Here is a 144,179-nt window from a genome sequence, read left to right as displayed (position 1 = left end):
GGTAAAGGATCTGTACTCAAAAACTACAGGACACTCATGAAAGAAATCAAAGAAGACACAAAAAGACGGAAGACCTTTCCTTGCTCTTGGATGGGAAGAATAAACATTGTAAAAATGTCTATACTGCCCAGAGCAATCTAGACTTTCAATGTCATCCCGATCAAAATTCCACCAGCATTTTCAAAGAGGTGGAGCAGACAATCCTAAAATTTGTATGGAACCAAAAGTGACCGAAAATTGCTAAGGAAATGTTGAAAAAGAAAAACAAAACTGGTGGCATCACATTTCCCAATTCCAAGCTTTACTGCAAATCTGTGCTCACCAAGACAGCATGGTACTTGCATAGAAACAGTCACATAGACCATTGGAACAGAGTAGAGACCAAGATATGGACCCTCAATGTTATGGTCAAATATTCTTCGACAAAGCAGGAAAAAAAATACACCGTGATAAAAAGACAGTCTCTTCAATAAATGGGAAAATTGGACAGCTATATGTAGAAGAATGAAACTCAACCATTCTCTTACACCATACACAAAGATAAACTCAAAATGGATAAAAGACCTCAACGTGAGGCAGGAATCTGTCAGAATCCTAGAGAACATAGGCAGTAACCTCTTTGATATCAGCCACAGCAACTTCTTTCAAGATATGTCTCCAAAGGCAAAGGAAACAATAGTGAAAACAAACTTTTGGGACTTCATCAAGATCCAAAGATTCTGCACAGCAAAGGAAACAGTCAACAAACCAAAAGGCAACCCACGGAATGGGAGAAGATATTTGCAAATGACAGTACAGACAAAAGGCTGACATCCAGGATCTACAAAGAACATTTCAAACTCAACACACACAAAACAGAGAATCATGTCCAAAAATGGGCAGAAGACATGAACAGATACTTCTCCAATGAAGACATACAAATGGCTATCAGACACATGAAAAAATGTTCATCATCACTAGCCATCAGGGAGATTCAAATCAAAACCACATTGAGATACCTCCTTACACCGGTTAGAATGACCAAAATTAGGAAGACAGAAAACAACGTGAATTGGAGAGGATGTGGAGAAAGGGGAACCCTCTTCCACTGTTGGTGAGAATGCAAGTTGGTGCAGTCACTTTGGAAACCAGTGTGGTGATTCCCTATGAAATTAAAAATAGAGCTTTCCAACGTCCCTGCAATTGCACTACTGGGCATTTACCCCAAAGATACAGATATAGTGAAAAGAAGGGCCATCTGTGCCCCAGTGTTCATAGAGCAACAGCTACAGTCGCCAAGCTGTGGAAAGAACCAAGACGCCCTTCAGTGGACGAATGGATAAGGAAGATGTGGTCCATATATACTATGGAGTATTATGCCTCCATCAGAAAGGATGAATACCCAACTTTTGTATCAGCATGACCTGGAATGGAAGAGATGATGCTGAGTGAAATAAGTCAAGCAGGGAGAGTCAATTATTCTTATGGTTTTACTTATTTGTGGTGCATAAGATATAACATGGAGGACATGGGGAGATGGAGAGAAGAGAGTTGGGGAAATTGGAGGGGGAGATGAACCATGAGAGAGTATGGAGTCTGAAGAACAATCTGAGAGTTATGGGCGGTGGGGCATAGGAATTTGGGGGACCCTGGTGGTGGGTATTATGGATGGCATGTTTTGCATGGAGCAGTGGGTGTGGTGCATAAACAATATATTCCAGTTCAGTGAAAAGAATTAAATAATTAAAAATTTTAACAAAAATTTTATCACAATCTGAATTTCCTGTCTTAATATTTATGTATTTTTATGGAGGTCAGACTTTCTTGTCTACTCTGATAATAATATTTACTAATGATTTTTTGTAAAATTATCTTATTCAATTTTTAACATTATTGCATTGTTTTCACATCTTTCTTCATATTTATATGGGTATGTGTTGCTTTCACTTTTAATCTTAACTAGTTTTGTCAAAGTTTTATTATTTTTGTTACTGTTTCAAGACATTGGTTTTTTTTAAGATTATTTATTTATTTATTTGACAGAGAGAGATCAGGAGTAAGCAAAGAGGCAGGCAAAGAGAGAGGGGGAATCAGGCTCCTAGGCTCCCTGCTGAGCTCCCTGCTGAGCAGAGATCCTGATGTGGGGCTTGATCATGACCTGAGCTGAAGGCAGCAGCTTAACCCACTGAGCCACCCAGGTGCCCCTCAAGACATTGGTTTTAAAATTTTCTTCATTATATCTATTTTCCAAGTTGATTATTTGCCATTTTTAAGTTTATCTTTTTTTCTTTTCTTTTATTTATTTTTTTTATTATTGATTTATTTACTTATTTATTTTACAAAGGAGAGAGAGAGAGAGAGAGAGAGAGAGAGAGCAGGAGCTGGGGAGAGGGAGTGATGGAAAAGTAGATACCCCACTCATCTTGGAGTCAGATGCTGGGCAGTGTCCAGTTCTCAAGGTCCTGGGATCAAGCCAAAGGAAGATGTTTAAGGGATTGAGACACCAAGGTACCCCTTGTATTAATACATTTTTAAAGCAATAGTTATATGCACCCTAAAGTAATCATATAGTAGAACTTTTTATCTATCAGCTACAATGTTATAACAATTTTGATTATGATACCTTCTTGATATTTGGTATTAATGAAAATATGTTTATATGATTTATATATAGATACATATGATAGAATCATAGATGATAGATGAGACAGATAAATAGACACTACACAGAGATGGATTTTTAACTCAATTGAATTATGACAATACAACACGTGCAAAAAGACACTTTTTGAAAAGAAAAATGGTTTATTTATTTATTTATTTGTTTGTTTGTTTGTTCAAAACAGAAAAAGGAAGAGAGAAAAAGGGCACCAGCAGGGGGAGGTGCAGATACAGAGGAAGCAAAAGATCTCAAACAGATTCCTGCTGAGAATGGCGCCCAAGGTGGGACTGCATCTCATGACCCTGAGATTATGACCTGAGTTGACATCAAGAGTTGCATGCTTAACCAACTGAGCCACGGAAGTGTCCCATATTTTCTGAAAATTTGAAGCATGTTTAATTTCCCTTTGTATTGATTTTGATTTTTGTCTTCTAATTATTTTAACTACTGAGATAAGGTTAAATTCTTCAGTATCATATTACCTTTATCTAACACTTTAGAAGGAACTTTTATTTTTTTAAAGTTTTTAAAGTATATACTCTTTAAACTTATCTATACCTTAAGAATTTATATCTGGTGTTTTCAAGAAAGTTATAGAGGTTTTTCTGTACACAGTGTGGCACACTTTTTGCATTTTAATTTGAAGCTTTTACATTTATATTCAGTTTATATATTGAAACATTATTCTTTAATATTTTAGTATGTCCTATTAATATAATATAGGATTGGGACAGGTTTAAGACTACAGAGTAGTAGGAGAATACTGAACTTGCTTGGTCCCTCAGATAAAGCTAATCAACATCCAAATATTTTGAACAAGCAGAGATAAGATAAAAGGAATTCTACCAAACTTTTAAAGAAGAATTAAAACCTATTCTGAAACTGTTCTAAAACATATAAGGATAATGAAATGTCCAGACTCATTCTGTGAGGCCAGGATTACCTTTTTTAAAAAAAGATTTTATTTATTTATTTGATAGAGCACAAGCAAAATCAGGGGAGAAGCAGGCAGAGGGAGACTAAGAAGCAGGATCCCCACTGACCAAGGAGCCATATGGGGGATCTGATCCCAGGACCTAAATGCAGATGCTTAACACCAGGTGTCCCAAGGCCAGGATTACATCGATCCCATAACCAGAAAAAGACCACATTAAGGAGAATTACAGAACAGTATCCCTGATGAATATGGATGCAAAAATTCTCACCAAGATAGTACATAATATTATCCATGTGTATATTAAAAAGATTATTCACCACAACATTTGGGATTTATTCATGGGCTGCAGGGATGGTTTAACATCTGCAAATCGATGTTAAAAAGCACATTAATAAGAGAAAGGCCAAAATCATTTGACGAGATGCAACATTATTTCTTGATTAAAAAATCTTCCACCATGTAGGGTTAGAGGGAACATACCTCAATATCATAAAAGCCATACCCAAAGACCCAAACCGGTTAGCATATTCGAGGGGAAATATTTAGAACTTTTTTTTCCTTACAGTCAGGAACATGACATCCATGTCACCAAAGAAGGGAAACTCTCTCTTTGCAGATGACATGACAAAAGACTCCACCCCAAAATTGCTAGAACTCATATGTGGCAGGACATAAAATCAATGCACATAAATCAGTTGAATTTCAATGCACTAGCAATGAGAAAGAAGGAAACAAAATTAAGAGATCAATCACACTTACAATTGGACCAGAAATCATAAGATACCTAAGAATAAACCTAGTGAAAGAGGTAAGGGAACTATGCTCTAAAAACTACATATGAAAGAATTTGAGAAAGACACAAAGAAATGGAAAAGCATTCCATGCTCACCAATGGGAAGAATACATATTCTGTAAATATCTATGCTACCCATAGCAATCTGCACTTTCAATGCAATCAAAATACCATTAATACTAATATTAATGGTATTTAATATCATTTATTTAATATTAGTAATATTAGTATTTAATATTTATTTAATATTTAATATTAGTATTTAATATTAATATTAATGGTAATTAATTAATATTAATGGTAATTAATATTACCATTAAAATTAGTATTACCAAAAAATAAAAAATAAAAATAAAATTAGTATTACCAATGAAATTAGTATTTTTGACAGAACTGAAACAAATAATCCTAAAATTTTAATGTAACCAGAAAAGACTCTACATAGCCAGAGAAATATTGAAAAACAAAACTAAAGTTGATAGCATCACAATGCTGGACTTCAAGCTATATTACAAAGCCATGATCATCAAGGCAGCAAGGTACTGGTACAAAAACAGACATATATCAATGGAGATATATAGAGAGAGAATAGAGAAACTACAAATGGACTCTCAACACTATGGTCAATTAATTTTTGAGAAAGAAGGAAAAACTATCCAATGCAAAAATTAAAGTACAGTCTCTTCAATAAATGGTGCTGGGAAATTGGACAGCCACAATCTATAAAAATAAAACTGTCTTGGGGTGCCTGGGTGGCTCAGTGGGTTAAAGCCTCTGCCTTCAGCTCAGGTCATGATCTCAGGGTCCTGTGATCGAGCCCCTCTTCGGGTTCTCTGCTCAGCGGGGAGCCTGCTTCCCTTCCTCTCTCTCTCTGCCTGCCTCTCTGCCTAGTTGTGATTTCTCTCTATCAAATAAATAAAATATTTTAAAAAAATAAAAAAAATTAAAAAAAAACTGTCTTACCAAACACAAAGATAAACTCAAAATGGATGAAAGACATAAATGTGAGATAGGAATCCATCAAAATCCTAAAGGAGCATAGAGGCAGCAACCTCTTGGGCCTGAACCAAAGCATTTTCTTGCTAGACTCATTACCAAAGGCAAGGGAAACAAAAGCAAAAATGAACTATTGGGACTTCATCAATATAGAAACCTTCTGAATAGCAAAGGAAAGAGTCACAAAACTTAAAGGCAACCTACGGAATGGGAGAAGATATTTGCAAATGACATACCAGATAAAAGGTTAGTATCAAAGAACTATCAAAGTATCAAGAACTTATCAAACTCAACACAAAAATTACAGATAACACAGTCACAAGAATGGCAGAAGACATGAACAGATCTTTCTCCAAAGAAGACATAAAAATGGCCAAAATACACATGAAAAAAAAAATGCTCAACATCCTTTTTCATCAGGGAAATCCGAATCAAAACCAAAATGAGATAGCACATCACATCAGACAAAATGGCTAAAATTAACAAGACAGGGAACAACAGATGTTGACAAGGATGTGAAGAAAGGGCAACCCTCTTATACTGTTGGTAGGAATGTAAACTGGCACAGTCACTCTGGAAAACATTCTTGATGTTCCTCAAGATTTAAAAATAGAGATACCTTAGACACCATCTTTGGGGTGATCCGTGGTGGACGTTTTGAGGGCAGCTGACCTGCAGCCTATGCGTCTCGGACCACCTCCCATGGAAGCCTGAGCCAGCCGTGTAGCTTTCTCCCTTTATCTCATATCCATGTCCACCAACGAGAATGCTAATTCACCAGCTGCCCACCTTAATAGATTCAAGAACAAGGGGAAAGACAGTACAGAAATGAGGCGGTGTCAAATAGAAGTTAATGTGGAGCTGAGGAAAGCTAAGAAGGATGATCAGATGCTGAAAAGGAGAAATGTAAGCTCATTTCCCAATGATGCTACCTCTCCACTGCAGGAAAACCTCAACAACCAGGGCACTGTAAATTGGTCTGTTGATGACATTGTCAAGGGCATAAATAGCAACAATTTGGAATGCCAGCTCCAGGCTACTCAAGCTGCTAGGAAACTGCTTTCTCGGGAAAAGCAGCCCCCCATAGACAACATAATCCAGGCTGGTTTGATTCCAAAATTTGTGTCCTTCTTGGGCAGAACTGATTGTAGTCACATTCAGTTTGAATCCTCTTGGACTCTCACTAACATTGCTTCTGGGACATCAGAACAGAGCAAGGCTGTGGTGGATGGAGGCGCTATCCCAGCACTCATTTCCCTGTTGGCATCTTCCCATGCCCACATCAGCGAACAGGCTGTGTGGGCTCTAGGAAACATTGCAGGTGACGGTTCAGTTTTTCGAGACTTGGTTATCAAGTATGGTGCAGTTGAACCACTTCTGGCTCTCCTTGCGGCTCCTGATATGTCATCATTAGCATGTGGCTACTTACGGAACCTTACTTGGACACTTTCAAAGCTTTGTCACAACAAGAACCCCACACCCCTGTTAGATGCCATCGAGCAGATTCTTCCTACCTTAGTTTGTCTCCTGCATCACGACGATCCAGAGGTCTTGGCAGATACCTGCTGGGCCATCTCCTACCTGATGGATGGTCCAAATGAATGGATTGAGATGGTTGTGAAAACAGGAGTTGTGCCCCAGCTTGTAAAGCTTCTAGGAGCTACTGAATTGCCCATTGTGACTCCTGCGCTAAGAGTCATAGGAAATATTGTTACTGGGACAGATGAACAGACACAGGTTATAATAGATGCTGGAGCGCTTGCTGTCTTTCCCAGCCTGCTAACGAACCCCAAAACTAATATTCAGAAGGAAGCCACATGGACAATATCAAACATCACACCTGGCCACCAGGAACAGATTCAGAAAGTTGTCAGTCATGGATTAGTCCCATTCCTCATTGGTGTTCTCTCTAAGGCAGACTTTAAGACACAAAGGCAGCTGTCTGGGCTGTGACCAACTATACAAGTGGTGGGACAGTTGAACAGATTGTATACCTCATCCATTGTGGCATAATAGAACCATTGATGAACCTCTTTTTTTTTTTTAAAGATTTTATTTATTTATTTGACAGAGAGAGAGAGATCACAAGTAGGCAGAGAGGCAGGCAGAGAGAGAGGAGGAAGCAGGCTTCCTGCAGAGCAGAGAGCCCGATGTGGGGCTCGATCCCAGGACCCTGAGATCATGACCTGAGCCGAAGGCAGCGGCTTAATCCACTGAGCCACCCAGGCGCCCCCATTGATGAACCTCTTAACTGCGAAGGATACCAAAATTATTCTGGTCATTCTGGATGCCATTTCCAATATCTTTCAAGCTGCTGAGAAACTAGGTGAAACCGAGAAACTTAGTGTAATGATCGAAGAATGTGGAGGTTTGGACAAAATCGAGGCTCTACAAAACCATGAAAATGAGTCTGTGTACAAAGCTTCATTAAACTTGATTGAGAAGTATTTCTCTGTAAAGGAAGAGGAAGATAAGAATGTTGTGCCAGAAACTACCTCTGAAGGCTATACATTCCAGGTTCAGGATGGCACTGCTGGGACTTTTAACTTTTAGCTTTTACAGATGACACAGAAAGTTGTTTGTGGTGTACTCTGTTTGGTAGAAGTTTGTCTTACTGTTTCTCTACTAAGAACTCTTTTTAAATGTGTTTTGTTATTGTAGCACTTCTTACAACAAAACTCTACTTGACCAGTTCCAAACTGTACAAACTGTATGAAGCTCCTCCTCCCAGTGGGTTTCTTATTTCTATGTGGAATCTCCTCTCTTGCAGTGTCTGTAAATAAAGATTAAATTCCACCCTTTTCTTTAAAAAAAAAAGATATAACTTATAACCCAGAAATTATACTACTAGGTATTTTCCCCAAAATACAAATGTAGTGATCTGAAGAGGCACTTGAACGCCAATGTTTATTGCAACAATGTCTACAACACTTAAAGAGTGGAAAGAGCTGAGATGTCCATCCACACATGAATGGATAAAGAAGTGACATATATACACAATATAACATGACACAGCCATCAGAATAGATGAATATTTACCATTTACCTCAACATTGGTAGAATTGGAGGGTATTTTGCTGACTGAAATAAGTCAATCAGAGAAAGATAATTATCATATGGTATATGGTTTCATTCATATGTGGAATATAAGAAATAACACAGTGGATCATAGGGGAATGTATGGAAACTGAATGGGAATTCATCAGAGAGGGAGACAGAACATGAGAGCCTCTTAATGACAAGAAACAAGCCGAGGGTTGCTGGAAGGAAAGTGGGTGAGGGTACAGGATAATACAGGGCTTGGCATTAAGGAAGGCAGGTAATGTAATGAGCACTGGGTTTTATAAGGAACTGACAAATTACTGAGCACTACATCTGAAAATAATGACATACTAGACATTGGCAAATTGAATTCTAATAAAAAAGAATATATATATATAGAATGGGAACATATTTAAAGCACATATCTGATAAGGTGCTAGTATCTAAAATATGGAAGGTATTTATACAATTCAAGAGAAAAAAATTAAAATGGGCAAAGGAGCTGAATAGACATTTTTTTCTAGAGGAGAATGTGTGTTCAACAAATACTTTTAAAATATTCAATATTACTAACTCACAGAAAAATCCAAATCAAAACCGTGATAAAGTGCATCTCACACTTTTAGAATAACTATTATTTAAAAAATAATGTTAGGGGCTCCTGGGTGGCTCAATTGGTTAAACGACTGCCTTTGGCTCAGGTGATGATCCTGGAGTCCTGGGACCGAGTCCCGAATCAGGATCCCTGCTCAGCAAGAAGTCTGCTTCTCCCTCTGATCTCCCCCCTCTCACGTTCTCTCTCTCTCATTCTCTCTCTCTCTAATTAATAAGTAAAAACTTTAAAAAAATAATGTTAATGAGGGACAAAGGGAACAATTATACTACTTTGGTTAGAATGTGAATTGATAAAGCCATTAAAGAAAACTTTATGGAGGTTCCACTAAAAAATTTAAAAAAGAACCACCATAAGATACAGTAATGCCACATCTGGCATTGATATAAAAGTAATAAATCATCAGTTTGAAGTGATATCTTTACTCTAATATTTATTGCAGTATTATTTAAGATACTTATTTAAATTAGCCAAGATATGAAAGCAAATTAAATGTACTTTTATTGATGGAGAAAGAAAATCAACTAAAAATATGCAATAGTATATTATTTGTTCTTTAAAAAAGGAAGAAAATCTTGCAATTTGTGACAATGTGGATGAATGTGGAGGATATTATGCTAATTGAAATAAGCTATATAGTGGAAGACATAAACTCTGTGTATTATGTGTGGAATCTTACAAAAAAAAAAAAAAAAGAAACAAATAAGAAAAACCCAAACTGAGAAACAGAGAGTGGAAGGGTGGTTGCCCATGGTTTGGAATTTGGGGAGATTTTATTGAAAGGGTACAGGGTTTCAGTTTAAGATAAATGAGTTCTGAGGATTTAATATGCACCATGGTGACTAAATTTAATAATTCTGTATTGTAAACCGAATTTTGCTAAGATAGACCTTAAATCTTTATGGAAAATAAAAAAAGATAACTATGAGTTGGTGTGTTAACTGTGGTAATCATTTCATACCTTATATGTATTTCAAATAATCACATTGTACACTTTAGTTATAGTCAATTTTATTTATCAATTTTCCTTCAATAATGAAAAACACAAAATATAAACAAATAAATGTTCACATATTTGGTGGATTACAGGATCAAAGAAAGATCTAAGCCTTTGACTTTGAATTAAGTTAAATCCATGTAAATCCATACTGTAAGTACTAGAGGTGGATTTTTGCTCACTAGAACAGTATATTTTCTTGCCCATAGCTCTTTATTCATTTATATATTTTACTTCTAAAACCTACATGAAAAATGAGTTAGTCACTGGAGGTCTATGATTTTTAAACCCCTTTAATATACCTAAAATTATTTGAAATTAGGGAAACAAACAGAATCAATATGGAATCCCTCTTCTGTATTTCCAGTTTACAGAGAATTGCCAGCATGAGCTTCTCTAGGATTTTCTTGTGGCTTACAATATATTTATACTATGGTAAAACGAGAGTAACAATTTTTTTAAAAAGTATTCCAAGGGCCCTGCCAGGGGTATAGATATCACATATCTTGGAAAACTGAAGGTAACAAATCCTCAACACTCTGCTCCATTGTGGCCTTCTTGCTAGACTGTGACAGAAGTTTTGGCATCTCTATCTCATTTACTATAGGTCACCCCTATGTTCAGACCTCAATTAGCCAATAGAGTAGACTATTAGTACACTTTTCAGGCACTCAAAAATACATTAAATTGTAAACATTGTATGATTTTACCTGTAAAAATGAGTATTACCTTATTTTTTTTTAACATTCTCTTTGATCTAACACCTTTAGAGTCAACTTCCATGCATATGCGAGCTAGATTTCTTCCTACATAAGTTGTCAATATCCTGCGACTCATTTAGTGCATAAGCACAGTTTTTCCATACATTTTTTTTTTTTATGTCTGCTATGTTCTGCTGGAATCTTAATCTCCCTATGTCACTGGAAGAAATGAGAAAATTTGGAAACATGACAAAAAGAGAATTTCATGTCCTTGTAATGAATTCTCACTGGTGAAACCAATAGAATACTTCTTCATGTGGGTTAGTTGATTCTCTCAAATAAGGGGGAGGATGTGAAATTGTTACATCATCAAAGAAAGTTCATGGATTTCAGGTTCAAGTTTTCCAGCCCGAGTCTACATAAGTGTCTCCACTCCATTTCCCAGTGTCCCTCTTTTCCCTAACAATGTCCTGCCCTTTGTGTAAGAGATTTTGGATAATCTCTGTATTCTAATTATCTAGAAAATAAAGGACAAATTATGTGTGTATATATAGATAGCTCTATCTATTATCTATCATCTATCTATCTATCATCTACCTATCATTTATCTACGTAATTTGTAGATAAGTCTATACCTATATATATATATAAGTAGGTATGTATAGATGGATGAATTTATATTTGTTTTAATAAATTGGCCTACGTGATTATTTGGAAAGTTCAAAATACACAGTGTGTACTAGAAAGCTGGAAATCCTGGGAGGTGATATGTCAGTACAAGCCTAATGGTTGACCACTGGAGAATCAAGGAAGAGCTCATGTTGCTGTTAATGTCCATAGGCTATCATAGCTGCAGAATTTACTTATGTCTAGCAGTAACTCAGTCTTTTATTATGTTCATACAACACCACTGACCATTCCCTACTCTTGGACCATGCTCTCCTCTAGGTTTCTGTGACAATTACGCATTCATAGCTTTCTATCCCACAGTGATGTTTTCTTATCCTGTGTTGAATTTCTCCTTAGCTCAGCTACCACTTTTTAGTGTAACCTAAGGATCTGATTAACGCTTTCTTTATATCATCTTTTTCAGAGAATTCTGAATATCTGGATGTTATAAAGCCCAAATTTAGACCTCCACCTTTTGTAATTAGTCTGAATTTTCAACTATTATTGAAAAATAAACTGAATACACATTGAATATTTCATATATATCACAAATATAACATCGGCAAAATATTTATCCAAACCAACAAACACATAATGCCCTTGTTTTTCTCATGTATCATTCTCAATAAAGGTAAACATCACTGAAATTCTAAGAACAGAAAAAAATATAAAACTTGTCATTGTCTTTGCTGAAACCATTCTATCAATGCACAATGCTGCCTTTCAGCAAGTAATATCAACTGCTACTCTAAATATTTCTTCTATCTAAATATTTCTTTACATCATCTGTGACTTTTCCTGTTCACACCACTATGATTCTCTTATGTTACTACAAAAGTCACCTATACCATCTCTCAAATGTATGTCTTATTCAACAAATCTTTATGTGCAGGTCAGTGATATTTAATTTTAAAACAAAACAAAACAAAGCAAAACAAACAAACAAAAACACAAGAAAGCAAACAACCAAAGAAACAAAAAAAAGAAGGTTAAATTATTATTTTTAGCAATACAATAATAGTTAGGTACCTTATTGATTTTTTAAATTTTGTAAGTTTAAATTAATTAATTAACATGTAATGTATTATAGGTTTGAGAGGTAGATTTGAGTGATTCATCATTCTCATATAATACCAAATGCTAATTAGATCACAGGCCCTCTATAATGTCCATAAGCCAGTGAGCCCACCCTCCATCGCCCTTTCTTTACAGCTACTAAGTGTGTTTCCTATGATTGAGAATCTCATGGTTAATCTCTGTCTCTGACTTCATTTTGTTTTATTTTTTTCCTCTCTTCCCCTATGTTCCTCTGTTTTGTTTCTTAAATTTCACATAAGAGCAATATCATATAATTGTTTTCTCTGAATTCTTTCGCTTAGCATGATAACCTCTATTTCCATCCACATGATTGCAAATCATTTTTTTTTGTTCATTTTTCAGGCTTCATTTTTTTTGTTCTATATACCACTGCTTCTTTATTCATCCATTTGTCAATGTGCATCCTGGCTCTTTCTATAGCGTCCCTATTATGGACATTGCTTCTATAAACATTGGGGTGTAGGTGCCCCTTTGGATCACTACAATTTTATATTTGCTGTAAGTCCCAGTAGTGCAATTGTGGCATCACGGTTAGTTCTAAAAGTATGGAGAAACCTTCATACTGTTTTCCAGAGTGGCTGTATCAGCTTGCATTTCCAATAACAGCAAAGAAGTGTTCCCCTTTCTCCACATCCTGTCAATATCTGGCATTTCCTGTCTTGTTAATTTTAGCTACTCTCACTGGTGTAAGGAGGTATCTTATTGTGGTTTTGATTTACATTTCACTAATGCTGAGTGATGTTGAAAATTTTTGTCATCCGTCTGTTGACCATTTGTATGCCTTCCTTGGAGAAGTCCCTGTTCACATCTGCCCATTTCTTTTTTTTTTAATATATAAAGATTTTATTTATTTATTTGACAGACAGAGATCACAAGTAGGCAAAGAGGCAGGCAGAGAGAGAGGAAGGGAAGCAGGCTCCCTGCTGAGCAGAGAGCCTGAGGCAGGGCTTGATCCCACTGGGATCATGACCTGAGCCTAAGGCAGAGGCTTTAACCCACTGAGCCACCCAGGAGCCCCATACATCTGCCCATTTCTTGATTGCATTATTTGTTCTTTTGTACTTGGTTTGATAAGTTCTTTAGAGATTTTGGATACTAGCCCTTCATCTTATCTGTCATTGGAAAATATTTTCTTCCAATCTGTAGGCTGTCTTCTGATTTTGTCAACTGGCTCTTTCCTGCACAAAAGCTTTTGATCTTAATGAAGTCCCAATAGCTCATTTTTGTCTTTGTTTCCTTTGCCTTTGGAGATCTGTCTAACAAGAAGTTTCTGTGGATGAGGTGGAAGAGAGTACTGTCTGTGTTCTCCTCTAGGATTTTGATGGATTCCTGTCTCACATTTAGGTCTTTCACCCATTTTTAATTTTTTTTTTTTTGTATGGTGTAAGGAAATGGTCCAGTTTCATTCTCCTGCTTGGGACTGTACAATTTTCCCAACACCATTTGTTGAAGAGATATAATTCCATTGGGTATTCTTACCTGTTTTATTGAAGATTAGTTGACCACGAAGTTGTGGGCCCATTTCTGGGATTACTATTATGTTTCACTGTTCTATGTGTCTGTTTTTGTGCCAGTACCATACTTTCTGGATGATTACAGCTTTGTAATAGAGCTTGAAGTCTGGAATTTTGATGCCAACAGATTTGGTTTTCTTTTTCAGCATACCTTTGGCTATTTGGGGTCTTTTCTTATTCCATAAAAATTTTAGGATTATATTTCAATTCTGTGAAAAAAAAGTTGATGGTGTTTTGACAGAGATTGCACTAAATCTACCGATGGCTCTAGGTACCATAGACATTTTAGCAATGCTTGTTCTTACAATCCATGAGCATGGAAATCTTTGTCATTTCCATGTTATCCTCATTTTCATTTGTGAGTGTTCTAAAATTTTCTGAGTAAAGATCATTTGCCTTATTGGTTAGGTTTATTCTTAAGTGTGATATGGATTTTTAAAATTTTTTATTTATTTATTATTTTTTATAAACATATAATGTATTTTTATCCCCAGGGGTACAGGTCTGTGAATCGCCAGGTTTACACACTTCACAGCACTCACGATAGCAAGTGTGATATGGTTTTAAGCACAATACTAAATGGGATTGACTCCTTCATTTCTATTTCTTTTGCCTCATTTTTGTGTATAGACATGTGACAGATTTCTGCACATTGATTATATCTCCTTCCACATTGCTGAATTCCTGCAAAAGTTCTAGTAATTTTTGGGTGGAGTCTTTTGGGTTTACCACATAGAGTATCATGTCATCTTCAGAGAGTGAGAGTTTGACCTACTCTTTGCTGATTCATATGTGTTTTATTTCTTTTTATTTCTGATTGCTGATGCTAGGGTTTTTAGAACTATGTTGAACAGCAGTGGTGATAGTGGGAATCCCTGCCATGTTCCTGACTTTAGGGGAAAAAAGGTTCATTTTTTCTCCATTGAGAAGGATATTTGCTGTTGGCTTTTCCTATATGGCTTTTATGATATTGAAATTTTATGATGTTCCCTTTATTCCCACACTATGGAGAGTTTTAACCAAGAAATAATGTTGTGTTTTGTCATTTATTTTATTTTATTTTTTTAAAGATTTTATTTATTTATTTGACAGACAGAGATCAGAAGTAGGCAGAGAGGCAGACAGAGAGACAAGAGAAAGCAGTCTCCCAGCTGAGCAGAGAGCCCAATGTGGGGTTCAATCCCAGGACCATGGGATCATGAGCTGAGCCAAAGGCAGAGGCTTTTACCCACTGAGCTACCCAGGAACCCCTTGTTTTTTATGCATCTATTAAGAGCATCATATTTCTGGGGCACCTGGGTGGCTCAGTGGGTTAAGTCGCTGCATTCGGCTCCGGCCGTGATCTCAGGGTCCTGGGATTGAGTCCTACATTGGGCTCTCTGCTCAGCGGGGAGACTGCTTCCCTCTCTCTCTCTCTCTCTCTGCCTACTTGTGATCTCTATCTGTCATCTAAATAAAATCTTAAAAAAAAACAGCATCATGTTTCTTGTCCTGTCATTTATTGATGTGATATATCACATTGATTGATTTGCAGATGTTGAACCATCTTAAGAGCCCAGGAATAAATTTCATGTGGTCGTGGTGAATGATCCTTTTAATGCATTGTTGGATCCTACCAGCTACTATTTTTCATGAACTTTTGCATCCATGTTCATAAAGTATATTGTTCTGAAATAGTCCTTTCTGAAGATGTCTATATCTGGTTTTGGCATCAAGTTACTTCTGACTTCATAGAATGAGTTTTGAGGTTTTCCTTCCATTTCTATTTTTTTGAAAGAGCTTCAGAAGAATAGGTATTAATTCTTTAAATGTTTGGTAGAGGGGCTCCTGGGTGGCTGAGTCAGTTATGTTTCTGCCTTTAGCTTAAGTCATGAACCCAGATTCCTTATATTGAGCCCAGACTCAGGATCCCTGCTCAGTGGAGAGCCTGGTTCTCCCTCTCTCTCTGCCTGACACTCTGCCTACTTGTGTTCTCTCAATTTCTCTTCCAAATAAAGAAATAAAATCTTTTAAAAAATAAGTAAATCTTTGGTAGAATTTCCCTGGAAAGCAATCTGGTCCTGGACTCTTGTTTGTTGGGGGATTTTTTATTACTGCTTCAATTCCCTTACTGGTTATTGGTCTGCTCAGGGTTTTTATTTCTTCTTGGTTCAATTATGGTAGTTTATTCTTCTCTAGGAATGCATCCATTTCTTCCATATTGCCTCGTTGTTGACGTAGAGTTCCCTTGATATGTTCTTATAATTGTTTATATTACTTCAGTGTTGTTTTTTATCTCTCCTGTTTCATTTATGATTTTATTTATTTGGGTCTCTTCTCTTTTATTTTTGGTAAGTCTTGCCCAAGTTTTATCAATCTTTTAATTTGTAGAACAAGATCCTTGTTCCTTTGATCTATTCTACTGTTCTTTTGTTTTGTATTCCATTGATTTCTGCTCAAATCTTTATTGTTTATCTTCTCCTGCTGGGTTTAGGGTTTATTTGCTCTTCTCTCTCCAGTTCGATTATGTCTAAGATTGGGTTGTATATTTGAGACCTTTCTTTTTTATTGACAAAGGCTGGTATTGATATGTATTTCCATCTTGGGACCATCTTTGCTGCATCCCAAAGGTATTGAAAAGTTGTGTTTTAATTTTCATTTCTCCCCTGAATTTTTAAAATTCTTCATTAATTTTCTGGTTGACCCATTTATTCTCTAGTATAATGCAGGTTAGCCTCCATGTAATTGATTTTATCCCCCAAATTTCCTCTTTGCTCTTTCCTTATGATTGAGTTCAAGTTTCAAAGCCTTGTGGTCTAAACATAGCCAGGGAATAATCCCATTTTTTTTTAGATGTTATTTATTTATTTGACAGACAGCAAGAGATCACAAATGTCGTGTCCTGTGCAGCAAATTGACCAGGAATGTGAGGGTAAGGGGATGGTGAAAGAAAAAGTCTTGAGAGACAAAGAGATGGGGGCAAGAGGAGCACTGAGGAGGATGTCCAACAGAGCCAACTTTATTCAGGGCAGTGAGGCATTATATAGCCAAAGTAACTATTTTCAACTGGTTACAAAAGAATTTGCTACAGGCACAAAAAACCTCCAGACTTCCCCATTACCTACTTCTCAAGGTCCAATTGCAGACCCTCTGGTTTCCTGTGAGAACTAGTGCGAAATGAACAAGGTGCACCTGCAGGCAATGGCTGATGTTAGTACAATTGTCCCATATTGATACAAAAAATAACAACAAACCTGAGAGTGATCTATGAGCCATGCTGGAACAGCAAGGACCAGTTAAGTGTTTATGACCCCAACCAAATTGCTCTCATCTAACTAGTAAACATGTGGGAAGCCACATTGGTGAGGGCACAACACATAACACAGACCCTTTCTCAGTGCTACTCAACTTTTCCGTCCTAAGCCTTTTGTTAGGCTATTCAGACTTTAAATTTGGAGACACAAGTCAGGGCCTGGTTTGGTCCTTGTCTCAAGTCTTATCGTGGCTTCCCACACACAAGTAGGCAGAGAGTGAGGGGGAAGCAGGCTCCCCACTGAGCAGAGAGCCTGATACAGGGCTTGATCCCAGGCCCCTGAGATCATCACCCAAGCTGAAGGCAGAGACTTAACCCACTGAGCTACCCAGAAGCCCCAAATCCTAATCTTTTGGTATGTGTTGAGAACTGATTAATGACACAGGATGTGATCTATTCAGGAGAATTTTCTAGGTGTACTCAAGAAGAATGTATATTTTGTTGCTTTAAGATGGAATATTTTGAATACATCTGTGAAACCCCTCTGGTCTACTTCTCATTCAGTTTTTTTCCCTTGTTGATCTGCTTAGATATTCTGTCCATTGCAGTGATTGGGATGTTAATGTCCCCTACTGTAATTGTATTATTATTGATGTATTTCTTAACATTTTTTTTTATTTAGCAAGACAGGAAACAACGTGTGTTGGAGAGGATGTGGAGAAAGGGGAACCCTCTTACACTGTTGGTGGGAATGCAAGTTAGTGCAGCCACTTTGGAGAACAGTGTGGAGATTCCTCAAGAAACTAAGAATAGAGCTTCCCTATGACCCTGCAATTGCACTGCTGGGTATTTACCCCAAAGATACAGATGGAGTGAAAAGAAGGGCCATCTGTACCCCAATGTTGATTGCAGCAGTGTCTACGGTCGCCAAACTGTGGAAAGAACCGAGATGCCCTTCAACGGATGAATGGATAAGGAAGATGTGGTCCATATACACAATGGAGTATTATGCCTCCATCAGAAAGGATGAATGCCCAACTTTTGTAGCAACATGGACGGGACTGGAAGAGATTATGCTGAGCGAAATAAGTCAAGCAGAGAGAGTCAAGTATCATATGGTCTCACTTATTTGTGGAGCATAACAAATAACATGGAGGATGTGTTTCTTAACATTGTTATTAATTGGCTTATACAATTGGCCGCTTTCATTTTAAGGGCATAAATATTTACAATTTTTAAATCTTCTTGGTGCATAGACACTTTAATTATGATATAATGTCTTTCTTCATCTCTTATTACAGTCTTTGGTTTAACACTGATAAGAGAATTGCTACCCTAGTATTCTTTTCATATCCTATAACTTGATAAATTGTTTTTTACCACCTCATTTTACATATGAAAGTAACTTAGATCTAAGATAAGTCTCTTACAGACAGCATATTGATGGGTCTCGGTTTTTTATCCAATATATTACCCTGCTTTTGACTGGAGCAATTATCCCATTTACATTGAGAAGAACTATTGAGAGTTATGAATTTAGTGTCATAGTGTATTACCTGTAAAGTCCCTTTTTCTGTATATTGTCTCTGTTTCTTTGTGGTCTTTCTTAATTTGAGCTCTCTCTCCTTTTACAGGATACTTTGTAATATTTCTTGTAGGGCTGATTTGGTGACCAAAAATATTTTGGTTTCTATTTGTCCTGGGAGCTTTTTATCTCTCCTATATTGAATGATACCTTTTCTAGATAAAGCATTCTTGGGTGCATATTCTTCTATTTAGCACTCTGAGTACATCATGCCAGCCCTTTCTGGATGGCCAGGTGTGTGTGGATAGGTTTTGTGTCAGTCTAATTATTTCACCCTTGTAGGTAACAGACCTCTTGTCTTGAGCTCCTGTCAGGACTTTTTCTTTCTCTGTGATTTGCAAGTTTCATTATTATATGTCAGGTGTTGACTTATTTTTATTGATTTTGATCAGGGCCTCTGTGTCTTTTGGACTTAGATGCCTTTTTCCTTCCTCAGATAGGGAAGTTCTCTGATGTAATTTGCTCCAATATACCTTCTGCCACACTTTCTCTTTCTTCTTTTTCTGGGATAACAATTATTCTAATATTGTTTTGCTTTATGGTATCACTTATATCTCAATTTATCCTCCCACTATCCAGTAGTTTTTTTCTCAACTTCTTTTTCCCCATTCTTTTGTCTTCTATATCACTAATTTTCTCTTCTGCCTCGTTTATCCTAGCAGTTAGAGCCTCCATTTTTTATTGCATCTCTATAACAACTTTTTTTTTATATTAACTTGAGTAGATTTTAGTTCTTTTATTTATCCAGAAAGGTTTCTCTGGAATCTCCTCTGCTTTTTGTCAAGCAATGCTATTATCTTTATAATCATTATTCTGAAATCTAGTTCTGACATGATACTTAGATCCATACTAATTAGGTTCCTGACAATACTGCCTCCTCTTCCCTTTGATGAGATGAGTTTTCCATCTTGCCATTCTGTCCAGAATAGATGAATTAGAGAACAAATATTATATTAAAGTGGCAACAACAATCCCAGAAAAACATACAACAAACAAATCGGATGAGGCTTAAAAACTGGGGTGGGGGAGAAAGAAAGAATATAATCAGAGGGGAATAAAGAAAGAATATAATTAGACAAGTGGACAGAAGACAGAAGTACACTGAATCTTGTGTGTATTTTTATCTGCTTATTAAAAACTGGATCCCAAAATTGTAAAGAAGGAAGGAAAGACTTAAATATTTATAAAAACAAAATTAAATAAAAAAGATAGAATGTTACTATAAAAATGAAAAATTTAAAAATTATTTTTAAAAAGGAGTTGATAAAATAAGACTTCAATTGAAAAAGAAAAGAGAAGAGAGGTGGTCAAGATGGCAAAGAAGTAGGAGACACTGTTTTAATCCAGTCCATACACATGAGCTGATTATATACCAGAACACTCTGAATACCCATGAAATCAACCTGAGATTAGAATTGCACACTTCTGTATCTCTATGGGGACAGAAGACACCAGTATACAGGGAAGGTAGAGTGGGAATGACAGACTTATAATAGAGGATAAACAAAAGGGGGAGGGATCCACCAGAAGCAACGCATTGGAAAGTAATATCCCAATATGGGAGTGCCCTGTGATTGGGGGCCAGCATTAATTTGGAGTCTGATTTAAAGCACTCAAAAAGAGCAAAAGATCTTAAGGGTAAATTGGTGAAATGAGGTGGTTAAGGGCATGGGATTAAACCCACAGACTCAGGACAAACACAACTGGTGCTGTCCCAGACAGAGTATGGTAAAGCATCCAGGCCCTAGTTCCTGAGCCACCAGCACATGTGTGAGAGCTTCTGGGTGGTGGTTCATGTGAGAGAGTCTGGTGAGGACACCACCTGGTGATCTCTAGAACCACAGGCTTTTGCACTCTGCATGCAGGCTGTGAGACCATGATCTGAGTCGCATTCCACACCCTTCCCTGAGAAAGGTCTGAGTGGGTGCTACCCGTTGCTCTCTAGGACCAGCAAGAGTTTGAAAACTCCAAGCCTGGGAAGACATGAAAATCTCAGTGTATTATCTCTGGTCGGGATCTCTCTGGAGGTCTGGATATACCCAGAGAGTGGAGGCAAAGGCAGCCACTAGAAGTGTGCTATCTGGACTAATACTGTTGTGGTTTTAGTAGCCCTGGGGTACATATTGGAGCTCCTGAGAACCCTGAGACAGTGAATGGGGATGTGCTCTGCCAGTGGAAGGTGGCAGAGGAGAGCGTGTGTGCTCTGGACCACCAAGAAGGGAACACACGGAGGCGTCTCTCTAAGACTGAGGTCTGGGTGCAGTTTGCTGAGCTCTGAGCCTCCAAAAGAACCACCAAAAGGCACCAAGGGAAAAAACAAAAGCAAAAACAAATAAAAAACAAAACCTCCAGAGAACAAAGGCCTGAAAAACTGGATTCCTCAAAGCCAAGCCCCTTGGTAGGGGGCAGGAGGACTCAACCCTAACAAGACTGTCTGAACAACAATGCTGCAGAACACTCCCCTAGAAAGTCAGGAAAAAAATAAACAAACAACAACAAAACAAAAGAGAGGACAACCACCACAGGGTCCCCATAAAACTCTAAAACCCCAATATCAGGGGAAAAGAAGATATTAATCTGAAGGTATTACCCTAAAACTTGCATATTTCATAAATACAACATTTATTGTTAATAAATTCCCATTATTCTAATTCTTTTTTATTTTTTTTTAATTTTTGTAACCTATTTACCATCACAACAAGAGGTTCAATAGAAAAAATTCTATAGGAGGAGTCAAGATGGCGGAGAAGTAGCAGGCTGAGACTACATCAGGTAGCAGGAGATCAGCTCAATAGCTTATCTAAACATTGCAAACACCTACAAATCCAACGGGAGATCAAAGTGAAGAAGAACAGCAATTCTAGAAACAGAAAATCAAACACTTTCTGAAAGGTAGTACTGGTGAAGAAGTGAATCTAAAACGATGGGAAGATAGACCACGGGGGGAGGGGCTGGCTCCCGGTAAGCGGTGGAGGAAAGGAACACAAAATCAGGACTTTTAAAAGTCTGTTCCATTGAGGGACATTGCTCCAGAGGCTAAACCAGGGTGAAGCCCATACGGGGTCAGCGTGGCCCCAGGTCCTGCAGGGTCACAGAAGGATCAGGGGTGTCAGAATGTCACAGAGCTCGCAGGTATTAGAACAGAGAAGCCGGCAACAGAGACAGAGCCGAGGACTGAACTCTCAGCTCGAGGTTACCTTGAACTGGTTGCAGGCTGGGTGAGCTCAGAGCGTGGCTAGAGACTGGGGATACGGGAGTGAATGGGTGCTGTCCTCTGGGGACGCACTGAGGAGTGGGACCCCAGGCTCTCGGCTCCTCCAGGCCAGAGACTAGGAGGCCGCCATTTTCATTCCCATCCTCTGGAACTCTACGGAAAGCGTTCAGGGAACAGAAGCTCCCAAAAGCGAACCCCAGCCAATTACTTAGTCAGGCCCCCGGTAAGGGCGGTGCAATCCCGCCTCGGGCAAAGACACTTGAGAGTCACTACAACAGGCCCCTCCCCCAGAAGATCAACAAAATATCCAGCCAGGACGAAGTTCATCTATCAAGGAAAGCAGGTTCAATTCCTAAGACAGCAGCGCAATTCCAGAGGAGGAGAAAGCAAAGCACGGAACTCATGGCTTTCCTCCCCATGAATCTTTAGTTTTGCAGCTAATTCAAATTTTTTTTCTTTTTTCAATTTTTTTTCTTTTTTCTTCTTCTGCTAAATTTTTTAAAAACTTTTGCCATTTTCTTTTTTAACGTTATTTGTCTAGTTTATCTAAATAAAGAATCAAAAAGATTGATAAACCCCTGGCCAGAATCATCAAAAAGAAAAGAGAAAGGACCCAAATCAATAAAATCATGAATGAAAGAGGAGAGATCACAAGTAACACCAAAGAAATACAGACAATTGTAAGAACATACTATGAGCAACTCTACGCCAACAAATTTGACAATCTGGAAGAAATGGATGCATTCCTAGAGACATATATACTACCACAACTGAACCAGGAAGAAATAGAAAATCTGTACAGGCCCATTACCAGTAAGGAGATTGAAACAGTCATCAAAAATCTCCAAACAAACAAAAGCCCAGGGCCAGACGGCTTCCCAGGGGAATTCTACCAAACATTTAAAGAAGAACTAATTCCGATTCTCCTGAAACTGTTCCAAAAAATAGAAATGGAAGGAAAACTTCCAAACTCATTTTATGAGGCCAGCATCACCTTGATCCCAAAACCAGACAAGGATTCCACCAAAAAAGAGAACTACAGACCAATATCCTTGATGAACACAGATGCAAAAATTCTCGCCAAAATACTAGCCAATAGGATTCAACAGTACATTAAAAGGATTATTCACCACGATCAATTGGGATTTATTCCAGGGCTGCAGGGTTGGTTCAACATCCGCAAATCAATCAATGTGATAGAACACATTAATAAAGGAAAGAACAAGAAGCATATGATACTCTCCATAGATGCTGAAAAAGCATTTCACAAATTACAGCATCCCTTCCTGATCAAAACTCTTCAAAGTGTACGGATAGAGGGCACATACCTCAATATTATCAAAGCCATCTATGAAAATCCCACCACAAATATCATTCTCAATGGAGAAAAACTGAAAGCTTTTCCGCTAAGGTCAGGAACAGGGCAGGGATGTCCAGTATCACCACTGTTATTCAACATAGTACTAGAAGTCCTAGCCTCAGCAATCAGACAACAAAAAGAAATTAAAAGTATCCAAATTGGCAAAGAAGAAGTCAAACTATCACTCTTCGCAGATGATATGATACTTTATGTGGAAAACCCAAAAGACTCCACTCCAAAACTGCTAGAACTTGTACAGGAATTCAGTAAAGTGTCAGGATATAAAATCAATGCACAGAAATCAGTTGCATTTCTGTACACCAACAACAAGACAGAAGAAAGAGATATTAAGGAGTCAATCCCATTTACAATTGCACCCAAAACTATAAGATACCTAGGAATAAACCTAACCAAAGAGGCTAAAAATCTATATGAAGAAAATTATAAAGTACTCATGAAAGAAATTGAGGCAGACACAAAGAAATGGAAAAATGTTCCATGCTCCTGAATTGGAAGAATAAATGTTGTGAAAATGTCTATGCTACCTAAAGCAATCTACACATTTAATGCAATCCCTATCAAAATACCATCCATTTTTTTCAAAGAAATGGAACAAATAATCCTAAAATTTATATGGAACCAGAAAAGACCTCGAATAGCCAAAGGAATATTGAAAAAGAAAGCCAAAGTTGGTGGCATCACAATTCAGGACTTCGAGCTCTATTACAAAGCCGTCATCATCAAGAGAGCATGATACTGCCACAAAAACAGACACAGAGATCAGTAGAACAGAATAGAGAGTCCAGAAATAGACCCTCAACTCTATGGTCAACTCATCTTCGACAAAGCAGGAAATAATGTCCAATGGGAAAAAGACAGCCTCTTCAATAAATGATGCTGGGAAAATTGGACAGCCACATGCAGAAAAATGAAATTGGACCACTTCCTTACACCACACACAAAAATAGACTCAAAATGGATGAAGGACCTCAATGTGAGAAAGGAATCCATCAAAATCCTTGAGGAGACCGCAGGCAGCAACCTCTTCGACCTCAGCCGTAGCAACATCTTCCTAGGAACATCGACAAAGGCAAGGGAAGCAAGGGCAAAAATGAACTATTGGGATTTCATCAAGATCAAAAGCTTTTGCACAGCAAAGGAAACAGTTAACCAAACCAAAAGACAGCTGACAGAATGGGAGAAGATATTTGCAAACGACACATCAGATAAAGGGCTAGTATCCAAAATCTATAATCAACTTAGCAAACTCAAAGAACAAACAATCCAATCAAGAAATGGGCAGAGGACATGAACAGACATTTCTGCAAAGAAGACATCCAGATGGCCAACAGACCATGCTCTACATCACTCGGCATCAGGGAAATACAAATCAAAACCACAATGAGATATCACCTCACACCTGTCAGAATGGCTAAAATGAACAAGTCAGGAAATGACAGATGCTGGCGAGGGTGCGGAGAAAGGGGAACCCTCCTCCACTGTTGGTGGGAATGCAAGCTGGTGCAACCACTCTGGAAAACAGCATGGAGGTTCCTCAAAATGTTGAAAATAGAACTACCCTATGACCCAACAGTTGCACTACTGGGTATTTACCCTAAAGATACAAACGCAGTGATCCAAAGGGGCACGTGTACCCGAATGTTTATAGCAGCAATGTCTACAATAGCCAAACTATGGAAAGAACCTAGATGTCCATCAACAGATGAATGGATCAAGAAGATGTGGTATATATACACAATGGAATACTATGCAGCCATCAAAGGAAATGAAATCTTGCCATTTGCGACGACATGGATGGAACTAGAGGGTATCATGCTTAGTGAAATAAGTCAATCGGAGAAAGACAACTATCATATGATCTCCCTGATATGAGGACATGGAGAAGCAACATGGTGGGTTGGGGGATAGGAGAAGAATAAATGAAACAAGATGGGATTGGGAAGGAGACAAACCATAAATGACTCTTAATCTCACAAAACAAATGGGATTGCTGGGGGGAGGTGGTTATGGACATTGGGGAGGGTATGTGCTATCGTGAGTTCTGTGAAGTGTGTAAACCTGGCGATTCACAGACCTGTACACCTGGGGATAAAAATACATTATATGTTTATAAAAAAAAATTGGAAGGGGAGGCAAACCATAAGAGACTATGGACTCTGAAAAACAACCTGAGGGTTTTATAGGGTCAAGGGTGGGAGGTTGGGGGAACAGGTGGTGGGTAATAGGGAGGGCACGTTTTGCATGGAGCACTGGGTGTTGTGAAAAACAATGAATACTGTTATGCTGAAAAAATAAATAAATTTAAAAAATGATAAAATAAAATCTTAAAAAAAAGAAAAAATTCTATAATAATCTTTTAACTTGAACTTTTGTTATACATATACATGTTTTACTTTTGCTTTTCTATTTTTTTAAATATTCATATATAGGTAAGCTTCAAGGTAATCCTCTTTCCCTAATCAATACTACCCCTCTATATAGACCAGTTTTAATTCTCCTTTATCTTGGGAAAGTTGAGTCCCTTAACAGAGATATCAAGATACACCCAGAAAGAATCAAAATAATCTTCTTCGCCCACACTGAGGATTTATAACCACCCTCCCATCTTTTTCTTCTGTCAGTGTTTCTGTGTATTTGTTTTTGTTCTAGTAGTTTATAAATGTTATACTTGGGGTTCATTTTGGCTAGCTCCTTTTTTTTTTCTTGTCATTTATTTTGTCGTTCTTTTTGTTTCTCTGGTTTTGTTTGTATACCTTTTAAATCATACCTTTGGCATCCATTCTGGCTGGGTCTTCTCTCTCTCTCTCTCTTTCTGTATCTCTTTTTTTTTTCTTTTTTCTTTCTTTTTGGTGGGGACTCCCAATTACTCAGAGGTATTCCAGAGTTCACCACCCCTGGATTATGGTTGATACATTCAGCTACACATCCCTTCAGCCATCTCTCACCAAAATGACTAAGAGGAGAAATGCCCAACAGAGGAACAATCCAGAGACTGTGCCCTCTCCATCAGAGCGATTGCATATGGATGTAAACAGTATGTTGGAAAGGGAATTCAGGGTAACAATTATCCAGGCAATGGCTAGGTTGGAGAAAACCATTAATGACAACATGGAATCGATTAGGCCAGAAGTGGAATCTACCAGGAAAGAAGTTAAAAATGCTGTCAATGAGTTCCCATCTAATCTAAATTCTTTAACAGCTAGGGTAACTGAGGCAGAAGATAGAATTTATGATCTAGAGGACAAGCAGATAGAGAAAACGGATCAGAAGGAGGCCTGGAACAAACAGCTGAGAAGTCATGAAAACAGAATTAGAGAAATAAATGATAACATGAAACAAACATTCCAACATTAGAATTATTGCAATCCCTGAGGGGGAGGAGAAAGAAAGAAGTCAGCGGGTATAGTTGAACAAATTTTCCATGAAAATTTTCCCAATCTGGCTAATGGAACCAGCGTTCATGTCCTAGAGGCAGAAAGATGCCTCACAAGATCTTGGAATCCAGAAAGACCTCGAGACACCTGATTGTAAAACTGATGAACTATAATTTTAGACAGAAGCTCATGAAAACAGCTAGGGGGAAGAAATTACTTATGTACAGAGGAAGGTCCATCAGAATAATGTCTGACCTCTTCACAGAAATCTGGCAAGCCAGAAAAGCCTGGCAAGATGTATTCAGGGCACTAAATGAGAAAAATATTCAGCCAAAAATACCTTATCCAGCAACACTGACTTTCAAAATGGATGGAGAGATAAAGAGCTTCCAAGACTGGCAAGGTTTAAGAGTATGTGACCACCAAACTGGCACTACAAGAAATATTAAGGAGGGCTCCTTAAAAGAAGAAAGAACCTGGGGCATCTGGGAGGCTCAGTGGGTTAAGCCTCTGCCTTCAGCTCAGGTCATGATCTCAGGGTCCTGAGATCGAGCCCCACATTGGGCTTTCTGCTCAGCAGGGATCCTACTTCCCCCTCTCTCTCTCTGCCTGCTGCTCTGTCTACTTCTGATCTCTCTCTGTCAAATAAGTCAAATCTTTAAAAAAAAGAAGAAGAAATAACTGAAGAGTGCCATTGAACAGAAATGTATACAGACAATCTATAAAAACAAGGACTTCACAGGCAACACTATGTAAATAAAATGTATCTATTAATAATCACTTTCAACATCAGTGGCCTAAACGCTCCTATAAAATGGCACAGGATTGCAGATTAGATAAAACTACAGGACCTGTCCATATGTTGTCTACAAGAGACCCATTCTGAATCTAAGTGTACATCCAGACTGAAAGTGAAGGGATGGAGAAGCATCTTTCATGTGAATGGGTCTCAAAAGAAAGATGCAGTAGTGACTCTATTATCAGATAAACTAGATTTAAAAGTAAAGACTGTAGTCAGAGATACAGAAGGACACCACATCATTCTTTAAGGGTCTATCCACCAAGAAGATCTAACAATTTTAAATATTTATGCCCCCAATATGGGAGCAGCCAACTACATAAGACAACTATTAATCAAGATAAGGAGTCATATTGAAATGAATACATTAATAATAGGGGATTCTACATCACACTCTCAGTAACAGACAGATTGTCCAAGCAGAAAATCAATAAAGAAAAAGAGCATTGAATGGCACATTGAACCAGATGGAACTCATAGATATATACAGAGCATTCCACCCTAAAACAACAGAATACTGATTCTTCTTAAGTGCACATGGAACCTTGCCCAGAATAGACCACATATTGGGTCACAAATCAGGACTCAGCCAACACCAAAATCTTGAGATTATTCCCCGCCTATTCTCAGACCACAATGCTTTGAAACTGAAACTCAAGAACAAGAAAATTTTCAGAAGGAATTCAAACTCCTGAAAGAAAAGGCCACCTTGCTTAAGAATGTTTGGACCAACAAGGAAATCAAAGAAAAACTCAAACAATTCATGGAAATGAATGAGAATAAAGACACATTGTCCAAAACCTATGGGATTCAGCAAAGGTGGCCCTAAGGGGGAAATACATAGCCATCCAAGCCTCCTTCAAAAATATGAAAAATCCAGAATACCCCAGGTCTCTTCACACCTTAAAGAACTGGAAATTCCACAACAAATTAAGCCAACCCAACACACAAGAAGGGAAATAATCAAGATTATAGCAGAGATCAATGAGATAGAAACTAGAAATACAGGAGAATGCATCAACAAAACTGGAAGCTGATTTTCAAAGGAATCAATAAGATTGACAAACCTTTGGCCAAACTACTCCAAAAGAAAAGAGATCGGGCCCAGATTAATAAAATTATGAATGAGAAGGGGGAGATTATGACTAACCCAAAAGAATGAGAAACAATAATCAGAAATTATTAGTTTAATTAAAGTTACATGCCAATAGGGGCGCCTGGGTGGCTCAGTGGTTTAAGCCACTGCCTTCGGCTCAGATCATGATCTCAGGGTCCTGAGATAAAGTCCCACTTCAGGCTCTCTGCTCTGAAGGGAACCTGCTTCCCTCTCACTCTCTCTGCCTGCCTCTCTGCCTACTTGTGATCTCTCTCTGATAAATAAATAAAATCTTTAAAAAAATAAATAAAGTTACATGGCAATAAAACAACCTTGATGAAATGGATGCATTCCTAGAAACCTAGAAACTTCCAAAACTGAATCAGGAAGAAACTGACAACCCGAATAGACCAATATCTAGTAAAGAGATTGAAGCAGTGATCAAAAACCTCCCAAGAAAAAATATTCCAGGACCTGACCTATTCCCTGGGGAATTCTACCAAACATTCAAAGAAGAAATAACACCTATTTTGAAGCTGTTTCAAAAAATTGAAACAAAAGGAAAACTTCTAGAATCTTTTGATGAAGCTAGCATCACCCTGATCTCCAAACCAGGCAAAGACAAGATCATAAAGGAGAATTAGACCAATATCCCTGGTAAACATGGACACTAAGATTCTCAGTAAGATCTTAGCTAATAGGATCCAACAGTACATTAAAAAGATTATCCACCATGACCAGGTGAGAATTATACCTGGGATGCAAGTATGGTTCTACATTCACAAACCAATCAATGTGAAAGAACCAATCAGTAGGAGAAGAGAGAGGAACCACATGATCCTTTCAATTGATGCCAAAAAAACGTTTGACAAGATACAGCATCCGTTCCTGCGTAAAATGCTTCAAAGCATAGGAATAGAGGGAACATTCCTCAACTTCATAAAAACTATGAAAACCCCATAGTGAATATCATTCTCTATGGGGAAAAGCTGACAGCCTTCCCTTTGAGATCAGGAACAAGACAAGATTATTCACTCTCATCACTCTTGCTCAACATAGTACTAGAAGTACTAGCAACAACAATCAGACAACAAAGAGAAATAAAAGTATTCAAATTGGCAATGAAGAAGTCAAACTTCTTCTCTTCACATATGACATGATACTTTATATGGAAAACCCAAAAGACTCCACCCCCAAACTACTAGAACTCATAAAGCAATTCAGTAACGTGGCAGGATACAAAGTCAATGTACAGAAATCAGTCGCTTTCTTATACAATAACAATGAAAACACAGAAAGGGAAAATAAGGAATTGATTTCATTTACTACAGCACCAAGAACCAAAAGATAACTGGGAATAAACCTAACCACAGTGATAAAGCATCTGTACTTGAGGAACTACAGAACATTCATGAAAGAAATTGAAGGAGATACAAAAAGATGGAAGATCATTCCATGCTCATGTTTCAGAAGAATAAATACTGTTAAAATGTCTATACTCCCTAGAGCAATGTATACTTTCAATGCCATCCCGATCAAAATTCTACCAGCATTTTCAAAAACTTGAGCAAACAATCCCAAAATTTGTATGGAACCAGAAGAGGCCAGAAATTGCTAAAGAAATGTTGAAAAACAAAAATGAAACTAGTGGCATTACATTCCCTGATTTCAAGCTTTACTACAAAGCTGTGATCACCAAGACAGCATGGTACTGGCACAAAAACAGACACATAGACGAGTGGAACAGAGTAGAGAGCCCAGATATGGATCCTCAACTTTAAGGTCATAAAATCTTCGACAAGGCAGGAAAAAATATATGGGGGAAAAAAGACAGTGTCTTCAATAAATGGTGCTAGGAACATTGGACAGCTATGTGTAGAAGATTGAATCTCAAACATTCTCTTATACAATACCCAAAGATAAAATGAAAATGGATAAAAGACACTAACATGAGGCAGGAATCCATCAGAATCCCAGAGGAGAACATAGGCAGTAACCTCTTCTACATCAGCCACAGCAATTTCTTTCAAGATATGTCTCCAAAGGCAATGGAAACAAAAGTGAAAATGAACTTTTGGGACTTCATCAAGATCAATAGCTTCTGCACAGCTAGGGAGATAATCGACAAAACAAAGAGGCAACACATGGAATAGGAGAAGATATTTGCAAATGACAGTACAGATAAATGGCTGATATCCAAGATCTATAAAGAACTCCTCAAACTCAACTCACATGAAACAGATAATCATGTCCAAATTGGGCAGAAGACATGAATAGACACTTCTCCAATGAAGACACACAAATAGCTAACAGATACCTGAAAAAAAAGTGCATGATCATTAGCCATCAGGGCCATTCAAATCAAAACCACGTTGAGATACCACCTCACACCAGTTAGAATGACCAAAATTCACAAGACAGTAAACAACGTGTGTTGGAGAGGATGTGGAGAAAGGGGAACCCTCTTACACTGTTGTTGGTGGGAATGCAAGTTGGTGCAGCCACTTTGGAGAACAGTGTGGAGATTCCTTAAGAAATTAAAAATAGAGATTCCCTACAAACCTTCAATTGCACTACTGGGTATTTACCCCAAAGATACATATGTAGTGAAAAGAAGGGCCATCTGTACACCAGTATTCAGGGCAACAATGGCCATAGTCACCAAACTGTGGAAAGAACCAAGATGCCCTTCAATGGACAAATGGATAAGGAAGATATGGTGCATATACAGTATCAACTATGATGCCTCCATCAGAAAGGATGAATACCCATCTTTTGTATCAAAATGTAAGGCACTTGCAGAGATTGTACTAAGTGACATAAGTCAACCAGAGTCAATTATCATATGGTTTCGCTTATTATTTGAGCATAAGGAATAACACGGAGGACATGGGGAGTTAGAGAGGAGAAGTTAGTTGGGGAAATTGTGAGGGTAGATGAAGCATGAGAGATGTGGACTCTAAGACACAAACCAGAGCTTTTGGAGAGGAGAGGGGTGGGAGGTTGGGTGAGCTTGTTTGTAGGTATTGTGGAAGGCATGTATTTCATGGAGCACTGGGTATGGTGCATAAACAATGAATTCTGGAACACTGAGAAGAAAGTAAAAATAAATAAATAAATAAATAAAAATTTTTAAAAAAAGAGAAAAATTAAAAATAGAAAAAAATTGTGGGGGAAAAAACAACAAAGGAATTCCATATGCTATTTTTCTTAGAGCTGGAGTTTGACGGTTCTCAGTGATGAATGAACTTGGTCTTGGGGCACCTGGGTGGCTCAGTATTTAAGTGTTTTCCTTCAGCTCAGGTCATGTGATCCCAGGGTCCTGGGATCAAACTTCACATTGGACTCCCTGCTCCATGGAGAGCCACCTTCTCTCTCTATCTCCCCCACAGTTTGTTTTCCCTCTCTCGCTGTCTATCTCTGTCAAATAAATAAATAAAATCTTTAAAAATCAAACCACAATGAGATATCACCTCACACCAGTCAGAATGGCTAAAATTAACAAGTCAGGAAATGACAGATCCTGGCGAGGATGTGGAGAAAGGGGAACCCTCCTCCACTGTTGGTGGGAATGCAAGCTGGTCCAACCACTCTGGAAAACAGCATGGAGGTTCCTCAAAATGTTGAAAATAGAAGTACCCTATGACCCAGCAATTGCACTACTGGGTATTTACCCTAAAGATACAAACATAGTGATCCGAAGGGGCACGTGTACCCGAATGTTTATAGCAGCAATGTCTACAATAGCCAGACTATGGAAAGAACCTAGATGTCCATCAACAGATGAATGGATCAAGAAGATGTGGTATATATACACAATGGAATACTATGCAGCCATCAAAAGAAATGAAATCTTGCCATTTGCGACGACGTGGATGGAACTAGAGTGTATCATGCTTAGTGAAATAAGTCAATCGGAGAAAGACAACTATCATATGATCTCCCTGATATGAGGACATGGAGAAGCAACATGGGGGTTAGGGGGATAGGAGAAGAATAAATGAAACAAGATGGGATTGGGAGGGAGACAAACCATAAATGACTCTTAATCTCACAAAACAAACTGGGGGTTGCTGGGGGGAGGTGGGATTGGGAGAGGGGGAGCGGGCTATGGACATTGGGGAGGGGAGGCGAACCATAAGAGACTATGGACTCTGAAAAACAACCTGAGGGTTTTGAAGGGTCAGGGGTGGGAGGTTGGGGGAACAGGTGGTGGGTGATGGGGGGGCACGTTTTGCATGGAGCACTGGGTGTTGTGCAAAAAGAATGAATACTGTTATGCTGAAAAAATTAATAAAAAGGGAAAAAAAATAAAAAAAAATAAAAATCAAAACAAAACAAAACCCAAAAAACTTGGTCTTGACTAGATATTCTTGCTGAACTCCTGGAAGTTGGGTCTGCTCCTTTCATTTTCAAGTGTCCTTGCCCAGGATTGAATTTCACTGTCCTTGCTAGGGGGTCAGGCTATATCATGTGCTGGATTGCTCTATGTGATTTTTGTGTCCTGAATTGTTTCCATGCTGCTTTAGAGGGGGAGTATGAAAATATTGTCCTCCCAATCTCCATCCCCATATCCTAGAGCTTGGGGACCCATCCCTCAGTGAGCTCTCAGGGAAAAGCAGTCAGTAATTTCTGGCTCCTTGGTCTCCATCAACTCCCTGCACTCACCCAGTTTGTGACTCTGAGTTTGTATATCAGACACACAACCCTATTTTGTGTCTCCAAACACTGCAGACTCCTGTGGTGCACACTTGCACTGCTACTTCTTGGGGAGGGAGGGTGGTCTCAATGGTTCTACAGCTTGTTGACCTCCTGCTCAGAGCAGTCACCCAGCCATGCCACAGCTGTTGTTGTAACTTCACATATATTGCCTTGGATTCACTTCTCTTCAACTCCTACCTTGGAGAAAGTGGTCTACTCATCTATTTGCAGAGTTGCAGTTATTATTTTCTTAGATCTCCAGTTTATTTCTTTAGTGTTCAGAATGATTTCAGCAAAATCTAGCTGAATTCATGGAACCAGAATAAACTAAGTTCTCTTACATCTCCACCATCGTGGACTTTCTCAATGTCAAATTATTTCACTCAGATCCTGAAATCTTAAAAAAAAATAAGAATAATGAGAAAGGTTTTTAGTATATTTAAAAGCTCACTATGAATGTAATATTTTTAACTCTGATTTCATCTAATAGTTTTAGTCTTTTAATCATTCTGCACTATAAACACTGCATTTCTCTATTACTAAAACAAATTTTGTCTAGCTTTGAAGTTTGAACATGTTGTTCACTTTACACAGAATGGGTACAAGTATGTTTATCAATTCTCTCCTTTTATTTAACAGGTCCCTATTCAATTATCATATGACTGAAAGGTTTTTCCTTTACACTAAATATGAATTGTGATGATGAAGATGAAGATAACGGTGTTTTTTTTTTAACTGCAAGCCTTCATAACTATCTGAAATTATTGTGATCCCTACTAATTAACTTCTGTATTGTTTATAATATTTTATAGAATGTAAACCCCATGAAATTTAAGAAATGTACCTTTTCCTGATTGTTCTCACTTTTTATAATATCCTTGGCATATATTAGGTATAAAAGAAGAATTAATTAAATAATTGAATGCTGAGGGATGCAAAATACATGGTAACTCTATTGGATTCAAAGAACATAGAGACCTAATAGACACTCATATCTTGTTTATAGGTTTAGACAAATAAATGGATATAGATCACATTCCCTGAGATTTAAGTAAGGTCATGTGGCAGATTAAGGGGGTTAGTTCTAGTAGTGTGGAGATTATTTGCAGTATATTGAGCAATATTTGAGACATGGCATGTAAAACAACTTTATACATAAAAGAAAAAAAAACACATATTTTTGCTTCAGAGTTCAGAAGGCACTTAAGGTTACAGATATTATCAGATATGAAAGTTAATTAAATCAATTACCATATGTAATCTAGAGAAAACAGAGTTTCTAAAATCCTGAAAAGAGAAACACCAGAAATTTAGAGACTGGTGAATGAATACCTTTACAATGGTGAATGATCCTAGAAGCCAAATAAAGATGTTGCAAATAGAAAAGGTAGTCATCATTTTGTTGAACAAGTGAATGTTTAATAATCTGGCCAAAAACAAAAATAGAGCAATGATTTTCTAAGTTAAACCTAAAGATGGAAGTCATATTTCAGGGGTTCAGGACTGAATTTGATAAGAGGAAATAGAGAAGCTGTCAACCACTTTCTTTCAGAGATTGGTTTTGAATAAGGGGAGGCATGGTATATTATGGTTACAATATTTTAACAACAGAAACTAGTAACATCTGCCTTTTATGGTTCTCCTATAGTGTTTGAAAAAGCTGACGAAAAATTTTCAGCCACCTCTACAGTTAGTTTGGGCAATGTGTCAAATTAAAATGAAGAAATAGTGAGAGCTAATGTCAGGTTTAGCTCCAAAATATTTCTTTCAGACATAAAAAGAAATCAGCACCCAGACAAGACAAATTGAGAAAAAGAAGTAAACTTAAAAGAAACTGATATCTTAGGAGTAGTAAACAAATAAGATAAAATTTTTAAAATGTCTGTTTCAAAAGTCTTCATTTAGATAGTTACTGAATTTCGTGCTCGCTTCGGCAGCACATATACTAGATAGTTACTGAATTTCTACTTAACAAGAAGGAAAGTCAAAAGAAAGTGACATGATACCTTGAATGCCACATAGCCTATGGTCTGCCCACAGATGATCTGAGCATATCAGGTAAACTAAGCAAAATAATTCTTGAGAAAAATACCTCCTGTGGTGAGTGATTTTAAAAGATTTTATTCATTTACTTTAGAGAGAGAGAAAGCACAAGAGGGAGGGGTTGAGTGAGAGAGAGAGACAGAGAATCTCAAGCAGACTCCCCACTGAGTTTAGAGCTGGATATGGAGCCCAATCCTAGTACCCTGAGTTCAGGACCTGAGCTAAGTCAAGAGTTGGATGCTTAACTGACTACACCACCCAAGGAACTCATGTGATGAGTGATTTTAAAGAAAAGACTCCCCACCAATCTACCCATAACTTTGGTAGAACTTAATTACACTTCCTTTCAACTCTGTTTCATATGAGTCAGACTTGCTTTGTGGGATGACTGTTCTGTGTGACTCCTCTGGCTCCTTCCCACAATAGATGTATTGTCTAGAATGAAACTTTATTGTACCTGAAAGGAAATAAGTTAGATGTTACCCTTTCATGGATCCTGGCAGAAGATACAAGATTCTTCCACTTTCTCCCAAGTCCCATAGTGGAGATGTAGTGTTTCAACATAGACTAATCCTTAGGTGGATTTGCATTATAATTGAGAGAAAATGAACTGAGGAGCATTGCTTTATTTCATAGCAAGCAAAATTTAGGACTGCTCTTTGTTTGACAGAGAAGAGTGGTCAATTATCGCATATATCAAGGCTGTCCACCCTGACACTGAGGAGATAAAACTCATGTGAGTGTCATATATTCATAAAAATAAGCAAAATGTGTGGGAGTAATAAAAATCTATAGAAAGTGTTTTCCAAGAATAAATACTCTTCCTGTCTAATCTTTCCCATCATCTTATCATTAGGAGACTCAAATCAACACACCAACCTCCTACCCCTAAAAAACAAAACAAACAAAAAACAGAAAAATCAGGGTACACAGACCAACATGGCTGAGAGAGAAAAATTGTTCTTCTGAGAGAATTAAATTTATGCAAGAAAAGAATGTCAGAGATCTACTGAGTAATGAAGATCAGGGAAAACATTCGTGGGATAGAAAATACAGTTGGAGGGCACCTGGTGGCTCAGTCAGTTAAGCTTCTCACTTTCCTCAGTTCATGATCCCAAGGTCCTAAGACCCAGTTCAACCTGGAGCTCCTGGCCAGAAGAGAGACTGCTTCTCCCTCTGACCTCCCTCCTGCACTGTTGCTCTCTCTACATCTTTCTCTTGCAAAAACAAACAAATAAATAAATAACCTCTCTAAAAAAAAGAAAAAAAATAGCCTTTTATAATGTCATTTGCAATTATCTTCTCCCATTCCGTGGGTTGCCTCTTTGTTTTGTTGACTGTTTACTTTGCTGTGCAGAAGTTTTTGATCTTGATGAAGTCCCAAAAGTTCATTTTTTTTCCTTGCCTTTGGAGACGACTTGTGTTGTGTTTCAAGACAAAGTGTCTTGAAAGAAGTTACTGTGGTTGATGTCAAAGAGGTTACTGCCTATATTCTCTTCTAGAATTTTGATGGATTCCTGTCTCACATTGAGTTCATTCATCCAATTTTAGTGTATCTTTGTGCATGGTGTAAGAGAATGGTCAAGTTCCAATCTTCTGTATATAGCTGTCCAATTTTCCCAGCACCATTTATTGAAGAGACTGTCTTTTATCCACTATATATTTTTTTTCCTGCTTTGTCGAAGATATTTGACCATAGAGTTGCAGGCCCATATCTGGGCTCTCTATATTTCTCCTTTGGTTTGTGTGTGTGCTTTTGTGCCAGTACCATGCTGTCTTGGTGATCACTGCTTTGTAATAAGTTTGAAATCAGGCAACGTGATGCCCCCAGTTTTCTTTATCTTTTTCAACATTTCCTTGGCAATTGGGGTCTTTTCTGGTTACATGCAAATTTTAGGATTGTTTGTTCCAGCACTTTGAAAAATACCAATGGTATTTTGATTGGGATGGCACTGAAAGTACGGATTGCTCTGGCAGTACAGATATTTTAACAATGTTTATTCTTCTGACCCATGAGCATGGAATGCTTTTCCATCTTTTTGTCTTTTTTCAAATCTTTTCATGGGTGTTGTGTAGTTCCTTGAGTTCCTTGAATATAGATCCTTTACCTTGATGGTTAGGTTTATTCCAAAGTATTTTATGGATTTTGGTGCTATAATAAATGAAATCAATTCTTTAATCACCCTTTCTATAGTTTCATTATTAGTATATAAGAAAACAACTTATTTCTGTGCATTGATTTTCTATCCTACCACATTACTGAATTGCTGTATCAGTTCTACTAATTAGGGGGTGGAGTCTTTTGAGTTTTCCATATGAAGGATCATGTCATCTACTAAGAGAGAGTTTTATTTCTACAACAAACTTCTCAAACTCAGTACCCCACCAAAAATCAAGACAAAAAGTGGGCAGAAGGGGCGCCTGGGTGGCTCAGTCATTAAGCATCTGTCATTGGCTCAGGTCATGGTCCCAGGCTCCTGGGATTGAGCCCCACATTAGGCTCCCTGCTTGGCAGGAAGCCTGCTTCTCCCTTCCCCACTCCCCCGCTTGTGTTCCCTCTATCAGTGCTTCTCTCTCTATCAAAATAAATAAATAAATAAATAAAAAAATCGTTTTAAAAGACGTGGGCAGAAAACATGAATAGACACTTCTCGAAAGAAGATATGCAAATGGTTAACAGGCACATTAAACAGTGTTCATCAACATTAGCCATCAAGAAAATTCAAATCAAAACCACATTGAGATACCACCTTTCACCAGTTGCAATGGCAAATATTACAAGGCGAGAAAAATGTTGGAGAGGATGTGTAGAAATTGTTGATGGTAATGTAAGTTGGTGTAGCCACTTTGGAAAAGAACGTGGAAAAGAATTTCTTTGAGAGTCCTCAAAGAAATTAAAAATAGAGCTACCCTATGTCATGGCAATTACACTACTGGGTATTTGCCCCAAAGATACAGATTCAGTGAAAGGAAAGGCCATATGCATCCCAATGTTCATAGCAGCAATGTCCACAATAGCCAAACTGTGGAAAGAGCCAAGATTCCCTTTAATACAAGAATGAATAAAGAAGATGTGGTCCATATATATGACGGAATATCACTCAGCCACCAGAAATGGCTACCCAACTTTTGCATTAACATGGATGAGAGTGGAGGACATCATGTTGAGTGAAATAAGTCAAGTAGAAAAAGTCAGTTGGCATATGGTAAAACTTACTTGTGGAGCATGAGGAATAACATGGAGAACATTGGGAAAAGGAGAGGGGATGGGAGTTGGGGGAAATTGGAGGGGGATATGAAGCATGAGAGACCGTGGACTCTGAGAGTTTTAGAGGGGAGGTAGTTGTGGATATATGCTGGCCCAGTGATGGGTATTAAGAAGGATATGTATTACATGAAGCACTTGGTGTTATATGTAAACAATGAATCTTGGAACACTACATGAAAAACTAATGACGTACTGTATGTTGACTAACATAACATAATAAAAAATAATAAATACAATAAGTAAAAATGGTAAATATTCCACTTTCTGAAAGTATAAGCTTTAATATAATTATAGATAAAAATAAATTTTATTTGAGGCACCTGATTGGCAAAGTAATAACAACATTTGACTATTGATCTCAGGTTTGCATACAAGCCATGCATTGGGTATAGAGATTATTTAAAATTAATTAATTAGTAAATAAAGGAATAGATAAATAAATAAATAAATAAATAAATAAATAAATCTTGCTTTATGTTTTAAGAAACTTAGAAGACTTGTTTGAAAATTTGTATAAAAATTATGTGGAAAATGTTAATAGATAGGGTAAAGAAAGTTTCCTGTAGATATGAGGACTTACACAATTATATTAAAAAAACTATGGTATTTCTTCAAATAGAACAGAAGACAAGACAAAAACTGTATCATGTATAGATGTTACATGAGTAAGGACGACTTAATGCAGAAATAAGACATGGTGCCCACCTAATACTTGTACCATTATGGTTAAAATAAAATGTAGTGGCTACTTTATCTTATGCATGAAAAATAAATTCCATGTAGATAATTGACATAAATTTGAATTGAAAAATATAAATTTTGAAAGTTGATATAACTGAATATATTTATGACTTCAGATTAGGAAAATAATCATTTCTTGGAATGTAAATATAATGGTTAACATAAAGGAACAACTTTGGTAACTGCAACGCACTGAATTAAGGACATTTGTTCTTTATAGAAAACATTAAGACAATTTAAAGAATAAGTCATAAAAAAGAAAATGATACTCAAAACTCATAACCCGCCATCATTTTATTCCATTTGTTTAAATATTACTACAAATCAATACAGAAAAAATGAATAGGCAACTTATAAAAGATGAAACCACAACATTTAAAAAGAAATTCAATACCATCAATTATCAGGCAAGTGAAAATTGAAAACACAGTGAAATGTCTATGTAAACCCATGACATTGGCTAAAATAAAAAAGACTACCAAACATCAAGTGGTCCTCAAACTTTGCAACCACAGGAACTATCATAAGAAGATGACTTAAAGTGAAAGTTGATGCAACCACACTGCAAAGCAATTTGAAATTATTTAGTTTTATGATATGTATAACCCTTAAACAAGTAATCACACTCCTAGAAAGACCAGTGCTACACTTATTAGACAGATTAGGATGGCTGTTTTATTTCATTTCAATAGTTTTACTTAGCCAACGTATGGAAACATGTATCTGTTATCTAAGTATATATTGACGGATGAATGGATATTATGCTAAGTGAGAAGTCAGATGTTAGTGAAACAGAGAAAGACAAATACTGTATGATCTCACTTATATGTGGAATCTAAAAAAAACACATGGCAAAACCATTTCTTCTGACTTTATTCAATGATAAAATTACACAAGTAAAATTTCAAGTGATCTATGTGTTGATCAATGTATCTACCATCTATATTCCCCTATATCTATCATCTATCAATTTTATTTATGTTGAAAAATATGTATATAACATGTAAATGCACATGCATGATACACATACATAAGCATGTCCATGTAATATGTTATTCAGAGGGACAGTAGAAAATGTTGTATTATTCATGTAAATGTTTGGGTATATATAATCATATGCTGTATTATAATCTTAGAGAAAAAAGCACTGAAAGTTTTTCAACTTATAGAAAGTTTCACTTTCTCATTTCATGTAGTAGACTATGTATATCATGATTATCATCCATAGGATAGTTTTGATTTATTTTGTGTGTGTGTTTCTCTTTCAGCTCTCATCTGAAGACCTTATAATAATTCAGAGATACTTAGTCATTTAGGATGGTCAAAGTTCCATTGCCTAGAGGAACAGTCGTTTTTAGTTTGTATTATTCAAAATTAACTCTTTAAATATATGTAAGAAGCAAGATCACCATGAACAAAGCATTTATGACTCAAAGTTAAGTTTTCAGGAAAAAAAATAAGACAAATTGGACAGTATGGCCATTATAATATATGGGAAAAAGAACTGAAAAGGCCTTAACTAGATGGAGGAATTGGGCATGTGGTATGAAAGCAGAGAACCTCAAAAGATCATGAAACGAAGAGGAGACAAGCCTGGGATTCACGCAGGAGCAAAACCCAGCCTTCAGTCTGTAGCCACTGTGGTATGCACTCAGTATCACCTGTTATGAGTAATGACTTGAGTTATTCTCATCAGTATCTTATGGATGATCACCATACACAACTGCATGCATTGTTTTAGCAGACTGTTTAGCCAAAGTGAGGTCCACAGTTGTTAATAAAATTTGCTTTGTCTATGTGAATTTCCCACACTAAGTTCAGATTTAATTGTCAAAGGCACTTTGCCACTTGCACAAATGAAAGTGAGGAAATTTGTTGGATGGACAGAAATAGTGCACAACACCAGAGTGGAAGTAACCTGTAATTAACCAACTCTCAATGTACACATTTATTTTTGGCTATGCACATCTTAAAAAAGAATTAAGTAAAATTTACTCTATTTTTTTGCATTTTTTTAAAGATTTTATTTATTTATTTGACAGACAGAGATCACAAGCAGGCAGAGAGGCAGGCAGAGAGAGAGGAAGGGAAGCAGGCTCCCCGCTGAGCAGGGAGCCCGATGCGGGGCTTGATCCCAGGACCCTGAGATCATGACCTGAGCTGAAGGCAGAGACTTAACCCACTGAGCCACCCAGGCACTCCTATTTTTTTGCATTTTGAACAAAATCCATAATCTTTATTTTCTGTACGTGTATTATTTTTCTTTTTTTATTTAAACTTTATTTTTTCAGTGTTCCAAGATTCATTGCTTATGCATCACACCCAGTGCTCCACGCAATACATACCCTCCATAATACCCACTAGCAGGTTCACACAACCCTCCACCCTCCCCTCTGAAACCCTCATTTTGTTTCTCAGAGTCCACAGTCTCTCATGGTTCATCTCTCTCTCCATTTTCCACCAACTTTATTATTTTTATCCTATTGGATATTTGAAATAATACACAAAGGAAGGAAGGGGTTTTTATTTCCTTGCAGTATCCATTAAACAACTAAAATCACTTCACATTATAGTTATTTGCTCAACCTTAATTTACACTTAGGGAGCACACTGAAAATGCTTATAAGGGTAAGTTTTATACTTCTATATATTTGGAGTGAGTTTTAGAGTCATAAACTTCACTGAAAGCTATATAGCTGTCACTGATACAGTTCAGTTTTTTTTTTGTTAGATTTATGAATTTAGGAATGACAGTGCTTGGCTTTACCATGGCCTTTGCAGGTTACTAATATATTTTGTGTTATTAAAAAAATATTTCAACCTTCTTGAACATCCACTCTATCCACACCTCTATTTCCCGTTATCTTCAGAATGAACCATCTGAAATAGTGTTTTATATTCAAAGCTACCATTTAAATTGTATCTCACTCATTCTATGTAATTCCACTTATTTATTTATTTATGTGAAAAAGACAACAGTTGTAAAATAATGCAATACATATATTTTCTTTGATTCTTATGTCCGTTGTTCTTTTTTTAAGATTTTGCTTATTTATTTGACAGAGCAACAGTGAGGGAGGAAACACAAGAAGGGGGAGTGGGAGAGGGAGAAACAGTCTTCCCACTGAGCAAGGAGTCAGATGAGGGGCTTGATTCCAGGACTCTGGGATTATGACCTGAGCTGAAGGCAGACATATTGACTGAGTCACCCAGTCGCCCTAGGATTTTCAAACATACTTTCTAATGTTCAATAACTGAATCGAGTATCAGTTTTTAAAGTTAAGTTAATCAAAACTAATTAACTTAGTTCCTCAGCCATGTTAGTCATATTTCAACACCTTAATAATTATATATGCATATAGGCAGCTTTTTTGATGGCTTATTTATAGATAACTTAAAATTTATGTCTATTGGCAGAATTTTCACCTCTAACTAAAAAGCCTATTCTTAAAGTTTTTCAATAAATATTATTTTAAGACCCAGTGATGGGCATTAAGGAGGGCTTGGAATGCGTGGAGCACTTAGTGTTATACACAGAACAATGAATCATCAAACAATACATCAAAAACTAAAGGTGTATGGTGAATAGCATCATAAAAATTTATAAAATAATGAAAGAAGAAACAAATGCACAGACAAAAATCAATCAATCAATTAATTAAAAACCTTCTGTGAATTTTGTGTCTTTTCTTGTCCTTTCTCCTGGTACACTCTTCAAGTTATACTGTCCCAAATCATTATTACCACATATTTTTCCTCAATTTGATGACCAAAATGGCAACTACATGCAATCTTCTTAATCCTCTACTTGTATTACCATATTGAACATTCTCTGGCATCTGGATCATAATGGAAGGCTGCATTCTGTGGGAAAACACTCAAATGACCAGTACTGGATATTTAACTCAATTTCCAACTTGTGGGGTCTTTTAAATAAATATCTTAGTATGTCATAAAATATTAAATAAATCTGTTTATGCCATATCAAATTTAAACTTTTTCACACAGTTATAAAACCTGGGCAGAAGTTTTCTTAAAAAATCACACCAGTTTTGTATCAACTTATGAAGAACAAAATGTTTTTTCCAGATATAAAGGGTTTCTTTTGAAATGAGGTAGAAAAACTATTTCCACTTATTTTTATCTGAATAATTATTGTATTAGTAATGTTTGTGGGGAAAGGGAATGGGATGTCATGAAAGAAGTGACTTACAAGCTAGCACAATCTCAATAGTTATGGCGTGCCCCCATCTAATACATTCAAGTATATTATACTACGTAATATCATAAAAATATGTAGAAAAAATAATATGTTGCAAATTTAAATTTCCATGGAGTAGGCAAAGGAGGACCAAGATGATGGAAAAGGGATTTCATAGAAAAAGTGTCAAAGTAATAAGCTCTATTATTGTAACATTACATTAACAAAGGATGCATGAATGTTACAGGTCTCTTTCTTTATAGAAAACAAACAAAAAAATAATCTCAGTTCTAATTCTTTATACTGCTCATTAACTCTGTTTTACCCAATTGAAAATTGGGTTTTGTTCTTATGTCTATATATGTATAATTGCATAATTTGCAACCTGCTTATTATGATTTTTCTTAAAAATGTACTATTTCATGTCCTTAATTCTAAGATAAACATTTTTTTTCATATCTCAATGCCTTTATAATAAGTGTTCATTCAAAATTGATATATTTATTTAATGGAATATTTTATTTTCCTGAAAATACATAATTGAATTTGTGGTGTACTTGAAAAGAAGAGAAAATGAATTGATATCAAAAGTATGTTAAAGGAGAAGTCATGATGTAACTATTGTATGATGAGAACTATGATTTGGACTATAAAAAGAAATAAAAAATTATGTATGGGCTTTTCACATAGGCATAACTTAAAAACAGTTGCTGTGTGTTAAAAATCAATTTGCTTATCAGAAGTGATATTAGGGGAGAGACAATATGGCGGGGAAGTAGGGGGAGGGACCATTTCAATCTGTACCCTAAAGTGAGCTGATTACCTACCAAAGAACTCCAATCACCCATGAAATCAGCCTGAGATCAGAATTATACACATCTGGATCTCGACAGGGGCAGACGACGCCAGTGGCCAGGTAAAGCAGAGTGGTAATGTCGGACTGATATCAGAAGATAAACCAAAGTGGGATGGAGCCACCAAAGGCAACCGATTGGAAAGTTAATACCCCATTACAAGAGTGCCCTGCATCTGGGGACAAATATTAACTTGGAGTCTGGTTGAAAGCACTCAAAAAAAAGCAAAGAATTTTGGGGGGGAAATTGTGGGAATTGGGGCTGTAAGGGACAGGGGCTTAAGTCCTTGAACCCAGGACAGTTTCCCCTGGTGCTGAGCCAGAGAGAGTGCGGTGGAGAAAACAGGTCTTGGTCCCTGAGCCGCCAGTGCACCTGAGCCGCCAAAGCACCCTAGTCGCCAGCGCACCCAAGAATGTGTGGGGTCCGGTTCCCGTGAGGGGCTGGGAGCACCACCAGATGGCGATCCTGACACGTGCATGCCCCCACCCTCCCTGAGAGAGGGGCGGGCAGGCATTAGCCTGGCACTCTTAGACCCCTGCCAAGGGATCAGAGCCTGAGACTCTTGTGCGCAACACCCTCCCCTGGGAGAGGTGAATGCAGGCGCCAGCCAGGAGCTCTCAGACCCGAAAAGACCAGGCACCCCCAGCCCGGGCCAGCAGGAAAATCTCGGAATGTGATCACTGCTTGGAACCTCTGGCGGTCTGGAGCTGTTCAGACAGCCGCTGCTGCGGTGGTTTTGGATTCAAGCAGGAGATCCTGTGTCCCCTGGGACTGCGACTCAGAACCTGCTCTGCAAGTGGCAAAGGGGAAATAAATGCACTCTCCAGCACCCACAGGGGAGCAGGCTGAGGTTTCTCTCTGAGAGGGAGGTCTGGGTGAAGATTGCTTTCCTCTGAACCTCCAAAACCATCAAAAGCTGTCAAGGCGAGAGAAAACAGATGAACAAACATAAAAACCTCCAGAGAACAAAAGCCTGAAAAAACCAGTTTCCTCAGAGCACAATCCATAGAGTGGGGTGGGAGGACTTAACTCAGGGAACATCATTGACTGACAACACACGTGGCAGGCCCCTCCCCCAGAAAATCAACAAGGAAAAAAAAAAGGCAACAAGAGAACAGCCACCACTACTTCATAGATACAACTTTTATTTTTAGCTCATTCCCACTATTCTGGTATACCAGAATATAACAGTATATTCTAGTATACCAGAATAGTGGGAATGAGTTAAAAATGTTAACTCATAGGGCGCCTGGGTGGCTCAGTGGGTTAAGCCACTGCCTTCGGCTCAGGTCATGATCTCAGGGTCCTGGGATCGAGTCCCGCATCGGTCTCTCTGCTCAGCAGGGAGCCTGCTTCCCTCTCTCTCTCTCTCTGCCTGCCTCTCTGTCTACTTGTGATCTCTCTCTGTCAAATAAATAAAAAAAATCTTTAAAAAAATGTGAACTCAAAAATTCATAATAATAATAATTATATATATATATATATTAGTTAACATATATATGTATATGTATATATACATATATATATATATATATATAATTTTACCTATTTACCATAACAGGGAGATATCCAGTACATCAAATAATAACCCTCTAACCAGAACTTTTTAATACATACACCCATGTTTTTCTTTTGCTTTTCTATTTTTAATTTTTTTTAAAATTTTAATTAGTTTAGTTTAGTTTAGTTTTTTATTTTTATTGTTCTAACATTCATATAGAGTTAAACTTCAAGGTAATCTCCTTTCCCCAGTCAATGCTACCCATATTGGTAAACCAATTTTTAATCCCTCTTTATCTTAGGAAAGTTGAGTCCCTGAACAAAGATATCAAGAAACATCCAGGAAGAATCAACATAACCTCCCTCAACAACACTGAGAATTTAAAACAACCCTCTCATCTTTTTCTTTTGCCAGTGTTTCTGTGTATTTGTGTTTGTCCGGAAGGTATATAAATCTTACACTTGGGGTTCTTTTTGATGAGGCTCTTCCTTTTTATGCTTTTATATATATACATTTTCTTTTCCTGTCATATACTTTTATCAGTCTTTATGTTTCTCGTTTTTTGCTTTTATACTTCATAAATCTTACCTTGGGGCCCATTTGGGCTGAGCCTTCTGTTTTATCTTTCCTTTTTTTTTTCTGTCTCTCTCTCTCTTTTTCTTTTTCTTTTCGTTTTTTTTAATGAAAATTTTCCCAATCTCACGAATGAAACCAGTGTTCATGTACTAGAGGTAGAATAGTTTCCCCCAAAGATTATAGATTCTAGAAAGTCCTCGAGGCACCTGATAGTAAAAATGAAGAATTATAACTGTAAGCAGACCCTTTTGAAAGTAGCTAGGACGAAGAAGCTCCTTACATACAGAGGAAGCCCATTAGAATAACATAAGACCTGTCCACAGAGACCTGGCAAGCCAGAAAGAACTGGCAAAATATATTCATGGCACTAAATGAGTAGAACATGCAGCCAAGAATACTTTATCCAGCAAGACTGACATTCAAAATAGATGGAGAGATAAAGATTTTCCAAGGCATAAAAGACTATGCAACCACCATGCGGACACTGAAGGAAATATCAAAGGGGGTTCTATAAAAGAGAAAAAAATCCTAAGAATATCATTGAAGAGAAATATAGGGACAATTTACAGACAGAATTCAAAGTAACATGATGTCAATAAAAACATATGTATCAATAATCGCTCTCAAAGTGAATGGCCTAAATACGTCCGTAAAATGACACAAGGTGATACTCTTGGAAGATGGTGGAGAAGTAGCAGGCTGAGACTACATCAGGTAGCAGGAGATCAGCTCGATAGCTTACCTAAACATTGCAAACACCTACAAATCCAACAGGAGATCGAAGAGGAGAACAGCAATTCTAGAAACAGAAAATCAACCACTTTCTGAAAGGTAGGACTGGCAGAAAAGTGAATCTAAAATGACGGGAAGATAGACCGCGGGGAGGGGCCAGCTCCCCGCAAGTGGCAGAGCAACAGAGCACAAAATCAGGACTTTTAAAAGTCTGTTCCACTGAGGGACATTGCTCCAGAGGCTAAACCGGGATGAAGCCCACGTGGGGTCAGGGTGGACCCAGATCCCGCAGGGTCACAGAAGGATTGAGGGTGTCGGAGGGTGACAGAGCTCACAGGTATTAGAACAGAGAAGCCGGCTACAGAGACAGAGCCGAGAACTGAACTCTCAGCTCGGGGTTACCTTGAACTGGTTGCAGGCTGGGTGAGCTCGGAGTGCAGATAGAGGCTGGGGATACGGGAGTGATTGGGTGCTGTCCTCTGGGGGCGCACTGAGGAGTGGGGCCCCGGGCTCTCGGCTCCTCTGGGCCGGAGACCGGGAAGCCATCATTTTCATTCCCGTCCTCCAGAACTCTACGGAAAGCGTTCAGGGAACAGAAGCTCCCAAAAGCGAACCCAAGCAGATTACTTAGTCTGGCCCCTGGTAAGGGCGGTGAAATTCCGCCTGGGGCAAAGACAATTGAGAGTCACTACAACAGGACCCTACCACAGAAGATCAACAAAATATCCAGCCAGGACGAAGTTCATCTATCAAGGAAAGCAGGTTCAATTCCTAACACAGCAGCGGAATTCCAGAGGAGGAGAAAGCAAAGCATGGAACTCAAGACTTTCTCCCCATGATTCTTTAGTTTTGTGGTTAATTCAATTTTTTTTTCTTTTTTCAATTTTCTTTTTCTTTTTCTTCTCCTGCTATTTTTTAAAACTTTTAACCTTTTCTTTTTTAACGTTTTTTGACTAGTTTATCTAAATATATATATTTTTCCTCCTTTTTTATATTTTATTCTCTTTTTGGTTTATTTTTTATTTGGTTTTATTTTTTAAATTTTCTTTTTTTTTTTTGAACCTCTTTTTATCCCCTTTCTCCACGCCACAATTTGGGGATTCTTCTGATTTGGTTACAGCACATTTTTCTGGGGGTCTTTGCCACCCTTTTAGTATTTTATTTGATCCTTCATATCCTCTTATCTGGACAAAATAACAAGGCAGAAAAAATCACCACAAACAAAAGAACAAGAGGCAGTTCTTTTGTTGATTAGTTGATTGTTGATTACCAGTGTCTGTGTTGATTAGGTCCCTAGCTTTAAACCAAAGGCTAGGGACCTAATCAACACAGACACTGGTAATATGGCAGATCAAGAGTTCAGAATGATGTTCTAGCCGGGCTCGAAAAAGGCATGGAAGATATTAGAGAAAACCTCTCTGGAGATATAAAAGCCCTTTCTGGAGAAATTAAAGAACTAAAATCTAACCAAGCTGAAATCAAAAAAGCTATTAATGAGATACAATAAAAAATGGAGGCTCTCACTGCTAGGATAAATGAGGCAGAAAAAGAATTAGTGATATAGAACACCAAATGACAGAGAATAAAGAACCTGAGCGAAAGAGTGACAAACAGCTACTGGACCACGAGGGGAGAATTTGAGAGATAAGTGACAGCATACGATGAAACAAAATTAGAATAATTGGGATTCCAGAAGAAGAAAGAGAGAGGGGAGCCGAAGTTCTATTGGAGAGAATTATTGGAGAGAATTTCCCTAATATGGCAAGGGAACAAGCATCAAAATCCAGGAAATGCAGAGAACCCCCCTCAAAGTCAACAAGAATAGGTCCACACCCCGTCACCTAACAGTAAAATTTACAAGTCTTAGTGACAAAGAGAAAATCCTGAAAGCAGCCCGGGAAAAGAAGTCTATAACATACAATGGTAAAAATATTAGATTGGCACAGAGACCTGGCAGGCCAGAAAGAGCTGGCATGACATATTCAGAGCACTGAACGAGAAAAACATGCAGCCAAGAATACTCTATCCAGCTAGGCTATCATTGAAAATAGAAGGAGAGATCAAAAGCTTCCAGGACAAACAAAATCTAAAAGAATTTGCAAACACCAAACCAGCTCTACAGGAAATATTGAAAGGGGTCCTCTAAGCAAAGAGTGAGCCTAAAAGTAGTAGATCAGAAAGGTACAGAGAAAATATACAGTAACAGTCACCATACAGTATAATAATGGTACTAAATTCATATCTCTCAATAGTTACCCTGAATGTTAATGGGCTAAATGCTCCAATCAAAAGACACAGGGTATCAGAATGGATAAAAAAAACAAAACCCATCATTATGTTGCCTACAAGAAACTCATTTTAGACGGGAAGACACCTCCAGATTTAAAGTGAGGGGGTGGAAAACAATTTACCATGCTAATGGGCATCAGAAGAAAGCTGGGGTGGCAATCCTTATATCAGATCAATTAGATTTAAAGCCAAAGACTATAATAAGAGATGATGAAGGACACTATATCCTACTCAAAGGGTCTGTCCAACAAGAAGATCTAACACTTTTTAAATATCTATGCCCCTAACGTGGGAGCAGCCAAATGTATCAACCAATTAATAACAAAATCAAAGAAACACATCAATAATAGTACAATAATAGTAGGGGACTTGAACACTCCCCTCACTGCAATGGACAGATCATCCAAGCAAAAGATAAACAAGGAAATAAAGGCCTTAAATGGCACACTGGACCAGATGGACATCACAGATATATTCAGAACATTTCATCCCAAAGCAACAAAATACACATTCTTCTCTAGTGCACATGGAACTTTCTCCAGAATAGATCACATTCTGTGTCCTAAATCAGGTTTCAACCAGTATCAAAACATTGGGATCAATCCCTGCATATTTTCAGACAACAACACTCTGAAGCTAGAACTCAATCAAAAGAGGAAAGCTGGAAAGAACCCAAATACATGGAGACTAAACAGCATTCTTCTAAAGAATGAATGGGTCAGGCGCCTGGGTGGCTCAGTGGGTTTAGCCGCTGCCTTCAGCTCAGGTCATGATCTCGGGGTCCTGGGATCGAGTCCCGCATCAGGCTCTCCGCTCAGCGGAGAGCCTGCTTCCCTTCCTCTCTCTCTGCCTGCCTCTCTTGTGATTTCTCTCTGTCAAATAAATAAATCTTAAAAATAAAAAAGAATGAATGGGTCAACCAGGAAATTAAAGAAGAATTGAAAAAATTCATGGGAACAAATGATAATGAAAACACAACGGTTCAAAATCTGTGGGACAAAGCAAATGCAGTCCTGAGAGGAAAATATATAGCGGTACAAGCCTTTCTCAAGAAACAAGAAAGGTCTCAAATACACAACCTAAACCTACACCTAAAGGAGCTGGAGAAAGAACATGAAAGAAACCTTTAGCCCGGCAGGAGAAGAGAAATCATAAAGATCAGAGCAGAAATCAATGAAATAGAAACCAAAAAAAAAAATAGAAAAAAATCAATGAAACTAGGAGCTGGTTCTTTGAAAGAATCAATAAGATTGATAAACTCCTGGCCAGACTCATCAAAAAGAAAAGAGAAAGGACTCAAATAAATAAAATCATGAATGAAAGAGGAGAGATCACAACTAACATCAAAGAAATACAGACGATTATAAAAACATATTATGAGCAACTCTACATCAACAAATTTGACAATCTGGAAGAAATGGATGCATTCGTAGAGACATATAAACTACCACAACTGAACCAAGAAGAAATAGAAAACCTGAACAGGCTCATAACCAGTAAGGAGGTTGAAACTGTCATCAAAAGTCTCCAAACAAACAAAAGCCCAGGGCCAGACAGCTTCCCAGGTGAATTCTACCAAACTTTAAAAGAATAACTAATTCCTATTCTCCTGAAACTGTTCCAAAAAATAGAAATGGAAGGAAAACTTCCAAACTCATTTTATGAGGCCAGCATTACCTTGATCCCAATACCAGACAAGGATTCCACCAAAAAAGAGAACTACAGACCAATATCCTTGATGAACACAGATGCAAAAATTCTCGCCAAAATACTAGCCAATAGGATTCAACAGTACATTAAAAAGATTATTCACCACGATCAAGTGGGATTTATTCCAGGGCTGTAGGGTTGGTTCAACATCCGCAAATCAATCAATGTGATACAACACATTAATAAAAGAAAGAACAAGAACCATACGATACTCTCAATAGATGCTGAGAAAGCATTTGACAAAGTAAAGCATCCCTTCCAGATCAAAACTCTACAAAGTGTAGGGATAGAGGCACATACCTCAATATTATCAAAGCCATCTTTGAAAAACCCACCGCAAATATTCTCAATGGTGAAAAACTGAAAAACCGAAAAACTACTAAGGTCAGGAACACGGCAGGGATGTCCATTATCACCACTGCTATTCAACATAGTACTAGAAGTCCTAGCCTCAGCAATCAGACAACAAAAAGAAATTAAAGGCATCCAAATTGGCAAAGAAGAAGTCAAACTATCACTCTTCGCAGATGATATGATACTACATGTGGAAAACCCAAAAGACTCCACTCCAAAACTGCTAGAACTTGTACAGGAATTCAGTAAAGTGTCAGGATATAAAATGAATTCACAGAAAACAGTTTCATTTCTGCACACCAACAACAAGACAGAAGAAAGAGAAATTAAGGAGTCAATCCCATTTACAATTGCACCCAAAACTATAAGATACCTAGGAATAAACGTAACCAAAGAGGCTAAGAATCTATATGCAGAAAACTATAAAGTACTCATGAAAGAAATTGAGGAAGACACAAAGAAATGGAAAAATATTCCATGCTCCTGGATTGGAAGAATAAATATTGTGAAAATGTCTATGCTACCTAAAGCAATCTACACATTTAATGCAATCCCTATCAAAATACCATCCATTTTTTTCAAAGAAATGGAACAAATAATCCTAAAATTTATATGGAACCAGAAAAGACCTCGAATAGCCAAAGGAATATTGAAAAAGAAAGCCAAACGGACTTCAAGCTCTATTACAAAGCTGTCATCCTCAGGACAGCATGATACTGCCACAAAAAACAGACACATAGATCAATGGAAGAGAATAGATAGCCCAGAAATAGACCCTCAACTCTATGATCAACTAATCGTCGACAAAGCAGGAAAGAATGTCCAATGGGAAAAAGACAGCCTCTTCAATAAATGATGCTGGGAAAATTGGACAGCCACATGCAGAAAAATGAAATTGGACAACTTCCTTACACCACACACGAAAATAGACTCCAAATGGATGAAGGACCTCAATGTGAGAAAGGAATATATCAAAATCCTTGAGGAGGGGCACCTGCGTGGCTCAGTGGGTTAGAACCTCTGCCTTTCGCTCAGGTCATGATCCCAGGATCCTGGGATCGAGCCCCGCATCGGGCTCTCTGCTGGGCAGGGATCCTGCTTCCTCCTCTCTCTCTCTCTCTCTCTCTCTCTCTCTCTCTGCCTGCCTCTCTCCCTACTTGTGATCTTTATCTGTCAAATAAATTAAAAATCTTAAAAAAAAAATCCTTGAGGAGAACACAGGCAGCAACCTCTTCGACCTCAGCTGCAGCAACATCTTCCTAGGAACAACGGCAAAGACAAGGGAAGCAAGGGCAAAAATGAACTATTGGGATTACATCAAGATCAAAAGCTTTTGCACAGCAAAGGAAACAGTTAACAAAACCAAAAGACAACTGACAGAATGGGAGATCATATTTGCAAATGACATATCAGATAAAGGGATACTATCCAAAATCTATAAGGAACTTAGCAAACTCAACACCCAAAGAACAAACAATCCAATCAAGAAATGGTCAGAGGACATGAACAGACATTTCTGCAAAGAAGACATCCAGATGGCCAACAGACACACGAAAAAGTGCTCCAAGTCACTTGGCATCAGGAAAATACAAATCAAAACCACAATGAGATATCACCTCACACCTGTCAGAATGGCTGAAATTAACAAGTCAGGAAATGACAGATGCTGGAGAGCATGTGTAGAAAGGGGAACCCTCCTACACTGTTGGTGGGAATGCATGCTGGTGAAACCACTCTGGAAAACAGCATGGAGGTTCCTCAAAATGTTGAAAATAGAACTACCCTATGACCCAACAGTTGCACTACTGGGTATTTACCCTAAAGATACAAACGTAGTGATCCAAAGGGGCACGTGCACCCGAATGTTTATAGCAGCAATGTCTACAATAGCCAAACTATGGAAAGAACCTAGATGTCCATCAACAGATGAATGGATAAAGAAGAGGTGGTATATATACACAATGGAATACTATGCAGCCACCAAAAGAAATGAAATCTTGCCATTTGCGACGATGTGGATTGAAATAGAAGGTATCATGCCTAGTGAAATAAGTCAATCTGAAAAAGACAACTATCCTATGATCTCCCTGATATGAGGACATGGAGATTCAACATGGGGGGTTAGGGGCATAGGAGAAGAATAAATGAAACAAGATGGGATTGGGAGGGAGACAAACCATAAATGACTCTTAATCTCACAAAACAAACTGGGTGTTGATAGGGGGAGGTTGGGTTGGGAGAGGGGGAGGGGGTTATGGACATTGGGGAGGGTATGTGCTATCATGAGTGCTGTGAAATGTGTAAACTTGGCGATTCACCGACTTGTACCCCTGAGGATAAAAATATATTATATGTTTATAAAAAAAAATTGGAAGGGGAGGCAAACCATAAGAGACTATGGACTCTGAAAAAGAACCTGAGGATTTTGAAGGGGCAGGAGTGGGAGCTTGGTGGAACCAGGTGGTGGGTAATAGGGAGGGCACGTATTGCATGGAGCACTGGGTGTTGTGCCAAAACAATGAATACTGTTACACTGAAAAAAATAAATTAATTAAAAACAAAACAAAACAAAACAAAACAAAAAAATATGTTATTTCATCTATAAGTATATGAATACTAATCCAAAGTCACAACTAACAACAACAAAAAACGACACAAGTTTGCAGATTGGATAAAACGACAGACACATCCATATTATGTTTACAAGAGAACCATTTTAAATCTAAAGATGCACCCAGACTGAAAGTGAAGGGATGGAGAAGCATCTTTCATGTCAATGGGCCTCAAATGAAGGCTGCGGTAGCATTTCTCATATCAGTAAAATTAGATTTTAAACTAAAGACTGTAGTCTGAGATACAAATGATACTACATAATTCTTTTTTTTTAAGTTTTTATTTATTTATTTGTCTAGAGAGAGTGAGAGTGAGCACAGGCAGACAGAGTGGCATTTGGAGGGAGAGGGAGAAGCAGGCTCCCTGCTGAGCAAGGAGCCTGATGCAGGACTCGATCTGGGATCATGACTTGAGCTGTAGGCAGACACAACCAACTGAGCCACCCAGGTGTACTAGGACACTTCATAATTCTTCTTCTTTTTTTTTTTAAAGATTTTATTTATTTATTTGACAGATAGAGATCACAAGTAGCGAGAGAGGCTGGCAGAGAGAGAGAGAGGAGGAAGCAGGCTCCCCGCCAAGCAGAGAGCCCGATGCGGGTCTCGATCCCAGGACCCTGGGATCATGACCTGAGTGAAAGGCAGAGGCTTTAACCCACTGAGCCACCCAGGTGCCCCGGACACTACATAATGCTTAAGGGGACTATCCACCAAGATGATCTAACAATTGTAAATATCGACGTCCCCAATATGGAAGCAGTCAATTACATAAGAAAACTATTAATCAAGATAAAGAGTCATATTGATGTGAATACATTAATAGTAGGAGATCTTAACATGCCTCTCTCAGTAATAGACATATCATCCAAGCAGAAAATCAATAAAGAAACAAAGTACTGATTGAAACATTGGACCAGATGGACCTCATAGTTATATACAGAACATTCCACCCTAAAAGAACAGAACACTAATTCTTCTCAAGTGCACATGGAACCTTCTCCAGAATAGACCACATACTGGGTCACAAAGCAGGACACAACCGATAACAAAAGACTGATATTATTCCCTGCATATTCTCCGATCACAATGCTTTGAAACTGGAGCTCAATCACAAGGAAAAGTTCAGAAGGAACTCAAACACATGGAAGCTAAAGACCACCTTGCTTAAGAATGCTTGGATCAACCAGGAGATCAAAGATGAACTTAAACAATTCATGGAAACCAATGAGAATGAAGACACCTCGGTCCAAAACCTATGGGATACAGCAAAGGCGGTTCTAAGGGGGAAATTCTTAGCCATCCAAGCCTCCCTCAAAAACACTGAAAAATCCAGAATACACCAGCGGTCTCTACACCTTAAAGAACTGGAGAATCAACAACAAATCAAACCAACTCCACATGCAAGAAGGGAAATAATCAAGATTAGAGCAGAGATCAATGAGGTAGAAACGAGAGATACAGTAGAACGTATCAATGAAACTAGAAGCTGGTTTTTTGAAAGAATTAATAAGATCGATAAACCATTGGCCACACTAATCCAAAAGAAAAGAGAGAAAACCCAAATTAATAAAATTATGAATGAAAAGGGAGAGATCACAACTAACACCAAGGAAATAGAAACAATCATCAGAAATTATTACCAACAGTTATATGCCAATAAGCTAAGCAACCTAGATGAAATCGATGCATTCCTGGAAAGCTACAAACTCCCAAAATTGAACCAGGAAGAAATTGACAACCTGAATAGACCGATATCTAGTAATGAGATTGAAGCAGTGATCAAAAGCCTCCCAAAAAACAATAGCCCAGGACCTGACGGATTCCCTGGGGAATTCTACCAAACTTTCAAAGAAGAAATAACACCAATTCTCCTGAAGCTGTTCCAAAAAATTGAAGCAGAAGGAAAACTTCCAGACTCTTTTTATGAAGCCAGCATTACCCTGATCCGAAAACCAGGCAAAGACCCTACCAAAAAGGAGAATTTCAGACCAATATCACTGATGAATATGGATGCAAAGATTCTCAACAAGATCCTAGCAAACAGGATCCAGCAGCATATTAAAAAGATTATCCTACATGACCAGGTGGGATTCATCCCTGGGTTGCAAGGTTGGTTCAACATTCACAAATCAGTCAGTGTGATAGAACACATCAATAAGAGAAGAGAGAAGAACCACATGGTCCTCTCAATTGATGCAGAAAAAGCATTTGACAAAATCCAGCATCCGTTCCTGATGAAAACGCTTCAAAGTATAGGGATAGAGGGAACATTCCTGAACTTAATAAAATCTATCTATGAAAGACCCACAGCAAATATCATCCTCAATGGGAAAAAGCTTGCAGCCTTCCCGTTGAGATCAGGAACAGGACAAGGATGCCCACTCTCACCAGTCTTGTTGAACATAGTATTAGAAGTTCTAGCAACGGCAATCAGACAACAAAGAGAAATAAAAGGTATCCAAATTGGCAAGGAAGAAGTCAAACTCTCTCTGTTCGCAGATGACATGATTCTTTATATGGAAAACCCCAAAGACTCCACCCCCAAACTACTAGAACTCATACAGCAATTCAGTAACGTGGTAGCATACAAAGTCAATGTACAGAAATCAGTGGCTTTCTTATACACTAACAATGAAAATACAGAAAGGGAAATTAGAGAATCGATTCCATTTACTATAGCACCAAGAACCATAAGATACCTGGGCATAAACCTAACCAAAGAAGTAAAGGACCTGTACTCGAGGAACTACAGAACACTCATGAAAGAAATTGAAGAAGACACAAAAAGATGGAAGACTGTTCCATGCTCTTGGATTGGAAGAATAAACATTGTTAAAATGTCTATACTGCCTAGAGCAATCTATACTTTTAATGCCATTCCGATCAAAATTCCACCGATATTTTTCAAAGAGCTGGAGCAAATAATCCTAAAATTTGTATGGAGTCAGAAGAGACCCCGAATTTCTAAGGAAATGTTGAAAAACAAAAACAAAACTGGCGGCATCACGTTACCCGATTTCAAGCTTTACTACAAAGCTGTGATCACCAAGACAGCGTGGTACTGGCATAAAAACAGACACATAGACCAGTGGAACAGAGAGGAGAGCCCAGATATGGACCCTCAACTCTATCGTCAAATAATCTTCGACAAAACTGGAAAAAATATTCAATGGAAAAAAGACAGTCTCTTCAATAAATGGTGCTGGGAAAACTGGACAGTGATATGTAGAAGAATGAAACTCGACCATTCTCTTACACCGTTCACAAAGATAAACTCGAAATGGATAAAAGACCTCAACGTGAGACAGGAATCTATCAGAATCCTAGAGGAGAACATAGGCAGTAACCTCTTCGATATCAGCCACAGCAACTTCTTTCAAGATAAGTCTCCAAAGGCCAAGGAAACAAAAGCAAAAATGAACTTTTGGGACTTCATCAAGATCAAAAGCTTCTGCACAGCAAAGGAAACAGTCAACAAAACAAAGAGGCAACCCACGGAATGGGAGAAGATATTTGCAAATGACAGTACAGACAAAAGGTTGATATCCAGGATCTACAAAGAACTTCTCAAACTCAACACACACAAAACAGATAATCATATCAAAAAATGGGCAGAAGATATGAATAGACACTTCTCCAACGAAGACATACAAATGGCTATCAGACACATGAAAAAATGTTCATCATCACTAGCCATCAGGGAGATTCAAATTAAAACAACATTGAGATAACACCTAACACCAGTTAGAATGGCCAAAATTAGCAAGGAAACAACGTGTGTTGGAGAGGATGTGGAGAAAGGGGAACCCTCTTACACTGTTGGTGGGAATGCAAGTTAGTGCAGCCACTTGGGAGAACAGAGTGGAGATTCCTGAAGAAATTAAAAATAGAGCTTCCCTATGACCCTGCATTTGCACTGCTGGGTATTTACCCCAAAGATACAGATGTAGTGAAAAGAAGGGCCATTTGTACCCCAATGTTTTGCAGCAATGGCTATGGTCGCCAAACTGTGGAAAGAACCAAGATGCCCTTCAACGGATGAATGGATAAGGAAGATGTGGTCCATATACACAATGGAGTATTATGCCTCCATCAGAAAGGACGAATACCCAACTTTTGTAGCAACATGGACAGGACTGGAAGAAATTATGCTGAGCAAAATAAGTCAAGCAGAGAGAGTCAAGTATCATATGGTCTCACTTATTTGTGGAGCATAACAAATAACATGGAGGATATGGGGAGATGGAGAGGAGAGGGAGTTGAGGGAAACTGGAAGGGGAGATGAACCATGAGAGACTTTGGACTCTGAAAAACAATCAGAGGGTTATGAAGGGGCGGCGGGAGGGGGTGGGGTGGGGTGGGAGGTTGAGGAACCAGGTGGTGGGTAATAGGGAGGGCACGTACTGCATGGAGCACTGGGTGTGATGCCAAAACAATGAACACTATTATGCTGTAAATAAGCAAATAAAAATAAATAAATTAATTTATAAAAAAAATCTTTACTTTGTACAATTTACTTGATAACCACAAATAAAATACTTTCAAATATAAGTATACATAATTTTAAATTAATTGGTTTATACATCTTGTTGCAAATTTAACAGATACACATTGTATCATTGGTGCTGCTCCATAGGATGTATATTTATATGGCTAGTTGGATTCAAATGTCAGTGGAGTGTCTTAGCATACGGAAATGCTATCTGCTCACTCATCCATCCTCTCCCTGGGATAATCCCTTCTCCAAGGGGGATCTCCCACATCCTGATTAAGTGCTGTGCTGTCTGACTATGAAGATATCTTGGAAATAGGTTTCCTGATGGCAGACCTTAACTACCGCAGAAAAGGCCAGCAGGTCTGGATCAACAAAGTCTTTGTTGATGATTTTTTATCATGTTCCATTTAAGACAAAAATGCTTTGACAATCTATAATGCTTTCACTTTATCTGTATATCTGACAACAAATTTGGTTGGTAATTCCAGCCTCTTACTTGCTTAAGAGCTGAGAAACAAGTAGAAACAAGTATATGTCCTAAGAAAACAGTAAAGGTTAGTCATTGTATGCTCTGAGGAATTGCCAGTGTGCTCAAAGTCAATTTTAATTTTCCTAGCCTCATATTTGTCATATAGTACTGGAGATGTGTATATTTTTTAATACAACATTGAGCATTGTTAAAAACACCACTTGTAAAGTTTATCCACAGAAGAAATCGATTGGATAACTTGGTTATAATGATGTCAATGTATATTATATATCAGAATCAGATATACTGTTTATAAAATAATTTCCCTCTTTATATAAAAATTAAATGTATTCAAAATTATGGACATAAAGACTATAGGTTTTTAATAAGTAAGATAATGGAGAGTATACACTTTCCAGGGTTTTACTAGGAGTCCTATATATATAAGGATATGAGTGTCAGTCAGTCTAGAAGGAAAGTCATAGTATATGTAAATAAGAAGCTGTGACAATTTTTTTAAAGGAATCATATGAAATAGAACTGAGGACAATCTAGGCAAAAATTAGGAGAGATGTATATGGAATTAATCAAACCAATTCAAAGACCATTGCTCCAAATTAGGAACTAATTGAGTCAGTTACAATAGGAATAGATGGTGATTTGGACAAAATTGTAAATATTAAATGATAATGTTGGGCAAGAAATAATCTAATTCTAAAAATGTAACATATGTATGATCATGTTATTTATAAAATAAATTTAAACTTACGTATGAAATGATTGTATAAAAGTTACAGAAAACCAATTCCTAAAATAAAATAGCAAGCATTAAGTGAAGTAAATACACTTGCATACTGAATTTATATCATTAATGAAAAGGAGAAGATATAAATATAGGAAGAATAGCAAAGAAAGCTCAAGTCATTATGAAAAAAATCAATCTCATTAGGTATTTAAAATATACAAGATCACTTGGCTTAAATTTCAGACTGAAGACAATTACACAGAATTCCTTTAAATGTTTTCTCAGTGTTATATTTGGTTTATTTTATTTTTTTAAAGATTTTATTTATTTATTAGAGAGAGAGAAAGAGAGAGCAAGCACAGGCAGAGGCAGAGGGCGAAGCAGGGTCCCTGCCAAACAAGGAGCCCGATGTGGGACTCGATCCCAGGATGCTGGGATCATGACCCGAGCTGAAGGCAGCCGCTCAACCAACTGAGCCACCCAGGCTATTTGGTTTATTTTTTAAGACAGAATAATTTTTGACTTACTGTGCTAATAGTTCTTTCTTTTCTCTCTAACAGGAATATTGATTTTTATTGTATGCTGTGTTTCTAATTATAAGGTTGACAATTTTTGTTTGAAAGTATTATTTTATTCTTCTCCTATCTCCTACCCCCCCATGTTGCTTCTCCATGTCCTCATATCAGGGAGATCATATGATAGTTGTCTTTCTCCGATTGACTTATTTCACTAATGGATTGGGAGGGAGACAAACCATAAATGACTCTTAATCTCACAAAACAAACTGGGGGTTGCTGCGGGGAGGTGGGATTGGGGGAGGGGGAGCGGGCTATGGACATTGGGGAGGGGAAGCGAACCATAAGAGACTATGGACTCTGAAAAACAACCTGAGGGTTTTGAAGGGTCAGGGGTGGGAGGTTGGGGCAACCTGAGGGTTTCGAAGGGTCAGGGGTGGGAGGTTGGGGGAACAGGTGGTGGGTAATGGAGAGGGCACGTTTTGCATGGAGCACTGGGTGTTGTGCAAAAAGAATGAATACTGTTACGCTGAAAAAATAAATAAAATGAGGAAAAAAAAAAAAGTATTATTTTAAATGGAAAATTTTATTATTTCCTTTTTCTATTGTGAAAACATCTTACAGTATGGGTACACACAACTTAGTATTATTTACTTTGTCAAAGTAGTGTGCTGTTTAGTTATTTTTTGGTATGAACATCCATATATTAATTTGTTTACAATATACAAGCCCACACACAGGATTTCCTCATCCTCTGCTGAAATGTAACTATGTTTGCCTTTTTTCCAATGTATTGAAACACAATTACAAATAGCATTGTACATGTTTAAGGTCTACAACATGCTGACTTAGTACTTATATATTGTGATATGATTACTAACATAGATTTACCTAGTACCTTCATCTTGTAATTTAACTACTATTTTTTTTTGCATGGTAGGAATATAAAAGAACTATTTACTTAATTTTCAAGTTGAAAACAGTGCTCTTAACTATACTCAAGATACTGTGCATTAGATCAAAAGAGTTAGCCAGTGTTGATGTGGATGTGGAAAAAAGATCTTTTGTACACTGTTGGGATAGAAACTAGTACAGCTACAATAAAAATTGTATGGAATTTTTAAAAAATGAAATATGGAACTATTGTATGAACTGAAAATAAATGTATTTCCTTTATAAAAAGATAAATTAAACTTTACTGACTTTTAGAGGTTTGGATCACAGAAGCAATTGCTCTGAAAACATTTATATGAGAACAGTGTGTACCAATAAGAGAGATAGCATTAGTATGTCTTCTCTGGAGAAGTGTTTGTTCATGTCTTCTGTCCATTTTTTGACTTGATTATTTGATGTTTTGGCTGTTGAATTAGAGAAATTCTTTAAAGATCTTGGATATCGGGGCACTTGGGTGGCTCAGTGGGTTAAAGTCTCTGCTCAGATCATGATCCCAGGGTCCTGGGATTGAGCCTGCTTCCCTTCCCCCCTCTCTCTCTCTGCCTGCCTCTCTGCCTACTTGTGATCTCTGCCTGTCAAACAAATAAATAACAAATCTTAAAAAAAAAATCTTTGATATCAACCCTTTTTTTTAGTGTTATTTACAAATATCTTCTCCCATTCCATGGGTTGCCTCTTTGTTTTATTGACTGTTTCCTTTGCTGTACAAAAGCTTTTTATCTTGATGAAGTCCCAAAATTTCATTTTGGCTTATGTTTCCCTTGCCTTTGGACATGTGTCTTGAGGGGGAGATAAACCATGAGAGACTACCGACTCTGGGAAACAACCTGAGGGTTTTAGAGGGAAAGGGGTGGAGCAATGGGTTATCCCAGTGATGGGTACTGAGGGCACGGATTGCAAAGAAAACTGGGTAGTACATGAAAACAATCAATCATAGAACACTACATCAAAAACTAATGTACTATATGGTGACTAATATAACATAATATAAAAGAGAGAGAGAGAGAGAGAAACATTAGAGAAACTGTGTTCGTGATATTATCTGTTGACCAACACAGATAGCTATTCAAATATTTAGATACTTAATTGATATAAATAATTTAGTATCTAAATATTTCATTTTTCCTTATTTTGTTTTGCTTGTGGATAGAATAAATAGAGACCAAATCTATGTCAGAATTTTAAAAATATTTTTCTTTCTTTCTTTCTTTCTTTCTTTATTTATTTATTTAACAGACAGAGATCATAAGTAGGCAGAGAGGCACGCAGAGGGTGGGGGGGAAGCAGGCTCCCTGCCAAGCACAGAGCCTGATGTGGGGCTTGATTCCAGGACCCTGGGATCATGACCTGAGCTGAAGGCAGAGGTTTAAACCCACTGAGCCAACCAGGCCCCCCATATCAGAAATTTTTGACTAATTGCATGATTTTGAACTACTTTATGATACTCATAATTTATACCTATGTAGAAACTGAAAGACTGATAATGATTTTTCATTTCTGAATTTGGATTTCTTTCATAAAATTTATTATGTCTATAATATATAGAAATTGAAATGTAAAGGAGCACATATGCTCACTGGTAATCTTTTATAAAAACATATATTTTTATTTATTTGAGAGGGAGAGAGAGAAGGAGCAGGGGGAGAGGGAGAAACAGATTCTCTGCCCAGCAGGGAGGAACATGATATGGAGCTTGATCGATGGACTCTACGATCATGACTTGAACTGAATAAACTCTCAACCACCTGGGCCAAGCAGGCACCCCTCACCAGTCAACTTTTAAGAAAATAATTGCTTCAAATGTATATATATTCCTTTGTTGCCAAAGACATTTATTTGAAATTTCTACTTTATACCTTTATTTTATTTATTTTTTATTAAAATATTTTCTCCATAAAAATGTGTTTGTGTATATATAAGTTGTGTGTCAGAGCCAGCTTAGACTTCCATAACAAAATGCTAATGACTGAGTAGATTAAGCAACAGAATTTATTTTCTTACAGCTCCAAAGCCTGGAAGTCTAAGGCCAGGGTGCAGAAATGACAGGTTCTGGTAAAAGCCCTTAGCTTGGCTTAAAGTTCCCTGCCTTCTCACTGGGTCCTTGTATGGCAGATAGAGAGAGAGACAGAGACAAAGAGAAAGAGAGAGAGACAGAAAGAAAGAGAGGGAGGGATACCATTCCTGGGTCTTTTCGTAATAATCCTAATCCTATCAGATAACAGTGTTACCTGTGAGACCTCATTTAATTTTAATTATTACCATAAAAATTCTATGTCCAAATATAGTGGCACTAGGTGTAAAACTTCAACATAAATGTTTTGGAGAAACACAATTCACCCCCTGGGATTTTGTACATAATTTGCTATTAGGCTTAATATGCTGTTTTTAAGATTTTTTAATCAAACCCTTTAAGGCATCATTTTACGTTTTTCATTTAACTCTGGGATCAGTTTATGTTTGGATTTTTTGTGGGTTTTTTAAGGTATCAATTGTCTTACTGATAAAATTTATTGTGTTTCAGGTTTTTACTATTATGAACAAATCTTCAATTATAATACACACAAAGTCTATTTTATAATACATTTAATTCTTTTAGTTTTTTTATTGTATTCTGATAGTCACTATACAGTACATTATTCGTTTTTGATGTAGTGTTTCATGATTCATTATTTGCATATAATACCCAGTGCTCCATGCAATCTGTTTCCTCCTTCATACCCATCACCAGGCTCACATATCTCAGCACCTCCCTCCCTCCTAAAACTCTCTGTTTGTTTCCCAAAGACTGTAGACTCTCATGGGTCATATCCCACTCTGATTTCTCCCCCTCCAATTTTGCCTTCTCCTAATGTCCTCCATGCTATTGCTAATATTCCACAAGTAAGTGAAACCACATGACAATTGACTGTCTCTCTTTCACTTATTTCACTTAGCATAATCCCCTCCAGTCCCATGCAAGAAAATGCAAAAAGTGGGTACTCATCCTTTTTGAAGGCTGAGTACTATTTCATTGCACATTCAATTTTTTAAAGATTTAATTTATTTATTTGACAGACATAGATCACAAGTAGGCAGAAAGGCAAGCAGAGAGAGGTGGGGGGAATTAGGTTTCCTGCTGAGTAGAGAGACCAATGCGGGGTTCGATCCCAAGATCCTGCAATCATAACCTGAGCTGAATGAAGAGCTTTTAACCTATTGAACAACCCAGGTGCCCCTGTACATTTAATTTTTAATGTATTTGAAAGAATGAGATTTCTGGGTATTACTATGTGAAGGTATATATTTTTAAAAGATATTTCCAAAAAAAATCAAAACTTCCTAAATTCATAGAAAAAATAAGTATTATATGTCTAGTAAGAAAAGTTTATTATATCTATATTTTCTGACACCATCAAAAGTGTATATGGTTTCAGTATTTAAATTATACAATTTAGGGGAGTCAAGATGGCAGGGAAGAAGGAGGAGGTGCTGTTTCAACCTGTACCCAAAAATGAGCTGATTACCAACCAAAGAACTCCAATCACCCATGAAATCAGCCTGAGATCAGAATTATACATGTCTGGATCTCTACAGGAGTAGAAGACACCACTGGGCAGGTAAAGCGGAGTGGGAACGTCAGACTGATATCGGAAGTTAAACAAAAGGGGGAGGGAGCCACCAGAGGCGACCGATTGGAAAGTAATACCACAATATGAGAGTGCCCTGAAACTGGGGACCAGCATTAACTTGGAGTCTGGTTGAAAGCACTCAAAAACGAGCAAAGGATCACAGGGGGAAATTGTGGGAATTGGGGCAGTAGGGACAGGGGCTTAAGTCCCTGGGCCCAGGACAGCCTCCCCTGGAGACAGAGAGAGTGTGGCGGAGAAAACAGGTCTTGGTCCCTGAGCCACCAGCACGCCTGAGCCACCAGCACGCCTGAGCCACCAGCATGCCCGAGAACACATGAGTTCTGGCTCCTATGAGGGGCTGAGAGCCTCACTACACTGTGTACCTGAGATGTGTGCGCTCCACACTCTCTCTAAGAGCCTGGCGTTCATAGACCCACACAAAGGGATGAGAGCCTGAGACGCACGCACCCCACACCCTTCCCTGGGAGAGGTGCTCACAGGTGCTACCCGGGAGTTCTGGCACACGGAAAAATCAGGCATTTACAGCCCGGGGCCAGCGGGAAAATCTCAGTGTGTGATCACTGCTTGGAACCTCTCTGGTGGCCTGGAGCTGCCCATACATCCTCCGCTGCCATGGTTTTGGGTACAAGGAGGAGATCCTGCATCCCCAGGGACCATGACTCAGAACCTACTCTGCCAGCAGCTCTGAATAGCATTCTGAGACTTCTCTCTGAGAGGGAGGTCGGGTGCAGTGTGCTCTCCTCTAAACCTCCAAAAACCATCAAAATCTGTCAAGGCGAGAGAAGACAGATGAACAAACATAAAACCTCCAGAGAACAAAAGCCCGAAAAAAAAAAAAAAAGGTTTATTCAGAGCCTTGAGGGGGGCGGGAGGACTTAACTCAGAGAACATCATTGACTGAAAACCCACGTGGCAGGTCCTTCCCCAAGAAAATCAACCAGGAGAGAGAAAAAAAAAAAAAAGACAAGAAGAAAACAACCACCACTAATTCAAAGATATAACTTTTATTTTTAACTCCTTACTATGAATCTGGTTCATTTTTTTTTTAAGATTTTATTTATTTATGTGACAGAGAGAAGATCACAAGTAGGCAGAGAGGCAGGCAGAGAGAGAGGAGGAAGCAGTCTCCCTGCGGAGCAGAGAGCTCGATGCGGGGCTTGATCCCAGGATCCCGAGATCATGACCTGAGCCGAAGGCAGCGACTTAATCCACTGAGCCACCCAGGCGCCCCAAATCTGGTTCATTTTTTATACATATAAATAATATTAACCTATTTACCATCACAGTGAGATGTCCAGTACATCAAATTCCTTAGTAATCTTTTAACATGAACTTTTTGATACATGCACCTGTGTTCTTCTTTTCCTTTTCTATTTTTAATTTTTTTTAAATTTTAGTTTAGCTTAGTCTAGTTTATTCTTTTTTTAATTTTTATTTTCTAATATACATATAAAGTTAAATTTCAAGGTAATCCCCTTTCGCAATCAATGCTACCCATATAGGTAAACCAATTTTTAATCTCCCGTTATCTTAGGAAAGTTGAGTCCTTTAACAAAGACATCAAGATACATCCAGGAAGAATCAAAATAACCTTCCTTGCCCCCAGTGAGAATTTATTACCACTCTCCTATCTTTGCCTTCTGCCAGAGTTTCTGTGTATTTGTGTTTGTCCCGATAGTATATAAATCTTATACTTGGGGTTCTTGTTGACGATGTTCTTCCTATTTGTATATATATTTCTCTTGTCATATATTTTATCAGTCTTTTGTTGGTCTATTTTTGTTTGTATACTTCATAAATGTTACCTGGGACCCATTGGGGCCGAGCCTTCACTTTTATCTTCCATTTTTTTCCTGTCTCTGTCTCTCTCTCTCTTTTCTTTTTCTTTTTCTTTTTCTTTTTCCTTTCTTTTTTCACTCATTTTGGTGGGGAATCCTGATTGCTCAGAAGCATTCCAGGGTGCACCTTGACTGCACCACAGTTCATACATCCAGCTACATCTGTTCAGTCATCTCCCACCAAAATAACTAGGAGGAGGAGTGACCAAAAGAAGAAAAATACAGAGGGTGGATCTTCTGCAACAGAGTTAGTGGCTATCGGCATAGACAATATGTCAGAAAAGGAATTCAGGCTAACAATTATTCAGGCAATAGCTAGATTGGAGAAAACCATGAATGACCGAACAGAATTGATTAGGGCAGAACTGAAAGCCACCAAGGATGATGTTCACAATGTGAGGGCAGAAATGAAAGCCAATAGGGATGATGTTCAAAAAGCTCTCAATGAATTCCAATCTAATCTAAATTCTCTATAAGCTAGGGTAACTGAGACAGAAGATAGAATAGAATTAGTGATCTGTAGGACAAATAAATAGAGAATGGATCACGAGGAAGCCTGGAACAAACAGCTCAGAAGCCACGAAAACAGAATCAGGGAAATAAATGATGCCATGAAACATTCCAACGTCAGAATTATTGGAATCCATGAAGGGGAGGAAAAAGAAAGAAGTCAGAAGATATAGTGGGAGAAGTTGTCTATGAGAATTTCCCAATCTCATGAATGGAAACAACATTCATGTACTAGAGGCAGAGCGGTTTCCCCCCAAGATTTTACATTCTCAAAAGCCCTCATGACACCTGATAGTTAGAATGAAGAATTATTATTCTAGACAGACCCTCTAAAAGCAGCTAGGACAAAGAAGCTCCTAACATACAGAGGAAAGCCCATTAGAATAATATCAGACTTGTCCACAGAGACCTAGCAAGCCAGGAAGGGCTGGCAAAATACATTCAGAGTACTAAATGAGAAGAACATGCAGCCAAGAATACTCTATCCAGCAAGACTGACATTCAAAATGGATGGAGAGATAAAGAGTTGCCAAGACCGGCAAGCTTAAAAGACTATGCAACCACCAAGCCGACACTGCGGGAATTATTAAGGGGGATCCTATAAAGAGAAAAAAGTCATAAGAACATCATTGAACAGAAATATAGAAACAATCTACAGACAGAAAGACTTCAAAGGCAACACGATGTCAATAAAAACGTATCTATCAATAATGACACTCAATGTGAATGGCCTAAATGCACCCATAAAGTGACACAGGGTTGCAGATTGGATAAAAGGACAGGATCCATCCATATGTTGTCTACAAGAGACCCATTCTGAACCTAAGGATACACCCAGAGTGAAAGTGAAGGGATGGAGAAGCATCTTTCATGCCAATTGGCCTCAAAAGAAGGCCAGGGTAGAGATTCTCATATCAGATAAATCAGATTTTAAACTAAAGACTATAGTCAGAGATACAGAAGGACACTACAAAATTCTTAAAGGGTCTATCCATCAAGATGATCTAACCATTGTAAATATCTATGCCCCCAATATGGGAGCATCCAATTTCATAAGAAGACTATTAATCAAGATAAAGTGTCATATTGATATGAATACATAAATAGAAGGAGATATCAACATGCCCCACTCAGTAATGCATCATTGAAGTTAAAATTAATAAAGAAATAAGAGCATTGAATGAAACATTGGAAAAGATGAACCACATAGATATATACAGAACATTCCACCCTAAAACAACAGAATACACATTCTTCTCAAGTGCACATAGAACCTTCTCCAGAATAGACCACATACTCAGTCACAAAGCAGGATTCAACCAATACCAAAAGACTGATATTATTCACTGCATATTCTCAGATCACAATGCTTTGAAACTGGAGATAAATCACAAGGAAAAGTTCAGAAGGAACTCAAACACCTGGAAGCTAAAGACTACGTTGCTTAAGAATGTTTGGATCAACCAGGAGTTCAAAGAAGACCTTAAACAATTCATGGAAAAAAACGAGAATGAAGACACTTTGGTCCAAAACCTATGGGATACAGCAAAGGCAGTTCTAAGGGGGAAATACATAGCCATTCAAGCCTCCCCCCAAAAAATTGAAATTCCAGAATACACCAGCTTTCTCTACACCTTAAAGAACTGGAGAATCAACAACAAATCAAACCAATTCCACACACAAGAAGGGAAACCATCAAGATTAGAGTAGAGATCAATGAGGTAGTAACCAGAGATACAGTAAAACATATCAATGAATCTAGAAGCCGGTCTTTGGAAAGAATCAATAAGGTGGAAAAACCATTGGCCACACTAATCCAAAAGAAAAGAGAGAAAGCCCAAATTAATAAAATTATGAATGAAAAGGGAGAGATCACAACTAACACCAAGGAAATAGAAACAATCATCAGAAATTATTACCAACAGTTATATGCCAATAAGCAAAGAAACCTAGATGAAATGGATGCATTCCTGGAAAATTATAAACTCCCAAAATTGAACCAGGAAGAAATTGACAACCTGAATAGACTGATATCTAGTAACAAGATTGAACCATGATCAAACCCTCCCAAAAAACAAAAGCCCAGGACCTGACGAATTCCCGAGGGAATTCTACCAAATTTTCAAAGAAGAAAAGGCACCAATTCTCCTGAAGCTTTTTCAAAAAATTGAAGCAGAAGGAAAACTTCAAGACTCTTTTTATGAAGCCAGCATTACCCTGATCTCCATACCAGGCATAGGCCCTACCAAAAAGGAGAATTTCAGAACAAAATCACTGATGAATATGGATGCTAAGATCCTCAATAAGATCCTAGCAAACAGGATCCAGCAGCACATTAAAAAGATTATCCACCATGACCAGGTGGGATTCATCCCTGGGTTACAATATTGGTTCAACATTCACAAATCAATCAATATGATAGAACAAATCAATAAGAGAAGAGAGAAGAACCACATGGTCCTATCAATTGATGCAGAAAAAGCATTTGAAAAAAATCAAGCAAACATTCCTGATTAAAATGCTTCAAAATATAAGAACAGAGGGAACGTTCCTGAAATTCATGAAATCAATATATGAAAGACCCATAGCAAGTATCATCCTCAATGGGAAAAAGCTTGAAGCCTTTCCATTGAGATCGGGAACTCGACAAGGATGCCCACTCTCACCACTCTTATTCAACATAATATTAGAAGTCCTAGCAGCAGCAATCAGACAACAAAGAGAAAAAAAGGTATCCAAATTGGCAATGTAAAAGTCATACTTTCTCTCTTCAAAGATGACATGATACTTTATATGGAAAACCCCATAGAGTCCACTCCAAAACTACTAGAACTCATACAGCATTCAGTAATGTGACAGGATACAAAGTCAATGTACAGAAATGAGTGGCTTTCTTATGCACTAACAACGAAAATACAGAAAGGAAAATTAGAGAATCGATTCCATTTACTATAGCACTGAGAACCATAAGATGCCTGGGAATAAACCTAACCAAAGAGGTAAAAGATCTGTACCTAAGAAGCTACAGATCACTCATTAAAATTTGAAGAAGACACAAAAAGATGGAAGACCATTCCATGCTCTTTGATCAGAAGAATAAACATTGTTAAAATATCTATACTGCCTAGAACAATCTATACTTTTAATGCCATTCTGATCAAAATTCCACCAGTATTTTTCAAAGAGCTGGAGCAAATAATCCTACAATGTGTATGGAATCAGAAGAGACCCCGAATTGCTAAGGAAATATTGAAAAACAAAACCAAAACTGGCGGCATCATGTTTCCTGATTTCAAGCTTTACTACAAGATGTGATTACCAAGACAGCATGTTACTGACATAAAAATAGACTCATAGGCCAGTGGAAATGAGTAGAGAGCCCATATATGGACCCTCTACTCTATGGTCAAAATATCTCTGACAAAACAGGAAAAAATATAAGTGGAAAAGAGACAGTCTCTTCAATAAATGGTGCTGGGAAAACTGGACAACTAAATGTAGAAGAATGAAACTTGACCATTTTCTTAAACTGTACACAAAGATTAACCTCAAATTAATAAAACACCTCAATGTAAGACAGGAATCTCATCAGAATCCTAGAGGGTAACATAGGCAGCAAACTCTTTACTATCAGCCACAATAACTTCTTTCAAGATATGTCTCCAAAGGCAAACTAAACAAAAGCGAAAATGAACTTTTGGGACTTCATCAAGATCAAAAGCTTCTGCACAGCAAAGGAAACTGTCAACAACAACAAAAACAAAAAAAGGCAACCTACGGAATGAGAGAGATATTTGCAAATAACAGTACAGACAAAAGGTTGATATCCAGGGTCTATAAAGAACTCCTCAACTCAACACACACAAAACAGAGAATCATATCAAAAAATGGGCAGAAGATATGAACAGACGCTTATCCAATGAAGACATACAAATGGCTATCAGACACATGAAAAATGCTCATCATCACTAGCCATCAGGGAGATTCAAATTAAAACCACATTGAGTTATAAGCTTACACCAGTTAGAATGGCCAGTTTGCAAGACAGGAAACAACATGTGTTGGAGAGGATGTGGAGAAAGGGGAACCCTCTTCCACTGTTAGTGGGAATGCAAGTTGGTGCAGCCACTTTGGAGAACAGTTTGGAGATTCCTCAAGAAATTCAAAATAGAGCTTCCCTATGACCCTGCACTTGCACTGCTGGGTATTTGCCCCAAAGATACAGATGTAGTGAAAAGAAGGGCCATCTGTACCCCAATGTTTATAGCAGCAATGGGCATGGTCGCCAAATTGTGGAAAGAACCAAGATGCCCTTCGATGTACAAATGGATAAGGAAGATGTGGTACATATACATGATGGAGTATTATTCCTCCATGGAAAGGATGAATACCCAACTTTTGTAGCAACATGGATGGGACTGGAAGAGATTATGCTGAATGAAGTAAGTCAAGCAGAGAGAGTCAAGTATCATATGGTCTCACTTATTTGTGGAGTATAACAAATAACATGGAGGACATGGGGTGTTGGAGAGGAGAAGGGAGTTGAGGGAAATTGGAAGGGGAAGTTAACTATGAGAGACTATGGACTCTGAAAAACAACCTGAGGCTTTTGAAGGGGGGATTTGGGAGGTTGGGGAACCAGGTTGTGGGTAATAGGGAGGGCACCTATTGCATGGAGCACTCGGTACAATGCAAAAACAATGAATACTGTTACACTGAAAAGAAATTTTTAAAAAAGTGAAAAAATAAATTATACCATTTAAGACATGCAAACATAGTCTTCAGCTTACAGGTACTTGAATACCTTCCAAAGATTTTCTTGTGGTTGAGCTCTAGTTTCAAAGCATTGTGATCTGAGAATATGCAGGGAAACATCTCAATCTCCTGGTATTGGTCAAGTCGTGATTTGTGACCCAGTATGTAGTCTATAGTGGAGAAAGTTCCATGTGAACTAAAGAAGAATGAGAATTCTGTTGTTTCAGGATGATATGTTCTGTATTTATCTATGAGGTCCATCTGGTCCAATGTGTCAATGAATGCTTTGTTTCTTTATTGATTTTTCTGCTTGGATGATCTGTCTATTACTGAGAGTGGTGTGTTAAGACCCCTACTATTAAGGTATTCATATCAATATGACTCTTTATCTTGATTAACAGTTGTCTTATGTAGATGGCTGTTCCCATATTTGGGGCATAAACATTTACAATTGTTAGAACTTCTTTGTGGATAGACTCTTTAAGAATGATATAGTATCGTTCTGTATCTCTGACTGAAATTAGTTAAAATCTAATTTATCTGACAAAAGGATTGCTACTCCAGTCTTCTTTTAAGGCCCATTAGCATGAAAGATGCTTCTCCATCCCTTCACTCTCAGTATGGATGTACCCTTAGGTTCAAAATGCATCTCTTGTAGACAACGTATGGATGGGTCCTTTTCTTTTATCCAATCTGAAACCCTGTGCCATTTTATGCATGCAATTAGGCCATTCACATAACAAGTGATTATTGACATGCGTTTTTATTGATATCATATTACCTGTGAGGTCCTTGTTTCTATAGGTTGTCTCCATAAATATCTGTTCGATGATATTCTAGGGTTTTTTCCTCATTTGTATAACTCCCCTTGATGTTTCTTCTAGTGTAATCTTTTGACCCTTGGTAGTCTTGGAAGCTCTTTATCTCTCCATCCATTTTGAATGAAGAATTGATTCCATTTACTATAGCAACAAGAACGATAAGATACCTGGGAATAAACCCAACCAAAGAGATAAAGGATCTGTACTGGAGGAACTATCAAACACTCATGAAAGAAATTGAAGAAGACACAAAATGATGGAAGACCAGTCCATGCTCATGGATCAGTAGAATAAGCATTGTTAAAATGTCTATATTGCCTACAGCAATCTATACTTTCAATGCCATTCCTATCAAAATTCCACAGAAATTTTTCAAAGAGATGGAGCACACAATCCCAAAATTTGTATGTAATCAGAAGAGACCCCAAATTGCTAAGGAAATGTTGAAAGAGAAAAACGAAAAATGGGGCACCACTTTGCCTGATTTCAAGCTATACTACAATATTGTGGTCACCAAGACAGCAAGGTACTGGCACAAAAACAGACACTTAGACCAGCACAACAGAATAGAGAGCCCAGATATGGACCCTCAACCCTATGATCAAATAATCTTTCACAAAGCAGGAAAAAATATATACAGGGAAAAAAGTCAGTCTCTTCAATAAATTGTGCTGGGAAATTTTACAGCTATATGTAGAAGAATGGAATGCAACCATTCTCTTACACTGTACACAAAGATAAATGCGAAATGGACAAAAGACCTCAATTTGAGGCAGAAATCCATTAGAATCCTAAAGGAAAACATAGGCAGTAACCTCTTCAACATCAGCCACAACAACTTCTTTCCAGATATGTCTCCAAAGGCAAAGGAAACAATATTAAAATGAATTTTGGGAACCTTATCAAGTTCAAAAGCTTTTGCACAGCAAAACAAACAGTCAAGAAAACAAAGAGGCAACCCAAGGAATTGGAGAAGATATTCACAAATGACAATACAGACAAAGGGGTGATATGCAGTATCTATAAAGAACCCTTCAAACCCAACACACACAAAATAGATAATCATGTCAAAAAATGGGCAGTAGACATGAGCAGACACTTCTCCAAAGAAGTGTCTATCAGACACATGAAAAAATGTTCATCATCACTAGCCATCAGGGAGATTCAAATCAAAACCACACTGAAATACCACCTTACACCTGTTAGAATGGCCAAAATTAACAAGACAGTAAACAGCGTGTGTTGGAAAGGATTTAGAGAAGGTGGAACCCTCTTACACTGTTGGTGGGAATGCAAGCTGGTGCAGCCAATTTGGAGAACAGTGTGGAGATTCCTCAAGAAATTAAAAATAGAGCTTACCTATCACCCTGCAATTGCACTACTGGGTATTTACCCCAAAGAAACAGATGTGGTGAAAAGACGGGCCATCTGTACTCCAATGTTCATAGCAGCAATGTCTACAGTTGCCAAACTGTGGAAAGAACCAAGATGCTCTTCAATGGATGAGTGGATAACGAAGATGTCGTTCATATATACTATGGAGTATTATGCCTCCATCAGAAAGGATGAATACCCAAATTTTGTAACAACATGGATGGAACTGGAAGAGATTATGCTGAGTGAAATGTCAAGCAGAGAGAGAAATTATCATATGGTTTTGCTTATTTGTGGAGCATAAGGAATAACATGGAGGACATGGGGGATGGAGAGGAGAAGGGAGTTGGGGGAAATTGGAGAGGGAGATGAACCATGAGAGAATGTGGCCTCTGAGAAACAAACTGATGGTTTTGGAGGGGAGGAGGGTGGGAGATTGGGTGAGGCTTGTGGTGGGTTTTTTGAAAGGCATGTATTGCATGGAGCACTTGGTGTGATGCATAAATAATGAATTCTGGAATACTGAAAAGAAATTAGAAAAAACATGAAAATGTATTCTGCATGCCTTCAAAGAGAACATTAAAGTGCACTGGACACTGTCTGGCATTTCCCTAATTATAGAGGGCCAGCAGGATTTGGAAATAGCTCATGAGAAAGGGTGTGAGGTGCAAGGAATGAATCCCAGGACTACTTGTTACTGATCACTACAGGTTAATAGATTTCATACAAAACATCTAAGATGGTACCCAGAAAAATTATGCTTGTTTCTCAGCCCATTATTTTTCCACGGGAAGGTATGTAATTGAATATATGTTCAGCCTTATTAAAAAGTCCAAAGAAATTCTTGCAAGAAGGTATACTTCATTGAATCTGTTATTCATATGCATAGATATTAAATGAGTGATCAAGAAAAAAAAAGAGGAAGCATTGAGAAGCAGCAAAACATTAGTATTTTCAATCCAACTAAGTGAATTTGAAAACTGGAATTTGAAAGAATTGTAAACAAACAAGTTGAGGAATAAAACTTCCCTGAGAAGCATGTGGCCAGTACGGTGGATGAGAAAAAGCATTTTTCTCTATGTAGGCAGCTTTTAGGAAAGGAGTTGAAATATGCAGTATTTAAATTTTCTTCAAAATATTCACTTTATGTAATGCACATATATTAAATATATAGAGAGAATATTATACAGTCATATATGAAATATTCCTCAGCCATGAGAAGAAGAAAATATTGATATTTATGAAAAAACATGTCGAAACCCTGTGGGCATAATGCAGAATGAAGTAAATCAGAGAAAGAAATGTTTATTTATTTATTGTCATTATCCATTCACTGGTTGAACACTTAGTTTGCTTCTGTAGATTGGCTTTTTGAAATAAAGCTGGGATAAACGTGTATGTAGAGATATCTCTTCAAGATGTTGATTGTATTTCCTTGGATACATATCCAAAAGTGGAAATTTTAATAATATGGTAGTTTTATTTTTTTTAATTTTAAAGATTTTATGTATTTATTTATTTGACAGAGAAAGAGAGAGATCATAAGTAGGCAAAGAGGCAGACAGAAGGGGAGGGGGAAACAGGACCCCTGCTGAGCAGAGAGCCCAATGCAGGGCTTGATCCCAGGACCCTGAGATCATGACCTGAGTTAAAGGCAGAGGCATAACCCACTGAGCCACCCAGGTGCACCTATTTTTAATTTTTGAGAAATCTTTTTGATGTTCACTATAATGGCTGTTGTAATTTACATAACTTCCAGTAATGCACAAGGGTCTTCTCTCTACACCTGCACCAACACTTGTCTTCACTTTTCATTTTGATAATAGACAAATAATGTGAATCATGTGATATGTCATTATGGTTTGATTTTCATTTCCATAATTGGTGATGTTCAGCACCTTTTTGTATACTTGATCATTTATATGCCTTCCTTAGAAGAATGTCTTTTCATGTCCTTTGCCAATTTTTAATTCCTTTTTTTAAAAAATTTGCTACTATTTTTATAGGATTCTCTTACATATTTTTAAATATTAAAACCTTATCTAGTATGTGGTTTGCAAATATTTTCTCCCACTTCATAAACTGACTTTTCATTTCATTGATTCTTTGATTTACTATTAAAAAGGCTTTTCAGGTTGATGTACTCCGATTTGTAAATTTTTGGTTTTGTTGCTTGTGTTTTTAGCATCATATCCAAAAAATCTTTGCAAAGACTACTATTAAGATTTTCCCCCAGATATTTCTTCTAATAATTTTACTGTTTCAAGTCTTATGTTTCAGTTTATGATCCATTTTGCATTAACTTTTGTAAGTGTTGTCAGACAGGGTCCAATTTCATTCTTTCTTTTTCAAGTTTTTACTTAAATCTCCACTTAGTTAACATGCATTGTAATGCTAGTTTCAGGAATACAATAAATTGGTTAAGCACTTCCATATAACACCCAGTGCTCATCACAAGTAGTTCATTCCTTAATCCCCATCCCCTATTTAAGGGCTTGATCCATCCACCCACTTCTCTGACAATCATCAGTTTGTTCTCTATAGTTAAGTGATTGTTCTAGGTATGTCTCTCTTTTTTCCCCCCTTTGTTCATTTCTTCCGTTTCTTAAATTCCACATATGAGTGAAATCATATGGTATTTCAGTGTCTCCATCAGATTTATTTCGCTTACCATAATATCTTCTAGCTCCATCCATGTTGTTGCAAATGGAAAGGTTTAATTTTTTTATAGCTGAGTAATATTCCACTATAGATAGATGATAGATAGATACAATGATAGATTATATAGGTATATATATATGTATATATATGATAGACAGATGATAGATAGATAGATAGATAGATAGATAGATAGATAAACAGCCACTTCTTTCTAATCCATTCACCAGTCAATGGATATTTGGGTTTCTTCCATAATTTGGCTGTTGTTGATAATTCTTTTTATAAACATCAAGGTGCAAATATCCCTTTGAAATATTATTTTTCTGTGTGTTTTCTTTGGGGAAATACCTGGAAGAATGAATCCTGGTTGGCAGGGTAGTTTTATTTTTAAATTTTTGAGAAATCGCCATACTGTTTTCCAGAGTGGCTTCACCAGTTTGCATTCCCAGCAATAGTGAAAGATGATTCTCCTTTCTCCACATCCTCATAAACACCTGCTGTTTCCTGAGTTGTTAATTCTTGCCATTTTGACTGGTGTGAGGTGACATCTCATTTCAGTTTTGATTTGTATTTCCTTGATGATGGGGGATGTTGAACATTTTTTGTTTGCCTATTGTTCATCTGTATATCTTCTTTGGAAAAAAAAGTCTATTAATGTATTTTGTTCATTTTTTAACTGGATTATTTGTGTTTAGGGTGTTGAGTTTTGTAAGTTGTTTACATATTTTGGATACTAATCCTTTATCACAGTTGTCATTTACAAATATCTTCTCCCATTCCATAGACTGCCTTTTAGCTTTGTTGATTGTTTCCTTTGCTGTGCACAACCTTTTATTTTGATTAAGTTCCAATAGTTTATTTTTCCTTTAGTTTCTCTTATCTCAGGAGACATATTTAGTAAGAAGTTGCTACAGCTTATTTTAAAGAGATTTCTACCTGTGTTCTTCTCTAGGATTTTAATGGATTCCTATTTAACATTTACATCTTTCAACCATTTTGAATTTTTTTGTGTGTGTGTATGGTATATGAAAATGGCCTACTTTCTTTCTTCTGCATGTTGCTGTCCAGTTTTCCCAATATGACTAGTTGAAGTGACTATTTACCATTGGATATTCTTTCTTGCTTTGTCAGCTATTAATTGACCATATGCTTATGGGTTCGTTTACTGGTTTTCCATTCTGTTCCACTGATCCATGTGTTTGTTTTTGTGCCAGTACTATACTATTTTAATCACAACACTTGATATTATATTATAACTTGATGTCTGGAATTGTGATGCCTCCAGTTTTGCATTTCATTTTCAAGATTGCTTTGTCTGTTTAGTCTTTTTGATTTCATAAAACCAATAGGATTGTTTATTCTAGTTTTCTGAAAAATGTTGGTGGCATTTTGGTAGGAATTACATTAAGTGTGTAGATTGCTGTGGGTAAAATAGACCATTTTAACAATATTTTTTCCTACAATACATGGACATGGAACATTTTTCTATTTCTTTATGTCATCTTCAATTTCTTTTATCTGTGTTTTATAGTTTTCAGAGTATAAATATTTTATCATTTTGGATACATTCATACTGAGGCATCATGTTTTGGGGAGCAATTTTAATTGCGATTTTTTACTTGATTTCTCTTTCTGATGGCTCATTATTATAGAATGATATAGCAACATGTTTTTGTATGTTGATTTTGTATACTGGAGCATTAATGATTTTGTTTATAAGTTCTAGCAATTTTTTGGTGGTCCTTCAGGTTTTCTATATAGAGTTTCATATTGTCTGCAAATTGTGAACATTTCTTTTCTTCTTTGCCATTTCAGATGTCTTTTCTTTCTTTTTTATTTTATTTATTTATTTTTTGATCTGAATGTTGAGGTTAGGACTTCCAGTATTATGTTAAGTAACAGTGATGAGAGTGGATAGCCCTGTCTTCTGTCTGACCATAAAGGAGCAGCTGTCTGCATTTCACCATTGAAACTGGTATTAGCTGTGTAATTTCCAAAAATGGCCTTTATGATGTTGAGGTATGTTCCCTCTATCCCTAAACTGCAGAGAGTTTATATAATGAATGGATGTTGTACTTTGTCAAATTCTTCTTTTGCATCTGTTGAAAGGATTATATGTGTTTTTCCCCCTTCTTTTATTAATGTGGTGTTTCACATTGATTGAGTCATGAATATGGTATCACACTTGCAACATATTCATGTCTTAGAAACATTTTTAAAGATTTTATTTATTTATTTATTTGACAGAGAAGGATAGTGAGCACAATCAGGGAGAGCTGCAGAGGGAGAGGAAGAAGCAAGTGCCCCACAAAGCAGGGAGCTGGACAAGGAGCTGAGTGTAGACGCTAAAATGACTGAGTCACTCAGGTGTTCCTGTACCATGTTTTTTGATCTTCACATATATGTGGGTTTTCCAATTTTTTTTTCCAGTGGTTGACTTCTAGTTTCATAGCATGTGGTCAGAAATGTAACATGGTAAGATTTCAATATTTTATATTTGTTGAGGCCACTTTTGTAACTTAATATGGAATATATTGTGGCTAATGTTCAATGTGTGCTTGAAAAGAATATGTATTCTGCTGTTTTAAGATGGAATGATCTGAATGTATCTGCTAAGTCTATCTGTTCCAATATGTTATTTAAGGCCATTCTTTCCTTGTTGGTTTTCTGTTTAGATAATCTGTCCACTGATGTAATTAGGATATTAAAGTCCTCTACTATTATTTTGTTATTATCAAGTAGTCCATTTAGGTTTGTTATAAATTGTTTTATATATCGGGATGCTCCTACGCTGGGCGCATAAATATTTCTAATAAGATCTTGTAAGATTGTCCCTTTTATGATTATGCAGTACTCTTATTTATCTCTTCTTAGAGTCTTTTTTTAAAAGTCTAGTTTTCCAATATAAGTATTGCTACTTTAGCTTTTATTTTAACACCAGTTGGCATGACAAATATTTATCCATCTCTTCACTTTGAATCTTCATGTATATTTAGATATAAAAGGAGCCTCTTGTAGGCATCATAAAAATGTGTCTTGTTTTTAGGTCCATTCTGACATCCTATGTCTTTAGATTGGATAATTTAGTCCATTAACATTCTAAGCAATTACTGATAGATATGAATTTGTTACAGTTTTATTAATCGTCATGTCATTGTTTCTGGAGTTTTCTCAGATGTTTCTTGTGTCACTTTTGGTTTCTCCTTTGTACTCAAAGACTCCCTTCTAATATTTCTTGCAAGGCTGGTGTAGTGGAAACAAATTCCTGTAGTTGTAGTTTCTCTTGGAGACTCTGTAACTCTCTTATTCTCAATCATATTCTTGCTGGATAGAATATTCTTGGTTGCAGATTTTTTCCATCATTTTTTCCCTTTAATACATCATCCCACTCTCATGTGTCTTGCCAAATTTCAGTTGGGAAATCTCCTGATAGCCTCATGAATTTTCCCTTAAAATTTAACCACTTCTTTTTTCTTTCTGTTTTTAAGTTATTCTCTTTATCAATATATTTTGCAAATTTAATTATAATATGTCTTGGCACTGGACTTTTTGTTTGTTTGTTTTTGTTTTTGTTTTTGTTTTTTAATTTTGATGGGAGTTAGTTCTCTGTGCTTCCTGTATATGGATGTCTGTTTCCTTCCCCAGATTAGGGATGTTTTTAGCTATTCTTTCATCAAATAAATGTTCTGCCCCCTTTTCTCTCTCTTCTTCTCCTGAGACTCCTATAATATGAATGTTATTAAATTTGGTGGCATCACTGAGATCCCTATGTCTATTTTCATGTTCCATAATTCTTCTTTCTCTCTCTTGTTCAGCATCATTGTTATCCAATATTTTATCTTCTAGGTCACTAATTCTTTCTTCAGATTAATCCAGACAGCTGTCTATTGTACCAAGTCAGTTTCCAATATATTTTATTGCATTTTTATTGCTGGTCAATACTTTTCCATCTCTTCTATCTGCAATAATGGTTTCACTGATATATTCTATTATTTTCTCAAGTCCAGTTAGGATACTTATGATCATTGGTTTACATTCTCCCATCAGGCATTTTAATCATATCTGTTTCATTTACATCTCTGGTGGTGGCCTTATCTTGTTCTCCATCTTCACATTTTGTCTAAATCTGATAAAGTTGTCCATCTTCACATTTTGTCTAAATCTCTGCCTTCTTCTTTGTGTTCCAAAAGCTTATGTCTCCGCTTCTAAAAGTAATAACCTTATGAAGAAGAAGAGACCCTAGCCTCAGGGTGTGTCTCCATGTGGGCTGTGTGCCCTGGGGTGTTCTGTTTGGTCTGTTCTGTCCTCAGAATATTCTTCTGTAAAGGGTATCCTTGACTTCCTTGGGAAGAGCTTGGTCCCTGACCTGAAAATGGCAAATTTTAAGTAGATGTGCCTTGATCTGCTTGTAAAATGATACTGGTCACCACTTCTGAGGCCATACAGAATTCAGTGGTTAGGATACATGGTGTAGGCAGCGATCTGTGCTGAGTTTCTGGGAGGACCAACCACTCTGCAGCTAAGGCAACCTTGACTAAGAATGGCACTCTCAACTTGGGGGAGGGCGGCAAAGATGGCAGCAGAGTAGTGGGCCTCTTTTCATCTGGTTCCTCAAAATGAGCTGGATATATATCAAACCATTCTGGCCAAACATTAATTCAACCTGAGGTGTAGGAAGGTTTATCTGGATCTCCAGAAGCAGAAAAATGACTACTTTTTGCAAGGTAGGAGGTGTGGAAATTTGAATCTTCAGAGAAAATACCAAAAGTTGCACACATAAGTGAGCCGCCATAAGTCAGCCAGCAGAAAGTTATATAACACCAGAGCAAAAAATTGGGACCCTTGAAAATCTGCTCTAGTGCAAGGTATACCTCTCTGAAAAGGGCATAGGAGAGGAATAGAGCAGAATTCTAGGTAGACAATTTTTGTCTTAGGATTGCAGGAGACTCAGAAAGAATAAGGGAGCTTAAACTGATATAGTGCCCAAGTAGTGGAGTGGGTATACTGGTTATGTTCAGGGAGCCCAGAAGAACTTTCAGCTCCAGTCATCATAAACCATAAGCCAAACTGGTAGGAATACCACACTCTACCCAATGCACCTGAAAAGGACTAGATGGTGTGGGCTATTTAACATCTTAGGGCAGTTATAAAACTGCTTGAGCCCAGGACAGGCAGCTCTTGGGGTGGCGTGGCTGACAAAAGGACACTGGTAATGTCATCCAGAAGCACCTGGTATGACCAGAGAGCTGCACAAAAGGGTACATGCGTAATCCAATGGCCCCTAGAAGTTGAGGAGTTACAAAACACAGAGATACTCATGGTTCTTCATGACTCCCTCAGGAGAAGTGCAGCTGGTGGGCGCTGTGGGATTTGACAGTTTGGCACAAAAGAGGCCATGCCGATGACTGGGCAACAGCTCAGTTGACCCTTCAGAGGTATGATCCTTGAAGGGACAGTAGAGCAGTACCTAGTGTGACCTGAGAGCTACAGAAGAGGTTGCATGGGCAAGCAAATGGTCACTAGCAATTGTAAAGCCACAGACTGCAGAGACACTCATGGGTTCCCATAAATCCCCTGGTAGAGATGAGCAGGCATGAAATGCATGAGTCTATAGAGTTTGGTATTCACAGAGGTAGAGACGGTTTCACCTAGAGAATTGTTTTTTGTTTGTTTGTTTGTTTGTTTTTCTTTCTTTCTTTCTTTCATTCTTTTTGGTGTGTGTGTGTGTGTGTGTGTGTGTGTGTGTGTGTGTGTGTGTGTGTTTTGGGGGGGGTTGCTGAGACATTGTGGATCTGGGCCAGAGATTCCTTCATAGCCATATTTACTCTGACCCACTAAAGAGAAGTAGAAAACCACCAGGGAACAAAAGCCACAAAGCCAACCAACTCATTAAGACCATCCCTCTGACAAGAGGTGGGGCAATTATATCCAGGCAAAGATCCCTGAAAAGCGCAACAGACCTCTCCCCCAGAAGACAAACTGGAAACACATGGGGTGTGACAAGCTTATTTCCCACAGGACTGTAGAACTCTAGCACTAGGGGAAATATTATAGGGATACCCAGGTATTCCTTCACAACTTGCTTACACTTCAAGCTAAAATTTAACATTTATTTTTTAAATTTCTTTTCTTATTCTTTCTATTTTTGACCCTGTTCCATTTCAATTAGATTCTTATTTTGAAAACTATGTTTTTAAGTCACTTCATAATTTTTATTACTTTCACATATATGTTATGTAGATTTATGTCTCATACTAGGCCATTTTTCACTCTATTCAATTTTACCTCGATATAATTAAATAAATAAACAAATATTCTGATTCTTTGCAATTTTGGGATATAGTGGGATTTTTGTTGTTGTTATTGTTGTTGTTTTTAATTTCCTGTGTTCCAAGATTCAGTTTATGAACCACACCCAGTGCTCCATGCAATATATGCCCTATTTAATACTCAGGACCAGGCTCACCTAACCCCCATCCCCTCCAATCCAAAACCCTCAGTTTGTTTCTCAAACTCCACAGCCTCGCATGCATCCTCTCCCCTTCTGATTTCCCCCAATTCACCTTTCCTTTCCTTTCCTTCTCCTAATGTCCTCCATGTTATTCCTTATGTTCCACAAGTAAGTGAGACCATATGGTAATTGGCTTTCTCTGTTTGACTTATTTCACTCAGCATAATCTCCTCTAGTCCCATCCACTACTGGGTATTTACCCCCAAAATACAGATGCAGTGAAAAGAAGGGCCATATGTACCCCAATGTTAATAGAAGCAATGGCCATAATTGCCAAACTATGGAAAAAACCAAGACGCTCTTCAATGGATGAATGGATAAAGATATGGCCCATAAATACAATGGAGTATTACGTCTCCATCAGAAAGGATGAATACCCAACTTTGGTATCGACATAGATGGGGTATAGCGTCTTCTAACACACAGAACAAAGATCAGTTGATCAAGCAAATTAGCCGGCTTTGTCTACCATGAGAGATTATAATATCTCTCCCACACTGCTCCCCTTTTCATCCCTTTTTTTATTCTTTTGGATCATCTTGGTTTTGGTTGCATATCTGTGGTAGCTTTCAATCACTTTGGACTTTTGCTAAGGTGCATTTTACTTGGGGTTTGGTTAATATTTTGGGCTCTGTTCATTTGCTCAACTATCCCTTGAGAGAATGACTAGGAGGAGGAACTTCCAACAAAGAATAAAACAAAATAATAACAGACAATATCCTCTGCCAAAGACATAATGGATATGGATATAAGCAAGATATCAGAAATGGACTTCATGGTAACAATTATGAAGACAATACCTAGGCTTGAAAAAAAATAATGACAATATAGAATCTCTAAAGGCATAAATAAGACCTAATCAAGTTGAACTTAAAAATGCTATGAATGAGATGCAATCTAAACTGAATATTCTAACAGTCAGGAAAATTACATAGATGAGTGAATCATTGATCTAGAGAATAAGCTGATAGAAAGGAAGGAAGCTGAGGAAGATAGGGATAAGAAGCTAGTAGCCCTTGAAAATAGAGATATCAGAGACACCATGAAACATTTCATTGTCAGAATTGTTGGGATTCCTAAGGGGCTGGAGAGAGAGAGGACTAAAAGGTAAATTTGACAAATCCAAAGTGAGAAGTTCCCTAGTCTGAGAAAGGAAACAAGTATCTGTGCCCAAGAGGCAGAGAGGACCCCTCCCAAAACCAAAAATAGATCAACACCCCATAGGTGAAGCTTGCAAATCTTAAAGCCAAGGAAGCTATCCTGAGAAAATCTAAGGGGAAAAGATTTCTTGTAGAGAGTGTTTAATAATATCAAACTTAACCACAGAGACCTGGCAAGCCAGAAAGGGCTAGCAAGACATATTCAGGGTACTAAATGAGAAGAACACGTGGCAAGAATACTTTTTCCAACAAGGCTGCCATTCAGAACACACAGAGAAACAAAGAGCTTCCAGAACTGGCAGAAACTGAAAGAATATGTGATCTCTAAGTCATCCTTACAAGAAATATTAAAGGGGAATTTATAAAAGAAGAAAGACCTCAAGAGTAATATGGACCAGAAATTAACAGAGACAATATATAGAAACGGACTTTACAGTCATATGATCACACTCAATTCATCTCTTTAAAAAGTTATTCTTGAAAAAAAAATGGGTATATCAGGAAGCAAAATGGTGGAGAAGTAGCAGACTAAAACAGCATTGGGTCCCAGGAGTTTAACTAGATAGTTATCAAATCATTCCAAACACCTAAAAACTCAACAGAAGATAGAGGAGAGGAAGAGCAGAAATTCTATCTAGGAACAGAAAAATCGACCACATTCTGGAAGGTAGGATGTGCAGAGAAGTGAGTCTGAAGTTATGGGAAGATAGACTATGGGAATGGGGTGCCTCCCAGTAAGTAGTGGAACAGGGGAGCACAAAATCAGAACTCTTAGAAGACTGCTCCTCTAAGGGACACCACTGCAGAGGCTAAGCGGGGTGGAGCCCTTGCATGGGTCTCAGGACCCATGGGGTCACAGAAAGACTGAGGGTGTCTGAGTGTGGCAGAGCTGCCAGGTATTGGAGAATGTAAGCCAGCTATAGAGACAGAGCTGGAGCCAAGCTCAGGGTTACCTTAAGCCATGATCAAAGGCATAGTCAGTCCTCTTCAAGCACTCCACAAATGCCAGATCTGGAGAGACCCCCTCATTCCTCCTCTGGGAGGAGTGGCATGGGAGCATGTGACAGGAATCTACTGGGTTTGGAGGTTCCAAAGGGAGCCAAGAACCAGAGATAGAAATGGTCTTTCACAGGCCAGGTGAGCATGGAATATGGACAGAGACCAGGGAGATGGGAGGGAATTGCAGCTTTTCTTTGAGGGTGAATTGAGGAGCAGATCTGAGCTCTCAGGTCCTAAGTGGACAGAGATTGGGAGGTTGCCATCTTCCTTTCTGTCTCCCAATGTGGTACTGAAAGTGCTCAGGGAAGAAAAGCTCCCAAAGCAAACCTGTGCAGATTACTTAGCCGGGCCCCTGGCAATAGTGGTACAGTTCCACTTCAGGCAAAGACATTTGATAATCATGGCAAAATACCCCTCCCCCAGAAAATGAGCAAGACCATCCGGCCAAGACTAAGTTCATTGATCAATGAGAATGGTGGAACTCCAAAGCTAGGGGAAAAACACAGAACTCATGATGTTTTTGCCAAGATCCTTTGGTAAATTTTTTTAATTTTATTTTTTTATTCTATTTTTTTTAACTTTTCCTCTTTCCTCTTCTAATTTTTTTAACAATTTTACCTTAGCAATACCGTTTTAAAAGTATTTTTAAATTTTCGTTGGTATATTTTATCTCTTCATTGTACTTAACCTTATTTTTTTGCATACATATACTTTTTTCTTTAAAATTTTAGGATACAGTTTTTTCTAATAGATCAAAATATACCCTAAATCTAGCATATGGCTTTGCTCTAGTCTCCAGTCAGATCAAATTCAATCCTCTTTTGATTTTTTGTCTTTCTCCAACCAACTTATCAATCCCTTTTGAATCTTTTTTTTTAATTTTCATTTTTATACCCATATTCGATCCCTTTATCATGCTTACACTTATGTTTGCATATATATTATTCTTTTTTTAAGTTTTTTTAATTTACTTATTTTCAGCGTAACCATATTCATTTTTTTGCACCACACCCAGTGCTCCATGCAATACGTGCCCTCCCTATTACCAACCACCTCATTCCCCAACCTCCCAATCCTGCCCCTTCAAAACCTTCAGGTTGTTTTTCAGAGTCCATAGTCTCTCATGGTTCACCTCTCTTTCCAATTTCCCTCAACTCCCTTATCCTCTCCATCTCCCCATGTTCTCCATGTTCTTTGTTAGGCTCCACAAATAAGTGAAACCATATGATACTTGACTCTCTCTGCTTGACTTATTTCACTCAGCATAAACTCTTCCAGTCCCATCCATGTTGCTACAAAAGTTGGGCATTCATCCTTTCTGATGGAGGCATAATACTCCATCGTGTATATGGACCATATCTTCCTTATCTATTCGTCCGTGGAAGGGCATCTTGGTGCTTTCCACCATATGGTGATCGTGGCCATTGCTGCTATAGACATTGGGGTACAGATGGCCCTTCTTTTTACTACATCTGTATCTTTGGGGCAAATGCCCAGCAGTGCAATCGCAGGGTCATAGGGAAGCTCTATCTTTAATTTCTTGAGGAATCTCCACACTGTTTTCCAGAGTGGCTACACAAACTTGCATTACCACCAACAGTGTAAGAGGGTTCCCCTTTCTCCACATCCTCTCCAACACACGTTGTTTCTTGTCTTTCTAATTTTGGCCCTCCTAACTGGTGTAAGGTGATATCTCAATGTAGTTTTAATTTGAATCTCCCTGATGGCTAGAGATGATGAGCATTTTTTCATGTGTCTGATAGCCATTTGTATGTCTTCATTGGAGAAGTGTCTGTTCATATCTCCTGTTTTGTGTGTGTTGAGTTTGAGGAGTTCTTTATAGATCCTGGATATCAACCTTTTGTGCGTACAGTCATTTGCAGATATCTTATCCCATTCTGTGGGCTGACCCTTTGTTTTGTTGACTGTTTCTTTTGCTGTGCAGAAGCTTTGGATGTTGAGGAAGTCCCAAAAGTTTATTTTCACTTTTGTCTCCTTTGCCTTTGGAGATATATCTTGAAAGAAGTTACTGTGACTGATATCGAAGAGGTTACTGCCTATGTTCACCTCTAGGATTCTGATGGATTCCTGTCTGACGTTGAGGTCTTTTATCCATTTCGAGTTTATCTTTGTGTACGGTGTAAGAGAATGGTCGAGTTTCATTCTTCTACATATCGTTGTCCAGTTTTCCCAGCACCATTTATTGAAGAGACTCTTTTTTCCCACTGTATAATTTTTTCCTGTTTTGTCAAAGATTATTTGACCATAAAGTTGAGGGTCCATATCTGGGCTCTCCACTCTGTTCCACTGGTCTATGTGTCTGTTTTTATGCCAGTACCATGCTGTCTTGGTGATCACAGCTTTGTAGTAAAGCTTGAAACCAGGTAACATGATGCTGCCCATTTTGTTTTTGTTTTTCAACATTTCCTTAGCAATTCGGGGTCTCTTCTGATTCCATACAAATTTTAGGATTATTTGCTCCATCTCTGAAAAATACCGGTGGAATTTTGATCAGAATGGTATTAAAAGTATAGGTTTCTCTAGGCAGTATAGACATTTTAACAATGTTTATTCTTCCAATCCAAGAGCATGGAATGGTCTTCCGTCTTTTTGTGTCTTCTTCAATTTCTTTCATGAGTGTTCTGTAGTTACTCGCGTACAGATCATTTACCTCTTTGGTTAGGGTTATTCCCAGATATCTTATGGTTCTTGGTGCTATAGTTAATGGAATCAATTCTCTAATTTCCCTTTCTGTATTTTCATTGTTAGTGTATAAGAAAGCCACTGATTTCTGTCCATTGACTTTGTATTCTGCCACGTTACTGAATTGCTGCATGAGTTCTGGCAGTTTGGGGGTGGAGTGTTTGGGGTTTTCCATATAAAGAATCATCTCATCTACAAAGAGAGAGAGTTTGACTTCTTCGTCCCTCAATCCCTTTACAATGAAGCGTTTTAATCAGGAATCAATGCTGGATTTTGTCAAATGTTTTTTTTCTGCATCAATTGAGAGGACAATGTGGTTCTTCTCTTTTCTCTTATTGATTTGTTCTATCACATTGATTGATTTGCGAATGTTGAACCATCCTTGTAACCCAGGGATGAATCCCACCTGGTCATGGTGGATAATCTTTTGAATGTGCTTCTGGATCCTGCTTGCAAGGATCTTGTTGAGAATCTTAGCTTCCATATTCATCAGTGATATTGGTCTGAAATTCTCCTTTTTGGTAGGGTCTTTGCCTGGTTTGAAAATCGGGGTAAACCTGGCTTCATAAAAAGTGTCTGGAACTTTTCCTTCTGCTTCAATTTTTTGAGGCAGCTTCAGGATAATTGGGGTAATTTCTTCTTTGAATGTTTGGTAGAATTCACCAGAAAATCTGTCAGGTCCTGGGCTCTTGTTTTTTGGGAGGTTTTTGATCACTGCTTCAATCTTGTTACTAGATATTGTACTATTCAGGTTGTCATTTTATTCCTGGTTCAATTTTGGGAGTTGATAGTTTTCCAGGAATGCCTCCATTTCATCTAGGTTGCTTAGCTTATTGGCATATAACTGTTGGTAATAATTTCTGATGATTGTTTCTATTTCCTTGGTGTTCATTGTGATCTCTCCCTTTTCATTCATAATTTTATTAATTTGGGCTTTCTCTCTTTTCTTTTGGATTAGTGTGTCAATGCTTTATTGATCTTATTGATTCTTTCAAAAAACCACGTTCTAGTTTCATTGATGCATTCTACTGTATCTCTTGTTTCTACCTCTTTGATCTCTGCTCTAATCTTGATTATTTTCCTTCTTGCGTGTGGTTTTGGTTTGATTTGTTGTTGATTCTCCAGTTCTTTGAAGTGTAGAGACATCTGGTGTATTCTGGATTTTTCAATGCTTTTGAGGGAGGCTTGGATGGCTATGTATTTTCTCCTTCGAACCATCTTTGCTGTATCCCATAGGTTTTGGACTGAAGGGTCTTCATTCTCGTTGGTTTCCACGAATTCTTAAATGTCTTCCTTGATCTCCAGGTTGATCCAAGCATTCTTAAGCAAGATGGTCTTTAGCTTCCAGGTGTTTGAGCTCGTTCTGAACTTTTAATTGTGATTGAGCTCCAGTTTCAAAGCATTGTGATCTGAGAATATTCAGGGAATAATCTCAGTCTTTTGGTATCAGTTGAGTCCTGCTTTGTGACCGAGTATGTGGTCTCTTCTGGAGAAGGTTCCATGTGCACTTGAGAAGAATGAGGATTCTGTTGTTTTAGGGTGGATTGTTCTGTACATGTCTATGAGGTCCATCTGGTCCAATGTTTCTTTCGATGTTATTATTTCTTCATTAATTTTCTGCTTCGGTGTTCTCTATTACTGAGAGAGGCGTATTAAGATCTCCTACTATTAATGTATTCATATCAATATGAATCATTATCTTGATTAATAGTTTTCTTATGTAATTGGCTGCTCCTGTATTGGGGGCATAGATATTTTGAATTGTTAGATCATCTTTATGGATAGTCCCTTTAAGAATTATGTAGTGCCCTTCTGTGTCTCTGACTACAGTCTTTAGTTTAAAATCTAATTTATCTGATATGAGAATCTCTACCCCAGCCTTCTTTTAAGGCCCATTGACATGAAAGATGCTTCTCCATCCCTTCACTTTCAGTCTGGCTATATCCTTAGGTTCAAAATGGTTCTCTTGTAGACAACATATGGATGGGTCCTGTCGTTTTTTCTAATCTGCAATGCTGTGTCAATTTATGGGCACATTTAGGCCATTCACATTGGAGTGATTATTGAGAGATAGGTTTTTATTGGCATCATGTTACCTTGAAGTCTTTCTGTCTGTAGGTTGTCTCTCTATTTCTGTTAAATGATGTTCTTAGGATTTTTTCTCTTTTATAGGACCACCCTTAATATTTCCTGCAGTGTCAGCTTGGTCGTTGCATAGTGTTTTAAGCATTGCCAGTCTTAGAAACTCTTTATCTCTGCATCCATTTTGAATGTCAGTCTTGCTGGATAGAGTATTCTTGGCTGCATGTTCTTCTTATTTAATACTCTAAATATATTTTGCCAGACCTTCCTGGCTTGCCAGGTCTCTGTGGACATGTCTGATGCTATTCTAATGGGCTTTCCTCTGTATGTTAGGAGCTTCTTTGTCCTAGCTGCTTTTTAGAGGGTCTGTCTAGAATCATAATTCTTCATTCTAACTATCAGGTGTCGTGAGGACTTTTGAGAACCTAAAATCTTGAGGGGAAAGAGCTCTGCCTCCAGTACATGAATATTGTTTCCATTCGTGAGTTTGGGAAAATTTTCATAGACAACTTGTTCCACTATATCTTCTAGACTTCTTTCTTTTTCCTCCCCTTCAGGGATTCCAATTATTTTCACATTGGAATGTTTCATGGCATCATTTATTTCCCTGATTCTACTTTCATGGCTTCTGAGCTGTTTGTTCCAGGCTTCCTCCTGATCCCTTCTCTCTATCTGTTTGTCCTCCAGATCACTAATTCTATCTTCTGTCTCAGTTACCCTAGCTTTTAGAGAATTTAGATTAGATTGGAATTCATTGAGAGCATTTTTTTCCCTTTTTATTTATTTTTTCAGCGTAACAGTATTCATTCTTTTTGCACAACACCCAGTGCTCCATGCAAAACGTGCCCTCCCCATCACCCACCACCTGTTCCCCCAACCTCCCACCCCTGACCCTTCAAAACCCTCAGGTTGTTTTTCAGAGTCCATAGTCTCTTATGGTTCGCCTCCCCTCCCCAATGTCCATAGCCCGCTCCCCCTCTCCCAATCCCATCTCCCCCCAGCAACCCCCAGTTTGTTTTGTGAGATTAAGAGTCATTTATGGTTTGTCTCCCTCCCAATCCCATCTTGTTTCATTTATTCTTCTCCTATCCCCCTACCCCCCCCCCCCATGTTGCTTCTCCATGTCCTCATATCAGGGAGATCATATGATAGTTGTCTTTCTCCGATTGACTTATTTCACTAAGCATGAACGACATATCAGATAAAGGGCTAGTATCCAAAATCTATAAGGAACTTAGCAAACTCAACACCCAAAGAACAAACAATCCAATCAAGAAATGGGCATAGGACATGAACAGACATTTCTGCAAAGAAGACATCCAGATGGCCAACAGACACATGAAAAAGTGCTCCACGTCACTCGGCATCAGGGAAATACAAATCAAAACCACAATGAGATACCACCTCACACCAGTCAGAATGGCTAAAATTAACAAGTCAGGAAATGAGAGATGCTGGCGAGGATGTGGAGAAAGGGGAACCCTCCTCCACTGTTGGTGGGAATGCAAGCTGGTGCAACCACTCTGGAAAACAGCATGGAGGTTCCTCAAAATGTTGAAAATAGAACTACCCTATGACCCAGCAATTGCACTACTGGGTATTTACCCTAAAGATACAAACATAGTGATCCGAAGGGGCACGTGTACCCGAATGTTTATAGCAGCAATGTCCACAATAGCCAGACTATGGAAAGAACCTAAATGTCCATCAACAGATGAATGGATCAAGAAGATGTGGTATATATACACAATGGAATACTATGCAGCCATCAAAAGAAATGAAATCTTGCCATTTGCGATGACGTGGATGGAACTAGAGCGTATCATTGAGAGCATTTTGAACGTCATCCCTCGTGGCTTTCAGTTCTGCCCTAATCAATTCCGTTTGTTCGTCCATAGCTTTCTCCAACCTAGCTATTGCATGGATAATTGTTAGTCTGAATACCTTTTCTGACATATTGTCTATGTTGATAGGCATTAGCTCTGTTGCAGAAGGTCCATCCTCTGTACTTTTCTTCTGTTGGGCATTCCTCCTCATAGTTATTTTCGTAAGAGATGACTGAACCGATGTAGCTGAATGTTTCGACTGTGGTGCAGTCAAGGTTCACCCTTGAATGCTTGTGTTAAATCAGGATTTCCCACCCAAATGTGAGAAAAAAGAAAAGAAAAAGAAATAGAGATATAAAGAGAAAAGAGAGAGAGAGAGAGAGAGAGAGAGGTAAACAAGGGAAGATAAAAGGGAAGTCTCAGCCCAAATGGCCCCCAAGGTAATATTTATGAAGTATACAAGAAAAACAGACAAACAAAAAGACTGATAAATGTATATGACAAGAGAAAAAAAAATATATATATATATAAAAGCAAAAAAGGAAGAACCTCGTCAAAAAGAACCCCAAGTATATGATTTATATACTATCAGGGCAAACACACATACACAGAATCACTTGCAGAAGGCAAAGATGGGAGCTTGCTTATAAATTCTCAGTGTGGGGCGAGGAAGGATATTTTGATTCTTCCTGGATGTATTTTGATGTTTTTGTTAAGGGACTCATCTTTCCTAAGATAAAGGGGGATTAAAAATTGGTTTGCCTATATGGGTAGCATTGATTGGGGAAAGGGGATTACATTGAAGTTTAACTCAATACATATATTAGAAAATAAAAATTAAAAAAGAATAAACTAAACTAAATTAAAATTTAAAAAGAAAATTAAATAATCAAAAAGCAAAAGAAGAACACTCTTGTATGTATCAAAAAGTTCAGGTTAGGGGACGCCTAGGTGGCTCAGTGGATTAAGCTGCTGCCTTCGGCTCAGGTCATGATCTCAGGGTCCTGGGATCAAGCCCCGCATCGTGCTCTCTGCTCAGCAGGGAGCCTGCTTCCCCCTCTCTCTCTGTCTGCCTCTCTGCCTACTTGTGATCTCTCTCTCTCTGTCAAATAAATAAATAAAATCTTTAAAAAAAAGTTCAGGTTAGAAGGTTATTAATGAATTTGATGTACTGAACATCTCACTGTGATGGTAAACAGGTTAAAAATTATCTATATGTATAAAAAATGAACAAGAGTAGTGGTAAAGAGTTAAAAATAAAAGTTGTATTTATGAAATAGTTGTGGTTGTTCTCTTGTCATCTTCTTTTTTATTATTTTTCTTCCTTCCTGGTTGGTTTTCTGGGGGAGGGGCCTGCCACATGGGTTTTCATTCAATGATGTTCCCTGAGTTAGTTCCTCCCACACCCCTCAAGGGTGTGGGCTCTGAGGAAACCGTGTTTTTCAGGCTTTTGTTCTCTGGAGGTTTTTATGTTTGTTCATCTGTTTTCTCTCGCCTTGACAGCTTTTGATGGTTTTTGGAGGTTTAGAGGAGAGCAAACTGCACCCCGACCTCCCTCTCAGAAAGAAGCCTCAGAATGCCCTGCAGAGCTGCTGGCAGAGTAGTTTCTGAGTCACAGTCTCTGGGGATGCAGGATCTCCTCCTTGTACCCAATACCTCAGCAGTGGCGGCTGTCTGGGCAGCTCCAGACCACCAGAGAGGTTCCAAGCAGCGATCGCACACTGAGATTTACCTGCTGGCCCTGTGCTGGGAATGCCTGGTTTTTCTGTGTGCCAGGCTCCAGGCTAGCACCTTTGAGCACCTCTCCCAGAGGAGAATGTGGGTCATGCGTGTTTCAGGAAGGCCCTCTGGTGAGGCTCCCAGTCCCTCATGGGAGCTGGACCCCATGTGTTCTTGGGTGGGCTGGTGGCTCAGGTGCACTTGCAGCTCAGGGACAAAGACCTGGTTTCTACACCATATTCTCTCTGTCTCAGTGCCAGGGGAGGCTGTCTTGGGTCCAGGGACTTACACCCCTGTTCCTAACAGCCCTGATTCCCACAATATACCTTGTGATCCTTTGCGTTGTTTTTTTTTTTTTTTTTTTTTTTTTTTTTTTTAGTGCTTTCATCCAGACTCCAAGCTAATGCTGGTCCCCATATGCAGGGCACTCTTGTATTGGGGTGTTACTTTCCAATCTGTCGCCTCTGGTGTCTCCCTCCCCTTTTGTTTATCTTCTGATATCAGTCCAACATTCCACTCCACTTTACCTGCGCACTGGCATCTTCTGCTCCTGTATAGTTCCAGACGTGTTTAAATCTGATCTCAGGTGGATTTCATGGGTGATCGGAGTTCTTTTGCAGGTAATCATCTCACTTTAGGGTACAGGTTGAAACGGTGCTTCCTCCTACTTCCCCGCCATCTTGACTCCCCCTATATATGTTATTCTTTTTAAAAATTTGGGAAGTAGCTTTTTCTAAGAGACCAGAATATATCTATATCTATATCTATATCTATATCTATATCTATATCTATATCTATCTATCTATGTATATATTATTTTTTAATTTTTATGTTCTTCCATTTCTTCACTCCCAGTTTCAGGTCTCTTCTGACTTAGTTAGTGTATATATTTCTGGGGTCTTTGCCACCCTTTTAGTATTTTATTCACTCACTCATATATTCATTTCTGGATAAAATGACAAGGCAGACAAACTCACAACAACAGCAAAAAGTAACAAAGTCTTTACAGAGATCTAGGGACCTAATCAATATGGACATTGGCAATATGTCAGAACTAGTGTTCAGAATGATGATTATCAAGGTGCTATCTGGAACTGAAAAAGGAATGGAAGATATTAGAGAAATCCTGTCCGGAGAAATAAAAACACTTTCTGGAGAAATTAAAGAATGAAAATCTAACCATGTTAAAATTTAAAAAGCTATTAATGAGGTGCAATAAAAATGGAGTCTCCTACTGCTAAGATAAATGAGGCAGAAGAGAATTAGTGATATAGAAGACCAAATGACAGAGAATAAAGGAGCTGAACAAAATGGAGACAAACAACTAATGGACCACAAGGGAAGAATTCAAGAGTTAAGTGATACCATAAGACAAAACAATATTAGAACATTTGGGATCCCAGAAGAAGAAATAGAGAGAAGTATAGAAGGTATATTGGAGCAAATTATAGTAGAGAATTTCCCTCATATAGCAAAGGGAACAGTCAACAAAATCCAGGAGGCACAGAGAACCCCCATCAAAATCAATAAGATAGGTCCACACCCCGTCATCTAATATTAAACATACAAATCTTAGTGACAAAGACAAAATCCTGAAATCAGCTAGAGAAAAGAAGTCTGTAACATACAACCATAGAATATTATATTGGCAACAGACTTATCCATAGAGACCTGGCAGGCCAGAAAGAACTGGCATAATATAGTCAGAGCACTAAACAAGAAAAAATATGTGGCCAAGAATACTATATCCAGCTAGGCTGTCATTGAAAATAGAGAGAAAAAAAGCTTCCAGGACAAACAAAAATTAAAAGAATTTGCAATCACTAAACCAGCACTAGAGGAAATATTGCAAGTTGTCCTCAAAGCAAAGAGATAACCTAAAAGAAGAACAACAGAATAGAACAGACACATCATACAATAACAGTCATCTTACAGGCAATACAGTGGCACTAAATTCATAACCTTTAATAGTTACCCCTAATGTAAGTGGGCTAAATTTCCCAATCAGAAGACACAGGGTATCATTATGGATAAGAAAATGAGACCCATTAATATGCTGTCTACAAGAAACTCATTTTAGATCCAAAGGCAGCTCCAGATTTAAAATGAGGGGATGGAAAACCATTTACCATGCTAATGGACATAAAAATAAAGCTGGGTGGCAATCCTTATATCAGACAAATTAAATTTTAAGTCAAAGACTATAATTGACGAGAAAGGACACTATGTCATACTTACCAAGAAGAAAAACAGTATTAAATATTTATGCCACAAACATGGAAGCAGCCAAGTATAAGAACCAATTAATAATAAAATAAAAGAAACAAACTGACAATAATGCAATAATAGTAGGGGACTTTAACACCCACCCACACTGAAATGGACAATAATCTAAGGAAAAGGCAACAAGTAAATAAAGGCTTTAAATGACACATTGACCAGATGGACATCACAGATATATTCAGAACATTTCATCCCAAAACAACAGAATACACGTTCTTCTCTAGTGCATATGGAACATTCTCCAGAATATATCACATTCTAGGTCATAAATCAGGTCACAAATTAATGCACCAAAAGATTTGGATCATTCCTTGCATATTTTCAAACCCCAATGCTCTAAAGACAGAACTCAACCATAAGGGTAAAACTAGAAAGAACTCAAATACATAGAAACTAAAGAACACACTACTGAAGAATGAATGGGTCAACCAGGAAATTAAAGAAGAATTGAAAAAAATCATGGAAACAAATGAAAATGAAAACAAAACTCTTCAAAATCTGTGGGACACAGCAAAGATGGTCCTGAGAGTAAAGTATATAGTGATAGAAGCCTTTCTCAAGAAACAAGAAAGATCTCAAGTACTCAACTCCTAAAGGAGTTGGAGAAAGAGCAGCAAACAAAGACTAAATCCAGCGTAAGAAGAGAAATAATAAAGATCTGAGCAGAAATAAATGAAATAGTAACCAAAAAAGAAAAAGAACAAATCAAAACAAACAAACAAACGAAAAACGTAGGAGCTTGTTCTTTGACAGAATTAATAAGATTGATAAACCTCTGGCCAGAATTACCAAAAAGAAAAGAGAAAGGGCACAAATAAATAAAACCATGAATGAAAGAGAAGAGATCACAACCAACACCAAAGAAATACAAATAATTATAAGAATATATGATGAACTATACACCAGCAATTTTGACAATCTGGAAGAATTGGATGCATTCCTACAGACATTCAAACTACCAAAATTGAACTAGGAAGAAATAGAAAATCTGAACAGACCTGTAATCAGTAAGGAGATTGAAACTGTCGTCAAAAATCTCTGAGCAAACAAGAGTCCAGGAGCAGATGGCTCCCCAGGGGAATTCTGCCAAACATTTAAAGAATTAATACCTATTCTTCTGAAAGTATTCCAATAAATATAAATGGATGGAAAACTCCAAACACATTTTATAAGGCCAGCATTACCTTGATCCCAAAATCAGACAAAGACCCCACCAAAAAGGAGAATTACAGACCAAAATCCTTGATGAACACAGATGCAAATTTTCTCACCCAAATACTAGCCAAAAGGATCCAACAGTACATTAAAAGGATTATTCACCATGACCTGGTGAGATTTATTTCTGGGCTGCCTGGGTTAGTTCAACATCTGCAAATCAATCAATGTAGTATAATACATTAATGAAAGAAAGAACAAGAACCATATGATACTCTCAATAGATGCTGGAAAAAGCATTAGACAAAGTACCACATCCTTTCCTAATCAAAACTCTTCAAAGTGTAGGGATGGATGGTACATACCTCAGTATCATCAGAGCCATCTATGAAAAACCCACACTGAATATCATTCTCACTGGGGAAAAACTGAGAATTTTTCCCCTAAGCAACATCAGGAACATGGCAGAGATGTCCACTATGATCACTGCTGTTAAACATTGTAATAGAAATCCTAGCCTCAGCAATCAGACAACAAAAAGAAATAAAAGGCATCAATTCAGCAAAGAAGTCAATCTCTCACTCTTTGCTGATCATAGATACTTTATATGGAAAACCCAAAAAACTCCACTCCAAAACTGCTAGAACTCATACAGGAATTCAATAAAGTGTCAGAATATGAAGTCAATGCACAGAAATCAGCTGCATTTCTGTACACCAACAGCAAGATAGAATAAAGGGAAGATAAAGAATCAATCCCATTTACAATTGATCCCAAGATACGTAGAAATAAATCTGACCAAAATGGTGAAGAATCTGTACCCAGAAGACCATAAAGTACTCATAAAGAAATCGAGGAAGACACAATGAAATGGAAAAACTTTCCAAGCTCATAGATTGGAAGAACAAATATGGTGAAAATACCTATGCTACCTAAAGCAAAGTACACATTTAATGTAATCCCTATCAAATTTCATGGATTTCTTTTTCAAAGAAATGGAAAAAAAAAAAACCAAAAATTTATATGGAACAAGAAAAGACCCCAAATAGCCAAAGGAATGCTGAAAAAGAAAACCAAAGTTGGTGGCATCACAATTCCAGACTTCAGACTCTATTACAAAGCTGTAATAATCAAGACAGTATGGTAAAGGCACAAAAACAAAATATTTTTCAACAGAAATTGATCCTCAACTCTTGGTCAACTAATTTTTGACAAAGCAGGAAAGAATATCCAATGGAGGGGAGCCTGGGTGGCTCAGTGGGTTATGCCTCTGCCTTTGGCTCAGGTCATGATCTCAGGGTCCTGGGATTGAGCCCCACATGGGGCTCTCTGCTCAGTGGGGAACCTACTTTCTCTTCTATCTCTGCCTGTCTCTCTGCCTACTTGTGATCTCTCTTTATGTGTCAAATAAATAAATAAAACCTTTTAAAAAAATAGAATGCCCAATGGAAAAAAGGCAGTCTCTTTCAACAAATGGTGTTGGGAAAATTCGACAGCCACATGTAGAATGCAACTGGACCATTCCCTTACACCACACACAACAATAGACGCAAAATGGGTGAAAGATCTCAATATGAGACAGAAACCCATCAAAATCCTTGTGGAGAACACAGGCAGCAACCTTTTCAACCTCAGCCACAGCAACTTCTTCCTAGAAACATCACCAAAGACAAGGGAAGCAAGGGAAAATGAACTATTGGGACTTCAACAAGATTAAAAGCTTTTCTTTTTCTTTCTTTTTAAAAAGACTTTATTTATTTATTTGACAGACAGAGATAGAAAGGCAGGCAGGTTGGAGGAGAGCAGGCTCCCCACTAAGCAGAGATCCTGATGTGGGCCTTGATCCCAGGACTCTGATATTATGACCTGAGCTGAAGGCAGAGGCTTTAACTGACTGAGCCACCCAGGCTCCCATGATCAAAAGCTTTTGCACAACAAAAGAAAGAGTCAACAAACCCAAAAAAACAACTGAGAGAATGGGAGAAGATATTTGCAAATGACATATCAGATAAAGGGCTAATATCCTAAATCTGTAAAGAACTTTTTAAACTCAACACTCAAAGAACAAATAGTCCAATCAAGAAATGGGCAGAAGACATGAAAAGACATTTCTCTAATGAAGACATCCAGATGGCAAACAGACGCATGAAAAAGCGTTCCACATCACTCGGCATCAGAGAATTAAAAAACAAACAAACAAAACAATGAGATACTGCCTCACACCAGTCAGAATGGCTAAAATTAGCAAGTCACGAAATGATAGATGTTGGAGAGGATGTGAAGAAAGGGGAACCTTCCAACACTGTTGGTGGGAATGCAAGCTAGTTAAGCCACTCTGGAAAACAGCATGAAGGTTACTCAAGAAGTTGAAAATAGAGCTACCCTATGATCCAGCAATTGCACTACAGGGTATTTACCTTAATGATAAAATGTAGGGATCCGAAGGGGCATGTGCACCTGAACGTTTATAGCAGCAAGGTTGACAATAGCCAAACAATGAAAAGAACTTTAGTGTCCATTAACAGATGAATGGATAATGAAGATGTGATATCTATATATATCTATATAGATATATATATGTCTATATATATGATGGCTGCATTATATACATATCTATATATATTATATACATATCTATATATCTCTACATTATATATTATAGTATATATATATAATAGTATTATAGTATAGTATAATATATATAATATATTATATATATAACATATATAATATATATATATTATAGAATATAATATATAGATATATATAATATATTCTTATATAATTATATAAGAATAATATATAGAATTATATAATATATAGAATTATAGAATATAAAATATATTCTATATATATTCTATATATATTCTATATATATTTATATATAAATTATATACATATTATATATGTATATTATAAATTATATGTATAATTATAAATATGTATATTTATATACATATATACATATAAAATATGTATGTTATAAATTTATATTATAATCATATTATAAATTTATATATATAAATTTATATATATAAATATATAATTATATTATAAATTTAGAATTTATATTTTTTAAATTTAAATTTAAATTAAAAATTATATTATAAATTTATAAATATAAATATTATAAATATATATACATAATACACATATATTATATATCTATATTTATATACATATGTATATTTATAATATACATATATAATATGTATGTATTATGTATATGTATATATGTATGTATATGTATATTATGTATATGTATACATATATATGTATGTATATGTATATTATATACATATCTATATAGATATGTTTATAATGCAGCCATCAAAAGAAATGAAATCTTGCCATTTGCAACAACGTGAGTGGAACTAGAGGGTATTATGCCGAGAGAAATAAATGAAACAGAGAAAGACAATTATCATATGATTTCTCTGATATGAGGAATTTGAGAGGCAGGGTGGGAGGCTTGGGGGCAGGGAAAGAAAAAAAAGTGAAACAAGATGGGATGGGTAGGGAGACAAACCATAAGAGACTCTTAATCTCACCAAACAAACTGAGGGTTGTTGGAGGGTAACGGGGTAGGGAAAGGGTGGTTGGTTTATGGACATTTGGGAGGGTATGTGCGACAGTGAGTGCTATTAAATGTATAAGCCTGATAATTCACAGACCTGTAGCCTTGGGCTAAATAATACATTATATGTTAATAAAATAATTTTTAAAAAAGTTATTCTCAATGTGAATGGGCTAAATACTTCCATCATAAGACACAGGGTTTCAGATTGGATTAAAAAGTAGGACCCATGCATATGCTGTTTACAACAGACTCATTTTTTTAAAAGATTTTATTTATTTATTTGTCAGAGAGAGAAAGAGAGAATGTGCACAGGCGAGCAGAGTGGGGAGAGAAGCAGACTCCCCACCGAGCAAGGAGCCTCATGTGGGACTCGATCCCAGGACTCTGGGATCATGACACAAGACAAAGGCAGCATTTCAACCAACTGAGCCACCCAAGCATCTCACAACAGACTCATTTTGAACCAAAGACCCCTCCAGATTACTGAGTGTGGATGGAGAAAAATTTACCATGCCAATGGACTTCAAAAGAAAAATGTGGGGGGGGGAGGAGTCAAGATGGCGGAGAAGTAGCAGCCTGAGACTACATCAGGTAGCAGGAGATCAGCTCGATAGCTTATCTAAACATTGCAAACACCTACAAATCCAACTGGAGAGCGAAGAGAAGAAGAACAGCAACTCTAGAAACAGAAAATCAACCACTTTCTGAAAGGTAAGACTGGCAGAGAAGTGAATCTAAAACGACGGGAAGATAGACCGCGGGGGGGGGTGGGCGGCTCCTGGCAAGCGGCGGAGGAACGGAGCACAAAATCAGGACGTTTAAAAGCCTGTTCTACTGAGGGACATTGCTCCAGAAGCTAAACCAGGGTGAAGCCCACGCGGGGTCAGCGTGGCCCCAGGTCCCGCAGGGTCACAGAAGGATCGGGGGTGTCAGAGAGTCAGAGAGCTCGCAGGTATTAGAACAGAGAAGCCGGCTGCAGAGACAGAGCCGAGGACTGAACTCTCAGCTCGGGGATACCCTGAACTGGTCGCGGGCTGGGTGAGATCGGAGCGCGGCTAGAGGCTGGGGATACGGGAGTGATAGGGTGCTGTCCTCTGGGGGCGCACTGAGGAGTGGGGCCCCAGGCTCTAGGCTCCTCCGGGCCGGAGACTAGGAGGCTGCCATTTTCATTCCCATCCTCCGGAACTCTACGGAAAGCGTTCAGGGAACAGAAGCTCCCAAAAGCGAACCCGAGCCGATTACTTAGTACAGCCGCCGGTAAGGGCGGTGCAATCCCGCCTCGGGCAAAGACACTTGAGAGTCACTACAACAGGCCCCTCCCCCAGAAGATCAACAAAATATCCAGCCAGGACGAAGTTCATTTATCAAGGAAAGTAGGTTCATTTCCTAAGACAGCTGCGCAATTCCAGAGGAAAAGAAAGCAAAGCACGGAACTCATGGCTTTCTCCCCATGATTCTTTAGTCTTGCGGCTACTTCAATTTTTTTTTCTCTTTTTTCAAATTTTTTTCTTTTTTTTTTCATCTTCTGCTAAATTTTTTAAAACTTTTACCCTTTTCTTTTTTAACGTTTTTTGACTAGTTTATCTAAATATATATATTTTTTCTTTCTTTTTTATATTTTTTCTTTATTTGTTTTATTTTTTAAATTTTTTCTTTTTTTTTTTTTTTCAGAACCTGTTTTTATCCCCTGTCTCCCCCCCACAAATAGGGGTCTCTTCTGACTTGGTTACAGCGCATTTTTCTGGGGTCTTTGCCACCCTTTTAGTAGTTTATTTCCTCCTTCACATCCTCTCATCTGGACAAAATGACAAGGTGGAAAAAATCACCACAAACAAAAGAACAAGAGACAGTACCAAAGGCTAGGGACCTAATCAACACAGACATTGGTAATATGTCAGATCAAGAGTTCAGAATGACGATTCTGAACATTCTAGCTGGGCTCGAAAAAGGCATGGAAGATATTAGAGAAACCCTCTCTGGAGATATAAAAGCCCTTTCTGGAGAAACTAAAAAACTAAAATCTAACCAAGTTGAAATCAAAAAAGCTATTAAAGAGGTGCAATCAAAAATGGAGGCTCTCACTGCTAGGATCAATGAGGCAGAAGAAAGAATTAGTGATATAGAAGACCAAATGACAGAGAATAAAGGAGCCGAACAAAAGAGGGACAAACAGCTACTGGACCATGAGGGGAGAATTCGAGAGATAAGTGACACCATAAGACGAAACAACATTAGAATAATTGGGATTCCAGAAGAAGAAGAAACAGAGAGGGGAGCAGAAGGTCTATTGGAGAGAATCATTGGAGAGAATTTCCCTAATATGGCAAAGGGAACAAGCATCAAAATCCAGGAGATGCAGAGAACCCCCCTCAAAGTCAACAAGAATAGGTCCACACCCCGTCACTTAATAGTAAAATTGACAAGTCTTAGTGACAAAGAGAAAATCCTGAAAGTAGCCCGAGAAAAGAAGTCTGTAACATACAATGGTAAAAATATTAGATTGGCAGCAGACTTATCCACAGAGACCTAGCAGGCCAGGAAGAGCTGGCATGACATATTCAGAGCATTAAACGAGAAAAACATGCAGCCAAGAATACTCTATCCAGCTAGGCTATCACTGAAAATAGAAGGAGAGATCAAAAGCTTCCAGGACAAACAAAAACTGAAAGAATTTGCAAACACCAAACCAGCTCTACAGGAAATATTGAAAGGGGTCCTCTAAGCAAAGAGAGAGCCTGAAAGAAGTAGATCAGAAAGGTACAGAGACAATATACAGGAACAGTCACCTTACAGGCTAATAATGGCACTAAATTCATATCTCTCAATACTTACCCTGAATGTTAATGGGCTAAATGCCCCAATCAAAAGACACAGGGTATCAGAATGGATAAAAAAACAAAACCCATCAGCATGTTGCCTGCAAGAAACCCATTTTAGACGCGAAGACACCTCCAGATTTAAAGTGAGGGGGTGGAAAACAATTTACCATGCTAATGGGCATCAGAAGAAAGCTGGGGTGGAAATCCTTATATCAGATCAATTAGATTTTAATCCAAAGACTATAATAAGAGATGAGGAAGGACACTATATCCTACTCAAAGGGTCTGTCCAACAAGAAGATCTAACAATTTTAAATATATATGCCCCTAATGTGGGAGCAGCCAACTATATCAAACTATTAATAACAAAATCAAAGAAACACATCAATAATAATACAATAATAGTAGGGGACTTTAACACTCCCCTCACTGAAATGGACAGATCATCCAAGCCAAAGATCAACAAGGAAATAAAGGCCTTAAGTGACACACCGGACCAGATGGACATCACAGATATATTCAGAACATTTCATCCCAAAGCAACAGAATACACATTCTTCTCTAGTGCACATGGAACCTTCTCCAGAATAGATCACATACTGGGTCACAAATCAGGTCTCAACCGGTATCAAAAGATTAGGATTATTCCCTGCATATTTTCAGACCACAATGCTCTGAAACTAGAACTCAATCACAAGAGGAAAGCTGGAAAGAACCCAAATACATGGAGACTAAACAGCATCCATCTAAAGAATGAATGGGTCAACCAGGAAATTAAAGAAGAACTGAAAAAATTCATGGAAACAAATGATAATGAAAACACAACAGTTCAAAATCTGTGGGACACAGCAAAGGCAGTCCTGAGAGGGAAATATATAGCGGTACAAGCCTTTCTCAAGAAACAAGAAAGGTCTCAAGTCCAAAACCTAACCCTACACGTAAAGGAGCTGGACAAAGAACAAGAAAGAAACCCTAAACCCAGCAGGAGAAGAGAAATCATAAAGATCAGAGCAGAAATCAATGAAATAGAAACCAAAAAAACAATAGAAAAAATCAATGAAACTAGGAGCTGGTTCTTTGAAAGAATCAATAAGATTGATAAACTCCTGGCCAGACTCATCAAAAAGAAAAGAGAAAGGACCCAAATAAATAAAATCATGAATGAAAGAGGAGAGATCACAACTAACACCAAAGAAATACAGACAATTATAAGAACATACTATGAACAACTCTATGCCAACAAATTTGACAATCTGGAAGAAATGGATGCATTCCTAGAGACATATAAACTACCACAACTGAACCAGGAAGAAATAGAAAACCTGAACAGGCCCATAACCAGTAAGGAGATTGAAACAGTCATCAAAAATCTCCAAACAAACAAAAGCCCTGGGCCAGATGGCTTCCCAGGGGAATTCTACCAAACATTTAAAGAAGAACTAATTCCTATTCTCCTGAAACTGTTCCAAAAAATAGAAACGGAAGGAAAACTTCCAAACTCATTTTATGAGGCCAGCATCACCTTGATCCCCAAACCAGACAAGGATCCCACCAAAAAAGAGAACTACAGACCAATATCCTTGATGAACACAGACGCAAAAATTCTCGCCAAAATACTAGCCAATAGGATTCAACAGTACATTAAAAGGATTATTCACCACGATCAAGTGGGATTTATTCCAGGGCTGCAGGGTTGGTTCAACATCCGCAAATCAATCAATGTGATAGAACACATTAATAAAAGAAAGAACAAGAACCATATCATACTCTCAATAGATGCTGAAAAAGCATTTGACAAAGTGCAGCATCCCTTCCTGATCAAAACTCTTCAAAGTGTAGGGATAGAGGGCACATACCTCAATATTATCAAAGCCATCTATGAAAAACCCACTGCAAATATCATTCTCAATAGAGAGAAACTGAAAGCTTTTCCGCTAAGGTCAGGAACACGGCAGGGATGTCCATTATCACCACTGCTATTCAACATAGTACTAGAAGTCCTAGCCTCAGCAATCAGACAACAAAAAGAAATTAAAGGCATCCAAATTGGTAAAGAAGAAGTCAAACTATCACTCTTCGCAGATGATATGATACTTTATGTGGAAAACCCAAAAGACTCCACTCCAAAACTGCTAGAACTTGTACAGGAATTCAGTAAAGTGTCAGGATATAAAATCAATGCACAGAAATCAGTTGCATTTCTGTACACCAACAACAAGACAGAAGAAAGAGAAATTAAGGAGTCAATCCCATTTACAATTGTACCCAAAACTATAAGATACCTAGGAATAAACCTAACCAAAGAGACTAAGAATCTATACACAGAAAATTATAAAGTACTCATGAAAGAAATTGAGGAAGACACAAAAAAATGGAAAAATGTTCCATGCTCCTGGATTGGAAGAATAAATATTGTGAAAATGTCCATGCTACCTAAAGCAATCTACACATTTAATGCAACCCCTATCAAAATACCGTCCTTTTTTTTCAAAGAAATGGAACAAATAATCCTCAAATTTATATGGAACCAGAAAAGACCTCGAATAGCCAAAGGAATATTGAAAAAGAAAGCCAAAGTTGGTGGCATCACAATTCCGGACTTCAAGCTCTATTACAAAGCTGTCATCATCAAGACAGCATGGTACTGGCACAAAAACAGACACATAGATCAGTGGAACAGAATAGAGAGCCGAGAAATCAACCCTCAACTCTATGGTCAAGTTATCTTCAACAAAGCAGGAAAGAATGTCCAATGGAAAAAAGACAGCCTCTTCAATAAATGGTGCTGGGAAAATTGGACAGCCACATGCAGAAAAATGAAATTGGACCACTTCCTTACACCACACACGAAAATAGACTCCAAATGGATGAAGGACCTCAATGTGAGAAAGGAATCCATCAAAATCCTTGAGGAGAATGCAGGCAGCAACCTCTTCGACCGCAGCCGTAGCAACATCTTCCTAGGAACAATGGCAAAGGCAAGGGAAGCAAGGGCAAAAATGAACTATTGGGATTTCATCAAGATCAAAAGCTTTTGCACAGCAGAGGAAACAGTTAACAAAACCAAAAGACAACTGACAGAATGGGAGAAGATATTTGCAAACGACATATCAGATAAAGGGCTAGTATCCAAAATCTATAAGGAACTTAGCAAACTCAACACCCAAAGAACAAACAATCCAATCAAGAAATGGGCAGAGGACATGAACAGACATTTCTGCAAAGAAGACATCCAGATGGCCAACAGACACATGAAAAAGTGCTCCACGTCACTCGGCATCGGGGAAATACAAATCAAAACCACAATGAGATATCACCTCACACCAGTCAGAATGGCTAAAATTAACAAGTCAGGAAATGACAGATCCTGGCGAGGATGTGGAGAAAGGGGAACCCTCCTCCACTGTTGGTGGGAATGCAAGCTGGTGCAACCACTCTGGAAAACAGCATGGAGGTTCCTTAAAATGTTGAAAATAGAATTACCCTATGACCCAGCAATTGCACTACTGGGTATTTACCCTAAAGATACAAACATAGTGATCCGAAGGGGCACGTGTACCCGAATGTTTATAGCAACAATGTCTACAATAGCCAAACTATGGAAAGAACCTAGATGTCCATCAACAGATGAATGGATAAAGAAGATGTGGTATATATGCACAATGGAATACTATGCAGCCATCAAAAGAAATGAAATCTTGCCATTTGCGACGACGTGGATGGAACTAGAGGGTATCATGCTTAGTGAAATAAGTCAATCAGAGAAAGACAACTATCCTATGATCTCCCTGATATGAGGACATGGAGAAGCAACATGGGGGTTAGGGGGATAGGAGAAGAATAAATGAAACAAGATGGGATTGGGAGGGAGACAAACCATAAATGACTCTTAATCTCACAAAACAAACTGGGGGTTGCCTGGGTGAGGTGGATTGGGAGAGGGGGAGGGGTCTATGGACATTGGGGAGGGTATGTGCTATCGTGAGTTCTGTGAAGTGTGTAAACCTGGTGATTCACAGACCTGTACCCCTGGGGATAAAAATACATTATATGTTTATTAAAAAAAAATTTGGAAGGGGAGGCGAACCATAAGAGACTATGAACTCTGGAAAACAACCTGAGGGTTTTGAAGGGTCAGGGGTGGGAGGTTGGGGGAACAGGTGGTGGGTAATGGGGAGGGCACGTTTTGCATGGAGCACTTTGTGTTGTGCAAAAACAATGAATACTGTTACGCTGAAAAAATAAAAAAAAATGGGGAAAAAAAAGAAAAATGGGACAGTGATTCTCATAACAGAGAAATTACATTCTAAACCAAAGACTGTAGTAAGTTAGGTAGAGGGACACTCTATCATACTTAAAGTGTTATTCGAGCAAGAGGATGTAACAGCTTTAAATATCTGTGCCCCAGAAGCCAGCTACATAAATCAACTAATCACCAAAAAAAGAATAATACTGATAATGATATATTAATAGTAGACTTCAAAACTCCACTCACAGCAATGGATAGATCATCTAAGCAGAATACCAACAAAGAAAAAAGTGCTTTGACATACTTGACCAGATGGACCTCATAGATATATATAGAATATTTCACCCAAAAATGACATATAATAACAGTAGTAATAACAATATTATTAGTAATAACAGTATTATTACTCATTCTTCTGGAGTGCACATGGAACTGTCTCCAAAATTATTCACATATTGAGTCACAACACAGAACTCAACTGATATTAAATGATTGAGATGATTCCCTGCATATTTTCAGACCACAATATTTTGAACCTGCAACTCAACCACAAGGAAAAATTTGGAAAGTACTCAGACATGTGTAGGTTAAAAAGCATCCTGCAAGAATGAATAGGTCAACCAGGAAATTAAGGAGGAACTTAAACAATTCATGCAAACCAATGGAAATGAAATCACAGCAATTCAGAACCTATGGGATACTGCAAAGGAATTCCTAAGACGGTGGTACATAGCATCAAAGCTTTCTCAAAAAATTATTAAAATCCCAAATGTACAAGCTAAAATTATACCTAAGAACCTGGAGAAAGAACAGCAAAAAAGGCCTTAACCAAGCAGAAGAAGAAAAATAAAGATTAGAGTAGAAATCAATGCAGTAGAAACCGTAAACAGAACTGATAAAAGAAAATAGAAGCTGGTTCTTTGAAAGAATTAATAATATTGATAAACTTCTGGCCAGACTTATCTAAAAGAAAAGATAAGGGACCCAAATTAATCAAATCATGAATGAAAGGGGAGAAATCCTGACCAATACCAAGGAAATAGAGACAATTATTAGTATTTATTACCCACAGCTATATGCCAAAAACGTAGGCAACTTTAAAGAAACAGATGTTTTCTTGGACATTTATAAATTACCAAGACTGAAACACGAAGAAATAGTCAATCTGAACAGAGAAATAGCAAATAAAAAAATTGAAACATTAATTTAAAAAAAAAAATCCCAAGGACAAAGAATCCAGGGCTGGACAGCTTGACAGGGTAATTCTACCAAACATTTAAAGAAAAAAAAATCATACTTATTCTACTGAAGATGTTTCACAAAGTAGAAATGGAAAGAAAATTTCAAAACTCATTCTATGAGTTCATGATTTCCCTGATCCCAAAACCAGACAAAGACTCAATTAAAAAGGAGAATTACAGGCCAATATTCCTGATGAATGTGGAAGCTGAAATATTCAACAAGATATTAGCCAATATGATTGAACAGTATATTAAAAGGATTATTCACCAAGACCTGATGGGTTTTATTCCTGGGGTGCAATCGTGGCTCAAAATTTGCAAATTAATCAATGTGATAGATCACATTAACAAAATAAGAGAAAAGAACAATAGGATCCTCTAAATCAATGCAAAAAATCATTTGACAAAATAGTGTCCTTTCCTGATTAAAACTCTTCAAAATATAGGGATAGAGGGAACATAACTCAATATTATAAAAACCATCTATGAAAAGCCTACAGATAATATCATTCTCAATGGAGAAAAACTGAGAGCTTTTCTCTTAAGGTCAGAAACATGACAGGGATGCCCACGCTACCCAATTTTGTTCAGCATAGTATTAGAAATCCTAGCTTCAGCAATCAGACAACAAAAAGAAATAAAGGGTATCCAAATGGGCAAAGAATTAGTCAAACTCTCTCTCTTCAAATATGACATGATATTTTGTGCGGAGAACCCAAAATTCTTCACCCCCAAATTCTTAGAACTTACACAACAATTTAGCAACATGGCAAGGTACAAAATCAATGCACAAAAATCTTTTGCATCTCTATACACTAACAATGTGACTGAAAAAATTAGAAATTAAGGAATCAATTATCAATTCCTTTTACAATAGCACCAAAAGTCATAAGATACTTAATAATAAACCTAAGTAGAGGGGGCAAGATGGTGGAGAAGTAGGAGATGCTGTTTCAACCAGTTCCATAAAGTGAGCTGATTATCTACCAGAACACTCTGAATACCCATGAAATCAGCCTGAGATGTAATATTATACAATTCTGGATCTCTGTGGGGCAGAAGAATCCAATGGTGAGATAAAACAGAGTTTTGAATGATGAGACTGATATCAGAGGATAAACAGAATGGGGAGGAAGCCACCAGAAGTGACCCTTTGGGATGAAATACATCAATGTGCGAGTGCCCTGCGATTGAGGACAAGCATTAACCTGGAGTCTGGTTAAAAGCACTGAAAAAGAGCAAAACATCTTAAGGGGTAACTGGTGGAATAAGGTGGTCATGGGGATGGGCTTAAGCCCATGGACCCAGGATGGCCACCGCCTGGGACCACCTATGCCAGAAAGACTGAGGTGAAAGCTTCCAGGCTGTGGTCTCTGAGCTGCTGGTGCTCAAGTGAGAAAATCTGTGTGGACACCAGACAATTCTCTCTAGAACCACAGCCTTTTGTGCTCTACAGGCACACTGTGTGACAGACCTGAACTGAGCTCCACACCCTCTCCTGAGAGAGGTACTTTCAGGTGCTAGGCAGTGGTCTCTATGACCAGCCTAGAGTCTAAATACTCCAAGCCCCAGTGGGGCTAGAAAATCTCACCATGCTAACTCTGGGTGTGAAAATCTAATGGTGCTCTCTGTTTGGGATATTTCATGCAGTCTGGAACTATCCAGACAGCAACCCAGCAAAGGCAGGCACTGGAAGTGAACTCCCTGGACCAATATTGCAGTTTTAATAGAACTGGGGTACAGAGACAAGCCAGAGCTCCTGAAACCCCTGAGACAGTGTTTGGGGATATGCTCTGCTGGTGGGAGGTGGCAGGGGGGAGTCTGTGTACTCTGGACTACCCACAGGGGAACAGACTGAGGCTTCTCTCTTAGATGGAGGTCTGGGAGAAGTTTGCTTTCCTCTAAACCTCCAAAGAACCACCAAAAGTCACCAAAGAGAAAACAGAGCAAAACAAAACAAACAAACAAACAAACAACAACAACAACAACAACAACAACAACAACAACAAAACACCCTTCAGAGAACAAAATCCTGAAAAACCGGATTCCACAGAGCCCCGCCCATTCATAAGGGGCAGGAGGACTCAACCCAAGTAAGACTGCCTGAAAAACAACTCTGCAGGTCCCTCCTCCAGAAAGCCAGCCAAAAACAAAAACAAAAAACAAAAAGACAAAAAAACACAGAAGACAACCACCGCAATGTCCCCATAAAACTGGAAAATCCCAATATCAGGGGGAAAAAGACATTAAGCTCCCAATATTGCCCTAAAGCATGTATATATTTCATAGATACCAGTTTTATTTTTAATTCAATCCCACTATTCTTGTACTTTTAATTTTTTTTTAAATTTTAACCTATTTACCATCCACAAGAAGCTCAATATAATAAATTCCATAATAACCTTTTAACTTGAACTCTTTTAAAACACATACATGTGTTTTTCTTTTGCTTTTCTATTTTTGTAATAGTCATATAGAGATAAGCTTCAAGGTAATCCTCTCTCCCCAGTCAATACTACTCCTATATATAAACCAGTTTTAAACCCCCTTTTTTTGGGAAGGTTGAGTCTTTTAACAAAGATAGAAAGATATATCCAGGAAGAATCAAATTAACCATCCTCACTCACACTAAGGATTTATAACCACCCTCCCATTTTTTTTTTCTGTCAGTGTTTTTGTATATTTGTTTTTGTTCTGTTATTACATAAATCTTATTCTTGGGGTTCATTTTGGCTGGGTTCTTTTTTTCTTGTCATTGACTTTTGTTGGTCTTTTTCTTTGTCTGTTTTTGTTTGTATGCCCTTCTAACTTAAATTTGGGGCCCATACTGGCTGAGTATTCTCTCTCTCTCTCTTTTTTTCTCTGTCTCTCTCTTTTTCTCTTTTTTTCTTTTTCTTCATTTTTGGTAGGGATACATATGTGCTCAGAAGCATTCCAGTGTGCAGCTTGTCTGAATTGCAGCTGATATATTCAGCTACACATCCTCTCAGCCATCTTTCACCAAAATTACAAGGAAGAGGAATGCCCAAGAGGAAAAATTTAGAGGCTGTGCCCTGTCCATCAGAGCTATTGGATATGGACATAAACAGTATGTTGAAAAGGGAATTCAGGGTAACAATTATCCAGTCAATGGCTAGGATGGAGAAAGCCATTAGTTACAACAGGGAATTGATAGGGCTGAAGTGAAAGCCATCAGGGGAGAATTTTAAAATGCTATCAATGAGTTTGAAACAAATCTAAATTCTCTAGAGGCTAGGGTAACTGAAGCAGAAGAAAGAATTAGTGATCTGGAGGACAAACTGATGGAGAAAAAGGATTGGGAGGAGGCCTGGATCAAACAGCTTAGAAGCCATGGAAACAGAATTAGAGAAAAAAAGTGACACCAAGAAACGTTCCAAGATCAGAATTATTGGAATCCCTGAGGGGGGGGAGAAAGAAAGAAAACTAGAAGATATAATCGAACAAATTCTCCATGAAAATTTTCCTGGTCTGGGGAGTGGAACAAGGGTTAATGTCCTAGAGGCAAAAAGGTCACTCCAAAGATCATAAAATCTAGAAAGACCTTGATACACCTCATTGTGAAACTGATGAATTATAATTTTAGACATGAGCTCCTGAGAACAGCTAGGAGGAAGAGATTATTTACGTACAGAGGAAGGCCCATCAGAATAACATCAGACTTGTACACATAAACCTGGAAAGCCAGAAAGGGCTGGTAGACATATTCAGGGCACTAAATGAAAAGAACATGCAGCCAAGGATACTTTATCCAGCAAGGCTGACATTCAAAATGGATGAAGAGATAAAGATCTTCCAGGACTGCCAATGTTTAAAGAGTATGTGATCACCAAGCCGGTACAACAAGAAATATTAAGGAGGGTTCTATAAAAGAAGAAAGAACCCAGTAGTGTCATGCAACAGAAATTTATGGAGACATTCTTCAGAAACAAGGACTTCACAGGAAACACGATGTCAATAACAAAAGGAATCTTTCAATAATCACTCTCAATGTGATGACCTAAATGTTCCCATAAAACAGCACAGAGTTGCAGATTGGATAAAATGACAGGACCTATCCATATGTTGTCTACAAGAGACCCATTTGAACCTAAGGATATATCCAGACTGAAAGTGAAGGGATGAAGAAGCATCTTTCATGCAAGTGGGCCTCAAAAGAAAGCTGGGGTAGCAATTCTCATATCAGATAAATTAGATTTTTAAATTAAGACTGTAGGCAGAGATATAGAAGGACACTACATCATTCTTAAAGGGTCTATCCACTAAGAAGGTCTAAAAATCATGAATATTTATGCCTCCAATATGGGAGCAGGCAACTACATAAAATAATTTTTAATCAAGATAAGGAGTCATATTGCTTTCAATATATTAGTAGTATGGGATCTTAACATACCACTCTCAGTAACAGACAGATTATCCAAGTAGAAAATCAATAAAGAAAGTAGAACACTGAATGACGTATTATACCAGATGGACCTCATAGATATATACAGAACATTCCACCCTAAAACAACAGAATACTCATTCTTCTTTAGTGTACATGGACCTTTCTCCAGAATAGACCATATACTGGATCACAAATCAGGACTCAATGGGTACCAATAAAATGAGATTATTCCTGCAATTCTCAGGCCACAATGTTCTGAAACTGGAGCTCAACAACCAGAAAAAGTATGGAAAGAATTCAAACACCGGGAAGCCAAAGACCACCTTGCTTAAAAACGTTTGGATCAACTGAAAATCAAAGAAGAACATATACAATTCATGGAAACCAATGTGAATGATGACACTTCAGTCCAAAACCTATGGGATATAGCAAAGGTGGTCCTACGAGGACAATGCATAGCCATCCAAGCCTCCCTCAAAGAAACTGAAAAATTCAGAATACACCAGCTCTCTTTACACCCTAAAGAACTGGAGAATCAACAACAACTTAAGCCAACTCCACGCACAAGAAGGGAAATAATCAAGATTAGAGCAGATATCAATGAGATGAAACTAGAGATATAGTAGAACACATAAATGAAACAAGAAGCCTGTTATTTGAGGAATGAAAAAGATCAATAAACCATTGGCCAAACTAATCAAAAAGAAAAGAGAAAGGACCCAAATTAATAAAAGTTTGAATGAAAATGGAGAGATCACAACTGACACCAATGAAATAGAAACAATCATCAAAAATTATTATCAACAGTTATATGCCAATAAATGAAGCAACCTAAACAAATGGATCCTTTCCAGGAAATCTATAAACTTCCAAAACTGAATCAGGAAGAAATTGACAACCTGAATAGACCAGTATCTAGTTATGAGATTGAAGCAGTGATCAAAAACCTCCCAAAAAACAAGAGCCCAGGACCTGATGGATTCCTGGGGAATTCTACCAAACATTCAAAGAAGAAATAATATCTATTTTCCTGCAGCTGTTTCAGAAAATAGAAGCAAAAGGAAAACTTCCAGACTCTTTCTATGAAGCCATAATTACCCTGATCCCCAAACCAGGCAAAGAACCCATCAGAAAGGAGAATTTCAGACCAATAACACTGATGAATATGGATGCCAAGATTCTCAACAAGATCCTAGCTAAAAGCATCCAACAGTACATTAGAAAGATTATCCACCATGACCAGGTACAATTTATCCATGGGACACAAGTGTGGTTCAACAATTGCAAATCAATCCATGTGATAGAACAAATTAATAAGAGAAGATAGAAGAACCACATGGTTCTCTCAAATGACACAGAAAAAGCATTTGACAAGATACAGCACCTATTCCTGATTAAAACATCAAAGTATGGGGATAGAGGAAACATTCCTCAACTTCATAAAAGCTATATATGAAAAAGTCACAGTGAATATCATCATCAATGGGGAAAAGCTGACACCCTTCCTTTTGAGATCAGGAACACAACATAGTTGCCCACTCTCGCCACTCTTGTTCACTCATAGTACTAGACGTGTGAAACAGCAGTCACACTACAAAAAGAAATAAAAGTTATTGAAATTGACATTGAAGAAGTTAAATCCTCTCTCTTCATACATGACATGATACTTTATATGGAAAACCCAAGAGACTCCACCCCCAAACTACTAGAACACATACAGCAATTCAGTAATGTGCCGGGACACAAAAATCAATGTATAGAAATCAGTTGCTTTGGGAGGGAGACAAACCATAAATGACTCTTAATCTCACAAAACAAACTGGGGGTTGCTGGGGGGAGGTGGGATTGGGAGAGGGGGAGGGGGCTATGGACATTGGGGAGGGTATGTGCTATCATGAGTGCTGTGAAGTGTGTAAACCTGGCGATTCACAGACCTGTACCCCTGGGGATAAAAATACATTATATGTTTATTAAAAAAAAAATTTGGAAGGGGAGGCGAACCATAAGAGACTATGAACTCTGGAAAACAACCTGAGGGTTTCGAAGGGTCAGGGGTGGGAGGTTGGGGGAACAGGTGGTGGGTAATGGGGAGGGCACGTTTTGCATGGAGCACTGGGTGTTGTGCAAAAACAATGAATACTGTTACGCTAAAAAAATAAATAAAATGGGGAAAAAAAAAGAACCAGAATATTGGTAAAGAGTTAAAAATAAAAGTTGTATTTATGAAGTAGAAATCAGTTGCTTTCTTATACACTGACAATAAAAATATAAAAATGGAAATTAGAGAATCAATTCCACTTATTATAACACCAAGAACAATATGATACCTGGGAATAAACATAGCCAAAGAGATAGAGGATCTGTACTCGAGGAACTACAGAACACTCATGAAAGAAAATGAAGAAGACACAAAAAGATGGAAGATCATTCCATGGTCATGGATCAGAATAATAAACATTGTTAACATGTCTATAATGACGAGAGCAATCTATACTTTCAATGCCATTCCAATCAAAATTATCCCAGAATTTTTCCAAAAGTTGGAACAACAAATCCTATAATTTGTATGGAACCAGAAGAGATCTGAATTGCTAAGGAAATGTTGAAAAAGAAAAACAAAACTGGGGACATCATGTTGCCTGATTTAAAGCTTTACTACAAAGATTTAATCACCAAGACAGCATGATATTGGCACAAGAACAGACACAAAGACCAGTGGAATAGAGTAGAGAGCCCAGATATGGACCCTCAAATTCTGATAATCTTCAACAAAGCAGGAAAAAATATACAGTGGGAAAAAGACAATTTCTTTAATAAATGGTTCTGGGGCAGTTAGACAGCGTTGTGTAGAAGAATGAAACTTGAACATTCTCTAACACCATACACAAAGATAAACTTGAAATGGACAAAAGAGCTCAATGTGAGGTAGGAATCCATCAGAATTATAGAGGATAACATAGGGAGTAACCTCCTTGACACTGACCACAGCAATTTCTTTCAAGATGTGTCTCCAAAGATAAAGGAAACAAAAGTGAAAATGAATTTTTGGGACTTCATCAATATCAAATGCTTCTGCACAGCAAAGGAAACAGTCAACAAACAAAGAGCCAACCCACAGAATGGGAGAAGATATTCACAAATGACACTACAGACAAAGGGCTGATATCCAAGATCTATAAAGAACTTTTCAAACTCAAAACACACAAAACAGATAATCATGTCCAAAAGTGGGCAGAAGACATGAACAGACACTTTTCCAATGAAGATATACAACTCGTTAACAGACACATGAAAAAAATGTTCATCGTCACTGGCCATCAGGGAGATTTAAATAAAAACAGCATTGAGATACCACCTTACAGCAGTTAGAATGGCCAACATAAACAAGACAGGAAACAACGTGTGTTGGAGAGGATGTGGAGAAAGGTGAACACTCTTATACAGTTGGTGGGAATGCAAGTTGGTGCAGCCACTTTGGAAAACAGTGTAGAGATTCCTTAAGAAACTAAAAATAGAGCTACCCAATGATCCTGCAATTGCACTACTGGGCATTTACCCTAAAGATAAAGATGTAGTGAAAAGAAGGGCCGTCTGTACCCCAATATACATAACAATGTATATTGTTAAAATGGCTACAGTCACCAAACTATGGAAAGAACCATAATACCCTTCAACTGATGAATGGATAAAGATGATATGGTATATACATAATACATAAATACACACATGCATATGTACATACATACATACATACATACTGTGGAGTATTATGGTTCCATCAGAAAGATGAATACCCAACTTTTGTATCAACATGGACGGGACTGGAAGAGATTATGCTAAATGAAATAAGCCAAGCAGAGAAAGTGAATTATCATATGGTTTAGCTTATTTGTGGTGCATAAGGAATAATACTGAGGACATGGGGAGATGGAGAGGAGAAGGGAGTTGGGGGAAATTGGAGGCAGATTTGACCCATGAGAGGCTGTGAATACTGAGAAACTAACTGAGGGTTTTGGAGGGGAAGAGGGTGGGAGTTTGAGAGACTGGCTGTGGGTATTATGAAGGGCATGTATTGCATGGAGCAGTGGGTGTGGTGCACAATGAATTCTGTAACTCGGAAAAGAAATAATGATTTTTAAAGAAAAAAGGGAAATATCAAATCAATCAAAAATGAATAAGCAAATAAAATTTTTGCAAATATTAAAAAAAATTTTGCAAATATTGAAAAAAAGAATAAACATAAGTAAAGAGGTAAAGTATCTACACTCTAGAAACTACAGAACATTTATGTAATAAATTGAGGAAGACACAAAGATATGGAAAAATATTCCATGCTCATGGATTGGAAGAATAAACATTGTGAAAATATCTATGCTGCCCAGAATCATCTACAATTTCAATAAAATCCCTATCAAAACACCTATTGACATTTATCACAGAGCTGGAAAAACAATCCAAAAATTTGTATGGAATCATAAAAGCCTCTGATAAGTCAGAGGAATATTGAAAAATAAAAATATAGTTTGAGGGGGCATTGCATTGCCTGACTTGAAACTACTTTACAAAGCTTTGGTCATCAAAACAGCATGATACAGACACAAGAACACATATACATCAACGGAACAGAATAGAGAACCCAGAAATAGACTCTCAACTCTATGGTCAACTAATCTTCTACAAATCAGGAAACAATATCCATAAGAGACAGTCTTTTCAATTAAAAAAAAATTGGACAGCCATGTGCAGAATAATGAATCTGGTCCATTCTCTAACATCATAGACAGGGATTAACTCAAAATGGATGAAATACCTCAATGTGTGACAGGAATCAATTGAAATCTTATGGGATAACATAAGCAGTAACTCTTCAACATTGGCCACAATAACTTCTTTCAAGACATTTCTCTTAGGGTGTCTGGGTGGCTCAGTCAGTTAAGTGTCAGTCTTGGCTCAGGTTATGATCCCAATGTCCTGGTATCCAGTCCTTCATCAGGCTCCTTGTCAGCAGAAAGCCTACTTCTAACTCTGTCTGTTCTACCTGCCTCTCCTACTGCTTATATTCTCTCTCTCTCTCTGTCTGTCTGTCTGTCTGACAGATAAAGTTAGTAAAAGATGTCTCTAAATGGAAGGGAAACAAAAGCAAAAATGTAATTTTGGTATTCATCAAGATAAAAAGCAAGCTTTCACGTCAAAGGAAATAGGTAACAAACCTAAGAGGCAATCCATGGAATGGAGGAAGATATTTGTGAGGGACATTACAGATAAAGAGTTGGTATTCAAGATCTAAAAAACTTCTCAAACTGAGCACCCCCAGAAAAAAAAATCCAGTCAGGAAATGAGCATAAGACATGAATGATACGCTCTAGTTCCATCCACGTCATCGCAAATGGCATGATTTCATTTCTTTTGATGGCTACATAGTATTCCATTGTGTATATATACCACATCTTCTTTATCCATTCATCTGTGGATGGACATCTAGGTTCTTTCCATAGTTTGGCTATTGTAGACATTGCTGCTATAAACATCTGGGTACACGTGCCCCTTTGGATCACTATGTTTGTATCTTTAGGGTAAATACCCAGCAGTGCAATTGCTGGGTCATAGGGTAGTTCTATTTTCAACATTTTGAGGAACCTCCATGCTGTTTTCCAGAGTGGTTGCACCAGCTTGCATTCCCACCAACAGTGGAGGAGGGTTCCCCTTTCTCCGCACCCTCGCCAGGATCTGTCATTTCCTGACTTGTTAATTTTAGCCATTCTGACTGGTGTGAAGTGATATCTCATTGTGGTTTTGATTTCTATTTCCCTGATGCCGAGTGACGTGGAGCACTTTTTCATGTGTCTGTTGGCCATCTGGATGTCTTCTTTGCAGAAATGTCTGTTCATGTCCTCTGCACATTTCTTGATTGGATTGTTTGTTCTTTGGGTGTTGAGTTTGCTAAGTTCCTTATAGATTGGGAGAGGGGGAGGGGGCTATGGACATTGGGGAGGGTAAATGCTATCGTGAGTGCTGTGAAGTGTGTAAACCTGGCGATTCACAGACCTGTACCCCTGGGGATAAAAATACATTATATGTTTATTAAAAAAAACAAACAAACAAACAAAAGACATGAATGGGCACTTCTCCAAAGAAAGATATACACATGGGTAAGAGACACATGAAAAAATATTCAACATCACTATCACCAGGGAATTACAAATCAAAACCACATTGAGATACAACCTTACACCTGTTTGAATTGCAAAAATTAACAAAACCGGAAATAAGAAGTGTTAGTAAGAATATGGAGAAAAGGGAACCCTCTTGCACTTTTGGTGGTCATGCAAGCTGGTAAAGCTGCACTGGAAAACATTATGGAGGTTCCTCAAAACGTTAACAATAGAAGTACCTTACAACCAGCAATTGCACGACTAGGTATTTCCCCCCAAAATACAGACATAGTGAAAAAAAGGGGCACATGAACCCCAATGTTCACAGCAGCAATGTCCACAATAACCAAACTGTGAAAGGAGTTGAGACTGTTGAAATAATTTTTATCAGATAAATGGATAAAGAAGATGTGGTTCATATAGGCAATTGACTATAACTCATCCATCAAAAAGGATGAATGCCCACTATTTACATTGACATGAATGTAACTGAAGGAGATTATGCTGAGTAAAATAAGTCAAGCAGAGAATGACAATTATCGTACAGCTTCACTCATGTGTTGAACATAAGGAATAGTGCAGAGGACAATAGAGAGGGGAGGGAAAACTAAATGGGATGAAATCAGAAGAGACAAGCATGAGAGACTATAGATTCCAGGAAACAAACTGAGTGTTTCAGAGAGGAAGGGAATGAGAGGATGGGGTAGCTGGGTGATGGGTATTGCAGAGGGCACATGTGGTGATGAACACTGGATGTTATACACAAATCATGAATCATTGAAAACTACATCAAAAGCTAATGATGCACTATCTGCAGGCTAATTGAACATAATAAAATAAAATAAAATAAAAATTATATCAATAAAGGATCTAGGAATGTAAAAAAATGGACTTTAATTTGATAAACCACATCAACACGAACTAAGCTACTGGTAAACATCAAACTTTCTCTGCCTCTATTATGTATAAACGTCCACCGTTCAAGAGGCTGAAACGTGTACAGGAACACTGTTATATTTAAGAAGTATCTACTCTCTCTCACTCTGTAGTTATAGGAACATGGTATTGAAGGAGGAATAGAGATATAGAAAGGTGGAAGAAGGGGCGCCTGGGTGGCTCAGTGGTTTAAAACCTCTGCCTTTGTCTCAGGTCATGATCCAAATGTCCTGGGATCAAGCCCTGCATTGGGCTCTCTGCTTAGCGGGGAGTCTGCTCCCCCCACCAACCCCTGCCTGGCTCCATGAATTTAAAATGGAAAAATGGAAAAACTTTCTTTTAACTGGTGTATTTAGATCATTAAGTTTAAGATAATTATTGTTATAGTCTTTAGTATGCCATTTTACTTTCTCTTTTTCTTCCTGAGATAATTTGATTTTTTTAAATATTCCATTTTGTTAGTATTTTTTAGTTTAGCTCTTTGCATATCTCTTTAGTGCTTTTCTTCTTCCTGCAATTTCTTCTTCATCTTCCTCTTCCCCTCCTCTCATTCTCTTCACTTCCTTCTCCTTCCCTCCTCCTCCTCTTCCTCCTTTTCCTCCTCCTCCTTCTCCTTTTTCTCCTTCTCCTTCTCCTTTTCTTCTCCTCCTTCTTCTTCCTTCTTCCTCTTCTTCTCTCTTTTTCTGTTTATCTATATATGCATGTATATCCTTAAGGAATTTCTCTACTACTACTACACACACCACACTCACACACACACGTGTGTGTGTGTGTATATATATATATATACATATATATATACATATATATATTCACACATATATATACATGTATACATGTATATATATGTGCACACATACACATACACACATACACACATACACATACAAAGAATGTACTGGGACCACCATTTTCAAAAACAAAGTGTAATATTAAAACTGTGCCTTTATTACTGTCCCTTTTAATCTCTATTTATTACAATTGTATTAAATATTTACTGTTTATTAATTATATACTTTTTGTTAACTCATATCTTCCCTATTTCTGTTTCTCTCCTTCCAATTGTTTAGGATTTCATATTACACTGTATTCTTTATGTTTAGATATATTATTTTAAGATTTTTCTTTCAAGGTAGATAGCCTGGTAACAAGATATTTTATTATTTTCTTTGTCTGAACATATTTCAAATATCCCTTTATAACTAAGGGATGTATGTACTGGTTACAGAAATTTGAGTTGACATCTCTTTTCTTTGTCTTTTCAAACATTCATACCATTTTTTTTCTGGTCTCCATAGATTTCATGAGCATATTGCTGTCATTAAAATATTTTCCCTCCTGGGGCACCTGGGTGGTTCAGTTGTTAAGCATTTGCCTTTGGCTCAGGTCATGATCCCAGTGTCCTAGGATCGAGCTTCTCTCACTCTCTCTCTTTCTCTCTCTGTCAAATAAATAAATAAAACCTTAAGAAATAAATAAATAAATGAAACTATGTCTCAGTTTCTAGAAAGATAAAGAAAATGTCCAAAACCATCACCAGAGTAAGAGAAAACAAAGAAATAAAAGACTAAAACACTTAAATGATAGGGGAAACAATACAATTGTTGCTACAGAAATTAAAAGTATAAGGGTACTTCGGTGGCTATGTCAGGTAAGCATCTGCTTTTGGCTAAGGACATGATCTCAGGTTCTTGGGATCAAGCTCTGCATCAAGCTTCCTAATCAGTGGACAAAGAAGTTGTGGTCCATTTATGCAATGGAATATTACTCAGCCATCGAAAGGATGAATACCTAGACTTTGCATCAACATGGATAGGACTGGAAGAGATTATGCTGAGTGAAATAAGTCAAGAAGAGAAATTCAATTATCATATAGTTTCATTTACTTGTGAAACATATGAATAGCATGGAGGACATTAAGAGAAGAAGAGAAAATGAAGGGGAAAATCAGAGAGGGAGATGAACCATAAGAGACTATGGACTCCAGGAAACAAACTGAGGGGTTTAGAAAGGAGGGAGTGAGGGGATGGACAAGCCCAGTGATGGATATTAAGGAGGGCAAGTATTGCATGGAGCACTGGATGTTATATGTAAACAATGGACATTGGAACACTACATCAAAATCTAATGATGTATAAATTCCACCTGGTCATGGTGGATGATTTTTTTTTTAATTTTCAATTTTTTTAAAATTTCCATTCAGTGTACTAAAATTCATTGTTTATGTACCACACCCAGTGCTCCATGCAATACATACCTCCATAATACCCAACACCAGGCTCACCCAACTTCCCACTGCCCACCCCTTCAAAACTATCAGATTGTTTTTCAGAGTCTGTAGTCTCTCATGATTCATCTCCCTCTCTGATATCAACAAACTCCCTACTCCTCTCCATCCTCCATGTCCTGCGTGTTATTTCTTATACTCCACAAATAAGTGAAACCATATAATAATTGACTGTCTCTGCTTGACTTATTTCACTCAGCATAAACTCTTCTAGTCTCATCCATGTTGATACAAAAGTTGGGTATACATCTTTCTGATGGAACCATAAGTCTCCAAGGGTATATGGACCACATCTTCCTTATCCATTTGTCCTTTGAAGGGCATTTTGGTTCTTTCCACAGTTTGGTGACCGTGGTCATTTTTGCTATGAACATTGGGGTACAGATGGCTTTTCTTTTCACTACATCTGTATTTTGGGGGTAAATACCCAGTAGTGCAATTGCAGGGTCATAGGGAAACTCTATTTTTAATTTCTTGAGGAATCTCCACACTGTTCTCCAAAGTGGCTGCACCAACTTGCATTCCCACCAACAGTGTAAGAGGGTTTCCCTTTCTCCACATCCTCTCCAACACACATTGCTTCCTGTCTTGCTAATTTTGGCCATTATAACTGGTGTAAGGTGGTATCTCATGTGCTTTTGATGTGAATCTCCCTGATGGCTGTTGATGATGAACATTATTTCATGTGTCTGTTAGCCATTTGTATGTCTTTATTGGAGAACTCTCTGTTCATGTCCTCTGCCCATTTTTTGACTTGTTTATCTGTTTTGTGTGTGTTGAGTATGAGAAGTTCATTATAGATCCTGGGTATCAGCCCTTTGTTTGTACTGTCATTTGCAAATATCTTCTCCCATTCCATGGGTTGCCTCTTTGTTTTGTTGATTGCTTCCTTAGCTGGGGAGAAACTATTAATCTTGATGAAGACCCCAAAGTGCATTTTCATATTGTTTCCTTTGCCTTTGGAGACACATCTTGAAAGAAGTTGCTGTAGCTGATGTCAAAGAGGTTACTGCCTATGTTCTCCTCTAGGATTTTGATGGATTCCTGCTTCACATTGAGGTCTTTTATCCATTTTGAGTTTATCTTTGTTTATGTGTAAGAGAATGTCAAGTTTCATTCTCCTACATATAGCTGTCCAATTTTCCCAGCACCATTGATTGAAGAGACTGTCTTTTTCCCACTGTCCCTGCTTTGTCAAACATTATTTGACCATAGAGTTGAGGGTCCATATCTGGGCAGTCTACTCTGTTCCACTGGTCTATGTGTCTGTTTTTATGCCAGTACCATGCTGTCTTGGTGATGATAGCTTAGTAGTAAAGCTTGAAATCCGGGAAAGTGATGCCCCAAGTTATGTATTTCTTTTTCAACATTTCCTTAGAAATTCGGATCTCTTCTGATTCCATACAAATTTTAGGATTATTTGCTCCAAATCTTTGAAAAATGTTGGTGGAATTTTGATCAGAATGACTTTGAAGATATAGATTGCTCTAGGCAGTATTGATATTTTAACAATTTTTGTTCTTCCGGTCCATAAGCATGGAATTTTGTGTCTTCTTCGATTTCGTTCATGAGTGTTCTGTAGTTCCTTCAGTACACATCCTTTACCTCTTTGGTTAGGTTTATTCCCAGGTATCTTATGGTTCTTGGTACCATAGTAAATGGAATCAATTCTCTAATTCCCATTTCCGTGTTTTCATTGTTAGTGTATAAGAAAGCAACTGATTTCTGTACATTAACTTTGTATCCTGCCACATAGTGAATTGCTGTATGAGTTCTAGTAGTTTGGGGTGGAGTCTTTTGGGTTTTCGATATAAAGTATGATGTCATCCTCAAAGAGAGAGTTTCACTTTTTCATTGCCAATTTGGATACCTTTTATTTCTCTTTTTTGTCTGTTTGCTGTTGCTAGGACATCTAATACTGTGTTGAACAAGAGTTGTTAGATTGGCATCCTTGCATTGTTCCTGATCTCAAAGGGAAGGCTGTGAGCTTTTTCCCAGTGAGGATGTTATTTGCTGTGGGTTTTTCAATAGATAGATTTTAGGAAGTTGAGGAACGTTCCTTCCATCCCTATACTTTGAAGCATTTTAATCAGGAACGGATGCTGTATTTTCCCAAATGCTTTTTCTGCATTAATTAAGAGGACCATGTGGTTCTTCTCTCTACTGTTATTGATTCTTTCTATCACATTGATTGATTTGAGAATGTTGAACCATCCTTGCAACCCAGGGATGAATCACACCTGGTCATGTTGGATAATCTTTTTAATGTGCTGCTGGATCCTGTTTGCTAGGATCTTGTTGAGAAAATTTGCATCCATATTCATCAAGGATATTGGTCTGAAATTCTCCTTTTTGGTAGGGTCTTTGCCTGGTTTGGGGATCAGGGTAATTCTGGCTTCATAAAAAGAGTCTGGAAGTTTGCCTTCTCTCATCAATTTTTTGAAACGGCTTCAGGAGAATAGGTGTTATTTTTTCTTTGAACGTTTGGTAGCATTCCCCTGGGAATCCATCAGGTCATGGGCTCTTGTTTTTTGGAAGGTTTTTGATCACTGCTTCATTCTCATTACTAGATAGCAGTCTAGTCAAGTTGTCAGTTTTTTCCTGGTTCAAGTTTGGAAATTGGTAGTTTTCCAGGAATGCATCCATTTTGTCTAGGTTGCTTAACTTATTGGCATATAACTGTTGGTAATAATTTCTGATGATTGTTTCTATTTCGTTGGTGTTAGTTGTGATCTCTCCCTTTTCATTCATAATTTTATTAATTTGAGCCTTCTCTCTTTTCTTTTGGATTAGTGTGGCCAATGGTTTTTCCACCTTTATTGATTCTTTCAAAAAACCAGCTTCAAGATTCATTGATATGTTTTACTGTATCTCTGGTTTCTTCCTCATTATTCTCTGCTCTAATCTTGATTATTTCCCTTCTTTTGTGTGGAGTCAGCTTTATTTGTTGTTGATTCTCCAGTTCTTTAAGGTGTAGAGACAGCTGGTGTATTCTGGATTTTTTTTTTTTTTCAGGAGGCTTAGATGGGTATGTATTTCCTCCTTAGGGCCACCTTTGCTGTATCCCATAGGTTTTGTACTGAAGTGTCTTCATTCTCATAGGTTTCCATGAATTGTCTAAGTTCTTTGATTTTCTGGTTGATCCAAGCACTCTTAATCAAGGTGGTCTTTAGCTTCCAGGTGTTGGAGTTCCTTCCAAACTTTTTCCTGTGGTTGAACTCCCACTTCAAAGCATTGTGATCTGAGAATATGCAGGGAATAACCTCAGTGTTTTGGTATTTGTTGAGCCCTGATTTGTGACCCAGTATATGGTCTATTCTGGAGAAGGTTCCATGTGCACTCGAGAAGAATGAGTATTCTGTTGCTTTCAGGTAGAATGTTCTGTATATATCTATGAGGTCCATCTGGTCTAACGTGTCATTCAATGCTCTTATTTCTTTATTGATTTTCTGCCTGGATGATCTTTCTGTTACTGACATTGGCATGTTAAGATCTCCTACTATTAATGTATTCATATCAATATGGCTCTTTATCTTGTTTAACAGATTTCTTATGTAATTAGCTGCTCCTTTATTGGGGGCATATATATTTACAATTGTTAGATCTTCATGGTGGATATCCCTTTAAGAATGCTGTAGTGACCTTCTGTATCTCTGACTACAGCTTTAGTTTAAAATATAATTTATCTGATATGAGAATCACTACCCCAGCTTTCTTTTGAGGCCCATTGGCATGAAAGATGCTTCTCCATCCCTTCACGTTCAGTCTGGATATATCCTTAGTTTCCAAATATGTCTCCTGTAGACAACACATGGATGGGTCCTGTCATTTCATCCAATCTGAAACCCTATATTGTCTATATATATGTGCCCCTATATATGGGCACATTTAGACCATTCACCTTGAGCGTGTTTATTGAGAGATACCTTTTTATTGACATTGTGTTACCTGTGAAGTCCTTGTTTCTATAGATTGACTCCATATATTTCTGTTCAGTGATATTCTTAGTTTTTTTTTCCCTCTTTTATAGAACTCCTCTTAATATTTCCTGCATTTCAGGTGTGGTGGTCACATACTCTTTTAAGCCTTGTTGGTTCTGGAAGCTCTTTATATCTCCATCCATTTTCAATGTCTGTCTTGCTGGATAAAGTATCATTGGCTGCATGTTCTTCTCATTTAGAGCCCTGAATACATCTTGCCAAACCTTTCTGGCTTGCCAGGTTTCTGTGGACAATGTCGACGTTATTCTGATGGGCTTTCCTCTGTATGTTAGGAATTTCTTCTCCCTTGCTGCTTTCAAGAGCTCCTGTCTATAATTATGATTCATTGTTTTCACAGTCAGGTATATCAAGGTCATTCTAGATTCTGTGATCTTTTGGGCAGCCCTTTCTGCCTCTAGTACATAGATGCTTGTTCCAATCACCAGATTATTCACATTCACCATGTTTCATGGAGAATTTGTTCAACTATATCTTCTAGTCTTCTTTCTTTCTCCTCTCCCTCAGGGATTCCAATAATTCTGAAATTGGAACATTTCATGGCATCATTTATTTTCCTAATTCTGCTTTCATGGCTTCTAAGCTGTTTGTTCAAGGCTTCCTCCTGATCCTTTTTCTCTGTTTGTCCTCCACATCACTAATTCTATCTTCTGTCTCAGTTACCCTAGCTTTTAGAGAATTTAGGTTAGATTGGAACTCCTTGAGAACATTGTTAACATCATCACTGTTGGTTTTAGTTTCTGCCCTAATCAATTCCATTTTGTCATCAAACACTTTCTCCAACCTAGCTATTGCCTGGATAATTTTTAGCCTGAATTCCCTTTCCAATATACTATGTCCATATCCAATAGCTCTGATGGAGAGGGACGAGTCTCTGAATTTTTCTTCTGTTGGGCATTCCTCCTTCTAGTCATTATGGTGAGAGATGACTGAACAGATGTGTAGCCAAATGTATCAACCAAGGTGCAGTTAAGGTTCACCCTGGAATGCTTCTGAGCAATCAAGAGTCCCCACCAAAAAGAAAGAGAAAAGGGGGAAAAAAAAAGAAAGAAAGACAGGGAAAAAAAAGAAAGATAAAAGAGAAGGCCCAGCCCATATAAGCCCCAAGGTAAGATTAAAGAAGTATAAAACAAAAACAGACCAACAAAAATACCAACAAAAGTAGATAAGAAGAGAAAAATAAACAAACAACAAATAAATAAATAAAAGAACCTTGTCAAAAAGAACCCCAAGTATAAGATTTATACACTCAGGACAAAAACAGATACACAGAAATATTGACAGAATAAAAAGATGGGAGAGAGGTTATAAATTCTCAGTATAGGCGAGGAAGGTTATTTTGAATCTTCCTGTATCTTGTATGTATCTTGTATATATCATGATATTTTGTTTAAGGACTCAACATTTCTGAGATAAAGGGGGATTAAAACTGATTTACTTCAGGTTGTTTTTCAGAGTCCATAGTCTCTCATGGTTCATCACCCCCTCCAATTTCCCTCAACTCCCTTCTCTTCTCCATCTCCCCCATCCTTCGTGTTATTTATTATGCTCCACAAATAAGTGAAACCATATGATAATTGACTCTCTCTGCTTGACTTATTTCACTTAGCATCATCTCTTCCAGTCCCATCCATGTTGATATAAAAGTTAAGTATTCATCCTTTCTGATGGAGGCATAATACTCCATAGTGTATTTTCCACAGTTTGGCTATTGTGGCCATTGTTGCTATGAACATTGGGGTACAGATGGCCCTTCTTTTCACTACATCTGTATCCTTGGGGTAAATACCCAGTAGTGCAATTGCAGGGTCATAGGGAAGCTCTATTTTTAATTTCTTAAGGAATCTCCACACTGTTTTCCAAATGGGCTGCACCAACTTGAAAAAAAATCTGAGGGTTTTGAAGGGGCAGGTTGTGGGAGGTTGGGGGAACCTGGTGGTGGGCATTATGGAGGGCATGTATTGCATGGAGCACTGGGTGTGGTGCATAAACAATGAATTCTGTTATACTGAAAAGAAATTAAATTATAAAAAGTTAATTAAATGGGCGCCTGGGTCGCTCAGTGGGTTAAGCCTCTGCCTTCGGCTGAGGTCATGATCCCAGGATCCTGGGATCGAGTCCCACATTGGGCTGTCTGCTCAGCAGGGAGCCTCCTTCCCCTCTCTCTCTGCTCTGCTTCTCTGTCTGCTTGTGATCTCTCTCTGTGTCAAATAAATAAATAAAATCTTTTAAAAAATTTATTAAAAAGTAAAATTTTAAAAAAATTTTTAAAAAGTCAATTAAACTTGAAAGGTTTGTGGAGTTGAATCATTTTCTTTTGTAGCTTAATAAGGTTTGCATTCCATTTTATCAGTGGAATGATAAAAAGTAAATTGATGTTATTTTAATTGTAATAATAAATAATAAACCTGGAATAAAATGTTCATTTTTAGAGAGCAAAATAAAGATGGAAGCATATGTACCATGCAATTCAGAAAGAACAAATAAAATAAAAAATGTAAAACTTAAAAAAAACCTCATTTATCTATAGGATGGGGTAACATTGATTGGGGAAAGGGGATTACCTTGAAATTTATCTTTATATGAATATTAAAATATAATAATATAAAATAAATTAAAAATAGAAAAGCAAAAGTAAAACACAGGTATATGTATCAAAAAAGTTAAGGTAAAAAGGCTATTACGGAATTTGATGTATTGAACGTCTTATTGTGATGGTAAATAGGTTAAAAAGTCATATATTAAGAAAAATGAAAGGAAAGAGAATAGTGGGAATGAATTAAAAATAAAAGTTGTGGAGGAGGAGTCAAGATGGCGGAGAAGTAGCAGGCTGAGACTGCATCAGGTAGCAGGATATCAGCTCGATAGCTTATCTAAACATTGCAAACACCTACAAATCCAATGGGAGATCGAAGAGAAGAAGAACAGCAACTCTAGAAACAGAAAATCAACCACTTTCTGAAAGGTAGGACTGGCGGAGAAGTGAATTTAAAACGACGGGAAGATAGACCGCGGGGGGAGGGGCCGGCTCCCGGCAAGCGGCGGAGGAATGGAGTACAAAATCAGGACTTTTAAAAGTCTGTTCCACTGAGGGACATTGCTCCAGAGGCTAAACCAGGGTGAAGCCCACGCGGGGTCATTGTGGCCCCAGGTCCCGCAGGGTCGCAGAAGGATTGGGGGTGTCGGAGTGTTGCAGAGCTCGTGGGTATTAAAACAGAGAAGCCAGCTGCAGAGACAGCACCGAGGACTGAACTCTCAGCTCGGGGTTACCTTGAACTGGTCGTGGGCTGGGTGAGCTCGGAGCGCTGCTGGAGGCTGGGGATATGGGAGTGATTGGGTGCTGTCCTCTGGGGGGGCACTGAGGAGTGGGGCCCCAGGCTCTCGGCTCCTCCGGGCTGGAGACTGGGAGGCCGCCATTTTCATTCCTGTCCTCTGGAACTCTACGGAAAGCGTTCAGAGAACAGAAGCTCCCAAAAGCGAACCCGAGCCGATTACTTAGTCCAGCACCCGGTAAGGGTGGTGCAATCCTGCCTCCGACAAAAACACTTGAGAGTCACTACAACAGGCCCCTCCCCCAGAAGATCAACAAAATCTCCAGCCAGGACGAAGTTCATCTATCAAGGAAAGTGGGTTCAATTCCTAGGACAGCAGCGCAGTTCCAGAGGAGGAGAAAGCAAAGCATGGAACTCATGGCTTTCTCCCCATGATTCTTTAGTCTTGCGGCTACTTCAATTTTTTTTTTCTTTTTTCAATTTTTTTTTCTTCTTCTCTTAATTTTTTTAAAACTTTTACCCTTTTCTTTTTTAACGTTTTTTGACTAGTTTATCTAAATATATATATTTTTTCTTTCTTTTTTATATTTTTTCTTTATTTGTTTTATTTTTAAATTTTTTTTCTTTTCTTTTTTCTGAACCTCTTTTTATCCCCTTTCTCCCCCCCCCCACAATTTGGGGTCTCTTCTCATTTGGTTACAGCGCCTTTTCCTGGGGTCTTTGCCACCCTTTTAGTATTTTATTTGCTCCTTCATATCCTCTTATCTGGACAAAATGACAAGGCGGAAAAAATCACCACAAACAAAAGAACAAGAAGCAGTACCAAAGGCTAGGGACCTAATCAACACAGACATTGGTAATATGTCAGATCAAGAGTTCAGAATGACGATTCTGAACATTCTAGCCGGGCTCAAAAAAGGCATGGAAGATATTAGAGAAACCATCTCTGGAGATATTAAAGCCCTTTCTGGAGAAATTAAAGAACTAAGAAACAGAGAGGGGAGCAGAAGGTCTATTGGAGAGAATCATTGGAGAGAATTTCCCTAATATGGCAAAGGGAACAAGCATCAAAATCCAGGAGATGCAGAGAACCCCCCTCAAAGTCAACAAGAATAGGTCCACACCCCGTCACCTAATAGTAAAATTGACAAGTCTTAGTGACAACGAGAAAATCCTGAAAGCAGCCCGAGAAAAGAAGTCTGTAACATACAATGGTAAAAATATTAGATTGGCAGCAGACTTATCCACAGAGACCTGACAGGCCAGGAAGAGCTGGCATGATATATTCAGAGCACTAAACGAGAAAAACATGCAGCCAAGAATACTCTATCCAGCTAGGCTATCATTGAAAATAGAAAGAGAGATCAAAAGCTTCCATGACAAACAAAAACTGAAAGAATTTGCAAACACCAAACCAACTCTACAGGAAATATTGAAAGGGGTCCTCTAAGTAAAGAGAGAGCCTGAAAATAGTAGATCAGAAAGGTACAGAGACAATATACAGGAACAGTCACCTTACAGACTAATAATGGCACTAAATTCATATCTCTCAATAGTTACCCTGAATGTTAATGGGCTAAATGCTCCAATCAAAAGACACAGGGTATCAGAATGGATAAAAAAACAAAACCCATCAGTATGTTGCCTGCAAGAAACCCATTTTAGACGCGAAGACACCTCCAGATTTAAAGTGAGGTGGTGGGATAAAATTTACCATGCTAATGGGCATCAGAAGAAAGCTGGGGTGGAAATCCTTATATCAGATCAATTAGATTTTAATCCAAAGACTATAATAAGAGATGAGGAAGGACACTATATCCTACTCAAAGGGTCTGTCCAACAAGAAGATCTAACAATTTTAAATATCTATGCCCCTAACGTGGGAGCAGCCAACTATATCAACCAATTAATAACAAAATCAAAGTAACATATCAATAATAATACAATAATAGTAGGGGACTTTAACACTCCCCTCACTGAAATGGAAGGAAAACTTCCAAACTCATTAATGAGGCCAGCATCACCTTGATCCCAAAACCAGACAAGTATACTATCAAAAAAGAGTACTACAGACCAATATCCTTGATGAACACAGATGCAAAAATTCTCGCCAAAATACTAGCCAATAGGATTCAACAGTACATTAAAAGGATTATTCTCCACGATCAAGTGGGATTTATTCCAGGGCTGCAGGGTTGGTTCAACATCCGCAAATCAATCAATGTGATACAACACATTAATAAAAGAAAGTACAAGAAGCATATGATACTCTCCATAGATGCTGAAAAAGCATTTCACAAATTACAGCATCCCTTCCTGATCAAAACTCTTCAAAGTGTAGGGATAGAGGGCACATACCTCAATATTATCAAAGCCATCTATGAAAAACCCACCACAAATATCATTCTCAATGGAGAAAAACTGAAAGCTTTTCCGCTAAGGTCAGGAACACGGCAGGGATGTCCATTATCACCACTGCTATTCAACATAGTACTAGAAGTCCTAGCCTCAGCAATCAGACAACAAAAAGAAATTAAAGGCATCCAAATTGGTAAAGAAGAAGTCAAACTATCACTCTTCGCAGATGATATGATACTATATGTGGAAAACCCAAAAGACTCCACTCCAAAACTGCTAGAACTTGTACAGGAATTCAGTAAAGTTTCAGGATATAAAATCAATGCACAGAAATCAGTTGCATTTCTGTACACCAACAACAAGACAGAAGAAAGAGAAATTAAGGAGTCAATCCCATTTACAATTGTACCCAAAACTATGAGATACCTAGGAATAAACCTAACCAAAGAGGCTAAGAATCTATACACAGAAAATTATAAAGTACTCATGAAAGAAATTGAGGAAGACACAAAGAAATGGAAAAATGTTCCATGGTCCTGGATTGGAAGAATAAATATTGTGAAAATGTCCATGCTACCTAAAGCAATCTACACATTTAATGCAATCCTTATCAAAATACCATCCATTTTTTTCAAAGAAATGGAACAAATAATCGTAAAATTTATATGGAACCAGAAAAGACCTCGAATAGCCAAAGGAATATTGAAAAACAAAGCCAAAGTTGGTGGCATCACAATTCCGGACTTCAAGCTCTATTACAAAGCTGTCATCATCAAGACAGCATGGTACTGGCACAAAAACAGACACATAGATCAGTGGAACAGAATAGAGAGCCCAGAAATAGGCCCTCAACTCTATGGTCAACTCATCTTCGAAAAACAGGAAAGAATGTTCAATGGAAAAAAGACAGCCTCTTCAATAAATGGTGCTGGGAAAATTGGACAGCCACATGCAGAAAAATGAAATTGGACCACTACCTTACACCACACACGAAAATAGACTCCAAATGGATGAAGGACCTCAAGGTGAGAAAGGAATCCATCAAAATCCTTGAGGAGAATGCAGGCAGCAACCTCTTCGACCTCAGCTGCAGCAACATCTTCCTAGGAACATCGGCAAAGGGAAGGGAAGCAAGGGCAAAAATGAACTATTGGGATTTCATCAAGATCAAAAGCTTTTGCACAGCAAAGGAAACAGTTAACAAAACCAAAAGACAACTGACAGAATGGGAGAAGATATTTGCAAACGACATATCAGATAAAGGGCTAGTATCCAAAATCTATAAGGAACTTAGCAAACTCAACACCCAAAGAGCAAAGAATCCAATCAAGAAATGGGCAGAGGACATGAACAGACATTTCTGCAAAGAAGACATCCAGTTGGCCAACAGACACATGAAAAAATGCTCCACATCACTCGGCATCAGGGAAATAGAAATCAAAACCACAATGAGATATCACCTCACACGAGGATGTGGAGAAAGGGGAACACTCCTCCACTGTTGGTGGGAATGCAAGCTGGTGCAACCACTCTGGAAAACAGCATGGAGGTTCCTCAAAATGTTGAAAATAGAACTACCCTATGACCCAACAATTGCACTCCTGGGTATTTACCCTAAAGATACAAACATAGTGATCCGAAGGGGCACGTGTACCCGAATGTTTATAGCAGCAATGTCTACAATAGCCAAACTATGGAAAGAACCTAGATGTCCATCAACAGATGAATGGATAAAGAAGAGGTGGTATATATACACAATGGAATACTATGCAGCCATCAAAAGAAATGAAATCTTGCCTTTTGCGACGATGTGGATGGAACTAGAGTGTATCATGCTTAGTGAAATAAGTCAATCGGAGAAAGACAACTATCCTATGATCTCCCTGATATGAGGACATGGAGAAGCAACATGGGGGTTAGGGGGATAGGAGAAGAATAAATGAAACAAGATGGGATTGGGAGGGAGACAAACCATAAATGACTCTTAATCTCACAAAACAAACTGGGGGTTGCTGGGGGGAGGTGGGATTGGGAGAGGGGGAGCGGGCTATGGACATTGGGGAGGGGTGGTGAACCATAAGAGACTATGGACTCTGAAATACAACCTGAGGGTTTTGAAGGGTCAGGGGTGGGAGGTTGGGGGAACAGGTGGTGGGTAATAGGGAGGGCACGTTTTGCATGGAGCACTGGGTGTTGTTCAAAAACAATGAATACTGTTACACTGAAAAAAAAATAAAATGGAAAAAATAAAAATAAAAATAAATAAAAGTTGTATCTATGAAGTAGTGCTGCTTGTCCTCTTGTCTTTTTTATTTATTTATTTATTTATTTTTTGCTGGCTTTCTGTGTGGAGGTGCCTGTGGCATGAATTTTTAGGCTGTATTGCCTAAGTTAAGTCCTCCTGCCCCCATCACGCGGCTGGGCTCTGGGGAAACCAGTTTTCCAGGCTTTTGTTCTCTGATGGTTTTTTGTTTGTTTGTTCATCTGTTTTTTCTCCCCTTGGCAGCTTTTGGAGGTTCTTGGTGGTTTACAGGAAAGCAACCTGCACCCAGACCTCCCTTTCAGAGAGAAGCCTCAGTTTCTTCCCCTCTGGGAGCTCCAGGGCACATAAATTCTTCTTCTGCCCCTGGCAGAGCAGATTCCCAGTCAAGTTCTTTGGAGTCACAGGAACTCCCACTTGTACCCAAAACCATGAGAAATACTAGCTGAGGCTGTCTGGGCAGCTCCAGACCACCAGACTGGTTCCAAGCAGAGATAACACACTGAAATTTTCATGCTGGCCTTGGCTGGGAGGGCTCAGACGCTCCAGGTCAAGAGAGCACTAGCTGACCTGTGCCTGCAAGCACCTCTCTCGGGGGAGGGTGTGGGGCGGGACTCAGACTCTGTTCACACAGCACAGGAACGTGCAGAGTGCAAAAGGCTGTGGTTCTGCCAGGTGGTGAGGCTCCCTCACCCTCATGGGTGCAGCCGCCCAGATGCTCTCAGGCGCTCTGGTGGCTCAGGGTTCAAGGTCTGGCTTATTCACTGCATTCTCTCTGGCTCAGCGTGAGCAGTGGCTGTCTGGATCATTGGGTTTAAGCCCCTGTCCCTAACCATCTGATTTCCTCCAATTTCCCCTTATGATCCTTTGCACTTTTGGAGTGCTTTCAACCAGACTCGAAGTTAATGCTGGTCCCCAATCACGGGGCACTCTCGTATTGGTGTATTACTTTCCAATGGGTCACTTCTGGTGGCTCCCTGCCCCTTTTGTTTATCTTCTGACATCAGTCCAATTGATGTTCCCATTCCACTTTATCTGCCCTCTGGTGTCTTCTGCCCCTATAGAGGTCCAGAAGTGTATAATTCTAATCTCAGGTTGGTTTCATGGGTGATCAGAGTTATTTGGTAAAATGTGAGTTCCAGCTCACTTTAGGGGACAGGTTGAAATGGCGCCTCCTCCTACTTAGCCACCATCTTTTCCCACCTATTGCATAACTTTTTAACTTGAACTATTTTCATACATATACCTGTGTTTAGCCTTCCTTTCCTTTCCTCTCTCTCTCTCTCTCTCTATATATATATATATATATATATATATATATATATATATATTTTTTTTATTTCAAGGTAATCCTTTTTTCCCTATTCAATATTACCCCTATATATAAACCAGTTTTAATTTCCCTGTATCTCTGGAAGTTTCAGACTTTTAACAAAGATATAAAGATATACCCAGGAAGAACCAAAACAACATTCTTCACCCACATCAAAGATCTATAACCATCCTCCTATCTGTGTATTTGTTTTTGTTCTGGCATAATATAAATCTTATTCTTGGGGTTCATTTTGGCAAGGTTTTTATTTTTTGTTTTTCTTTGCATTTACTGTTGTTGGTCTTTTTATTGTTGTTGTTCGCTTTTGTTTATACACCTCATAAATCTTATTTTGGGGGCTCATTTTGTGTGGGTTCTATCTTTTTTTTCTCTTTCTCTCTCTCTTTTTGTCTTTGTTTTTGGTGGTAACTCCCAGGTGCTCTGAAACTTTCTAAGGTACACTTTGTCTGTGTTGTGGTTGATATATTTAGCTATACCCTCTACCACCTCTCACCAAAATGACTAGCAGGAGGAACACCCAACAGAGGAAAAATTCAGAGACAGTGCCTCTCCTACAGAATGACTGGATATGGACATAAACATTATGTGAGAAAGGGTAACAATTATCCAGGCAATAGCTAGGTTGGAGAAAAATATCAGTGACAACATAGAATCTCTAAGGGCAGAAGTGAGAGCAAACCTGGCAGAAGTTAAAAATGGTATCAAGGAGATCCAATCTAACCTTAAAACTCTAACAGCTAGGGTAACTGAGACAGAAGATAGAATTAGTGATCTATAAGACAAGGTGATAGAGAAGAATGATCAGATCTAGGCCTGGAACAAACAGCTTAGAAGCTATGAGAACAGAATTAGGGAAATAAATGATGCCATGCATGAAACTTTCCAAATTCAGAATTATTGGGATTCCTGATGGGATGGAGAAAAAGAGAAGACAAAAAGATACAGTTGTCCAAATTCTGGATGAAAATTTCCCCAATCTGGTGAATAGAATAAGTGTCCATGTCTAGAGGCAGAAAGGACACCCGCCAAGCTACCAATCTAGAAAGACCTCAAGACACTTAATTCTGAAATTCATGAATCATAGCTTTACACAAGAAGTTCTTAGGGCAACTAGGGGGATTCCCCCTAGGTACAGAGGAAATTCCATCAGAATAATGTCAGACCTGTTCAAAGAAATGTGGCAAGCCAGAAAGGTCTGGAAAGACATATTCAGGGCACTAAATGAGAACATGTAGCCAAGAATACTTTATCCAGCAAGATTGACATTCAAAGTGGATGGAGATATACAGAGCTTCCAGAACCAGCAAGGTTTAAAAGAGTATGTGACCACTAAGCCATCACTACAAGAAATATTAAAGGGAGTTCTATAAAAGAGGAAAGAACCCAAGATGACATAGAACAGAAATTTACAGAGACAACCTATAGAAACAAGTACTTCACAGGCAACATGATGTCAATAAAAACTTATCTTTCAATAATCACTCTCAATGTGAATGACCTAAATGCTCCCATAAAACAGCAGAGAGTTGCAGATTGGAAAACATGAAGGACCTGTCCATATGCTGTCTACAAGAGACACATTTTGAACCTAAAGATATACCCAGACTGAAAGTGAAGAGATGGAGAAACATCTTTCATGCCATCAGGCCACAAAAGAAAGCCAGTGTAGTGATTCTCATATTAGATAAATTAGATTTGAAGATAAAGACTATAGTCAGAGATACAGAAGAACACTACATCATTCTCAAAGTGTTTATCAACCAAGAAGATCTAACAATTGTAAATATTTATGCCCCCAATATGGGAGCAGCCAACTACATAAGCAAAATCTTAATCAAAATAAAGACTGATATTGATATGAATACATTAATTTTAGGGGGTCTTAGCATGCCACTCTCAGTAATAAACAGATATTCCAACCAGAAAATCAATAAATAAACTAGAGCTTTGAATGACACATTGGACCAGATAGACCTTATAGATATATATAGAATATTCCATCCTAAAACAACAGAATACTCATTCTTCTCAAGTGCATATCAACGTTCTGAAGGATAGACAACATACTAGTAGGGTCACAAATCAGGACTCAACTGATACCAACGCTTGAGATTATTCCCTGCATCTTCTCAGATCACAATGTTTTGAAATTGGAACTCAACCAGAAGAAAAAATTTGGAAGGAATTCAAACACTTGGAAGCTAAAGTCCAACCTGCTAAAAAATGTTTGGATCAACCAGAAAATCAAAGAATAACTTAAACAATTCATGGAAAACAATGAGAAGACACATCAGTCCAAAACTTATTGGATATGTCAAAGGTGGTCCTAAGAGGAAAATACATAGCCATCCAAGCCTCACTCAAAAAAATGAAAATTCGTGAGAACACCATCTCTCTTTACACCTTAAAGAACTGGAAATTCAACAACAAATTAAGCCAACTCCACTCACAAGAAGGGAAATAATCAAGATTAGAACAGAAATCAAGGATCTAGAAACTACAGCTACAGTAGAACACATCAAAGGAACTAGAAACTAGTTCTTTGAAAGAATCAATAAGATCAATAAACCATTGGCCACACTAACCCAAAAGAAAAGAGAGAGTACACAAATTAATACAATTTTGAATGAAAAAGTAGAGATCACAGCTAACCCCAAGGGAATTGAAACAATCATCAGAAATTTTTATCAACAGTTATATGCCAATAAATTAAGCAACCTAGAAGAAATGGATGCATTCCTGGAAACCTATACACTTCTAAGACTGAATCAGGAAGAAATTGGCAACGTGAACAGAGCAGTAAAATAAAATAAAATTTGAAATTAAACAACAACTCCTGAGTGGGGTGATGTGTTGTGAGCAGGAGTTTGGGTTGGGGATCTGGGGATGGAGGCATTGTGTGCTGTGGCTGTGGTAAGTGTGAATGGGAGGGACAGTTCCACCAGGGCATGATGGAGTGGGGAGGGGGGTTTGGTGTGAGCATGTTAATTAGCAAATATCAGATCTGAGCTGGTTTTATGAGAAAGCCCTGTGTTTATGCTGAAAGGAGAGAAATGGAAATGGCGCAGATGATTTCCTTTATTCCTGGATGGGTCTCTCCATGAATGCTGTCTCTGGGACAGAAAACTCATGAAAGAAATTGAAGGAAACATAAAAAGATGGAGTAGCATTCCATGTTTTGGGAGAAGATCTGAAATGAGCAAATCCACATTTTGTGCCCCAGGCTCTTTTCAGAATGTTGTTTACATACCTTATGTCTGTGTTGTTTTCCTGCTTTCTCTCCAAGAGCAGCACCTGTACTTTATGTGCTCTATTTCATGTAAACCCACTGACCTTTAAAACTCCAGGCTTTAGGCCCCACTTGTTGTAGGAACACACAAAATTTGACCTCTCTCACTTTGTAAAGCAATCACTGTTAGGTTCCAATTTCTCCATGTGCTCTGCTTGTTTTAGTCTATCTCTCATCCATCTCCATGAACATGGCTCTCTCCCCACTGCAGTAGCCATAATCTGTTTCTCTCCCAAACCACATCTCCACACTTCCTACCTTTTTTGATGTGACCTCTTCTCTACCTTTAGTTGTGGTGTTTGTTCTGCCAATCTTCGGGTCAATTTCTGGGGTGTTTAGGATGATTTCATAGTTACCTAGTTGTATCTGTGAGTTAAGAGGTGCCTAGGGTTCTCCAACTCAACTGCCATCTTTCCACAAATGCTTCTATCTTAATGAATAATGGCCTCTTTTGAATTAGAGTTAACCCTATTATTTTTGTCACTGCATCTTCTATGTCTTTCTGTCAGCAGATTTTATTTTTTTTCTACACTTCTTTCCATCTTTCTGGGTCCTTTTCATAAATGATTGCTGTCAGTCTAGTTAGGAATTAATTAACATAAAATGTCAAGTTATTTAAAAACATACTAGTTAGCCATTTGTAATAAACTAAGCTAACGCTCCAGTGTGTCTTGAATTTTATTGGGGTGGCTGATTTTAAGCATGACTGTGAATTCTCATTGCACTAAAATATCAACTACATCCCAGGAAGATTTTCTCAGGATATTGTCAAGTAATTTGGCTAGATTTTCTCACATAACTGTGACTTTTAAGGAAAAGGGAAAGGAGTAAAATAGAAATGTGTCACTGAGTTTCCTCAAAGGTAACATGATATGTCCAAGAGAAAGGAAATGCCATCATCAAAATATGACCAGCCATAGATTTAGATAGACCTGCATCCCCAGGACAGGAGAGCATGCCTTCTACCAGTTTTATCCAGCTTAATTTTTGTGGTTTTAACATCTTGAGTTTTGTGTAGTTCACTCCAAACTTCACTTTGTGAGAACTGAAAGACCCTTTATGTTGCTTATACTTCAGGTATATATTTTTTTTCTCCACTTAATAAGAAAATGCTGACTTTATACATGAGTCCATGTTAAAAATAGAAGCAGAGAATATTGCAGACATTTTTTTTTCTTTTTAAAATTTTCCCCAACATCCTGTTTCAATGTTGGTCAAGGCCGAATTTGTTGTGAATTTGGTGAGATGCCTACTATTTCCAGTAGAAAGCAATTAGATTCCAAGGTGGTTTGTCAACACAAAATAATACCATTATCACAATCATTACATGCAAATAATGGGTGAGATATTAAATAAATATCAAAGTGGCTCATAGCTAAAATAAACAATTCATTGCATTTTAAAGACACTATTTGGGGATCCTGGATAACTCAATTGGTTAAACATCAGCAATTGGCTTAAGTCATGATCTTACGGTTCTGTGATTGAGTTCCACATTGGGCTCTCCACTCAGTGGTAAGTCTGCTTCTCCCTCTCACTCTCTCTCTGTGCTTGCTCTTTCTCTCCCTCTAAAAAATAAATAAAATCTTTGGGAAAAGAGATATTTAATTATACATGGTCTTACACTTAACAAAATTCGTGACTTGTTATTTTATGCAATGAGGACTTAATTATATTTTACTACATGCTGATTTTGCACTAGAGAACAAAATGAGCAATAAAAGGAAAAGTTATTTTTAAAGAAATTTTTTGTCTTTAGTTTGTTATATTTTTGAATAAGCTCTACACCCAGTGTGGGGCTTACACCCACAAACCTGAGATCAAGAGTCACATGTTCTATCAACTGAGGTAGTCAGGCGCCCTTAGAAATTTGTCTTTTTTTTTTGGCACTTTAGTTGCAGAGACAAGATAGAGTGAAGTGTGACATGACCTGTTATGAGCTGTATTGCTAAATTTCCTGAAATAATCCTTAAATGTAGAAGTTTGAGAATAATTTTTTTTTAATTTTCTGGAAAAATATACTTATGTATTTATTTATTTTAAATTTATTTATTTTTTTCAGCGTAACAGTATTCATTGTTTTTGCACAACACCCAGTGCTCCATGCAATACGTGCCCTCCCTATTACCGAACACCTGGTTCCTCCAAGCTCCCACCCCTGCCCCTTCAAAACCCTCAGGGTGTTTTTCAGAGTCCATAGTCTCTTATGGTTCACCTCCCCTTACAATTTTTTTTTTTATAAACATATAATGTATTTTTATCCCCAGGGGCACAGGTCTGTGAATCACCAGGTTTACACATTTCACAGCACTCACGATAGCACATACCCTCCCCAATGTCCATAACCCCCTCCCCCTCTCCAACCCCACCTCCCCCCAGCAACCCCCAGTTTGCTTTGTGATATTAAGAGTCATTTATGGTTTGTCTCCCTCCCAATCCCATCTTGTTTCATTTATTCTACTCCTATCCCCCTAACACCCCATGTTGAATCTCCACGTCCTTATATCAGGGAGATCATATGATAGTTGTCTTTCTCCGATTGACTTATTTCACTAAGCATGATACCCTCTAGTTCCAACCACGTCATCGCAAATGGCAAGATTTCATTTCTTTTGATGGCTGCATAGTATTCCATTGTGTATATATACCAGCTCTTCTTTATCCATTCATCTGTTGATGGACATCTAGGTTCTTTCCATAGTTTGGCTATTGTAGACATCGCTGCTATAAACATTCGGGTGCACGTGCCCCTTCGGACCACTACGTTTGTATCTTTAGGGTAAATACCCAGTAGTGCAATTGCTGGGTCATAGGGTAGTTCTATTTTCAACATTTTGAGGAACCTCCATGCTGTTTTCCAGAGTGGTTGCACAGGAGTGGTGCAACCACTGTTGCACCAACAGTGGAGGAGGGTTCCCCTTTCTCCACATCCTCGCCAGGATCTGTCATTTCCTGACTTGTTCATTTTAGCCATTCTGACTGGTGTGAGGTGATATCTCATTGTGGTTTTGATTTCTATTTCCCTGATGCCGAGTGACGTGGAGCACTTTTTCATGTGTCTGTTGGCCAACTGGATGTCTTCTTTGCAGAAATGTCTGTTCATGTCCTCTGCCCATTTCTTGATTGGATTCTTTGCTCTTTGGGTGTTGAGTTTGCTAAGTTCCTTATAGATTTTGGATACTAGCCCTTTATCTGATGTGTCGTTTTCAAATATCTTCTCCCATTCTGTCAGTTGTCTTTTGGTTTTGTTAACTGTTTCCTTTGCTGTGCAAAAGCTTTTGATGTTGATGAAATCCCAATAGTTCATTTTTGCCCTTGCTTCCCTTCCCTTTGCCGATGTTCCTAGGAAGATGTTGCTGCAGCTGAGGTCGAAGAGGTTGCTGCCTGCATTCTCCTCAAGGATTTTGATGGATTCCTTTCTCACCTTGAGGTCCTTCATCCATTTGGAGTCTATTTTGGTGTGTGGTGTAAGGAAGTGGTCCAATTTCATTTTTCTGCATGTGGCTGTACAATTTTCCCAGCACCATTTATTGAAGAGGCTGTCTTTTTTCCATTGGACATTCTTTCCTGCTTTGTCGAAGATGAGTTGACCATAGAGTTGAGGGCCTATTTCTGGGCTCTCTATTCTGTTCCACTGATCTATGTGTCTGTTTTTGTGTCAGTACCATGCTGTCTTGATGATGACAGCTTTGTAATAGAGCTCGAAGTCCGGAATTGTGATGCCACCAACTTTGGCTTTCTTTTTCAATATTCCTTTGGCTATTCGAGGTATTTTCTGGTTCCATATGTGACTCTTAATATCACAAAGCAAACTGGGGGTTGCTGGGGGGAGGAGGGTTTGGGAAAGGGGGAGGAGGTTATGGACATTGGGGATGGTATGTGCTATTGTGAGTGCTGTGGAGTGTGTAAACCTGGCGATTCACAGACCTGTACCTCTGGGGATAAAAATACATTATATGTTTATAAAAAAAAAAATCCGGAAGTGTGATGCCACCAACTTTGGCTTTCTTTTAAATATTCTTTTGGCTATTTGAGGTCTTTTCTGTTTCCATATAAATTTTAGGATTATTTGTTCTATTTCTTTGGGAAAAAAATGGATGGTATTTTGATAGGGATTGCATTAAATATGTAGATAACTTTAGGTAGCATAGACATTTTCACAATATTTATTCTTCCAATCCAGGAGCATGGAACATTTTTCCATTTCTTTGTGTCTTCTTCAATTTCTTTCATGAGTACTTTATAGTTTTCTGCGTATAGATTCTTAGGCTGTTTTGCTAGGTTTACTCCTAGGTATCTTACGGTTCTCAATTCTTCTTTAATTTCCTGGTTGACCCATTCATTCTTTAGAAGGATGCTGTTTAGTCTCCATGTATTTGGGTTCTTTCAGCTTTCCTCTTGTGATTGAGTTCTAGCTTCAGAGCATTGTGGTCTAAAAATATGCAGGGATTGATCCCAATCTTTTGATACCAGTTGAGACCTGATTTAGGATCCAGGATGTGATCTATTTTGGAGAAGGTTCCATGTGCACT

The 144,179-nt window shown here is 37.9% G+C and overlaps 1 pseudogene; it reads left to right on the top strand.

The window, feature by feature from the left end:
- The first annotated feature begins 6,117 nt into the window (after positions 1-6,117).
- On the top strand, positions 6,118-7,920 carry LOC123938909 (annotated as a pseudogene).
- The last annotated feature ends 136,259 nt before the right edge of the window (positions 7,921-144,179 follow it).

This window comes from Meles meles, chromosome 3 (genome assembly GCF_922984935.1).
Source record: "Meles meles chromosome 3, mMelMel3.1 paternal haplotype, whole genome shotgun sequence".
Taxonomy (NCBI): domain Eukaryota; kingdom Metazoa; phylum Chordata; class Mammalia; order Carnivora; family Mustelidae; genus Meles; species Meles meles.
This window is presented reverse-complemented; position numbering and strand designations above follow the sequence as displayed.